Below are 121,896 nucleotides of genomic sequence, written 5' to 3'. Positions count from 1 at the left end.
GAGCAGATGGGATCCCCCTTGGCCAGGCGGAGTTGTAGGCCTCCCCAACTAATTGTACTCTTCTGGCTTCCTTGCTAGAGGCGGGTAAAGGTAGCCCACGTCCCTGAGTGTACCGTGTGGTGCTCACCCGTATGGCCGGTGACTCGGGGCCTTCTAGTGGCTTCCGCTCCACGACGGCGGTGCTGGTCCCACGCGTGTGACCGTGCCTTCGGGTTTCTTGGCCAGAGGACCTGAAATCCCCTGCCGGTCGGTTTCTGCTGCTGGGTCAGGGTTAATCCCCACAGCCTCGGACTCCGGGTCCGGTGGTAACTCTTCAATCAGGGCGAGCTCTTCAGCTGCCAGCCCCTGATTCCTTTTAGCACTGCTCCCACTGAGCTCCTGATCTTTCTTTCCTAAGCTGCTCCTCTTCTTCTCCCTAACCCTGCCTCAGCCCCAGTTTTATATAGGGGAAGTCCTTCGTCTCCCAGGACCGGGCAGGAGGTGTGGCATGAATAGGATTCCTGACCAAGAGACCTCCCACCTGCTCTCAGACATAACATTGCTATTACTGTGGAGACCAGACCCCTGGGGTGCCACACTTGAAATGTGCTGTGTTGATGGAACAACAACCGGAGGGTGCTGTGCTCGATACTGCGTGTTTAAGACAGATGTCCTTGAACTGTCCAGTAAAGTTGAACTTGTTATGAACCGAGTGTCCTCTGATGAGTGTGCAGCTGGTCCTGGACCTAAGAAAGTGGATGCAGTGGAGGCCTCCAGCCTAAAGTGAGTGCAATGCAATGTACACAGCATGACACTTAAGGACTGAGACACTGTTTGTAAAGTGCCAGGGTGTTGAGGAGCAGCAGCTCACCCACGGCTACCGTCCTGGGCACATTACATGGAACAGTCACTGGGGCAGTATGCCCCCCATAACCTGGGGCAACACATCACTTCAAATGTGCCCTCTTCACATTTACAACTTCCAGGCTCTAACAGGTAGCACACAGCGACTCCTGACTGCTCCACGTTCCTCCTGCCACCATCTCAGGATGGAGAGGTCCATAACCACTAGCTGGGTCTCCATCAGACGCACCTAGTTTAGACTTACAGGTCAAGTCTTAGTGCATTTATTGCGGCATAGAAAACTAACCAACAGGCGGGTTATTCATCAGTTCTGTGTTGCACACGTCCTGACTGCCATCTGCTGCAGCTTCTCGCATTCCTTTCTGCTGACTTATTATGTTCATCAGCCTCCAACTTCTTCTTTCTCACAGCATTTCTCATCTCTTCTTGGCTGTCTCTATGAAAGACAGCCGCTAATCTTTACCTTTACTGGTGGGCTTCTTCCACGATCACTGCGTGCCGTGCTTGCTGATGTTCTCCAGCTACCAACAATGAGCCGCCTACAGCTCCTCTCTTTATTTCTAGTGACATAAGGACCTGCACTTTAATTCATGTGACGACAGATCCCTCCACCATGATTCTCAGAATTAAAACAAGGATTGAAACGTTTGACCTCAGCCATCCTTCATGTCCATCATGAATTTAAGCCTCACATATGGAAGAAACAGCATGATATTAATACAGGGTGGGTCTGGCCATTGGCCATTTAAATTTTTTTTACTAAATTGAGGGTATCCACATTACTCTTTTCAACTAAAAAACAAACGAACAGATCTTTGTTTATGCAGCCACAAAGCTGTCTCCTCCTCCTCCTCCTCCCTGAGTCCCCAGCACCTTCCCTCCTCTCCTCAGTGCTTTCTCTCTTTTACATGTGAACACATTACTTTTTTTCTATATTTGTTTTAGATTTTTACTTTTCCACACATTTGACTCTTAGACTGATTATTTATTATCAGCCCCTTTTTACGTTATTATGTTCTTCCTGGCATCACCAGCACTGACTGATCATCGCCATACTGGGAGGGTTTGCTGGGACTAGTTCTGGTCCAGTTCTGGTCCCTGACCGGTTGGAGACCTTTGGACTATATACTCTGGTACTGAGCAGAGTCGCTATGCTGGGACGGATCATACAGACTCTGTGCATTCTGCTGACAGCCGTCCTCGCCTTTTTGCAAGGTGCGTATTATATTCCTTATTATTTTAGTCTTAGTTTTTTAGCAGCTGTCAATCAAAAGAGTCCTGAACCGAACGTCTGTCTTTGAGATGTAAAAATACTATAAAAGAATTAGATCTGAATAATCAGTGTGCAATTATTTCCTTTCTTATATTGTTCGGGGTTTGTTTGCTTTTTAACATTTCTGTTCCATTAACCATTTAAAAACCATATGTAAAAGAACCTTGATGACCAGCAAATATTTATTTATGTTTTTATTTTATTTTTTGTTTTTTTTTTTGTCTTCTCTTTTTCAGCAGTCACTTTTTTTTCCTATATGTTTGATGTGGTTGTTTGAGGCTTTTTTTTTAATGCGGGATAAATTGTATTACTTTTTAGCCCATATAAGTTATTGTGTAATTTACATTATATACATATATATATTTTACGATGCAAATATATTTTTTTTTGTTTATATTTTTACTACTCATGATAAGCGCTAAATGGTCTTATGGATACCTAATATGTGCACTTCTCTTTGATCTTTCATTTTATTTTATGTATGTAATAAAATGTACTTAACATTAAAAATATAAAAAAAATCATATTTTTTTCCGTTTGGCACTTTTTTTTTTTATTTTATTTATTTTTCAGATTTTTTAAATATGTATATAATTTTTACTTCAACGGGAAAAAAAAATCTGGAACATTTTTTTTTTTCATTATTGTTTATATTTTATTTTTTTTATTCTATATTTTATTTTATGTATGTAATGAAATTTACATTTAACGTGAAAAATAAAAAAAATAAAAAATAAAAATCTGATTTTTTTTCCGTTTGGCACTTTTTATTTAATTTTTATTTTTTCCAGATTTTTTAAATATGTATATAATTTTTACTTCAACAGAAAAAAAAATCTGGAACATTTTTTTTTGTTATTGTTGATATTTTATTTTTATTCTATATTTTATTTTAATGTTTTCCACTGTGACTGAGGTATCATATTAGCCCTAGTTGCAGGTGAAACTAGCCCCCTACTGTGCTACAAACCAATAACCTACACGGTCAGACATGTTAATAGGGGTCTACAAAACTAAAAAAAAAAGCCAATACAAAGAGACTCCTCTCCAAATGGTAAATAAAAAATCAATATTTATTAAGTATGTATATAGAATAAAAACAGTTAAAGATTACTACAGAGGAAAATCATTCCGGGGATATTAGTGTGAAATTAGTGTGTGTCTCCCGATAGTTAAATATTCTCCCGAAGGCTCAACTTGCCGTACAAAATAAAAACACTGAATGTTCTAAAAATTGTAAAAAGTACATCGTAAGAAGAATATAGCTCACACGGAGAAAAACATAGAGATCAAATTATAAGAACAAACCTGAGAAAGAGTTAATAGAACAACACGTGTTATATGAGCAATATCTCCCCCTAGTGGAGTAATCAGATTTAATACCTGTATTCAGTACATCTGTATATAGTATTAAGTTCTGTATATAGATAAAGATACACCAAACATCAGAATGTTATTTAAACTTAACAGGCACCAGACACTGAATGGACAAAAAAGCACTTAGGAGAAAATGTTAGGCATGAAAGGAAAGCAAGCACTTAATAGTTACCGCTAGACCCCCCAGACGCGCGTTTCGCACTACGGCTTCTTCGGAAAGGATATGGACAAAGTAATGTTATTTTATATGGCATTTGAGGCAGAATTTGCACCAGAGGTTCCAACACAGGTGTGAACATAATCTTAGCGAACATCATTGATTTTACACCCCCTGAGGATGTAACATGATGAAGGAATGTCTTGTGACTCATCACAGTCTTTTTTTTCTACACAGTTCTTTGACATAAGGCACAGAGAAAACATGAATTGTGCCCTTTGTTATTTGTGCAGCTGGACATAAAGGGTTCATGAGAAACAATTTGTCTTAGTCCTATAGTAATAGCCTATACCATTCAATTAAAATATATATTTTATGAAAGGTTTCCAAGCTATGGAAGATATTCATAAATTACAAGTTGACCTGGACAAAATGAATGGGCATCAAATTGGCAAAAGAGGTTCAATGTGGATAAATGTAAACGTCTACATGCACAATATGAATAAAACTAGGAGAGTCACTTGTAAAGAAGGGTCTGGGTATGCTTGTAGATCATGGACTAAATAACTATTTTGTATGTCGATCAGATTCTTTTAAAGCAAGCAGGATTTCATCAAACAGTTTGCAGCAGAATTCTGGCATAAAATTGTTTCAAATTTGCCAAAAGTTGCAGAATTGTCCGACATTTGGCATTTTTACACAAGTTAAGTTTGACAACTTTTCGAAAAATGGCCAGATCTTTGTTGGGAGGCAAATTTGGCTGAATAAATTCACAGGAGTGATGTAAATTATAAAAGAAATGTAGACTATTCTACGGCCGGAGTACATTTCCTTGCGGTGGAGCACGACAGATGAAAGATGTGCCACATTCGGTCAGAGGTGCACGCCTTTTAATGAACTTGGTGCACACTACTCCAGCACACCTAGAATCAAGTTTGGCACACAAAATGTCAGTCTTGATGAAGGGGGAATAGTCTCGTGGCAATAGGACATGATATTACCGCATTATAAAGCATGAATGCCGCCTTATGCAGAAGGTGCTGTTTAATTATGGTCCCAAGTTTATGGTAAAGGTGTCCTGCATTCGGAAAATGTATAACGAAAAGAAGCAAAATTGATAAGGAGCGTTGAGGATCTTAGTTATAATGAAAGATTAAAATAATTACTTTTAAAGGGGTTGCCAATTTATGGCACACTAACAGTGTCTGTGTCGAAAACAGGGCTTCTTCAATGGAGAGGTGCCTTCAAAAATTTCTGAGCAATCTTGTGCCACAAATGTCCCAGATGGGAACACCTCTTGTTTAATATGGTGTTTCATGTTATTGAAGTGGAGGAAAACTGGACTCTTCCATCGAGAAGAAACTATGTTTTGATCTTCAGAAGCCACCAGTTTTATTTACTGTAAGAGCAGGATCTGTAGTCACCTTGAGATCTGGTCACATCTGGATCAGTCTATAGCACACATGTCAAACTCTGGCCCGTGGGCCAAATCTGGCCCGCAGGGTGGTTTTATTTGGCCCGCGACACCATAACCACCACCTCTATGTGAGGCCATTATTCTGTATAAAGAACTATGTGGTGATCATTATACTTTGTGGAGGGCTATGTGGGGCCGATTATACTGTATGGAGGACTATGTAGGGCCCATTATACTGTATGAAGGACTATGTGGTGCCATTATACTGTACGGAGGACTATGTGCGGCTCATTATTCTGTATGGAGGACTTTGTGGGGCCCTTTATACTGTACGGCGGACTATGTGGGGCCCATTATACTGTACGGAGGACTATGTGCGGCTCATTATTCTGTATGGAGGACTATGTGGTGCCCATTATACTGTATGGAGGGCTATGTGGGGTCTATTATACTGCATGGAGGACTATATGGGGCCCATTATACTGTATGGAGGACTATGTGGGGCCCATTAATCTGTATGGAGGACTATGTGGGGCCTATTATACTGTATGGAGACTATGTGCGGCTCATTATTCTGTATGGAGGACTATGTGGAGCCATTATACTGTATGGAGGGCTATGTGGTGCCCATTATACTGTATGGAGGGCTATGTGTGGCCATTATACTGTACGGAGGACTATGTGGGGCCATTATACTGTATGGAGGTATATGTGGGGCCATTATACTGTATGGAGGACTATGTGGTGCCCATTATACTGTATGGAGGGCCATGTGGGGCCATTATACTGTATGGAGGACTATGTGGGGCCATTAAACAGTATGGAGACTATGTGGGCCCATTATTTTGTATGGAGGACTATGTGGTGCCCATTTTACTGTATAGAGGACTATGTGGGGCCATTATACTGTATGGAGGACTATGTGGGGCCATTATACTGTATGGAGAACTATGTGGGGCCATTATTCTGTATGGAGGACTATGTGGGGCCATTATTCTGTATAGAGGACTACGTGGGGCCCATTATACTGTATGGAGGGCTATGTGGAGCCATTATACTGTATGGAGGGCTATGTGGGGCCATTATATTGTATGGAGGACTATGTAGGGCACATTATTCTGTATGGAGGACTATGTGGGGCCATTACTGTATGGAGAACTATGTGGGGCCATTATTCTGTATGGAGGACTATGTGGGTCCATTATGCTGTATGGAGGACTATGTGGGTCCATTATGCTGTATGAAGAACTATGTGGGGCCTATTATACAGTATACTGGTTGGCCCGTGACTTTGTCCAGGTTTTTCATTTTGGCCCTCTGTGTGTTTGAGTTTGACATCTCTGGTCTATGGCTTAAAAAAAAGTTTAAGATCATTTCTTAGAAAGTTATATTAGCAAGACTTACATAAATGTATAGAGGTTGAGTCACTAATGATGGTTTTCCAGGATATCCTTCAAAGACAAACCAGAAAGCAAATCTTGGTTCTCAGGATTAAGCTGAGAGACGATCTTGAGATCTTCCCCTCTGAGCCTTTCTCCTTCCTTTCTTTCGGCATTTTCTGCATTCTTGGCTTTTGACGATAAGTCAAGTCAAGACAAGTTAAGAAATGTTTGTTATTCCCCTCTCTTCCCCTACGACTTGTCTACTCTGGACCATCCTCCCTGATCCTTGGGTTTATATCTTTTTAAATTGCATATGGTTCTAAATTTTGATTCCCCATAGGATCAGGAGGGATATATTGTCCTGAAACTATGGGAGATTTTTCCCACAGTAAAAAATTGGCGACCAAATTTGCTGCAAAAATGCTTCATGTTGGAAGCAAAGGGTGAAATTCTCTGTGAAAATCAGCCTCATAAATTGATAAGCTGCAGATTTCAGTTCCTCATCGTCGTTCATTTACTGGTGTAGATATTTTTTCCAAAGTGTGTGGATAACATTTCTTAAAAGTTGTACGTGAATTCAGGGGAGCTAAATCTGCCGCATACCAGTCCCATGTAAATGTAGCCTAAACTAACCTTCGCACACAACGTCAACATGTTTCCTGCATTTTTGTCATTTTTTTTTAAATTAATGTTTTGAATATAAATCGATGTGATTTACTCTATACACCAGGGAGTCCAAGATTCCTCCTAACACCAGGTGTCAAAAATGCAACCAAAAAGTCAATGTACAAGTACATATTTTTAATAAAGGAAAAAAATAGTGTTACTTTTTAGAAAATGTTTGCCTATTTAGCCACGTCCAGATTACACCGATATTTTTGAAAGTGATGAGAGGTGTAAAAATCACAAAAAATGCAAAAAAAACCCCAACATTTTTGTGCAACAATTTATATCAAAATATTTAACTTTTTGGCACTAGAAAACTGATAAAAAGCTGCTTGATGAATTTCCCCCATTATGTTTCATGTTTTCTTGGGATTTTGGAAAAGCGTGTAACAAAATGCAACGTGGGAATAAACTCATAGGAGTAGACTAGTTTTTGCTTCTTTTTTTTTGTACTCATCATTAGTAACCGAGCATCAAGTAGACATGAGTTAAAGATAGAGCGGGATTTTTCAATACACACCACTTATTTCAACATGGATGTGCCAAAAAATTACCAGCCATGAGCTCCGGGTCTTCAAAAAGAATTCATGCCTACCAACTGGTTAACCAACCCGTTCTGAAGATTTCACGAGCTTTTCAATCCAATGTACAATGGAGAAGTCTGTTGTAGCCCAAGTGGTAGATCCAATCCTTTCCCTGCCAAAGACGTATCTCATATGTCCATGCAAGGTGGCATCATTGGATACATCTTGACCACTAATGGTCATATCTCAGCTACAGCAGCTATCAAGGGATCATTTTAAAGTTGAGAGTCTATGTCTTTGCGTCCCACATTGAGATATCAAGGGTTAAAGTGAGAGCTGTAGAATGTGTAGCCGCTTGCACTACCGACTCCCATATAACTTTTGATATTGCGGACTGGTGACACGATTGGTCTTGTTTTAAAGCTAGTCTTTAACATGAGCCCCGAGTGGCTCCTGTAACTGTGATCCAAGCTAAGATACAGCTAGTTAAAATGCCGCCTCCCCTGACCTAACCCATTGGAAGGGGGATAGCGGGGGGACACTGGGGAAGGGGACAGGCTGCAGGGACAGGAGAGACATGAAGTGTACTCTTCCTGCAGTCCTTTGTAAAACTAGATAAAAACTAAGTAAACTTTTTTATGAAAATTAAAAAAAAAAAAAAAAAGATGAAAAACTATAAATAGTCTATATAGTAGTATTGCACACGTGCTCACTCAAAATAAAGGGATTGGGAGACCTTAACGCTGCAAGAGGAAAAATACTTCCCGGTTTTCGGTGTATTTAGTTAGTGGACCACAAGTATATGACTACTGCGCTAAAAGGATTAACATAAAAAGTAGAAAAGGTTAGGAAACCAGCTTACCTCCTCAGTCCTGGGCGTGCAGGAGCAGGGAAACCGTGTGACCACACATGTGTTAACAGGGAAAATTAAGATAGGTTCCAGGTTCTAAGATTCCAATATTTATTTCAAAATATTCAAAATATGAATCCACAGTCGAAGCAACGCGTTTCGAACCTACGCAGACACTAGGATTAGCACAAACAACCGCTCAAAGATGGCTCAGAGTGAGCAACTGGCACCCGAGAATATGTAAAGAAAAGTGAGCGTGCAGTAGTCAGCTGTGATCGCTCACTTACTTTCCCACAGACAGCAGCATAAACATGGAAAAAACAGTCTATACAAAAAGACTGGCAAAAAGACATAGTGGTAAACCGTATATAAAGGTTATATATGATAATCCAAAATAAGTGATAACTATTGTGTTATAAAAAAAGCGTTATAACAAAGTAACCTGTTTGGTATGTGTAATAGTGATATCGCAAATGTACACCAACATAACGGTCCTATTACAGACACACATAATTAGGCAGACATTATACCCTTATGATTTTGGACAATCGCAGAACACATGCTAAAACACACAAGCGCTTTCAAGACAATATTATGTGACTCACTGCTTAGATGAACGGTCCTATATAGACTGACACCTTTGGATTTGTCCGTGCTGGAGATGTCGGTAGTGAATGTGTGCTGCTGAAGTATTCAGGGCGTGCCGGCTAGTGACTCACCTGGAACTTAAAAAACCCGCGCACCAGAGCAAGTGGATGCCTGGAGGTGCCATATTTCTCCCTTACACATTTCGCAAACACTGCTATTTCCTTCATCAGATGTTTATGCTGCTGTCTGTGGGAAAGTAAGTGAGCGATCACAGCTGACTACTGCACGATCACTTTTCTTTATATATTGTCAGGGGTCAGTTGCTTGCTCTGTGAGGAGTGGTTTATGTTAATCCTTTTAGTGCAGTGGATTTTATTTTCATATACTTGTGCTCCAAAAACTATACATGACTTTTTTTTTTTCCTTTTAAGTTCTTTATTATTGAAGAAAAAAATACAGCAAGTTGGCATCATTAAAGGGAACCTGTCACCCCATTTTTAGCCATTATACTGGCCCCAGTGTGCTATTAGTGCAATGTGCATCACTAACAAGTTTTTGCCAAAGAAAAGCTCCCAGTATTAGGTTTAAAAAAACACTTTATATCATTAGGGGATCCCCTCACCTACCTTTATCTTTTAGTCATAGGGGTGGTGACTTTATCTGTTCAGCCATGGACTTTTGAAATTAGGCACGCCCACAGCATTGCATTTGATTGCTGTGACTGGCCCGACGTCACAGCAACCACATAGTATATCCGGCGCATGCGCACTGCCCATCCGCTCCCCGGGCATACGCACTGACTCTGCGCGTACAGCCCCAGCTTCATGTCAGCTGTGCGCCTGCTCCAGAGCCGCTCTGAGTCAGTGGCTACATGACGTGTGAGGACGCACGCTATGCGCGTCACTGTGTTCTCCCTCCACTCTGCGCTCCAGCGCATGCGCACAGCTGACATGTATCTGGGGCTGTCCATGCAGAGTCAGTGCGTATGCCCGGGGAGCAGATGGGCAGTGAGCATGCGCGGGATATACTACGTGGCTGTCATAACGTCGGGCCAGTCACAGCAATCAAATGCAATGCTGTGGGCGTGCCTAATTTCAAAAGTCAGCGACTGAAAAGATAAAGTCGCCACCCCTATAACTAAATGAAAAGGTAGGTGAGGGGATCCCCCTAATGATATTAAGTGTTTTTTTAAACCTAATACTGGGAGGTTTTCTTTGGGCACAATCTTGTTAGTGATGCACATTGCACTAATAGCACACTGGGGGCAGTGTAATAGCTAAAAACGGGGTGACAGGTTCCCTCTAACAAGCTTTTTACTTAACTTGCCCAGTGATTGCTGTAAAAAAAAGCCAGAATTGCCAATTTTCGCTCATTTCGTCTCAAAAAATTTAATGAAAAGCAGTAAAAAGCCACGAGCTCGGAAATGATATAAACTAAAATTACTGAATAATATCTTACCATTACGAAACAATATCACCAGTCACACTGGATATCACCATACTGGGACTAAATGGCACTATATACAGCTGCATAACAAAGCTGCACGGTCACACTGGATAATACCACCATACAGTAAATAATACTGCCATACAGTTACTGAATCATGGCGTCTTAACCTGATACAGTCAGAGAAGTCTTCTCTGATTGTTATCATTTACAGATACCGATTGTACCCAGAATTGTACCATTTAGTACCCACCCACTTAGGGCCACATTTACTTTGTGCCAGTAACCAATACCCCACATTCACAGTAAATGTGCCTCATATTTATACATAGTCCGACATTCTAAAATTGTGCCCAATATCCTGCCGACTTGGTGCACCCTGTAAATATGTGCCATAGAGAGGGTGACTCCCAATAAATTGTGGGCAATTGACAATCCTAACCGATCCTTGTTCTCTCCAGGAGTCCAGCTCTGTCTGTTCTTTCTCCCAGTCAGCTTCAAGTTTGCTGGTAATGACTTCCAAAGTCTTCCAGCCTCTGCCACCTGCTCACAGACCCTGGCTCAGACCTCACACAGCAGGTCCCCCTGATGCCACACTCCTTACTCCTGCTGGAGTGATAGCAACAGCTGCAGCTATGGTGGAGGGACTGTGTTGTACAGACAGTAGATGGAGCTTTGTGAACCATTAGTTTGTTAACATGAATTTCCTATGACCTCTCACATTTGTTTGTGCCTATTCATCTTGTATCATAGACGCTGGGATACACTTTATGCAAACTGGAAGCAAGAACACTTTGTTTCCGTGCAAACAGTAATGGGGTCATAGTGAGGTGGCACCACTGCATGCAGCGGCTCGCCAAACATGTCCTCTCTACCTTCTTTCTTTCTCACTCTGGATTCTCATTCTTGAACTGTTTGTGTTGCAGCTGGTAAAATCTGATGTTAGGGTCATCACCAGCAGCAGGACTTCTTTATTCCTTGCTTACTGTCTCCAGCTTGCTGCTCTCTTAGTTGTGTGGCTTTAAAGAAACTAGTAGAGTACCATTCTCTGCTGCTTGAGGGAGCTGGGCTAGAGGGAACATTGAGAAGCTCTCCTGTACTAAACTTCAAAGAGATTCACCATAATCTGACCAGAGCCAGGAACAAGACATTGCCTAATTTGGATCTTTTGGCAGCACATTTATTTTGTTCCTGGTGTCGTCAAGTCCTGCATTTAGCCTTGTAACATTCACATGTGCTGGTCATGTCTGTCGGGGAGCCGTAATGTCTAGTACTAGGTCTAGTAGAGATGGGTCTTGAAGTTCAAGGGTCTTACAGGAAGGATGCAAGTGTCCATGGGAGGACCTGCCAAACATTATCTACACCCTGTACAGAAGGTAGATCCAGGTAAGGTTGGGATAGTACTCCTCAATTTTTCTGGCCAAGGACCTCCATGAACCTTATTCTAACCCTGACCCTAATGCAAAATGTCTAATAGGTCTCCCTACTTCCATCATGCCATTTACAATATTGGACTCTTCTTATGTGGCATATGCATCTAACTTCTCTTACAGATTCATAATTTTGGTTGCAACTACTCTCTTTGCTCCATTATAACGTTATACATCAATACTATCCCTGTTTTCAGCATCTCTACAGATGAGCATGAGGTAGACCATCATCCATGAAAAGAAATAGACCTTCTATTTGACTCCTGGTCCTGGACAGAATGCAAAGAACCACGCCAATGGTTCCCATGGCTGATGTCCACTTGTAGGTTGGATTTCCAGTCATCTGCAGTTGCATCACATGCGTGCTTGGTGGTGACCATCATATGTCAGCACAAGGATTTTCTGAGTGATTTCACAAATTACTGAGGATTGTAGAGAAGAGGAAGGAGACAATTATGCTCTAAAACCTCAGAGTTGTACCGAAGAGATCACTATCATTTGCAGAAGCTCCTACTAAAACTAGAGATTACGTGTGGGGGATTTGGGCATTAATGTATGGTGGGAGCAAGTGTGACTGTATAATTATATGGATTTGCTTGGCATGGGGTAGTAATACAAAAAAACAGGTGCCAGGGTAACTGGGCAGCAGCATGGATTGGTAATCTAATATTCCATAGTTATCTATAGAGTGTAATCTGGGATTAAGGGGAGCTGGAAAGATAATGCTTTGTACATCAGACACTCACCACTCTGTGTTATGTTTCCAGGAAAACCTGATGTCCATCTCCAGGTCCATGGAATAACAAACCGATCTGTGGATCTGATACTGCAAATAAATAGGACAGGTCATATACAAGAAATCTACTGGACTTTACAATCCCGCATTCTGGCTGTTTTCCAGAATAATCTCCTGGATATAAAAAACAAGGACTATGATAATAGACTGGAAATACTGGACTATGGCTCCATACTGAGGATTAATAACCTGAGGAAGGAGGACGGAGGCATTTACCATGTAACTGTACAATATACAGACAGGAATCAAGATTCTGCCTCCTATATCCTGACTGTATACGGTAGGTTTATCATAGGGCAATCCTTATAGACGATCACAGTGCAAATATCAGCAAAGACAGCAATCACAAAATTATTTTTGGAGTCCATAACCTTGCAATGTAACATGAAGAAACAACAATGTAATCATCTACATAAGCTACATAGATGATATGCCTACTAATACCAAACAAGAGTTAATCTATAATTAAAAGTGATGGGCGAGCACTAAAATGCTCGGGTCGAGCACATTGGAATACTCGGGTGCTTGACCCGAGCAACAAGCCCAATGTAAGTCTATGGGAAACTCGAGCATTTTTCAGGCGGCTCCCCTCGGCGGTCTGCAGAAGGCCTAAAAATTACCCAAATCGATCAGTCATCAAATGACATGGGAACAGCATGAGATAGACTCCTGGAAGCATCTCTGACTCCCTGGTCACTGCCCTCAACAACGTTGTCAGAGGTATTACGCCACTTTTACGGACTCACAATAAAGCATACAAAACTGAAGCCAAAATGGATTTTCCTGGGAAATATGTTAAGGAACATCCTTTCCAGGGTAATGACTTGTATATAAGGCAAAATAATAACCAAAAAAAATGCTCCTCCACACCATAGGCTATGTTCACATGTAGTGTTTTTGATGCGTTTGTGCACTTTTGCATTGCATTCAACTGTAACAAATGCATTCACTGGGAAATGTCATTTTAACATTTTACAACCTTATCTGGCCATGTGGTGTGTGACCCATCATCAGACACATCGTGTTTCATTTATGAAGGAGGGACTCTGAAAGTCACAAAGCCTACTTTTATAGGGCCATCAGGCAGCGTTTACTATTCTTAAAGGGCCAGCAGTCAGCCCTCACTATTCTTAGAGAACCATCAGCCGACTATGCTTTGTTGTTCCCATTACTAAAGAGTGGGTCTGCTATACTGTTATTGCGTATGCAGTGAGTGGCAGGGCTGCCCAAAATTTGGACGCACCCCAATACCACTTTGAAAATTTGGACGAACCCGAATACCCCTTTGAAGAGACTTAGAGGAGGGCCTCCTGAAAACAATGTTCCCATTATTAGGAAGTGGGTCTCCCATACTGTTTGCCTATGCAGTGAATGCAAGGGCTGCCAAAAATTTGGACCTACTCCAATGCCCCTTGGTAGAGACGTCGAGGAGGGCCTCCTGAAAAGAAATGTTCCCATTATTATGAAGTTGGTCTCCCATTGTGTTTGCCTATTCAGTGAATGCAAGGGTTGCCAAAAATTTGGAGGGACTCCAATGCCCCTTGGAAGAGATGTGCAGGTCAGAGGGACTCCTGAAAACAATGTTTCCATTATTAGGGAGTGGGTCTCCCATTGTGTTTGCTTATGCAGTGAATGCAAGAGTTGCCAAAAATTTGGAGGCACTCTATTGCCCCTTGGAAGAGAGGTAGAGGTCAGAGGACCTCCTGAAAACAATGTTCCCATTGTTAGGAAGTGGGTCTCCCATTGTGTTTGCCTATGCAGGGAATGCAAGGGCTGCCAAAAATTGGGAGGCTCTCCAATGCCCCTTGGAAGAGATGTAGAGGGCCTCATGAAAAAATGTTCCCATTATTAGAAAGTGGGTCTCCCATAGTGTTGGCCTATGCAGTGAATGCAAGGGCTACCAAAAATTGGGAGGCTCTCCAATGGCCCTTGGAAGAGAAGTGGATGAGGGCCTCATAAAAAATTGTTTCCATAGAAAGGAGCGGGTCTCCTATACTTGTAATGCCCATGCATTAAGTGTATGGGCTGACAAACATTTACCCCTGGGGGGTATACATGAACATACTGTATAAAAAATTTTTTTTACGGGCATCATAAACACCCTTTAAAAAAAATCTGTGAGTGTTGCATCACGGACCACGGTCACCCTGGTGATATGGTGGTAGAGGATGAGGAGAAGGAGGACGACAAGAGAAAATAGACAAAATCAGGAAGCATATACCCATGTGTGGGTGTGAAAAGGTGCATGGGAATACACCTCCCAAAAAAAGACACTGCATTTGAGTGTATGTTACGCTGCTATCGTTCGGTGGTGTTGAGAAGTCTGTCCCAATTCAGCACTTGTTCATTTTTATAAGAGTCAGCCTGTCAGCATTTTCAGTTGACAGGCGGATGCGCTTATCAGTTATAATTCCACCAGCGGCACTAAAAACCCGCTCTGAAAAAATGTGTAAAGAACCAGTTCATTCCACGTATCCAGCTTGGATACCCAATAATTATAAGGCACAGAGGAATCACGGAGGACATTGGTATGGTCGGCAAGGTACTCCCTCAGCATCTTTTCAAACTTTGCACTCCTTGTGAGAGTACCCCACGTCTCAGGGCCTGTGCGATGGGAGGGTCTGAGAAAACTCTCCCAGAACTTAGACAGTGTTGCTCTGCCTCTGCTGGATTGGAGTTGTGTCTCTCTCGCCTGTAGTCCTTGGTTGTCCAACGAACTATGACCTCTGCCACCAGCGTTTTCAGATGGGATTTTTTTTAATAGTTCCGCAACAAGGGCCTTCTGGTACTGCCCCATTTTTGTAGACCTGTCCGCCTCAGGAATAAGAGATAGAAAGTTCTCCTTGTAGCGTCGGTCTAAAAGTTTCACCAACCAGAACGCGAGGGTCATGGGAAAGGCAGCGTAACATAAACTCAGCCATGCATGCCAGACTGCTAACAGGCAAGACTTCCATGTCCTCACCAAGAGGATGACTGACCATGCTCTCCTCCTCCTCCTCTCTGTCCTCAGGCTATCCACGCTGAACAGACGGCATGACAGTTGTGCAGGTAGTACCGTCTATAGCGCATGAAACTAGCTCCTGTTCTTCCTCCTCCTCTTCCTCATTGTCACCCAATCCACTTTGGGATGAGACGAGGCTGGGCTGTGTGTAATCACCATGTATGGTTCCTTGCTCCATCTCATCGTGCTCCACCTGCAATGCATCCTCTTTAATTGTGAGCAGAGAGCGTTTCAGAAGACAGAGAAGCGGGATGGTGATGCTAATTATGACATCATCGCCGCTTACCATCTTGGTGGAGTCCTAAAAGTTTTCTAGGATGGTACATATGTCTTACATCCATGTCCACTCCTGAGGTCTTATGTGTGGAGTCTGAACTGAATACCGACGGCCTTGTTGATGCTGGTACTCAACAATTGCCCTCTTCTGCTCACAAATCCTTCCCAACATCTGCAGTGTAGAGTTCCAACGCGTGGGGACATCACACACCAGTCTGTGAGCTGGAAGCTGCAAACGCTGCTCTGCTGAAACACGGCAAGGGCAGCGGAAGCTGTAGGTGACTTTCTAAAATGGGCACACAGGTGGTTTACTTTAACAAGCAGATCCGGCAACTCCGGGTAGGATTTGAGAAACTGCTGAACCACGAGGTTAAGCACATGGACCAGGCATGGTCTGTGTGTGTGAGCTCGCCTCGCCTCAGAGCCGCCACCATGTTCCGGCCATTGTCACACACGACCATGCCTGGCTGTAGGTTTAGCGATGTAAGCCACAGATCTGCCTGCTTTTTCAGAGCTGTCCACAACTCTTCAGCATTGTGCGGTTTGTCACCTAAGCATATTAGCTTCAGCACAGCCTGTTGCCGCTTGGCCGAGGCAGTGCTGCAGTGCTTCCAGTTTGTGACTGATGTGGTCATTTCGGAGATGGAGGCTGAAGAGGAGGAGGAGGCTGAGGAGGATGAGGTGCAGTAGCTGTAGACTGTGGGGGCAACCCTAATTGACCTAGGGCCCGCAATCCTTGGCGTCGGGAGGACGTGTTCCGTCTCAAGGTCCGACTGGGACCCGGCTTCCACTATGTTAACCCTGTGTGCCGTCAGTGAAATGTACCATCCCTGCTCACAAGCACTTGTCCACGTGTCCGTGGTTAGGTGGACTTTCCCAGTAACTGCATTGTTGAAAGCACAGCTAATGTTTTGGGACACGTGCTTGTGTAATGCGGGGACGGCACACCGGGAGAAATAGTGGCGGCTGGGGACCGAGTACCGAGGGATAGCCGCCGCCATCAGGTTGTGGAATGCTTCTGTCTCCACGAGCTTAGAAGGCAACGTTTCTAGCTCAAGCAGTCGCGAAATGTGTGAATTTAGTAGTGTGGCCTGTGGGGCGTTGGCTGCATATATGCGCTTGCGTTCAAAGGACTGAGGTATGGACAACTGAATGCTGCGCTGGGACAAGGATGTGAACGTGCTTCCTGATGCTGCTACTTGAGAGTGTACAATGACAGGTGCAGGAAAGGAGGCATCTTCGCATGCACCATGGACAGGGATTTGGCTTGCATGCACAACAGTGGAAGAAGCAGTGGTGCCACCCCCAGACACTGTTCCTTGACCCCGGGGTTTGACCCACAAAGTTGGGTGCTTTGTTGCCATGTGCCTGATCATGCTACTGGTGATCAGGTTGGTAGTTTTGCCACCCAAGCTGATGCTGGCCTGGCAAGTGGTGCAAATAGCCTTTTTGGGGTTATCGGCAGTCATTAAAAAATAACCAGACTAGGGAACACCTAACAATTGTACTGGCAACTTTCTGTTAGAACCTTGCTCTTAGGTTTTTTCCTTTGCTGGTCACATGACCTTGTTGGCCTATTTAATCCTGCTCCGCCCTTCTGGCTTTGCTGGACTTCATTGTATAATTACTTTCTAGCTAGCCTGTGCTCTGTATCTAACTCTGTTAGTTTGCTTGGTCTACGGACCTCTATGTTCTATATATTTTGTTTGTTCGTCTGTCTGCTACTATTTCTGTTAGGAGGTGTCCCATTTTCCTCCCAGTCCTTAGTACTTGTAGGGATTCCTTCCCCACATCTATAGGTCTCCGTACAGACTAGCTAGGACTTTAGCAGGTCTGATCGCAGGATCAGGTCCCCTGTTACATCGTAGGGATAAAGCTGAGTTCTATCGTAGGGACAGATCTCCTCTCTTTCCTTAGCTCTGGTAGCAGAACATAACAGTAAGTCCAGCCTGCAAATTCTCTAAGGAAAGATTTTTCTGTTCCATCATGGTGTCGGTTCAGGATTTGGCTCATCGCCTGCAGGGACTCTCTCTGGAGGTGGCCGAGCTCCGTCAGCACGTGAGTAACTGTCCTGGAGCACATTTCTTGGAGCCTAAGGTATGTTTGCCGGATTTATTTTTTGGTGAACACCGAGAATTTTTTTCATTTAAAAATGCTTGCTTATTGTATTTTCGTTTGAGACCCAAGTCCTCTGGGGATGAATCCCAGCGCATAGGGTTCATAATGTCACTTTTGCGCAAAGAGCCTCAGGAGTGGGCCTTTTCTTTGCAACCTAGTGATACATGCTTCAGATCAGTGGATAGTTTTTTTTCTGCTTTGGGACTATTATATGATGATCCTGACCGTGTCGCATCAGCTGAGACTGAGTTGAGACGTTTGAAACAGGGATCAGGTAATGTGGAAAAATATTGTACTCATTTCCGTCGTTGGTCTACTCAAACAGGGTGGAACGATTCTGCTCTGAAAAGTCTATTTCTTGCTGGGCTCAATGAAAGGGTTAAAGACCTGCTAATTGCTTATCCTACACCTGAAGATTTGCAACAGGCTATGCAATTAGCTATACGGGTGGATAGGAGACTGCGTGCAAGGGTTAATGAGAGCAAATCCTCTGCTATGTCAGTTTCTGGTTATGAGAATGTGTGTACTAACAGTGGTGAACCGATGGAGATTGGATCGGTGGCACCTCGCTCTCAAGAAAAAGACCGTAGATTTTCTGAAGGCTTGTGTTTCTATTGCGGAAAATCTGGTCATTTGATTAAAGGCTGTGAGCTTCGTATGAAGAAAGAAAAAAAAATGGTCAGTCATGCCCGTATTGCCTGTTTAAATTCCAAGGGTGTATTTTTAGCTGCTTCCACGATTGCTCAGGAAAAATTAATGGAATTTCGGGTGTTTGTTGATTGTGGGTCTACTCTGAATGTAATTGATGGGGGATTCTTGGAAAGACTCAATTTAAAACCCGAACCTTTATCATCCCCCATTGCTGTGGTTTCTGTGGATGGTTCCCCTTTGAAGAATATTACTCTCAAGGTCTGTGAATTTCCTCTCACTATTAATGGTGTTCACCTTGAGAAATTGGATTTGGTAGTTTTGAATAACTTGCCTTCTCCAGTAATATTGGGATTGCCCTGGTTAAAATTTCACAATCCTGTACTGGATTGGTCTACCAGTGAAATTAAATCCTGGAGCCATAAATGTTATGACAAGTGTTGTAACGGGCGTATTGCAGCTTTGGATAGGGGAGAATTGCCTGTTCCTATTCAGGATTTTTGGAGAGTTTTTTCTGAGAAAGAATCGCAGGTTTTGCCTCCCCATAGAGACTATGATTGTTCTATTGAATTTGTCCCTGGAGCGACTCTTCCTAAAAGTCGTTTATTTAACCTTACTATTCCTGAGAGGAAGGCTTTGGAGGAATACATACAGACAAGTTTGGCCGCCGGTCACATTAGGCCCTCTAAGTCTCCTGTGGCGGTTGGATTTTTTTTTGTAAAAAAAAAGGACGGCGGTTTACGTCCTTGTCTGGATTTTCGTGAGATTAACAAAATTACTGTATGCAATCCTTACCCACTGCCATTGATTCCTGATCTGTTTAACCAGTTAATGGGGGCCAAGTGGTTCTCTAAAATTGACCTTAAGGGGGCATACAATCTGTTGCACATGAAGGAGGGTGACGAATGGAAGACTGCTTTTAACACTCCTGTGGGTCATTTTGAGAATCTGGTTATGCCTTTTGGTCCTCACATACTCCTGCTGCGGGGTTGCTTTGTCCTTTGGAGGTTCCCAGTGCTCCTTGGACACATTTGGCTATGGACTTTATAACTGACCTTCTCCCCTCTGAGGGTTTTACTGTCATCTGGGTGGTCATGGACCGTTTTAGCAAGATGTGTCACTTGGTTCCCTTCGTCAAACTGCCCTGCGCTAAAACTCTCGCTAAGGCCTTTGTCAAGGAAATTGTCAGACTTCATGGCGTTCCTACTGACATTGTTTCTGATAGGGGTCCTCAGTTCGTGGCTCGTTTTTGGCGTGCCTTTTGTGACAGGTTGGGAGTTCATTTGTCGTTCTCGTCCGGATATCATCCTGAATCTAATGGCCAGACAGAAAGGAAAAACCAGGATGTTGAGCAGTTCTTGCGTTGTTTTGTGGCAGACAATCAAGAGGGGTGGTCTGAGTTTCTGCCACTTGCTGAATTTGCTCTGAACAATCATACATCTTCTTCTGCTGGTTGTTCGCCTTTTTTTTGTTGTTCTGGGAGACATCCGTCGTTTGGGTCGTTCTCCAAGTTGGGATCTGCCGTGCCTGAGGAGGAGAATTTTTCCGGTGATTTGCAGAGAGTTTGGACGGATGTGCGTGGTAATCTTCAGGAGGCCAACAGAAAATCTAAAGACTACTTTGATAGGAAACGACAGGAGGTTTTGTTCGCTGTTGGTGACATGGTTTGGTTGTCCTCTAGGAATCTGCGGTTGAGGATTCCTTCTAAGAAATTGGGTCCCAAGTTTGTAGGGCCCTTTAAGGTGCTTCAGGTTGTCAACCAATCTGCTGTTAGGTTGGAGGTTCCTACCTCCTGGAGAATTAATCCGGTATTTCATGTCTCTCTGTTAAAAAAAGCTGTTGTGTCAGATGGTGACGCCTCTGCCTCTGTTCCTCCGGTGGTGGAGGACGGGGAATATGAAATTTCTCGCATCCTTAACTCTAGACGGTATAGAGGTAGTTTGCAGTATCTTGTGGCCTGGAAAGGTTTCGGACCCGAGGATAACTCTTGGGTGAGGTCAGATGATGTTTCCGCGTCCAGACTTATCAGAGCGTTTCACAGGAGATTTCCTGATAAGCCTGGTCCTAGGGGATCCGGAGGATCCTCTTAGAAGGGGGGGTACTGTTAGAACCTTGCTCTTAGGTTTTTTCCTTTGCTGGTCACATGACCTTGTTGGCCTATTTAATCCTGCTCCGCCCTTCTGGCTTTGCTGGACTTCATTGTATAACTACTTTCTAGCTAGCCTGTGCTCTGTATCTAACCCTGTTAGTTTGCTTGGTCTACGGACCTCAGTGTTCTATATATTTTGTTTGTTTGTCTGTCTGCTACTATTTCTGTTAGGAGGTGTCCCATTTTCCTCCCAGTCCTTAGTACTTGTAGGGATTCCTAACCCACATCGATAGGTCTCCGTACAGACTAGCTTAGGACTTTAGCAGGTCTGATCGCAGGATCAGGTCCCCTGTTACATCGTAGGGATAAAGCTGAGTTCTATCGTAGGGACAGATCTCCTCTCTTTCCTTAGCTCTGGTAGCAGAACATAACACTTTCTTCATGTTGGTGTTACGGGGAACGGTTGCCTGCCTTTTGTCTGCGACCACCACACTGCTTCTTCCTGCCTGTTGGGGTGCTCTGCCTCCCTCCCCGTGTGCTGCTCTCCTTGCTCTGCATGTCCTCCTGCCAGGTTGGGTCAGTTACTATATCATCCACCACCTCGTCTTCCACTTCCGCACCCTGGTCCTCCTCCTGACTTTCTGGCAGTTGTGTCTCATCATTGTCCACTTCTTGTGACACTTTCCCACCATTGCCTTCGTGTGACTGTGGCTGCTCAAATATTTGGGCATTGCTACATGCGATCTCCTCTTGCCCCGCTTCAAGTGGACCAGGCGAGAGGCCCGAATCTATAAATGGAAAAGTGAACAGCTCTTCGGAATGTCCAAGTGTGGGCTCAGTTGTCTCCAGGCACTTGGCATGGTGGGAGGAAGGAGGATCAGGGTGAGGAATATGAGGTCCAGACTCATGGCTACTGAGACTTGACCGTGTGGAAGACACATTGGTGGCGGTGGTGGCAAAGTGGCTAGAAGCATTATCCGCTATCAAACCAATAACCTTTTGACACTGCTCTGGGTGCAATAGTGGTGTTCTGCGGTCCCCTAGGAATTGGGACAGGAAGGTCGGGCAAGAAGATGTGGGTGTTTGTTGTGGCACAATTTTGGCTTGCCCATGGCCTTGTCCTCGGCCTCTGCATGCACCATCACCATCAAGTCCAGTTCCCCGTCCCTTGCCACGCGCCTTTCCCATTTTAAATGGAGGATAGTATCTTCCACGCTCACTCCAAATGACTGAGTTTGGAGCAAACTTATATGTGATCCGTGTGACGGAGAAACCACAGTTTTAAATACCTGGCCTGTAGGTAACTATTTAGAACAGCAAACCGGTGTCAAAAACTTTGCTGACACACTGAAACAAATTTTTAATGGAGGTCAGAAATGGCAGTATTTTCTGAAAACATATATGTGATCCGTGTGACGGAGAAAACACAGTTTTACATAACTGTATTTTTAGCACTGTAATATGGATAGGACCTGGCTGTATTCTGCAGTGCCAACAAGCAAATGGCGCAGAAAAACGGTGTTCTCTGGATTGCTTTTTAAGCAAATAATGAGGATTAAGATCCCAAAAAAATTATTCCTGGCCCCTGAGACCTGAGCCTTTGTCTAGAAATGTCTAACAGCAGCAGAAGACAGAACTGGAACTCTTGTGCTATATGCACTACAGTCTGCTATATACCCTGCCTGCTTGCCTATACACCCTGCCTGCCTGATATCTCTGCAGATGGATTAGTCCTCAGAAGGACTGTTTGTTGAGATGGATATGTGTCTCTAATATAGTTAGGTACACCTACTCTAACTAGAAACAAGCAAATCTCTCCCTAGCTCAGCAGCACCTCTCCCTACATTGTCTGATCCGGAGTGACTGTGACGAGCATGGCGGTGCCAGGTCTGATATACACCTGATGACGCAGTGCGGCCAGCCAATCACTGTAATGCCACAACCAACATGGCTGCTGCATTACAGTGAGTGGCAGGCAATCCCTGCATGTTCGTTGGCTCTCTAAAGAGAGTCAAATATGCAGGGAGGAGACCCGAGCTCCCGCCGAGCAACCCCTTGAAATACTCGGCGAGCTCTGAGCATCTGGAGTACTAAGATGCTCGGGCGAGTACCGAGTACTTGCGAGTATGCTCGCTCATCACTAATAATTAACTTATCTTAATTAACTTATCTTAATTGGATAATCTATAGTTTATCCAACCAAAACGTGGCTCACAGAAACTACACTAGTTTAAAACATGACTTTTATTGATAATATTAAAGAACATCAAATACTTAGTACCAACAACTCCAACTGACCAGAAAAACATTTAGTGATATATGGGCAGCACGGTAGCTCAGTGGTTAGCACTTTACGGTGGCTCAGTGGTTAGCACTACAGGTTGCAGTGGTGGGGTCCTGGATTCATATCCCACCAAGGATAACATCTGCAAGGAGTTTGTATGTTATTCCTGTCTTTCGTGGATTTTCTCTTGGTGCTCAGGCTTCTTCCCGCACTCCAGAGACATACTGATAGGGAATGTAGATTGTGAGCCCCAATGGGGACAGTGCCGATAATGTCTGTAAAGAGCTGTGGAATTAATGGCGCTATATAAGTTAGTAAAATAAATAAATTAAAAAAATCGAGTACAGGCAGGTGGGCAGTTTACCCTACTTTCAGCTGATATACCCTACTATTACCGCGGAGGTTGGCACCCTAAATAAGTATGCGTAAATGGTGCCCCCACTCAATGGCTGTCCCTAGTATTCTATTACACCCTATATGTAGGGGTCAGTAGTAGTGTTGAGCCACCCCTGTAGTGTTCGAGTTCGGTTCGGTTCGTCAAACTCCCGTGTGTTCGCCGAACTGTTCGTCGAACTGTTCGTCGAACACCTTCGAACACCGTTAAAACCAATGGCAGGCAAACAAAAACACATAGAAACACATGGAAAACACCTTCAAAGGTGTCCAAAAGCTGACAAACTGCTCAGAAGACACAACTAACACATGGAAAAGTGACAAGTACATATAGTCATGCGAAAAGAAAAGAGGTGGAGGAGTAAAAGGAGGGGGAGACACAGATGTAGGCATGTCATGCCCTTCTAAAATCCAAAAAGTGAGAAGCCGACACGGCCAGTCCGTTCCTGCCCGTGCCACCTCTGTGTCGCCGGGTTTGTGCCAAAGCCGCGGTGGACCCTGACGGCCAGCCCCCCTATCCCAATACTGGTGCCTGTCCGCCGGTGGTCGAGGCCCCCCACGGTGGGGGGGGGGGGTAACATCTGCAGAAGAAAGACCATCTTCCAGCCAAACTAAGATGTCGACTTCTTTTCGTGGACAATGTGATACGATCCCATTCTTACGGACACGCCCATCGCTACAAATTCTAGATGAGGCACAAAATCAGCAGGTGCTTCAACGGATATCAAGTGCTCCTTCAAGTGGGCTCTCCATCACCTCAATTTCAACATCACAAATACTCCAGTCCTCAGAGGTGTCACCCCAATCGCACTTGCTTCCTCACAGCTCCCAAGTCTCCAGCTGCCCGTCTGAGTATGGGGTAACACAGATGGTTGAGTCTGCACAGCTGTTTACTCATACTATAGCCTGGGAAACGGAGGTCTGCTCCAGAGCTCCTGTTAATCCAGATGAGGAAATGATCTTATCTGATGCCCAGAATCTTTATAAGTCGGATCCAGGACCAGATGAAGAAGGTTCTGAGCATAATGTAGACCCTTGTTCCCAAACTGTAACTCCTGTTGGTGGAGACAATGATGAAGACGATGATGAGACTCAAATACCTGATTGGAGCGACAACTTGACTTTTCGGTCAGGGCAGGAAGAGGTTGGCTCTGAGGACGACGGGTGTGATAACACACAGGGTGATGATGACGAGGTTGGAGATCCCACTTACTGTCAACCCACAGTCAGCCAGTCGATGAGGTCAGCAGAGGAGGTGGAGGAGGATGTGACTAGCCCTGGGGATGGGGATGACTCGGTACCCGGGCATTTGCCTGGCCTTGGGGATGTCGCAGTGGTCGGCTCCCTGGCCCGTACCCTGGGGTCTCTCTTTAAAAGGGTGGATAATTGTTAATTTTATAAGAGTTCATGACGCCACCTGTGGTATCTGGTGACAAGCACCAGCGCTGCAGCAGTCCACTGAGGCCGGTGATAAGGCAGCTCGATGGTATAGCTCCCCACAGGTGGAGCTAGGTCTCAGGGCAGTGTATGCAGGGGGAATGCAGGACAGGCGAGACCCAGCTGAGTCAGAGCAAGAACGGGAACGGACACGGTAGTCACTTCAGTACCTTTTACTGGTGGAAATTCAGGCACATCCCGGAGCACTGTAGGGTGAAGGGTGCATATCAGGATCCTCCCCAATGAGCGGGTGTAGGGCCTCCTGTTTCTTGCCTCTGTGTAGTAAGTTTCTGACCTGCCTGGAGCTAGGCCTAACTTTGTCTCTGTCCTGCGCTGGCTGACCTTGTGGTAGGGCCTTCTCTTGGAGTTCACGCTCCCAGTATGCGGGGCCTAAGCGTCTCCTGGCTCTGTTACATATCAGCACCTTAGCGATCCTGGGACTTGTAGTTCTCCAGGGATTCCGGTTATGCCTTACTGGGTCATAGAGATACCGGTAAGCTCGGATCCTGTGTCCGGTAACTGCTTCGGGGTGAGCTGGTTAAGCTCCTCTGCCCCTTATGTACTAACTCGCCTTCGGCCTACTCGGGCCCTCACTAGGCTATACACACTAACGGCAGCTTGCCGCGCTTCACTGATCTTACGGCACCGGCACACCTTAAGCTCTATCTGGGCTCCCTGAATCTAGCAAGCAGGAGCCTCGTGCTCCACTGCTGAACTATTAACTGCGTTCTCTAGACTAGACTGAGCTCCACTGCAGACTGACCTCTCTTAGGCTTCTCTACTGCAGGAACTCTTCAGAGGAACTGAACTGCCTAGCTCCACCTTCCCTATTTATATCCCTAACGGGCTCCCTCTGTTGGTCTGAGGTGGAAGTGGAGATGTGTGAATGTTTATGGGGGCCTCTTGTGGAGGATTCCATCAATGCACTCTTCTAGGATCTGTGATACCAAGCGCAGCGGGGCATCACAGATGCTATTGACGACGAGGTTAGGTTGCGCCTTCCTGAACAGAGACGGAGTACTGGAAGCACGTCAACAACTGCATCCTCAACCACAACTCTGCCTCTGACCACAAGTCGTAGTGGCTCTTCAGGTCACATGGGCTCTAAACCTTGCATAGCCTGGGCATTTATTCAGATTGATAAGGATGACCCAACTCGTGTTATCTGTAATATTTGTCAGCAAAAGCTAAGTAGAGGCCAAAAAATCCATAGTTTGAGTACTTCATGCATGTACCGTCACATGGATATGAAGCATAAGTTGCAGTGGGAAGCTCACTGTGCTACAATGTGGCCTAGCCGGCTGGGCCAACCACCGTCTGCCCCATCTTGTGCATCCGCAGCCTCTTCATCCTTTGTGACTGGGGGGACAGCAGTCACACATGTTTTTGGACACAGACCTGCCACCTCTTTACCCGCAACAGCCAGTGTGATTGGCAGGTTGTCAGTTCATTGGGAAGTGGAAACACCTGCTAGTGTTGAGCGCTCTATGACATCGAGAGCACCACCTTTGGATCAAGGCAACCTAACATGTCCGCCTGCATCTTCCTCACAGACCGGCAGTTTGCCGGGGGCACCCTACTCAACACCGTCTAAACACAACAGCCAGCCCTCGGTCCCTCAGATGTGGAAAAGTATAAGACCATTTCCTCCTAGCCATGAGAAAGCTAAGAGGTTGAATTTCACCATCTGCAAGCTGTTGGCTACAGAAATGCTGCCTTTCCACCTGGAGGACACAGAGGATTTTCAAGACCTTATGTCCGTCACAGTGCCCCAGTACCAGATGCCCAGTCGGCACTACTTCTCAAAGAAAGGTGTGCCTGCGCTCCACTAGCATGTCGCACACAACATCACCGCTTCTTTGAGAAACTCTGTGTGTGACAGGGTGCAGTTCACCACAGACACTTGGACGAGAAGGCATGGACAGGGGCGTTACATGTCGCTGACTGGGCACTGGGTAACTATGGTGACAGCAGGACAAGGGGCTGCTGTCCAAGTCTTACCGTCCCCACGAGTTGTGCGTCAATCCTCTTTATCTCGAAGTTCCTCCACTGCTTCTGCCTCCTCAACCTCCTCTCGGTCCTCCACCTGCACCCAAAGCCTGTCTGGTAATGCCACCTGCTTTCTAACTGCGCAGAAGGAATCCTGCACACCTCCTTACTATGCTGGCAGCAGGGCTCAACGGCATCAGTGTTTACTTTGAAATGTCTGGGAAATGTGAGTCACACAGCTGAGGAGTTGTGGTCAGCTCTGGAGACCCAGTTTCATGAAAGGTTGTCTCCACTGGACCTGCAACCAGGGAAGGCCATGTGCGACAATGCTGCAAACCTGGGTGCGGCACTTCGCCGGGGCAATGTCACACACGTGCCTTGCATGGCTCACGTGTTGAACCTGGTTGTCCAGCAATTTTTAGCCCACTATCCCAGACTAGATGGCCTTCTGCAGAGGGCACGGTCGCTGTGTGCTCACTTCCGCCGTTCGCATCCCGCAGTTCAACGACTTACATCTCTACAGAAGTCGTTGGGCTTGCCAGTTCACCAGCTGAAATGCGATGTGCCGACACGGTGGAATTCAACTCTGCACATGTTGCAGCGACTGTGGCAGCACCGACAAGCCCTGGTGCAATACGTTCTGACGTATAGCCTGGGCCAACGAGATCCAGATGTGGGGCAAATCACGCTGCAGGAGTGGTCTCAGATCAGGGACCTATGAAGTTGACGCGCCCCCTGGGCAATGGGGTACCCTGAGCCGGGCCGGTAGACGCTGGGGGTTGTAGTCACTGTGGCGGTGACCCAGTCCGTGACCCAGGGCGGTCAATCCAAGGGTAATTTGTATATATGGATTTTATAATGTCTGACTACGCCACCTGTGGAGTGCGGCCAAAGGGGCCGCCGCTGCGGAACAGTCCTCTGAAGCTGGTGGTTTTGCAGCAACGGTATTATTACTCACCACAGGAAGAGTGTAGCTTCAGGGCAGTGTGGGTGGATGATGGTGGTTGTAGTGCAGGGAGTCAGTGATGAACACAGAGTCCGTGTGATGCCGTCTCAAGATATTACTCACAGTTGTTGTAGTCCAGATTACAGGTACCAGAGCAATCTCCCCCGTCGTGCTGTGCATACTCAGTGAGGGGCTCAGTCCACCCCCAGATAGCTCCGGAGTACTTAGCACGACCCCCTTCTGTGTGTCCTTTCTCTGGCCTTCTCCCTGCACCTCACACCCAGTGACACTTCTATCCGGTATCCTCGGGCCTTGGCGGGTGACGTGTGTTCCGTCCCCTGGGTCCTACGTGGCTACCTTCTTAGTGAGACTGGTGTGGACTTTGGCCTGCAGTACATGAAATGCAGCAGCCTCCGGTTTCTAGTTGAGCCTTGCTGTTTCTCCTCTAGTTGAGGGACAACTTCCCCTTATCTGGCCTGACCCCTCTACCTCCTGGTAGCAGCGGGAGTACGGGTGGCCTTCTGCACGGCCCGTAGCCGTAGGGTCCCTTTGGTTCCTGGAGCCTTCCAGCTCCCACTCCTCTCTTCTCTCCTTCAGTCCTGGGCCTCCCAGGCTAGGCCCGCCTCCGGAGCAGAGCTCATGCCTAGTCTCTGCTCCTGTCACTTTTCCTCCTCTGTCTGGCTTGCTCTTTCTAAGATGGCTTCCTATTTATACTCTCCTTGTCATGTGCTCCCCTAAGCTGCTCCCCTAAGCACCCACTACATAGGACCCTCAAACCAGCTAGGGACCTGGGACTGTGCTCTCCCTTAGGAGCAATCTCGCCCTACCCCCACTGCAGGTATGTGTTGGATGCAGGAGTTAGGGTCCCGAGCCATACGCCTTCCTTACCTGAGGGTGAGATACCACACCTCTGGGTGAGATGCAGTAACTCTGTGGTGACTGAACCCTCAGGGGCGCCACACACCCTTCTGCACAGTTTTGAAATGGCGACGAAGATGTTTAGTGCTGACGACGATGCCATTATCAGCATGACTATTCCGGTGATTTACATGCTGAAGCACACATTAAACAGAATTCAGAGTCAGGTGGTGGGACAAGAGGAGGTGGAGGAAGTAGAGGAGGAGTCATATGCGGAAGGGATAACATCTACAAGGTCCAGACGGTTGGCAGCACCAAGGCAGCAGGCATGGGAGGGTGGGGGAGAGGGATTAACCAGGGCGCATGGTAGCAGCCAAACTGTTGAGGAAGGTGCAGGAGCCGAGGAAGAAGTGGAGGACGAACTGGCGATGGGCATGGAAGACTCATCAGATGAGGGAGACCTTGATCACATTTCTGTTGTGCGAGGTTGGAGGGAGAGGGCAGAGGAAGGAAGCATGATTCTTACCTCGCTACCAACACAACAAGGACTTGGTCCTTCTGGATGCGCAAGACACATGAGTGCCTTCTTGCTGCACTACCTGCAACATGACCCTCAGATTGTCAGAATTCGAAGTAATCCCGACTACTGGGTTGCCACACTCTTAAATCCCCGGTACAAAACTATATTTGCCAAAATAATTCCTGCCATAAAAAGGTATTGACGAATGCAGGAGTATCTGCAGACGCTGTTGCAGAATCTTACATGTGCTTTTCCACAAAACACCAGTGGTGCACGTAGTGAATCTCACAGTTCTAACTTGCCAACGGTGGGACTGTCGAGTCTTCATCACTCAAACAGTAACAGTAACACAGTATCTGCTGGTAACAGCAATTTTGTGGAATCGTTTCACCACTTTTTTAGACCATCCTTTGCAAGGCCACAGGAGACAAGAAGTCTGACACATAGTCAATGCCTAGAGAGGATGGTACAGGAGAATCTCCAAGTGAACATCGAAGCCATGACTGTGTCACTGGACCCTTGCTCATTTTGGTATTCCAATCTGGAAAAATCGCCGGAGCTCGCCACTCACGCCTTGGAGATCTTGTCATGCCATGCAGCCAGCGTTCTGTCTGAACGTGTGTTCAGCGCTGCTGGTGGTGTGCTGACAGATAAGCGCACGCGGCTCTCCACTGAGAATGTAGACAGACTCACGTTCATAAAGATGAACAAATCATGGATTCGCAAGGACATTTCTACCCCTGTGTCATCCTTGGGAGACTAAAAGCTTGGGGATTTGGTAAAATCACCTCACCAACCGTTTTAAGCAACAGTGGGGTAATTGATGCCACTTAACCCTAGAACGCATGACCATAAAAATCTACACTTTCTCATACCTGGGGCCCTTTAGGCCCGTGTGCAAATAACATGGAATAACTCAAACTCAAATGACAAACAACTATATACATGAAGAATACCTAGAGTTTCAAAATTCTAACTAAAGTAATCTTGCAGAAAATAGAAAACAATTAACTGGGCGGGCCTGCAAGGCCACAGGTATGCGTTCTAGGGTTAAGTGGTGTCTGTGCCACAATTTTGGGAGTCCCCTTGCTGTGTCTTACGTGACGTTGGCATCGTCAATTCCAGGTGGGTTGGGTCGCACACCCCCCCCCTTTTAACTGTAAGAAACTACATACACTATGGCTTGGGGTAACACAGATGGTTGAGTCTGAAGAGCTGTTTACTCAGAGATCTGCTCCAAATCTTCAGTGTCTGCTAGTCAGCGTAGAATTTTTAACTGCTTCTAGCCTAGGCAATACTTTGGGCGTAGTAGCCCAGCTGCGAAGCAAGCTGCACCGCCTGTGTATCTAATAAGAATTTTTAAATGCATCTAGCCTAGGCAGACTGTGGGGACCCCCAACCAAACCCAGACGCTCAGCCCCCCTACCGCCCCCCTTTCATGGACAATACAATAATGTAACTCTTACAACTGGATGGGTGAGGATCGGTCACAGCTTTATTAACTCTTTATACTCATTCCATTAGAAACGCATTTTATTTCTAAAATAATTCAGCTTGTTGCAGCATGCCCTGGGTCCCCACTCCGGCAAGTTGGCCAACAAGTGTAACTCTCCAACATGTCCTTTCTATTTCCAGGCCACGGAGGATCCAGCGTACTCGTATGCAGGACTCTGACCCCCACCCATCACTCTTAACGCTTGTTCCACTCCGTCCTGGAGTCCTGACAGGAATATGTCCAGTCCAATATCTATTAAGTGAACACCGTCGGGCCGTATGAGGCCTGCTTTATCTCCTTCCAGTTGTCGGTGTCGTATCACTACACCGCCTCTGTCTCTTCTAAATTTTGCCATCCGAATATTTATTACCCGCCTTGTCCATTCGATGGCCGTGATGTCTCGCGCACCTTGCCATACCGCTATTGGCACAATCTCTGACCATACTATAGCTAATTTTGTGAAAAATTCTCTGAAGCGCTCAGTGTCTAGTTTCATTATTGCCATTAGTTATGCGCTCTTGTGATGACCTAGGTTGTTTCCCCCGACCTGTATAACTAAGATGACCGGACCTCTTGCCTCTCTCCCTACCTTCATTACCTCCATTAGTACCTGTGGCCATAGCAGGCCTCTAATACCTCTCCAGTTGAAATATGTGTTATGAAACTCTAATTTCCTCCCGCCTGGGCGGACTTTCGCCCTTTTTTGTGCCCAATATATATACGAGTGGCCTATCACTCACACTGTTGGCTTAGCGTCACCTGTAAAAGAAACAAACCACGTTAGGATAACAAGTCCGGTCTTATGTATGTCGCCAAACACGTGGATCGCCATCTCCCTATCCTCTGAACTTCCGTTTCTGACAGTCCTGCTCTTGCTGCTTCCGTGGCCGCACCTATGCGGAATGAGTGCGTCCCGTAATCTTTGGGGTGGTTCCCTGCCGATGTTATGCATTTATTAAATATAGCTTGGAACAGGTATCTTGATAATGGCGTTCCATCAATGTGTGATAGGAAGAAATTACTTTGTGATCTGATGGTTAGATATGTTTTTACTATTGTTACCCGACTCAGTGTACCGCTTGTGGGTTGTAGAAGTACCCAAGTACCCCTGCCCGCTGGAACCGTTTTCGATTGGTGTATGCGTAGACGTATTGCATTATTGGCTATGACTACGTCCTGGTGTAATAAGCCTCCACTGGTGGTAATTTTGGATTGAGGGACTAATTCGCTTATACATAGCGCCCCGAAGAAGGCGATCACAAATGCAGTAGACATTAGTGTTGCTTCAAATTGTGAGTGTCATGTTAATGGTGTTAGGGATAAGATGTGAGAAATCAGTTTTAGTGACACGGGACGGGACGTCTACATTCCTGACTTGGCTGACCCCTTTTCCACCCTTTTATGGATTGTCTGATGATGAATCTTTGTCACATCTCCCCAATTCAGTAGTTGGAAGTGAAATGCTACTCCGGTCAGACACCGCTGCGCTGACGCCCCTGATATGCCCCTCATCATTAGCTGGTGGAGAAATTCTATGGTGACTTGTGATCTGGCTTGTTCACATTGGTCAACCCGTCTGCCTGCTACTAGTCGTGTCCACTCTTCCCATGCCTTACCGTATGCTTGCCACGTTGACGGGGCAACTGACGCTCTGATTAATGGCATCAACTATTCGCCACTAGATCCCATAGGGAGGGTGGGCAACTGTTGCCTGATGGGTGGGCGTTGTGGAAGAGCTCTGTGAAAATCTGCCAATTGAATTGTTATAAAGCGTTAGCAGAAGCTTTATACCCCTCAGCATAGTGGCTAGCGTGGACCCATACATTGTGTTTTAGGCACAGGAATGCTAGCCTGCGTAGTAGGCTAGTAGGCCTAGCACTGGGAGAGACGATGATGCCATCTTATTAATGCAGTTCGCTAGGCTGGTGTTTTGTGTTATGAAGCGTATATTTTTGTTAGCCAGGCGCGCGCCCCATATTTCTATTGCTACCACTATTGGGAAAAATTATTTTCAGGGCTAGATGCAGCTAAAAATTATTATTAATTTCAAAGCTGGTGGAGCTTGGTATAGATGGCCTAATACAATGAGTCCCACACACTGCTAGAAGCCCAAATATTTTTTCAGAGCTAGATGCAGATAAAAATTATTTTTAATTTGCAACCTGATGGAGGTCAGTATAGATGAACTAATAGAGAAAGTCCCACACACAGCTAGAAGCCCAATATTTTTTCAGAGGTAGATGCAGAAAAAATATATATTCAGTTTGCAACCTGATGGAGGTCAGTATAGATGGACTAATAGAGAAAGTCCCACACACTGCTAGAAGGCCAAATATTTTTTCAGAGCTAGATGCAGAAAAAAATTATATTCAGTTTGCAACCTGATGGAGGTCTGTATAGATGGATTAATAGAACAAGTCCCACACACAGCTAGAAGCCCAATATTTTTTCAGAGGTAGATGCAGAAAAAAAATATATTCAGTTTGCAACCTGATGGAGGTCAGTATAGATGGACTAATAGAGAAAGTCCCACACACTGCTAGAAGGCCAAATATTTTTTCAGAGCTAGATGCAGACAAAAAATTATTTTTAATTTGCAATCTGATGGAGGTCAGTATAGATGGACTAATAGAGAAAGTCCCACACACAGCTAGAAGCCCAAATATTTTTTCAGAGGTAGATGCAGAAAAAAATTATATTCAGTTTGCAACCTGATGGAGGTCAGTATAGATGGACTAATAGAACAAGTCCCACACACAGCTAGAAGCCCAAATATTTTTTGAGAGGTAGATGCAGAAAAAAATTATATTCAGTTTGCAACCTGATGGAGGTCTGTATAGATGGATTAATAGAACAAGTCCCACACACAGCTAGAAGCCCAATATTTTTTCAGAGGTAGATGCAGAAAAAAAATATATTCAGTTTGCAACCTGATGGAGGTCAGTATAGATGGACTAATAGAGAAAGTCCCACACACTGCTAGAAGGCCAAATATTTTTTCAGAGCTAGATGCAGACAAAAAATTATTTTTAATTTGCAACCTGATGGAGGTCAGTATAGATGGACTAATAGAGAAAGTCCCACACACAGCTAGAAGCCCAAATATTTTTTCAGAGGTAGATGCAGAAAAAAATTATATTCAGTTTGCAACCTGATGGAGGTCAGTATAGATGGACTAATAGAACAAGTCCCACACACAGCTAGAAGCCCAAATATTTTTTCAGAGGTAGATGCAGAAAAAAATTATATTCAGTTTGCAACCTGATGGAGGTCTGTATAGATGGATTAATAGAACAAGTCCCACACACAGCTAGAAGCCCAATATTTTTTCAGAGGTAGATGCAGAAAAAAAATATATTCAGTTTGCAACCTGATGGAGGTCAGTATAGATGGACTAATAGAGAAAGTCCCACACACTGCTAGAAGGCCAAATATTTTTTCAGAGCTAGATGCAGACAAAAAATTATTTTTAATTTGCAACCTGATGGAGGTCAGTATAGATGGACTAATAGAGAAAGTCCCACACACTGCTAGAAGGCCAAATATTTTTTCAGAGCTGGATGCAGATAAAAATTATTTTTAATTTGCAACCTGATGGAGGTCAGTATAGATGGACTAATAGAGAAAGTCCCACACACAGCTAGAAGGCCAAATTTTTTTTCAGAGCTAGATGCAGAAAAAAATTATATTCAGTTTGCAACCTGATGGAGGTCAGTATAGATGGACTAATAGAACAAGTCCCACACACAGCTAGAAGCACAAATATTTTTTCAGAGGTAGATGCAGATAAAAATTATTTTTAATTTGCAACCTGATGGAGGTCAGTATAGATGGACTAATAGAGAAAGTCCCACACAATGCTAGAAGGCCAAATATTTTTTCAGAGCTAGATGCAGACAAAAAATTATTTTCAGTTAGCAACCTGATGGAGGTCAGTATAGATGGACTAATAGAACAAGTCCCACACACAGCTAGAAGCCCAAATATTTTTTCAGAGGTAGATGCAGAAAAAAATTATATTCAGTTTGCAACCTGATGGAGGTCTGTATAGATGGATTAATAGAACAAGTCCCACACACAGCTAGAAGCCCAATATTTTTTCAGAGGTAGATGCAGAAAAAAATATATTCAGTTTGCAACCTGATGGAGGTCAGTATAGATGTACTAATAGAGAAAGTCCCACACACTGCTAGAAGGCCAAATATTTTTTCAGAGCTAGATGCAGACAAAAAATTATTTTTAATTTGCAACCTGATGGAGGTCAGTATAGATGGACTAATAGAGAAAGTCCCACACACAGCTAGAAGCCCAAATATTTTTTCAGAGGTATATGCAGAAAAAAATTATATTCAGTTTGCAACCTGATGGAGGTCAGTATAGATGGACTAATAGAGAAAGTCCCACACACCGCTAGAAGCCCAAATATTTTTTCAGAGCTAGATGCAGACAAAAAATTATTTTTAATTTGCAACCTGATGGAGGTCAGTATAGATGGACTAATAGAGAAAGTCCCACACACTGCTAGAAGGCCAAATATTTTTTCAGAGCTGGATGCAGATAAAAATTATTTTTAATTTGCAACCTGATGGAGGTCAGTATAGATGGACTAATAGAGAAAGTCCCACACACAGCTCGAAGGCCAAATTTTTTTTCAGAGCTAGATGCAGAAAAAAATTATATTCAGTTTGCAACCTGATGGAGGTCAGTATAGATGGACTAATAGAACAAGTCCCACACACAGCTAGAAGCCCAAATATTTTTTCAGAGGTAGATGCAGATAAAATTATTTTTAATTTGCAACCTGATGGAGGTCAGTATCAATGGACTAATAGAGAAAGTCCCACACAATGCTAGAAGGCCAAATATTTTTTCAGAGCTAGATGCAGACAAAAAATTATTTTCAGTTTGCAACCTGATGGAGGTCAGTATAGATGGACTAATAGAACAAGTCCCACACACAGCTAGAAGCCCAAATATTTTTTCAGAGGTAGATGCAGAAAAAAATTATATTCAGTTTGCAACCTGATGGAGGTCTGTATAGATGGATTAATAGAACAAGTCCCACACACAGCTAGAAGCCCAATATTTTTTCAGAGGTAGATGCAGAAAAAAAATATATTCAGTTTGCAACCTGATGGAGGTCAGTATAGATGGACTAATAGAGAAAGTCCCACACACTGCTAGAAGGCCAAATATTTTTTCAGAGCTAGATGCAGACAAAAAATTATTTTTAATTTGCAACCTGATGGAGGTCAGTATAGATGGACTAATAGAGAAAGTCCCACACACAGCTAGAAGCCCAAATATTTTTTCAGAGGTATATGCAGAAAAAAATTATATTCAGTTTGCAACCTGATGGAGGTCAGTATAGATGGACTAATAGAGAAAGTCCCACACACTGCTAGAAGGCCAAATATTTTTTCAGAGCTAGATGCAAACAAAAAAATATTTTTAATTTGCAACCTGATGGAGGTCAGTATAGATGGACTAATAGAGAAAGTCCCACACACAGCTAGAAGCCCAAATTATTTTTCAGAGGTATATGCAGAAAAAAATTATATTCAGTTTGCAACCTGATGGAGGTCAGTATAGATGGACTAATAGAACAAGTCCCACACACTGCTAGAAGCCCAAATAGTTTTTCAGAGCTGGATGCAGATAAAAATTATTTTTAATTTGCAACCTGATGGAGGTCAGTATAGATGAACTAATAGAGAAAGTCCCACACACTGCTAGAAGGCCAAATATTTTTTCAGAGCTGGATGCAGATAAAAATTATATTCAGTTTGCAACCTGATGGAGGTCAGTATAGATGGACTAATAGAACAAGTCCCACACACTGCTAGAAGCCCAAATATTTTTTCAGAGGTAGATGCAGAAAAAAATTATATTCAATTTGCAACCTGATGGAGGTCAGTATAGATGGACTAATAGAATGATGCTATGCCCAAAAGATTTTACTTCACTAGGTGCAGTAAAAAAATTGGTATTCTATACACAGGTGTTATATCTTGCAACACAGATAGGCTACTCCACTGACTAACACACTCTGCAATAGGCCAAAAAGGATTAGCTTTGCTAGATTCAGCCAAATGCTGTGAAAAAAACTTGCATAGCACTGGCACAGACCTGCCTGGCAAAAACTGATAGGAACTCATGTAACCTAGTCCTGAAAAGGACTCCAATTACAATTAGTCTTTACTCCCACAATCTATCTATTTAAGAGCACAGACCTGCCTGATAAAAGTCGTAGGAAATGCTGTAACCTAGTCCTTAAAAGGACTGCAATCACAACTATTCCCTACTCCCAAGCTATCTGTAGATTTGTGCGAAAATTGGCTTGAAATTAACAAGGTATAGCGCACACAGCAACAGCGGTGCCGTCTAACACGCAGCTGCAGCAGTGAGAAAATGGTGGCGACGGGGAAAATGGCTTGGTCTTATAGGGCAAGGACATGTGACATACACTGCCAATCACACATGCCCTTGCTTGTGTGAAAAAAAGCACTTCGCTCCGTGTGTGCGCTGCTGATAGGCTGACAGATTGCACCTCCCCACTGTAAATGCGGGAAAGAGAAAAAAAAATGGAGATCTTCATTGTTCCTGCAGAGATCCATCCCCTGCCCCTCCCCCCGCCCCGCTGTACACTCAAACTGCGTATTAACATTAATTTTCATCATTACTGAGAAAAAATCCAGTTATGATTTTGGTGCACGAACAGTTATCGAACATAACCTCGAACAGCCGAATTTTTATCAAATTGTTCGTGTTCGCCGAACGGCTCGAACACCGCCCAAAACAGCTCGAATTTGAGATTGGTGAACAGTTCGAGTAGAACAACGCTCATCTCTAGTCAGTAGTGGTATATTATCTAGTATCAAGGATCTACCAATATATTCAGGAAAACGCACACAATAGTGCTAATTAGATACCGCCAAATGTTGTCCACATAAAGCAAAGCATAGGTGCATACGACTGATATTAACTTATATCTCCATGCAAATTTAGAGGGAGGGGGGAGAGAACTGTCGAGTCCATCCATCGTGCACATGTACAGATTTATAAAAAATGCAATTTATTACACACAACCCTCATTCTTCGGATCTATGCAATAGACAACATTACTCTCTGCATCCCCCACTGTGCCCATATCCAGCAGTAATTGAATTAGTATCATAATAAGGCACCGTATCACTCCCAGTTCCATGATTCTGGAGAGTAATTACAACAGAAATTGTTATATAGAAAATTACCACTAGAGATCCCAATAATAGGGACATACAGCACCCTCACGTCAACACCGCATATGGGACAATGGACAAAAGTGGCGAGATTCATAGGATACAAATAACATAAAACAGTGAGTGAGTTAGTGCACAGGATCGCAGAGACCAAGAAGATCATAGATATTTTTGATCTAACGTAATAGATCGCTAAATGTTTTTCTGATCAGTCGGAGCTGTTGTTTCTACGTATTTGATGTTCTTTTAAAATTATCAACAAAAGTAATGTTTTAAACTAGCGTACTTTCTGTGAGCCACAAACAAGTGTTCCATGCATCTGTTCTCAAACTCAATCTTTTTATGTGGAATATTATTCACTCAACATAAGATCAAGTACAGCACAGCATCATCCCCAGGAGCATTCACCCATGTATACTAAGGGAACTGGGTGCAATATAATTTATAAGAGGGTTAGCAGTTGTCTAAAGTCATTTCAGCTTAAAGGGAATGAGAACTGACAATATAAACTAAGCAAATAGCATTGTAGGAAATATAGCCACTATAAAAATTACACCTTTAGTTTTCTAATTGTTGCATCCGATCTGCAGAAACTAAAGTTTTATGAAATAAGCTAATTAAGGAGCTCAGTGCACCCTGGGTGTGGCCAAGAGATATGACACCACCTCACTGACTAGTGATTGACAGTACTGACTTGCCCGAGCTCTCTCTGCAGACAGTGCATGCCCTGAGCAAGCCTGAACTGGCATTCACAAGTGAGGGAGGTGGAGCATGAAAAAACAGCTGCCACAACACTACTATGGGCTATGCCAAGGGGGCACTGAGTGCCCTAATTAGCATATTTTAGTGAACTTTGGTTGCTGCAGAATGGAGGCAGCAATTGGAAAATGAAAGGAGAGATTTTTATAGTGGAAACATCCCCTACAAGGCTATGTACCTGGTGGATACTTTCATTGTGGACTGACAGATTATCTTAAAGAAAAGTCTCTTCTTTTACATATTTTCAGATCCCTTACTCAATACTTTGAAACAAATACACAGACTTACATGATGAGGTCTTACTTCTACAAGAGGGATCAGAACAAATTGAGTGTTTAATTACCCTAGTATGAAAAGTAAATCTCACTAATCAGCACACATGGACACCGTGCACACAACCACTGGCTGTGGTAACAGTACAAATGAGCACTGTGGAAGATCGACCCACTTGGCTGCACTTAGAGGTAGACACAGGAACACTGTTTCTTTAAATCGTCCACTGTTTTTTTAAAAGCACTGTATAAACCAGTGCAACATTAGCAAAACAAACACGGCCTTACCGGCCTAACAGGAAAACAAAACATTACATTTGGCACATTTCTTGTTGCTTCGGTATTCCGCCCGCTTCAGGAAACAAACAAGACAAGGTTCAGCTTTCCTTAACATGAAAACACGGCTCCAGAGCTTGCACCTCCAGGCCCACCCAACACTGAATGCTCTAGAAGGCAGGGTATTTATTCTCTGGACTCCTCCCGCTCTACAGCTGTTCAATTAAATTAGCACTAAACATTGGCTGTTTAACCCCTCTCAGCACTTAGTGTGCTGGAGCATTTTTTTAGGTTTATAATACTGAAGCTAACAACCTCAGTACTACATATCTCCCCTCCAGTACTTTACCAGTGACTTTGTAATATATCCCTCCCCTCTGCCCAAAGCCGGGAGTTTTGGTACCTTCAGTCACCAAACAGGTACGTCTAGACAGGGCATCTGCGTTACCGTGCAGCTTCCACATGAAAGTTGAAGTCCTGTAGCCCTGCATTTCAACTCTTGGAATGCCATCTAAGCTTCAAGAGACCATTTGGCCATGGATGTCTTCGTGCCCTTAAGAAGGTCGTTCAGGGGTGCGGCTGTCATGGCGAAATTCGGGATAAACCTCTGATAGTATCCCACCATTCCCAGAAATGCCTGAACCTGTTTATTTGAGACTGGTTTCAGCCAATTTTGGATTGCCTCCATCTTATTCACTTGCGGGTTTACTTTGCCTCTTCCGAAGATGTAGCCCAAGTATTTTCCCTTCTTTTATGGTAAACCCCTCTTCCTCAGTGCATCCAGCATGGCGTGGACCTTCTGAAGTTGACTTCCCCAATCCGGGCTAAACATCACTATCGTCGAGTTAATCTGCGGCATACTTTTCGTGAGGGGTTACGATCTGGTCCATGGCCCTCCTGAAGGTAGCTGGGGCTCCTTGCAGCACATTCGGCCTTCTGACATGCTGGAAGCAACTGTCAGGTGTAGAAGATTCCATCTTCTGCTTTGCACTTTGAGAGAGGAGGATTTGCCGTTAACCTTTCGTTAGGTCCACAGGGGCGATGTATCTGGCTGACCCTAACTTCTCTATGATTTCATCAACGAGGGGTATTGAATACTCGTCAAATTTAGCTACCTCATTTAGTTTCCTGTAGTCATTGCAGAAACGCCCCTCTCCACCAGGCTTCCACACAAGGACAGTGGGGCTGTACCTGTCGCTCTTTGACTCCTTGATGACGCTCAGGGTCAACATTTTTCCCAACTCCTTCAAAATCACCTCATGGAGGGCTTCAGGGATTCATTACAGCTTTTGTTTCACCAGCACAAGTGGTTCCTTCAGGATTTCATGTTGAACAACCTGCGTATGTCTCCGCAACTCCGAAAACAGATCCTGTTTCCACTGAAGCAGTTTTCGTCACTGTTGTTTCTGGGTCAGTGATAGTGTCTCTGCCACTGTGACATTCTCAGTGCCAATATAGAGTTTCAACAGGGTCCCTCTGTTGCCGTGCCTTGATGGGTAGTGGCCCTAGAGGATTTTGGAAGAGAGAGGTGTTAGCAGTTAACTGGCAAGGGGGACAGGACATGCAATACCTTAGGATTTTGCGGTGACATCTGGGCCAAAAAAACCTCCGCATGACCAATTCCTGTGTTTTGTCTACCCCCATATGGCCATCCAAGACATGTGAATGGGCCCTATCCAACATCCTTTGTTTATAGGGTCATGGTGCCAACAATCGCTCCACTATCTCCTTAATAACCCAGTATAATAAGTTCCCCAGTCAACATGAAATAGAGAAACCAGTTGTCAGCCCCTGACTCCTGTGCTACGCCGTTTATAATGGTTACCTCATTGAATGCTTCTTTTAGATTTAGGTCCCTATGTTGGGTGAAACCAAAATGTTCTCTTGCTCCTTATCTCAGGAATGTCTTCCTCTAGGGATAATACCTTCTCCTCTTCTCCCATTACACAGAAAGGAAACCCGTCAGACTCTGTGGTTGGTGAGACTTTTTAAGGGCCAACCCGTTTCTTACCCGATCAATCAAGATCTCCACCCCTCCCCCACAAGTCCCAAAGCAAGACAAAGTTCTTGCTTATGATAATTGGGTGCAATAAATCCTTGACCATGCCAACCTCATGGGACTCAGTACCTCTCAATGACAACTCTGGCCACCGGATAGTCTTTAGCATCCCCGTGAATGCAGCAGATGCCCACCTTCTTCCCAGGGATCTATTGGAGAGGGTCACCAAATTCCCTGAGCCTAGTAGTCCAGTCATTTGCAGACCATTCACTTTTACAGTACAAGCTTGGGGCCCCTTGTCAGGTGGACATTCCACAATGTAAGCTGGATATGCATAGAATGAACACGGCGTTACATACTACAGTCCATTTGCTTGGTGGTCAGGGAGCAATGGCCAGCTGTATGACCTGGGCCGTGACATCTCCAGCCAACTACATCCCCCGATGAAGTCCTAGGCATGACCTCTTCCTTTACCTTGGACTTTTGATGCTCTCGTTAAATCTTCCACTGGTTTATTAAAAGTACTGCATAAACCATTTCAATATTAGCAAAACACAGTCTTCCCGGCCTAAAAGAAAAACAAAAACATAACATGTGATACAGTCCTTGTTGCTACGGGAATCCGTCCGCTTTAGGAACAAACAGCACAAGGTTCAGCTTTCCTTTACATGAAAACACAGCTCCATAGCTTGCACCTCCAGACCCACCCAACACTGAATGCTCCAGAATTCTGGATATTTATCTTCTGATCTTCTCCCACTTTACAGCTGTTCAATCAACCTAGTCTTATACATGGCCAATTGACCCCTCTCAGCACTTAGTGTGCTGGAGCATTTTCCTATGTTTATATTACTGAGCTAACAACCTCAGTGTTACTTATCTTCCCTCTAATACTTTGTCAGTGACTTTTTCACAGCATACATAGGCACCGTGCACACAACCACCGGCTGTGACTACAGCACTAATGAGCACACATAGGCATCGTGCACACAACCACTGACTGTGGCTACAATAAATCCTGCAGGTGGTAGACATTGTATCATTAGCTAATAATGGATGTAATTCTACACATCCCTTTAGGATAAAAATAGTGCAAGGTTGATACTGCAGCTTGTTATATTATGGTCATCATAAGATAAGTGTTCAACCTCATGAACAGGTCAATCATACTTAAGCTTCATTCCCTGCAAAATACTTGCTTGTCTGTATTTGGAAATAACTAAAGCCAGGTAAATGATTATCATTAGTGATGAGTGAGCATGCTCATCACTGCACAGTACTCGCCCGAGCATCTCACTGCTCGGCTCTCAGGGAGTATTTCCAGGATGCTCGGGCAGGATCTCGGGTCCTCGCCCTGCATGTTTTGTGCTCTTTAGAGAGCCAACGAACATGCAGGGATTGTCTGCCACTCACTGTAATGCCATAGTCATCTTGGTTATGGCATTACAATGATTGGCTGGCCGCATAGCGTCATCAGGTCTGTATAAGACCTGGTGCCCCTATGCTTATCACAGTATACCCTTCAGACAGACAGAGTAGGGAGAGGTGCTGCTGTGTGAGGGACAGAATTGGCGGGGTAATAGTTAGTATAGGTATTCCACAGCAAGATACATATCCATCTGAAGTAACAGTCCTTCTGAGGACTAATCCAGCTACATATATTCAGTGGTGATAGCAGGAGTTAGGCAGGCAGAAATTGTTGACACTGTACAGCACAATAGGGTCCATTGTACATTCTGTCTGCTGCCTGTTACAGATAACCATTGGACTAGATATCAAGGCTTTTTTTTGCTCATAAGAGGAGATCGCATGTAACGATGCCCAAATATTTGAGCAGCCACGGTCACACGAAGGCGACCATGGGAAAGTGCAATTACTTTCACAAGAGGTGAATGATGATGGGACACAATTGCCAGAAAGTCAGGAGGAGGACCAGGGTGCAGAAGTGGAAGATGAGGTGGTGGACAATGAAGTCACTGACCTAACCTGGTAAGGTGACATGCAGAGCAAGGACAGCAGCACACAGGGGGAAGGAAGGCAGGAACAAGCAGCGTTGTGGCCATAGAAACAAGGCAGGCAATTGTTCACTGGGACACCAACACGACGGACGTTGCCAGTACAACTGTTTGGTCTTTCCCGAGTCTGGTTGTTTTTAAAATACTGTCCAGATAACCCCAAAAAGACCATTTGCAACATCAGCCACACCAGCATCAACAGGGGTAGCAAAACTAGCAGCTTGGCCACCACCAACATGCTCAGGCACATGACAGCAAAGCACCCAACTAGACGGGCCAAACGCCGTGGTCCAGAAACAGTGTCTGCGGGTGACACCACTGCTTGTTCCGCTGTTGTGCGTGCATGCCAATCCCCTGTCCATAGCGCATGCGAAGATGCGTCCTGCCCTGTACCTGTCATTGCACGCTCGCAACTACCACCATCAGCAACCACGTCTACGTCCTTGTCCAGCGCAGAATTCAGTTGTCCCTACCCCAGTCCTTGGAACGCAAGCGCAATTACGCAGCCAACATTACTAAAATCACACATTTCTTGAATGCTTGCGCCCGAAATGTGGAGACGGAAGATTTCTGCTACTTTATGGTGGTCGGCCGTCCCTGGGTACTCCGACCCAAGCCCCCACCATTTCTCCCAGTGTGCCGTTCCTGCATTACACAAGCACATGTCCCAGAAGATTAGCCGTGCCCTCAACAATGCAGTTACTGGGAAGGTCAACTTAACCACGGACATGTGGATAAGTGCTTGTGGGCAGGGACAGTACATCTCGCTGATGGAATACTGGGTTAATATAGTGGAAGCCCGGGACCCAGTTGGACTTTGGGATGGAACATGTCCTCCCGATGCAGAGGATTGTGAGCCCAGGGTCATTTAGAGTTTCGCCCACATTCTACAGCTCCTGCACCTCCTCCTCTTCAGCCTCCGTCTCCGAAATGACCACATCAGTCGGAAGCTGGAAGCACTATGTGGCACCCCAGGGGTCTGGTTGCCACAGTAATAGAAATATTATGTCTGAGAGCAAGTGAGAGGTTTCTCTGGTCAGGAGCCTAAGCATGCAACACGGCCCGCCCAGACCTGGGAGGGGAGGAATCTGCCCTTATAAACTGGGTCTGGGGTGGAATTAGTGAGTGAAGTTCCAGACAGAGTCAGAGCCTGCAGAACAAGCAGAGCAGTCAGAGCTGGAAAGGGAGAGTTACAACAGGAGCTCTGTAGGAGCAGGAGCAGAAGACCAGGGGCTGGAAGCAGAGATATAGCTCGCCCTGGCTGAAGATACTAAAACTGGACACCGGAGTCCGAGGCTGTGGGGACTGATATACACCCAGCAGCAGAAACCAGCCGGCAGGGGATTCCAGGTCCTCTGGCCATAGAAGCCCGGAGGCTCAGTCACAAGGAAGGGACCAGCGCCGCCATCCAGGAGCGGAGGCTAACAGAAGGCCCCAAGTCACCAGCCATACGGGTGAGCACCACATGGTATACTCAGGGACGTGGGCTACTTGTAACCACTTACAGCAAGGTAGCCAGGAAAGAGTGCAGATAGACGGGGAGGCCTACAACTTCGCCTGGCCAGGGGAGATCCTGCTTGCTCACAGACTGACCAGGCCCCTTATACTAGCCAGTACTCCCGGGAGGGTCTGCTTTATAACACCAGTAAAGACCCTGAACTGCAACCTCACGTCTCTGTGTTTCATCGCCGCACCAGCACCATTAGTACTGGGACGCTCACACTATCACTCCCATCATCCACACTAGCTGCCCTGAGGCAAAACTTCTCCCGTGGGGAGTTATCCCATTCTTGGCTGCGCATACAACATCAGCCTCAGCGGTCTGCAGCGCAGCGGCGGTCCCCACTGACCGCAATCCACGGGTGGCGTAGTCGGACAATTACAATACAAATAGACTGCCACTGGTTTTACCAACCTGAGCCACGGACCGGGTCACCGCCACATGGAGACTACAACCCCCAGCATCCTACAACAGGCCCGGTTCCGGGTTCCCCACGCAACCAAGGGGGGGAGTCAACTGCAACACTGCCTCGGACAAGAAGCAACAGGTTGTGTTGAAGCTAATATGCTTATGTGACAAACCGCACACCGCTGAAGAATTGTTGACAGCTCTAAAAGAGCAGGCAGATCTGTGGCTGTCACTGCTGAACCTACAGCCAGGCATGGTCGTGTGTGACAATTGCCAAAACCCGGTGGCGGCTCTCAAGTGAGGTGAGTTCACACGTACCATGCCTGGCCCATGTGCTCAACCTAGTGGTTCAGCAGTTTGTCAAAACCTACTCAGATCTGCCGGATCTGCTTGTGAAAGTACGCCGCGTGTACCCATTTTAGAAAGTCATCTACAGCTTCCAACGCCCTTGCCGTGCTTCAGTAGCGTTTGCAGCTTCCAGCTTACCGACTCTTGTGTGATGTCTCCACATGTTGGAACTCAACATTGCATATGTTGGGAATGATTTATGAGCAGCAAAGGGCAGTTGTTGAGTACCAGCTTCAAAACGCCCATCGGTATTCAGGTCAGCCTCCGTACATATGAGCTCAGGAGTGGGCATTGATGTCAGACATCTGTGCTATCCTCCAAAACTTTGAGTACTCCACCAAGATGGTGAGTGGAGATGATGCCATAATTAGCATCACCATCCTGCTTCTCTGTCTTCTGAAACGATTGCTGCTCACAATTAAAGAGGAGGCATTGCAGGCAGAGCACGATGAGATGGAGCAAGGAACCATACAGGGTGATTCCACACAGCCCAGCCTCAACTCATCCCAATGTGGATTGGGTGACAATGAGGAAGAGGAGGAGGAAGAACAGGAGCTAGTTTCCTGCGCTATAGACGGCACTACCCACACAACTTTCATGCCGTCTGTTTAGCGTGAATGGCCTGAGGAGAGGGAGGATGAGGAGGAGAACATGGTCAGTCGTCCTCTTGGTGAGGACACGGCAGTCTGGCACACATGACTGAGTTTATGCTACGCTGCCTTTCCAGTGACCCTCGCATTCTCCAAATTTTGGGTGACAGTCATTCCTTGTTGGTGACACTTCTAAACTCATGCTACAAGGAGTACTTATCTCTCATTCCCGCGGTGGACAGGTCTACTAAAATGATGCAGTACCAGAAGGCCCTTGTTGTGGAATTATTAAAAAAATTCCCATCTGAAAACGTTGGCGGCAGAGGTCACAGTTCGTTGGACAACGAAGGAGTACAGGCAAGAGAGACACAAATTCGATCCAGCAGAGGAAGGGGAACACTGTGAAAGGTCTGGGAGAGTTTTCTCAGACCCTCCCATCGCACAGGCCCTGAGGCGCGGGGTACTCTCACAAGGAGGGATCATTTTTTGAAGATGCTGAAGGAGTACCTTGCCGACCATACCAACGTCCTCCCTGATTCCTCTGTGCCTTATAATTATTGGGTATCCAAGCTGAATTCGTGGCATGAACTGGCTCTCTATACCTTGAAGGTCCTGGCCTGCCCTACCGCTAGCGTTTTGTCAGAGCGGGTTTTTAGTGCCGCCGGGGGCATTATAACTGATAGGCGCATCCACCTGTCAACTGAAAATGCTGACAGGCTGACTCTTATAAAAATGAACAGGGGCTGAATTGGGCCAGACTTCTTAACACCACCGAATGATAGCAGTGGAACATAAACTCAAATCCATTGTCTTTTTTTGCGAGGTCTATCTCCATGCACCTCTTCACACCCAGACATGGGTATACACGTCCTGATTTTGTCTATTTTCTGTTGTCCTCCTCCTCCTCCTCCACCACCATATCACCAGGGTGACCGTGATGCAACACCCACATAATTTTTTTAGGGGTGTTTATGATGCCCATAGGGAATTTTTTTAGAGGCCCACCTCTAACATTCTGTATTATATATAGTATGTTCATGTATACCCTCCAGGGGTAAATGTTTTTCAGCCTATGCACTTAGTGCATGGGCATTACCAGGATAGGAGAGCCACTCCTTGACAATGATAACAATTTTTTAAATGAGGACCTCCTATGCATTTCTTCAAAGGGGTATTGGAGTGCGTCCAATATTTTGGCAGCCCTTGCATTCACTGCATGGGAATTACCACTATAGAAGACCTACTTGCATTCTAAAATTTAGGCAGCCATTGCAGTCACAACATGCGCAATAACTGTATAGCAGAACCGCTCCTTTATAATGGGAACATTTTTTTACTAAGGCTCTCTTCTATGTTTCTTCAAAGGGGTATTGGGTTGCGTCCAAATTTTTGGCAGCCCTTGCAGTCACTGCATACGCAATACCAGTATACGAGACCTGCTCCTTTATAATGGGAACATTTTGTTACTGAGGCCCTCCTCTTTGTATATTCAAAGGGGTATTGGGTATAGGATTACTGCTTCCAATAGGTGGCGCTATGGAGTTCAAGTATTCTTTTTCTCTGAAGAGGCAATTTGCATATTAAATTTCCCAGAGGAGCATTGCACGGCGAATAACCTTGATGTGCCAGCTGGTATGTCACTCTCCACTAGGAGAAACCTCAGTCCATAGCCTCTCATCTAGCCAAATCAGTTCTCATACTTTGCACTGATGAGGGACAACAGCCCGAAACACCGTGTCTGCAAATTGAGATTCTGATTAGGCTTTTATCCTAAGTCATATTGCACGACTCGTTAAAGGGTTGATTGTAACTTGTAGGATTACTGCTTCCAATAGGTGGTGCTATGGAGTTCAAGTCCTCTTTTTCTCTGAAGAGGCAATTTGCATTCCAAAATTTAGGCAGCCGTTGCAGTCACTGCATATGCAATAACTGTATAGGAGACCCATTCCTTTATAATGGGAACATTTTGTTTTCAGAGGCCCTCCTCTATGTCTCTTCAAAGGGGTATTGGAGTGCGTCTTAATTTTTGGCAGCCCTTGAAGTCACTTCATACACTATAAGAGTATATTAGACCTGCTCCTTAATAATGGGAAAAACAAAGCATAGCCAACTGATGGCCCTCTAACAATAGTGAGGGCCGACTGCTGGCCCTTTAACAATAGTAATGGCTGTCTGATGACCCTAAAAATAGGCTTTGTGACTTTCAGAGTCTCTCATTCATAAATGAAACAGGATGTGTCTGATGATGTGTCACACACCACATGGCCAGATAAGGTAGTAAAATGTTAAAATGACATTTACTGGTAAATGTATTTTTCACCGTTGAAAGCAATGCAAAAGTGCAAAAACTCATCAAAAATGCTACGTGTGAACATAGCCCAAGGTGTGGAGGAGCTTTTTTGTTTTTGGTTATTTATTTTACCTTACATACAAGTCATTACCCTGGAAAGGATGTTCCTTAACATTTTTCCCAGGAAAATCCATTTTGATTTAGTTTTTTTATGTTTTATTGTGAGACCATACAAGTGGTGTAATACCTCTGACAATGTTGTTGACAGCAGTGATGTGGGAGTCAGAAATGCTTCCAGGGGTCTTCCCCATGCTGTCCCCATGTCATATGAGCATTATTCTCATCGACTAGGGCAATTTTTAGGCCCTCTACTGACCTCCGGGGGGAGCCACATGATAAATGCTCGAGTTTCCCATAGACTTACATTGGGCTTGTTGCTCGGGTCGAGCACCCGAGTATTCCAATGTGCTCGACACGAGCAACGAGTAACCCGAGCATTTTAGTGCTCGCTCATCACTAATTAAGTATTAATACCTTAAAAACTTTACCAATACATTATTAATTTTCCAATTACAGATCCCGTCCCCCCTCCATCTATACAGATTGGATGGGAAGAAGATACCGGAGAGCGATGTAACGTCACCCTCCATTGCTCTGTCCCATCACAGACATCACATCTCTCCTACACCTGGAAATCCAGACACCAGGACTCTACATATCAGCTGTACAGTAATGGAAGCTCCATCCAGATATCATTACCCCCGGACCACCAGGACATGGAGCTCCTGTGTATAGTCCAGAACCCGGCCGACCAGAAGAATGTCTCCATTAATACACAACGCGACTGCTCCCACCCTGATACTTTCAGAGGTAGCAAAGGTAAAAAGACATTATTTACATTTCTGCACTAACCAGGGATCTAAAATTAAACACGATTATATCTTCAACCTTTGCCAAACCCCACCATACATATACAGCACAGAGATAGTATGGAATCTGTGGCCGCACCGTCACAAATGAGACCTGGCTGTTAAAGCTGATGGTGCGGAGTATCAGTTCGGAATAGAGATAATTTTGATCATGCAGTGTTGCTTGAAAGTTTGTGAATTTTTCACTTTTCTGCATAAATTTTGCCTAAAACTACACAAATCCTAAAAGTATATAAAGATAAGCAAATCAAACAAATGAGTAAAAATATTAGACTTTGTCATTTTTTGATTTAGCAAAACAATCCTATATTACATGTCTGTCAGTGGCAATAATATGTGAATCTTTTGGATTAGCAGAAAATTTGAAAGTAAAATGAGAGTCTGATGTTTCAGTCAATGGGATGACAATCAGCTGTGAGTGGGGGTCATGTTTTATTTAAAGCACAGACATCTATCAAAGTCTGATTTTTATATTACATTTGTGGAAGTGTATCATGGCATGAGCAAAGGAAATTTCTGAGGACTTGAGAATAAGAGTTGTTGATGCTCATCAGGCTGGAAAAGGTTACAAAACCATCTCTAAAAAGTTTTGTCTCCTCCAATTCACATTGTGTAGAAATGGAGGAATTTCAAGACCATTATTACACTCCCCAGGAGTGGCCGACTTACAAAGATCACTTCAAAAACAAGGTCTGTAATAGTTCACAAGGTCACAAAGAAACTCAAGGTAACCTCTAAGCAACTAAAGGTCTCGCTCACATTAGCTAATGTTAACATTCATGAGTTGACCTTCAGAAGGACACATAACAAGAATGGTGTGCATGGTAGGATTTTACAGAGAAAGCTTCTGCTCTCAAAAAAATAATTGTGTCCCCTCTGTAGTTTGCTGAAGGTCACCAAACTAGAAGACTACTGGAACAATATTTTATAGACGGATTACACCAAAATAGAGTTTTTATCTGTAAATGAGGAGTATTATGTTTGGATAAAGAAACACTGCATTACAGCATGAAACCTAATACCATCTGTGAAACCCAATGGTGGTGGTATCATGGTTTGGGCCTGTTTTGCTGTCTCAAGGCCATGACGATTGCCAACACTGATGGGTCAAAAAATTCTGTCTTTTATCAGCTAATATTAAAGGAAACTATTAGGACATGTCTCTATAAGCTGCATCTCAAGAGAATATGGGTCATGCAGCAAGACAACGACCTAAAGTACACAAGTCATTCTACAAAAGAATGATTATCTAGCATATATAATTGTCTTATCCCGTCTGTCTGTCCGTCCAGGAAATCCCACGTCGCTGATTGATCCGGCCGCGCCCAATCAGCGACGTGGGATTTCAGAACAAGATGGCGGCCTTTAGCGGATCACCATCACACGCTCACCCTCACACGCACACCCGCACACTCACACCCTCACCCGCACACCCTCACACGCTCACCCTCACACCCACACACGGTCACCCTCACACGGTCACCCTCACATGCTCAGACGATCACACGCACACCTCCACACGCTCACCCTCACACGCTCACCCTCACACATTCACCATCACACGCTCACCCTCACACGCTCACCCTCACATGCTCACCCTCACATGCTCACCCTCACACGCTCACCCTCACATGCTCACCCTTACTCCCTCACCCTCACGCTCACCCTCACATGCTAACCCTCACACGCTCACCCTCACACGCTCACCCTCACACGCTCTCACCCTCACATGCTCATTCTCACACGCTCACCCTCACATGCTGACCCTCACACCCTCACATGCTCACCTTCACACGCTCACCCTCACACGCTCACCCTCACACGCACATCCTCACACGCACACCCTCACTCTCAGATGCTCACCCTCAAACTCTCAGACGCTCACCCTCAGACTCTCACACGCTCACCCTCACACGCTCACCCTCACACGCTCACCCTAAACCGCTCACCCGCTCATCCTCACAAGCTCATCCTCACACGCTCACCCTCACACACTCACCCTCACACGCTCACCCTCACACGCTCACACGCTCACCCTCACACGCTCATTCTCACACGCTCACCATCACACATTCACACTCTCACACGCTCACACCCTCACACACTCACCCTCACACGCACACCCTCAACCGCACACCCTCACTCTCAGACATTCACCCTCAAACTCTCAGACGCTCACCCTCAGACGCTCACACGCTCACCCTCACACGCTCACCCTCAGAAGCTCACCCTCAGACGATCACCTTCAGATGCTCGCCCTCACATGCTCCCACCCTCACACGCTCACCCTCCCACGCTCCCACGCTCACCCTCACACACTCCTACTCTCACCCTCACACACTCATCCTCATATGCACACCCTCACCCCCTCACTCTCAGACACTCACCCTCAGACGCTCACCCTCAGACGCTCACCCTCACATGCTCACCTTCACACGCACACGCTCACTCTCCCATGCTCACCCTCACACACTCACCCTCACACACTCACCCTCACACACACACGCTCACCCTCACATGCTCACCCTCACCCGCTCACCCTCACACGCACACCCTCACCCGCACACCCTCACCTGCACACCATCACACGCTCACCCTCACACGCTCACCCTCACACCCACACACGGTCACCCTCACATGCTCACACGCTCACACACTCACCCTCACAAGCACACCTCCACACGCACACGCTCACCCTCACACCCTCACCCGCTCACCCTCAAACGCTCACCCTTACACCCTCACACGCTCACTCACACGCTCACCCTCACATGCTCACCCTCACACGCTCACCCTCACACCCTCACCCTCACACCCTCACACGCTCTCACCCTCACAAGCTCTCACCCTCACACGCTCTCACCGTCACATGCTGACCCTCACACGCTCACACCCGCACAGGCTCACACCCTCACACGTTCACCCTCACACGCTCACCCTCACACGCTCACCCTCACACGCTCCCACGCTCACCCTCACACACTCCTACTCTCACCCTCACACACTCATCCTCACATGCACACCCTCACCCCCTCACTCTCAGACACTCACCCTCAGACGCTCACCCTCAGACGCTCACCCTCACATGCTCACCCTCACACGCACACGCTCACGCTCCCATGCTCACCCTCACACACTCACCCTCACACACACACGCTCACCCTCACATGCTCACCCTCACCCTCACACGCACACCCTCACCCGCACACCCTCACCTGCACACCATCACACGCTCACCCTCACACGCTCACCCTCACACCCACACACTGTCACCCTCACATGCTCACACGCTCACACACTCACCCTCACACGCACATGCTCACCCTCACACCCTCACCCGCTCACCCTCAAACGCTCACCCTCACACGCTCACCCTTACACCCTCACACGCTCACTCTCACGCTCACACGCTCACCCTCACACGCTCACCCTCACACCCTCACCCTCACACCCTCACACGCTCTCACCCTCACAAGCTCTCACCCTCACACGCTCTCACCGTCACATGCTGACCCTCACACGCTCACACCCGCACACGCTCACACCCTCACACGTTCACCCTCACACGCTCACCCTCACACGCTCACCCTCACACGCACACCCTCACATGCACACCCTCAACCGCACACCCTCACCCTCAGATGCTAACCCTCAGACGCTCACCCTCAGACGCTCACCCTCAGATGCTCACACGCTCACCCTCACACCCTCACACGCTCACCCTCACACGCTCACTCTCACATGCTCACCCTCACACACTCACCCTCACAAGCTCACCCTCACACGCTCTCACCCTCTCAAGCTCTCAACCTCACACGCTCTCACCCTCACATGCTGACCCTCACACGCTCACACCCGCACACGCTCACACCCTCACACGTTCACCCTCACACGCTCACCCTCACACGCTCACCCTCACACGCACACCCTCACACGCACACCCTCAACAGCACACCCTCACCCTCAGACGCTAACCCTCAGATGCTCACCCTCAGACGCTCACCCTCAGACGCTCACACGCTCACCCTCACACCCTCACACGCACACCCTCACTCTCACATGCTCAATCTCACCCGCTCACCCTCACACGCACACCCTCACCCGCACACCCTCACCTGCACACCATCACACGCTCACCCTCACACGCTCACCCTCACACCCACACACGGTCACCCTCACACGCTCACCCTCACACGCTCACCCTCACACGCACACCCTCACATGCACACCCTCAACCGCACACCCTCACCCTCAGATGCTAACCCTCAGACGCTCACCCTCAGACGCTCACCCTCAGATGCTCACACGCTCACCCTCACACCCTCACACGCTCACCCTCACACGCTCACTCTCACATGCTCACCCTCACACACTCACCCTCACACGCTCACCCTCACAAGCTCACCCTCACACGCTCTCACCCTCTCAAGCTCTCAACCTCACACGCTCTCACCCTCACATGCTGACCCTCACACGCTCACACCCGCACACGCTCACACCCTCACACGTTCACCCTCACACGCTCACCTTCACACGCTCACCCTCACACGCACACCCTCACACGCACACCCTCAACAGCACACCCTCACCCTCAGACGCTAACCCTCAGATGCTCACCCTCAGACGCTCACCCTCAGACGCTCACACGCTCACCCTCACACGCACACCCTCACCCTCACATGCACACCATCACACGCTCACCCTCACACGCTCACCCTCACACCCACACACGGTCACCCTCACATGCTCACACGCTCACACACTCACCCTCACACGCACACCTCCACACGCTCACCCTTACACCCTCACCCGCTCACCCTCTCACCCTCAAACGCTCACCCTCACACGCTCACCCTTACACCCTCACACGTTCACTCTCACGCTCACCCTCACACGCTCACCCTCACATGCTCACCCGCACACCCTCACACGCTCTCACCCTCACAAGCTCTCACCCTCACACGCTCTCACCCTCACATGCTGACCCTCACACGCTCACACCCGCACACGCTCACACCCTCACACGTTCACCCTCACAAGCTCACCCTCACACGCTCACCCTCACACGCACACCCTCACATGCACACCCTCAACCGCACACCCTCACCCTCAGACGCTCACCCTCAGATGCTCACACGCTCACCCTCACACCCTCACACGCTCACCCTCACACGCTCACCCTCACATGCTCACCCTCACACGCTCACCCTCACACGCTCACCCTCACAAGCTCACCCTTACACGCTCTCACCCTCACAAGCTCTCACCCTCACATGCTCTCACCCTCACATGCTGACCCTCACACCCGCACACGCTCACACCCTCACACGTTCACCCTCACACGCTCACCCTCACACGCTCACCCTCACACGCTCACCCTCACACGCACACCCTCACACGCACACCCTCAACCGCACACCCTCACCCTCAGATGCTAACCCTCAGATGCTCACCCTCAGATGCTCACCCTCAGACGCTCACCCTCAGATGCTCACACGCTCACCCTCACACCCTCACACGCACACCCTCACACGCACACCCTCACATGCACACCCTCACACGCTCACATCCTCACACGCTCACCCTCACACCCTCAGACGCTCACCCTCACACCCTCAGATGCTCACCCTCACACGCTCACCCTCAGACGCTCACCCTCAGATGCTCACTCTCACACGCTCACCCTCACACGCTCACCCTCACACGCTCTCACCCTCACATGCTCATTCTCACACACTCACCCTCACACCCTCACATGCTCACCCTCACACACTCACCCTCACACGCTCACCCTCACACGCACACCCTCAACCGCACACCCTCACTCTCAGATGCTCATCCTCAGACTCTCACACACTCACCCTCACACGCTCACCCTCAATCGCTTACCCTAAACCGCTCACACGCTCATCCTCACACGCTCACCCTCACACGCTCACCCTCACACGCTCACACGCTCACCCTCACACGCTCATTCTCACACGCTCACCCTCACATATTCACACCCTCACACGCTCACACCCTCACACACTCACCTTCACACGCTCACCCTCACACGCTCACCCTCACACGCACACCCTCACTCTCAGACACTTACCCTCAAACTCTCAGACGCTCACCCTCAGACGCTCACACGCTCACCCTCACACGCTCACCCTCAGAAGCTCACCCTCAGACGATCACCCTCACATGCTCGCCCTCAGATGCTCCCACCCTCACACGCTCCCATTCTCACCCTCACACACTCCTACTCTCACCCTCACACACTCATCCTCACACGCACACCCTCACCCCCTCACTCTCAGACATTCACCCTCAGACGCTCACCCTCAGACGCTCACCCTCACATGCTCACCCTCACACGCACACGCTCACATGCTCACGCTCCCATGCTCACCCTCACACGCTCCCACGCTCACCCTCACACGCACACGCTCACCCTCACATGCTCACCCTCACACGCTCACCTTCACCCGCTCACCCTCACCCGCTCACCCTCACACGCACACCCTCACCCGCTCACACGCACACCCTCACCCGCACACCCTCACCTGCACACCATCACACGCTCACCCTCACACGCTCATCCTCACACCCACACACGGTCACCCTCACATGCTCACACACTCACCCTCACACGCACACCTCCACACGCACAAGCTCACCCTCACACCCTCACCCGCTCACCCTCTCACCCTCAAACGCTCACCCTCACACGCTCACCCTTACACCCTCACACACTCACTCTCATTCTCACACTCACACGCTCACCCTCACACGCTCACCCTCACATGCTCACCCTCACACGCTCACCCTCACACGCTCACAATCACACCCTCACACGCTCTCACCCTCACAAGCTCTCACCCCCACACGCTCTCACCCTCACATGCTGACCCTCACACGCTCACACCCGCACACGCTCACACCGTCACACGTTCACCCTCACACGCTCACCTTCACACGCTCACCCTCACACGCACACCCTCACATGCACACCCTCAACCGCACACCCTCACCCTCAGATGCTAACCCTCAGATGCTCACCCTCAGACGCTCACCCTCAGATGCTCACACGCTCACCCTCACACCCTCACACGCTCACCCTCACACGCTCACCCTCACGCGCTCACTCTCACATGCTCACCCTCACACATTCACCCTCACCCGCTCACCCTCACAAGCTCACCCTCACACGCTCTCACCCTCACAAGCTCTCACCCTCACACGCTCTCACCCTCACATGCTGACCTTTACACGCTCACACCCGCACACGCTCACACCCTCACAGGTTCACCCTTACACACTCACCCTCACACGCTCACCCTCACACGCACACCCTCAACCGCACACCCTCACCCTCAGACGCTAACCCTCAGATGCTCACCCTCAGACGCTCACCCTCAGTCGCTCACCCTAAGATGCTCACACGCTCACCCTCACACCCTAAGACGCTCACCCTCAGACGCTCACCCTCACATGCTCCCACCCTTACACCCTCACCCTCACACGCTCCTACGCTCACTCTCACACGCTCATCCTCACACGCTCACCCTCACGCACACCCTCACACGTACACCCTCACATTCACATACTCACAAGCACACCTTCACATCCTCACACGCACACCCTCACACGCACACCCTCACATGCACACCCTCACACGCTCACATCCTCACACGCTCACCCTCACACCCTCAGACGCTCACCCTCACGCCCTCAGACGCTCACGCTCAGACGTTCACCCTCAGACGCTCACCCTCAGATGCTCACTCTCACACACTCACCCTCACACGCTCATCCTCACACGCACACCCTCACACGCTCACCCTCACACGCTCACCCTCACACGCTCACCCTCACACGCTCACCCTCACATGCTCACCCTCACACGCATACCCTCACACGCACACCCTCACACGCACACCCTCACACGCACACACGCACACGCTCACCCTCACACGCTCACCCTCACATGCTCACCTTCACACACCCACCTTCACACGCTCACCTTCACACGCTCACCCTCACCCGCTCACCCTCACACTCTCACCCTCACACGCTCCCACGCTCACCCTCACATGCTCCCACCCTCACCCTCACACCCTCACATGCTCACCTGCACACCCTCACACGCTCACCCTCACATGCTCACACTCACAAGCACACCCTCACACGCTCAGTCTCACCCTCACATGCTCACCCTCACACCCGCACACGCTCACCCTCACATGATCACCCTCACATGCTCACACGCACACCTCCATATGCACACGCTCAACCTCACACGCACACCTCCACACGCACACGCTCACCCTCACACACTCACCCTCACACGCTCACCCTCACACGCTCACCCGTTCACCCTGTGCTAGCCGGTCATCTCCCTCACGCTCACCCTGTGCTAGCCGGTCATCTCCCGGTTGCTCGCAGCAGAAGTACCCCGACCGGCGTCTTCGCTCCCCGGTCCTCCAAAATTCATTAGGGGCCCCGGGGGGATACATTGGGGGGTTAATTTAAAGTAGTGCTCAACCCATTTAAATACTGCTTCGCTGATTAGTCGCGCCCGGTCGGCCGCATACATATTCTAGAATACCCGATGCGTTAGAATCGGGCCACCATCTAGTAGAAGAATAAAGCTAAAGTTCTGGAGTGGCCAAGTTACAGTCCTGACCTTAATCCTATAGAAACATCTGATTTCGTTTTAGGACAAAGTTAAGCAGAAATATTAAAGATTCTCAAGGCTTTAAAACCTTTCAAGCATTTGTGTTGCTGTTAAACCCCTTAGGTGGTATGGTTGTTATTGACAATAGCATCTAAGTGGTTACACAAAGAACAGTATTTTCCTTGTCATCTATACAGCCTGATTGAGGGGTGTGCATACTTTACTATGGTAGCCATGGACTAACTGGTGCCCCCATTGCTGCTATTACTAGATGTACATGTACTATTATCATTTATACAGTGTTATTATTATTATTATTAGTGGTCTTTAGCTCAGTCCAGAGCAATGGCGACTTGATGGATGAATTCTCTGTAGGAAGCTCGACCTTGTGCAAGCCTAGATAGAACCATCAGGGTATACAGAGAATTATAATACATAGATAGTACATACCTTTTCTTACTCTTTACAGGTGACGGACGTCACTATTACATGTTGCTGTTAATTCCCTTGGCGGCCTTGGTGGTGATTTCTGGATTGTTTCTTTTAAAGCTCTATAAAAAAAAGGAAAAGGCAGCAAATCAAAGGAGGAGAGGTAATTTTATCTGAAGTAGAACAATGATGCCGATCAATATAGTTGGGTCTGATCTATTTATTTCAATACCTCATGGCTTGCATTTGAAAGCATTTGTACCCACCAGGGGTCCCTTATTGTCCAATATGGACATGACATACTTTATTTGGAATAGTCGGATGTGTTTGAGGTTATGTGGGACAGTTTGTCCCCAGGACCTACCCTAATGCCTCAATGGTCACATACAGATCAATAGTGGTTGACTGCCCCTCTTCACCATACCAGCCCTTGGCTTTCCAAAGAGCCAATCCCGCCAGGAGATGACGCGCCCCTAGGGCAGTGGGGTACTCGGTGTCTGGGCCTATGGATGCTGGGGGGAATATGTCACAGTGGCTGGCCCGGTCCGTGGCCCAGGGCGGTCAACAAAAAGGGGATAGTTTATATGGGATTTGTAGTTTGATCGTGACGCCACCTGTGGTTTCTGGTAATTTGTACCAGCGCTGCTGCAGACCTCTGAGGCAGTTAATAGGCAGCTAGGATGGAACAGCTCTCCACAGGTGGAGCGGGCCTCAGGGCAGTGTAGAGCTTGATGGTGGGTGGTGATGCTGGGGCTTGTAGTGCAGTCGGGATGGCGCAGCAGGAGTAACTGACAGAGACAGGGGATTCGCTTCAATACCTTTACTGGTTCGGATGTCAGGTACGGTCCAGGGTACTCGGTAGGAAGGGTGGACTTCAGGAATTGTCCTCAGTGAGCGGGTATAAGGCCTCCTGGTCCGTGTCTCCCTCTCTCTAAGCTCCTGGCCAGCCTGAAACTGGGCCTAGCTTCTGTGTCATGTTGCTCTCTTCACCTGTCGCTTGGTAGTAGGACCTTCCGCTGGCAACCACTATCCCTGGGAGCCGGGGCCTTCGAGGTTCCTGGTCCTGTAATGTGTTTAGCTTCAGGTCGGCCAGGGACTTGTAGTCCTCCTTGTTTGCCGGTGATCCCTACTGGGTATAAATGGACCCTGTAGGCGCGGACCCGGTGTCCGGTTTGTATATTCGGGGTGAGCCTATCATGTTATTCTGCCCCCTCAACTCCTCTCTCCTCTTTTCCTTCAGCCACACTCGGGGCCCTCAATACAGTAGCAGACATGCTGTGTCTTCGCTGCTCTCAATGTCAGAATGCTCTCCTCAAACTAACTTCTGACTGAACTGCCTGGCTCCACCCTCTATATATATATCCCTAACAGGGCTCCCTCTGGTGGTTTGAGGTGGAAGAGTGGAGGTGTTTGTTTGTAACGAGGGCCTCTTGTTGCGAAGTCCATCCATGCACCCTTTTGGGTCCTGTGGTACCTGTGAACTGCAGGGTGCCACATTCCCCCTTAGTACAATTCAGCACTCTTGGACTGAAGCATTTTGTACAAGTTACAACAATAACAACAATAGAGTTACAGTATGTCCTGTAACCAGGTGTCCATTTCACCTATGAAAGTGCAAAAATGAGTAACATGAGGGACCCGCCTGAAAACTCTCAACGTAGGCCCTGGGCGTGGCTACAGGGCATAAGTGATCCAGGTGCTGGACCATGTCTTCGGCCACGCCAAACTGGTTTTTGTTCAGTGGTCAAATAAGGGGTACTTTTGATGAGTGCAACTATTTACAAGAACAGTTTTTGGCTGCTCACAATCCTCAGCCTACAAGTCTTTATACCCTTACGGGTAACTAAATGCACATATTATTTCAATTCATACAATAAACAATAGTAGGAAATACCCAACTGGGTAACTATTTATATTGTAGGCAATTTGTGCTTATTCCCTAAACCTGGCAGGGATTTGTCCTTGTGTGCTGCGTGTGGACCTTCGTAGCACTGGGATGATACTGGTATCTGTGCATGCACTCTCTGTTAATCTAGCAGGTGTACATGCTGGTAGATTATAAAACTGCCTTAATCTCTCTATGGGACTGGCAAGTGCACTGATTACTGGGCCTTCAGGCTCTGCTTCAACAGGTGATCCTCCTCTTACTGGGGACTCTCCCTGTTCCTGAGTAGGCTCTTCCAGGGCGCTCACAGGTTCTTCTTGTGGCTGATAGAAGTGTATTACTGGTATAATAACTGCTCCATCAAGGTGAGGCCAGTTCGCAGGGAAATCTCCTAGAACTGTGTGAAGCACATCTTCCTTGGGTTCTTCCGGTGCTATAAGAGGTACTTCTTCCTCCGTTGTCTTCAGTAGACCTGGGCACACTTTCAAGTGGTCTCTTGAGACTGTTGCGGTTGTCTTACCTCCATCTTTACTAATCAGGCAGGTTTTACTGTTGTCAAATCTGGAGTTCAGCACTGTGTAGGCCTCTCTTTCCCACTGGTCATCAAGTTTGTGACCTCTCCTCTTCCGTTTTAGCACTATCTCTCCAGGTGCCAAGGGTTCTGCTGGTGCATGTTTATTGTACTGTTCTTCTTGTTTTTCTCTTACTCTGTTTAGACTGTCTTTGACACAGGCCTGTACTCTCCTGTACTGCTCTTGCCGATTTGTATCCCAGTCTTCAGTGGACATATCTGCTTCAGGTTTTACCACTCCGAGTTCCAGGTCCATTGGCAACTTCCCGGGTCTTGCTCTCATGAGGTACGCTGGGGTACAATTAGTAGAACTCACAGGTATGTGACTGTACAGATCTACCAGGTCAGGAAGTTTGTCTGGCCACTAGTTCCTTTCTTCCAAGGGTAAGGTTTTCAGCAGGTCTATGATGATGTTGTTCATTTTCTCACACAAACCATTGGTCTGAGGGTGATACGGCGTAGTCCGGATCTTCTTGCACCCATACAGATGACAGAATTCTTTAAACAGCTCGGCTTTAAAGGCAGGGCCTTGATCCGTCAGCACTTTGTCTGGGTATCCATGGGGCCTGCAGAAGTATGCTTGGAACGTTCTTGCTGCAGTTTCTGCTGTCAGATCCTTGACAGGGGCTACCACCAGGAACCGGGAATAATGATCCACCATGGTCAGTGCATAGGAATAGCCTGACCTGCTGGGTGACAGCTTGACGTGATCGAGAGCGACAATCTCCAGGGGCCGGGTTGTTTTGATGGACTGCAAGGGTGCTTTCTGGGTGCCGTAGTCTTTTCTTCTGAGGCTACAGAGCCCACAATTCCGGCACCACCTCTCTATGGAACTCCACATTCCAACCCAGTAGAACCGGTCCTTCAGCAGGGTTTCCAGCTTCTTCCAGCCAAAGTGACCTGCTTGATCGTGGTAGGTCTCTAACACCATCTGGATATCCATCCTGGGTACAACAATCTGCCACACCATTTCATGGGTCTTGGGGTTGAAATATTTTCTGCACAGCTTCTCTCTGTAGATGAACAGCCGACTTCTCTCATTCCACAGGTGTTTAGCTTGTGGGGGAGCATCCTTCTCCAGGTGATAACCTTCTTGGGTTATCAGTCTTTTGATGAGGCTGACAACCGGGTCACTGTCCTGGGTCTCCTTCCAACTGTGGTGGGGTAGAGGATTCAGCGTCCTTCCCTGATGTCTTCTGGTGACGTGTTGCTTGTGGACCACTCTGCTTTGGTGGAAAGCAGGTAATTCAACTTCCTCTAAATCATCCACTTCATCCTCGGTGTCTGACTGGTGAGGCATCCTTGACAGGGCATCAGCATTTGTGTTCTTGTGACCTGCCCGATACTTGATGGTGAACTGATAATTCGACAGTCTGGCCACCCAACACTGTTCCATGGCTCCCAACCTGGCTGTCTCCAGGTGTGTCAAGGGATTATTGTCAGTAAAGGCTGTGAATTTTGTTGAGGCTAGGTAATGCTTGAACCTTTCAGTGATAGCCCAGACCAAGGCCAGGAACTCCAGCTTGAAGGAACTGTAATTCTCCGGGTTCCTCTCAATAGGGCGAAGCTTTCTACTGGCATACGCAATTACCTTTTCTCTGCCATATTGCTTCTGGGACAACACAGCTCCCAGTCCCTCGTTGCTGGCGTCGGTGTACAGCACAAAAGGCTGGCTGAAGTCAGGGTAAGCCAGGATTTTTTCACCAGTTAGGACTTCCTTCATTGATGCAAAGGACTCAGTCTGCTCTTTGCCCCACTGGAATGGGGGACTTTTTCCTCTTTTGGACTGTCCTACCAGGAGATCTTGTAGAGGTGTTACCTTTTTGGTATAGTCCTTTATGAACCTCCTGTAGTACCTGACCAGTCCCAGGAATTGCCGTACTTCTTTGATGTTTCTCGGTTCAGGCCACTTCTGGATGGCAGTGACCTTCTCCGGGTCTGGTGCTACTCCCTCTGAGCTCACTACGTGTCCCAGGTACTGAACCTTCTGTTTGAGCAGGTGGTACTTGGAAGGTTTTACTTTCATCCCATACCGGGACAATGCTTCAAATACCTCCGCCAGGTGCTTCAGATGGTCTTCATACGTCCTTGAGTACACGATAACATCATCCAGGTACAGCAGCACTGTCTCAAAGTTCTGGTGTCCTAAGCAACACTCCATCAGCCTCTGGAACGTTCCGGGTGCATTGCAGAGTCCAAACAGCAATACTGTTGAATTCGCACAGTCCCATCAGGGTGGTGAAGGCTGTCTTCTCCCGGTCTTCCTCAGCAACAGAGACTTGCCAGTACCTGCTAGTGAGATCCAATGTAGAGAAGTAATTGGCAGATTTTAGTGCACCCAGGGATTCCTCTATACGGGGCAAAGGGTATGCAACTTTATGTGTTATTCAATTAACTTGTCTATAATCTACACACATTCTCATGCTACCGTCCTTTTTCCTGACCAGGACCAGGGGAGCTGCCCAGGGGCTACAGCTATCCCTTACGACCCCTGCTTTTTTCATATCATGCAACATTTCCTTGGCTTTTTGGTAATGTGCTGGTGGTACGGGACTGTAACGCTCCTTAATGGGTGGATGGTTCCCGTGGGTATGTGGTGTAGTACCCCTTTAACTCTTCCAAAATCAAGTGGGTGTTTACTAAACACTTGTTCATATTCCTGAACCACTCTGTAGACACCGTGTTTTTGATGGACAGGAGTGGCGTCAGTTCCAACATGGAGCTGTTGACACCAATCCTCCAGCTGAGCTTCGGAGTCATTGTCCTCCACTGTATCTGGTGGGGTCAAGGATTCCACTGTGGTTATGGCATCATTATTCACAGTATACAGTCTGGCAACAGTGGCGTATCGTGGCAATTTAACTTCCTCCTCCCCACAATTTAGGAGACGTACGGGTACCCTCCCATTGCGTACATCAACTACCCCTCTAGCAGTTAGGAGTGTAGGTCTGTGTTCTGAACTGATGGGCTCCACTACCGCCTGGTAGTTCTTTCCCTTGTGACCTATTGCTGCCCTACACCAAATCAGCATCTCACTCATTGGGGGAATCACAATGGGTATCGGGTCTGTCACCCGTACATTACCAATCTCACCACCTGTTAGCTTTATCTGTTGCTGGTACAGGAGGGCTCGAATCTCTCTCTGGGGCACCTTCCTCTGCCCTGGTTTGGCAGTGTCAGCAATCTGTTGGAGTAAAAACAACACTTCTCCCAAGCAGTTACCAACAATATTTGTACAAAGTATCATATACGGATTGGTATCACTAGGGTTAGATTCTATAACAATTAGTCCTTGGTCGTTTAGTTCCACTCTCCCCACCTTCACTGTCACGTCCTTAACTCCTACTAAGGTAAGAGGAAGGCCGTTAGAGGCATACACAGAGAGGTTCGGGGCTGGCGGGCGGAGTTCATCTATGGACCAGTACCTTTTGTAGAGGACATCAGGTATGATGGTTACCGGTGTCCAGTAACGCAGGTGTTGCTATGCTGTCCAGCACGATGGACAGGAAACGCCTTCCTCCTACGAACTGGTTGTATGAGCTTGATTGGCCTGGTTGAGTTACTCCTGGGTGTCGGCCCTCGGCCCCAGGGTTTGCCCTTTTAAAGGACAGTCCCGCGCGGTGTGGCCTGCCTTGTGGCAACGGTAGCAGATGAAGTCTCCTGGAGGGCGATGTTGGCCGTTGGTCCTCCCACGGGGTGGCGTTGTCCTCCTATGGGGTGGCGTTGTCCTCCTTCTTCTCCTCATCCAAGGGACATCCTCAGGACTGTCGGCGAGTAGGATCCTTCCTTCCGGCTCAGGCTCCGTCTGTAGCTGCAGGGTGCTCAGGACAGTGGCCAGGGTTTTACTTAGCTGACACACTTCAGAGCGCAGGCTGTCTAGCTCACTAGGGGGCACTGTTTGCATCTTTGTTTCAGCCGTTAATGAAGGAGCAGTGGGTGCTGCGGGCACTGGGGTGGTCCCACCCTGGTAACGCTGGATAGCAGTCCCTGATGTTTCCAGGGGCTGAAGGCCCTTAATAGCCATGTCCTTCAGGGTGTCAAAGGTGGCATTTGGATGATCTAAGGCCCACCACCATACGGTTCTGCTCTCCTCCTGGGACCTCAACCCCCGGATGAATTGTTCTGTCAGCATTTTGTCCTCACCATGTATGCTGGCTTTACTAACCTGTTTCAGGGCCCGCAGGGCTTCCTGTAAGCGCCAGGCATAGTCCCGGATACTGTCCTCAGGTTTCTGGGTACAGTGGTAGAATCTCCTCCGGAGATCTGTCTCAGTGCGGTTTTCAAACACAGTTTGCAGTCTCTAAAAGATAATGGATAATGATTATGATAATGATAATGATTATGATAATGATTCCTGGTCTGCGGCTGGCCAGGTTTCAATTTCCCGCTCGGCGGCACCAGTCGATTGTCCCAGCACAACATCAGCTCTCTGTTTACCAGTCATTGAGTACATATCCAGTACACTGTATATCTTCCTTTTGAATCCAGACAGGGTGTCTGGTTTGCCATCATACTGGGGAAGCCATTTTGCTCCAGGGATATACGGCAGGGCCATGGGTATTAACGGAGTCACGACCCCTGCTGGTGGGGCGGATTCTCCGGCCTGAGCAGCGCCGGGCGCAAGTTGAGCATCGAGAGCATTAACCGGTGCTCTGGCGTTTTGCTGGTCGTTGGCCATGGTTGCGCCCCCCTAGTAAACCGTAGCCTACCTTCTTTTCTTTTGATCGGGTAGGCCGCAGCTCCGCAGACGACGGTCTCCTTCCAGGACCTGATGCTTCCTGGTGCTGCGTCAGAGCGCGAGGTGGGGCTTGAGCTTCGCGCGCTTCAAGCAGTCACGCCTCTCCAATTCCCGCGGTTACACCCCTCTTCTTCCCGCGCGGCGACGCGGTAATGGCGGCGATGTTCACCACAGTTAAAGCACAGTTCAATACGGCACACAGTACCCGGTGGCAACGGGCACGAAGTCCTGTTTGTGACACCAGAGATGACGCCCCCCCAGGGCAGTGGGGTACTCGGTGTTCGGGCCTATGGATGCTGGGGGGAATATGTCACAGTGGCTGGCCCGGTCCGTGGTCCAGGGCGATCAACAAAAAGGGGATAGTTTATATGGGATTTGTAGTTTGATCGTGACGCCACCTGTGATTTCTGGTAATTTGTACCAGCGCTGCTGCAGACCTCTGAGGCAGTTAATAGGCAGCTAGGATGGAACAGCTCTCCTCAGGGCAGTGTAGAGTTTGATAGTGGGTGGTGATGCTGGGGCTTGTAGTGCAGTGGGGATGGCGCAGCAGGAGTAACTGACAGAGACAGGGGATTCGCTTCAACACCCTTTACTGGTGCGGATGTCAAGTATGGTCCAGGGTGCTCGGTAGGAAGGGTGCACTTCAGGAATACTCCCCAGAGAGCGGGTATAAGGCCTCCTGGTCCGTGTCTCCCTCTCTCTAAGCTCCTGGCCAGCCTGAAACTGGGCCTAGCTTCTGTGTCGTGTTGCTCTCTTCACCTGTCACTTGGTAGTAGGACCTTCCGCTGGCAACCACTATCCCTGGGAGCCGGGGCCTTCATGGTTCCTGGTCCTGTAATGAGTTTAGCTTCAGGTCGGCCAGGGACTTGTAGTCCTCCTGGTATGCCGGTGATCCCTACTGGGTATAAAGGGACCCTGTAGGCGCGGACCCGGTGTCCGGTTTGTATACTCGGGGTGAGCCTATCATGCTCCTCTGCCCCCTTAACTCCTCTCTCCTCTTTTCCTTCGGCCACACTCGGGGCCCTTCAAACAGCAGCAGACGTGCTGCGTCTTCGCTGCTCTCAGCGTCAGCACGCTCTCCTCAGACTAACTTCTGACTGAACTGCCTGGCTCCACCCTCCATCCCTAACAGGGCTCCCTCTGGTGGTTTGAGGTGGAAGGGTGGAGGTGTTTGTTTGTAACGAGGGCCTCTTGTAGAGAAGTCCATCCATGCTCCCTTTTGGGTCCTGTGGTACATGTGAACAGCAGGGTGCCACACTGCCATGACATATCGCCTAACACTGAGCAGCCACACTACACCGACATCAAGGCCGAAACCCACAAACCAATGGCAGAAACTCACATTGAAGGGAGGGAGGGCGGCACGCTGCTTCTCCAATGGACTACCCCTACATTGCCCTGGGAGCCCTATATGCCCCAGTCCCCTCCACCAATCAGATATGGCCATGTTTATACCACTCTCCATATCTGCCTCTTGCCCTATCAATAAACCCAGCCCTTAACCTGATGCCACAAAATGGCATTTATGAAATAGACCCTCACCCTCGGCCTGGGCATGCCTACTAGTCATGGGGCCCTATCTTTAGCCCCTTTGTGTTGCTGGTCAGACCTTACTTGTATGAGACTTAATATAAGGCTAAAAGGGCAAAAATACAGAGTGATGAACTTCTAAAATTGAATTTTAATGAAAATCCTTAAAAAAGACTTATGTCCAGAGACAAGGTTGTGGTAACACAAAGAGTATACTTTAGAAACAGATGCGTTTCGGAAAACCTTCCTTAGTCATTGCCAGTGAGTGTCCCAAGCCCTCCGATATTTACATCATATCCTGGGGAGGCACGAAGTCACTTCCAACTAAGGAAAGAGGACTCACAAATCATAATATGGGTAATGTAATGTAAATATCGGAGGCCTTGGGACACTCACTGGCAATGACTAAGGAAGGTTTTCCTGGAGCCGGCCCTGACTGGGGTAATAAGCCCCCATAACCTGAGGAAACATACCACTTCATATGTGACATCTTCACATTTACAAGTTGCGCACAATAGCTCCTATCTAATGTAAATATCGGAGGCCTTGGGACACTCACTGGCAATGACTAAGGAAGGTTTTCCGAAACGCATCTGTTTCTAAAGTATACTCTTTGTGTTACCACAACCTTGTCTCTGGACATAAGCCTTTTTTAAGAATTTTCATTAAAATGTAATTTTAGAAGTTCATCATGCTGGAATTTTGCTCTTTTGCTCTTTTTGTCAGTGCACTACTGGATCCTTGCATTTTTTTACTTCTCACGGTGAGTGAAGCTAACTTTCTTTGTGTTTTTGGCTAATATAAGGCTAGCCTTACAATAAATGGTGCATGATCTGCTAATGCCCCCCATATAGTACACTGTGATACAGGGTACAAATACCTCTACCATATAGTGCATAATTTACAGCCTCATACAGTATCATATGCAAATGGGATCTTCACAGAGGAAAAGAACAGGGTCTCTACTCCCACTTATTAGAGGTAGCAATCTTAGACGTTAAAGGAATTTTCCAGTGTTAAAAAAATATATATATATTTTCCCCAGCCACAGTCGTATTTCATCATCTTGGTGATGTCACACAGCTCTCCTTCCCCTTGGAGTAAACAATTCAGCTTTACTTTTAGTGTCAACCTCTTTAACAAGACCCTCAGTCTTTTGGTGATCTTTTCTTCCTCTTGTTATGGACAGCCAAGGCTTCCTACATCCGGAACAGTCACTGGGGCCAGGGCCGGCGTCAGCACCCGGCGTACCCGGGCAAGTGCCGGGGCCCTGGAAAATCAGAGGGGCCCAGCCGCCCACTCACTGTCGGGGCCCGGGCCCACACACCCACCCGCCCACTCACTGTCGGGGCCGGGCCCACACACCCACCCGCCCACTCACTGTCGGGGCCGGGCCCACACACCCACCCACCCACTCACTGTCGGGGCCGGGCCCACACACCCACCCGCCCACTCACTGTCGGGGCCGGGCCCACACACCCACCCGCCCACTCACTGTCGGGGCCCGGCTCACACACCCGCCCGCCCACTCACTGTCGGGGCCGGGCCCACACACCCACCCACCCGCTCACTGTCGGGGCCATGGCCGCTTCCTCGGCACCTGTTCAGGGACGCAGGCGCTGCTTGATTGCCGGCACTTCCCCCAGACATGGCCGCGCGCTGTCCGGCTGTGTCTGCTAGTAATGACACGGCAGGGTCGACGGCACTGCACCTTTAATTGTGCTTGTGTGTCGCTCCTGCCACGTCATTACTAGCAGACACAGCCACACAAGGTGCGAGGCCATGTCTGGGGGGAGTTCCGGCAATCAAACACCGTCGGAGCGGAGGTCCTGCACAGATGGGCGGGAGGGGCTCGGAACCGACCGCAAGTGGGCCCCTCTGATGTTCCAGGGCCATGAAGTCTGTGACACGCCGGGGGCCCTGCACTGCCCCATACCTGAGGAGCTGCTGGACAGGACACTGGACCGGGGACAGGTGAGTGAGGCTTCCCCAATCCCCATATTAAAAATATTAGTATTGGGTCTGTGTGAGTGCATGTATGTGAATGTCAGTGTATATGACTGTGTATATATATTTGTCTGTTTTATCTATGTGTATGTCTGTATGTGTACATATGTCTGCGTACCGTGTGTGCGCGCGCATATGTCTGCGTACCGTGTGTGCGCGCGCATATGTCTGCGTACCGTGTGTGCGCACGCATATGTCTGCGTACCGTGTGTGCACGCGCATATGTCTGCGTACCGTGTGTGCGCACGCATATGTCTGCGTACCGTGTGTGCGCGCGCATATGTCTGCGTACCGTGTGTGCGCGCGCATATGTCTGCGTACCGTGTGTGTGCGCGCATATGTCTGCGTACCGTGTGTGTGCGTGCATATGTCTGCGTACCGTGTGTGTGCGTGCATATGTCTGCGTACCGTGTGTGTGCGTGCATATGTCTGCGTACCGTGTGTGCTCACGCATGTCTGCGTACCGTGTGTGCGCACGCATATGTCTGCGTACCGTGTGTGCGCACGCATATGTCTGCGTACCGTATGTGCGCTCGCATATGTCTGCGTACCGTGTGTGCGCGCGCATATGTCTGCGTACCGTGTGTGCGCGCGCATATGTCTGCGTACCGTGTGTGCGCGCGCATATGTCTGCGTACCGTGTGTGCGCGCGCATATGTCTGCGTATGTGAAGGATGAGGGGGCAGGCTGGGCCATGTGTAATAAATAAATATATATATAATATATATATATATATATATATATATATATATATTTCTCCGCCGTATCTGTGCATCATGAATCGTGTATGTGTTAAAAGGGCCCACTGAGACTCTTTCGCCCGGGGCCCAGAAAAACCTGGAGCCGGCCCTGACTGGGGCAATAAGCCCCCATAACCTGAGGAAACATACCACTTCATATGTGACATCTTCACATTTACAAGTTGCGCACAATAGCTCCTATCTAATCCACATGCCCTCTGCAACCATCTCCGAATGGAGGGAAGGAACCACTTAAACAGATTTTCCACTTTCACAAAACCCCTTTCTACAAGAGCAGTTTTTAAAGTCAAAAAATAGTATATTCCTCACTCTCCCTGGGTCCAGTGCTGAGTTTCTGCCTCTGATCTCCGTGTCTGGAGTCCATGATCAATAGGGGAGGGTTATATAGAAGCCTTGTGTGATTGCTGGCCGAGGAGAATGAGCATTGGTGCTAGCTGTCCCTTTAGGAAGTCAAGAGTCAGCACACAAGCGCTAGGGGTAGCACCAAAGAGGCCACCATGCTTGGAAGTTGGAGAGAATATGGGAGCAGAGAGCTAAAGGAGAGCCTCAGTTAAGCTAATACCTATACCTTACAAAAACAATGTTTCCATGTGGCACGCGCTTCAGCAGGGAAGCCCCCATAAACATTCAGATTGGACACCATTTTTTTCAGTTGCTTCCACCATGCACCACTGATGGGAATATTTGGATGGGTTGAAGTCTATCTCATTCTACTCTCGTCTGACTAATACATACTTCCCATACAGTTTAGATTACAGAGTTACTCTCCAACAAAAAAAACAAGACCCATCCCATGGATAAGGGGATAACTTTCTGATCACCGGAGTCTGACTGTTGGAACCTCCATTAATCCCCAAAAAGGAACCCTGAGACTAGGGCTCTGCAGAACACCATCTTCGATGGATTAAAGATGTGCATGCTCAAACTCCATTCCATTGTTTGTCTATGGGTCTGCTGGAGAAAGCCGAGTACAGATATTCACAATTTCCTACAGTCCCATGAGCAATGAGTGGAGCAGAGGTTGAGCATGTGGATCTCTGATCAGGATTCTGAAGTCCATTCTCTGAGTTCTAGAGTTACATCTTCGGAATTACTGGGGATTCCAACATTCGGACCTCAGTGATGAGAAAATGATCCACTATCCTAAGGATAGAACACAATTAGTTTTTTGGGAATAAACCTAGAAGAAATCATTCAATAGTGGAATGTATTACTCCTTACTGATTATTGCATAAAATGATCACCTATCTAAAGGACAAGTGATAATTTATGGAACTCAGAATACCCCATTAGAGGAGTTTTCCCAACGCCTTATAGATTAGGGTTCAGACATGAGTGCTCGGTCCCTCGTTTCCTGGAGGAGAAGTAGACCTCCACTGATCACATATTTAAATCATATCCTGTTGAAAAATCATTATTTTTTGTGTTTGGAAATCTTTTTTTTTATGTCTTGTGTTTCATGGTCAAGGTCAATACCGCAACTTAACCTTGTAAAATAAAATCATCAAAATTCCGACCGTTGTTCCTTCCAACTTCACAATAGGGTAATATTAAATCACAGGTGACTCCCATTCTAGAAATACTTTTTTAATGGTGGCATAGTATATGGGAAAATGTACGGTGGATATTTTATGCTTTTTCTGACTTTGACACCAATTTTTTTATTGTAGAGTCTAAAGAAATGCAAGAAATCCATTACGCCGATCTTGCTCTGGAAACCAAAAGCTGTGAACGGGTAAGACTATGCATCCAAAAAACATGTCCGGCCCAAACTTTTCATGCCACGTGATCATGTCACATCCCCAAATGAATGTCCCTAAATCACAAACCTGATCAGCCCCCAATATCTTGGGGGATTATTTCAGACAGATATCAGATCCTTAAACTAAATCAAAAATGTTTAAATCTCCAAAAATGTTTTACGTAAATTACAAGTACACTTTCCCAGCAATGACTTATAGTTAAATAATAAAATTCTGGCTGCCTGCAGTCACCACTAGGGGGAGCTTTCTGTACTCTGAGCAGTAACTGTATGCAGTAAGCTCATAAGCTCCCTCTAGTGGTAGTTGTATGCAACTGTAATAATTTTTGTAAAAACATTATTCTTTTTGTTTTTCCTTATATCAGAGAGCCGGACCTAAAAATGAAGAACACAACAAAGAAACTGTATATAGCGCAGTTGTCAGCTAACCCATGTGAAAGAATAGAATGAGACAGATGTTATGTCCTCTAGGAACTGAATCCATCTGTGTAGTAGGTGGTTATATAAAAATCCCACCTCTACCATTGGGTGCAGTAAAACCCGGAGAGGCTCCAGCCTGTACTCATCCTGAAAACGAAATTCTGTAAGGAAATCTACAGTACGTTGTGTCGTGTCTGGTATAGGTCCTGGGGGCGGAGCATGACTCCTGGTTTTAAGGAGCCCGCCAAAAAGGCTAATTTCCCATTACATTTATTTTTATTTTCTTGCTTTTTTCTTTCCGACAACCATAATATTAATATATTTTATTAGCTATAATTGCATAAGGCTTTATTTTTTGTGCTTTATTGGGCTGCCATGCACATTAGTGTTTAATTTATTGTACTTTTGTGTTTTTTGGAAGAAAATGCAGGAAAAGTAAGCTATTCAGGTGCTATTTTATTTTGCTTTTCATATTATTTATATGTCACGCCTTAACATTTTATTGGACAAGTTGTTACGGACATGACAAAACAAAGTGCATAATTCTTGGGACTTATATTTAATAAAGTATTCTTTTGCAAAAAAATGCATTGGTGCATTTTTTGTTACTTTTCATTTAAACAATGGTTATTTTGCATTTTTCCTTGATTTTATCCCAAAGGGGACTTTAGACTTTATTATTTTACCTACATTGTAATGGCATTTATTTATATCACAGTACATTAGAATTTGTTGTATTGGTAAGTCTTCCCTAACATCAGGGAATATGTTTGGACAGCCCTGGGGTCCTTTAACAGATCTTAGATTGTTGACCCAAAGAAGGTATGGCCCCCAATCACGTCTCTTACAAGCAATCGAAACTCAGATCTCACTCTATGTGTGGCATCAAATATGGTTCCTGGTGGGTTTAACATCTCAGACGTGGTCACCGGTGTGGAGGGGTGGTGAACATCTCAGGCATGGTCCTGGTTTTAAGGTGTCAACATCTCAAGCTTGGTCTTGATTGTGGAGGAGTGAACATCTCAGGTGTGTTCCCTGGTGTGGATGGGTGAACATCTCATGCATGGTCCATGATGTTGATGGGTGAACATCTCAGTCATGGTGCATGGTATGGAGGAGTGAAAATCTCAGTCATGTTCCCTAGTGTTTAGGGGTGAACATCTCTGGCACGGTCCCTGTTATAGAGGGGTAAACATCTCAGGCATGGTCCCAGGTGTGGTGGAGTGAACATCTCAGGCACGGTTCCAGGTGTGGAGGGTCAACATCTCAGAAATGGTCCATGGTTTTCGGTAAGGCCAGCCAATGTAGAGGTGTAATCATCTCAGGTATGGCTACCTCACTACAGTCTGAGATAACCCCAATTCCAACTCACCACCACCGGAGCTGCTGCAACTCCCCCCCCAATCTACCGTCTCTTTTCCCATTATCCGGTAGACTGTAAGCCTGCAAGTGCAGGGCCCTCTCCCCTCTGTAGCTGTCTGTTATTGTTAGTTTATTCACTGTAATTTATATTAGTATTTTGTATGTGACCCTCTCTTATACAGCGCCATGGAATCAGTGGTGGCCTAAAAATAAATAATAATCTGTCGATGAAGGTCATCCTAACTATAACCCCCTGATATACTGCATATGGCCCCTGATATGAAGGGGGAACTAACTTGTGTGTTACATTTGGCGTGGAATATTACCTCCCCCAATTTTATGTGGTTCATGGTGAAAGTTACAGGTCTCATTTCTTTATCACTTTGACCATGAAGATCCTCCACTTAAAGCTTCTCCAGACTTCTACATGTTTAGCTGCTCCACCAGGGGTAGAGTCAGGCAGCTCCTACAGCTTATAAAGAGGAGAACAACCCAGCATATATTGCAAAAGTAAGGTTTATTAGTGAAATATACATAACAATAGTCAATGGAAAAAGAAGAGACCAGGAGGTAATTGGAAAGTAGCTTTACAAGCCAGGTATATTGTAAATAGTAAGATCATAATAGATCTATGGATCTATAGAATTGCACATTTGCCCACAATAATAAAGAAATAATAAATAGCAAAATAGTGAACATTTAATGTCAAAATTGACAATGGGTAGAGACACAGAGATCAGCCCAAAAACATGCAAGTCTGCTAATAATAGTAAAGGTCGCTCTTGCTATGTTATGGGAGACTCTGTGTCAGAATTAAAGTGCTCACACATTATAGTTCCATAAACTCATTACCTGGCAGGAAAGCACAGCCCAAAAGGAGGGGGGGAGGAGGGTGGTCAGAAGAGCCCAACGCGCGTTTCACGGTGTATCTCACCGCTTTCTCAAGGGCAGTAATGTCAAGATGTCAGTAATATTGCCCTGTACTGCGTGTATATATATATGCAATACATATCCTATTAAATGGCCCCAAGTGTGAACAGCTGTGGAGCGGGACGCGCACCCGGAAGTGGCCAGCTATACCGGGGGCGTGTCCCGCCGATCACATGACGTGGAGCATAAGCCAGTACGGCGCATGCGCGCGGGTCAGGGAACGCGCCGCGCGCACCCCGGCCATCAAGCATTCACCGCGCATGCGCGGGTCCGAAAGAACCCGCGCAGGCGCAGCACAGCATATAGACGGCCAGGCGCGCACGCGACGCGAACCCCCCCGCACCAGCACGCGCGCACCACGTGAGCCGTCGACACAGCTAAAATTAAAGGGGCCAGATGGAGTGCAGATAGAATGGTATAATAGAAGTAAGATAAGAGTCACAATAATAAATACAACAAGGAACATATGATCAGTTGCAGGCACAATTAGGTACATATAAAATAGCCTGGGTAATATGGTCAATCTTGATCAGAGGTCCAAATACATCGTTGCTCTCATCGGGAAAAGTCCCAAAATGGTTTCACTCTCACTGCTCTCCATATGAGAATAGATTTCAAAAAGGAATTCCGCAATAATGGACTAATAGAGAGAATAATAAGAAAAGAAGGAGAAAATGAGTTAATAAAAGCATCAGTTTAAAAAAATTGTTAAAATATATGTTACCCCATATTTAGACCACTCAAAACTCACACAGAGATATTGTATGTGTGAGAATAAGGTGTGCAGGAAATAACATATGGCTACAGGAATGACGAAAAACTTAAAGATTCGTTTAGGCCATATGGTGTCACCGTGCCCAAACGCATAATCCACTGTGACTCTTTCTGGGCAAGTATTCTCTTAACATTACCTCCCCGAATGCCCATATGTACCACATCGATACCACAAACCATAAAAGAACGGGGATTACAGTTATGTTTAGTCTTAAAATGGCGTGGTATCGTTTTAAGTTGGTCCAAGTCCTTGGCTGGGCCAGCTGCAACAATGTCTCTGATATGTTCGCGTGTGCGTACCCGCAGCTCCCTTGATGTCAGCCCAACATAAATCAGTGGGCAGCTGCAGGTAGCATAATAAATGACATTAGACGTACCACAAGTAATGTGGTGTCTAATGTCAAATGATTTACGGCCAACAGCCGAACAGAAACTAGTACACCGCAGAACATTCGGACAAGCCACACAATGCCCACATTTATAATTGCCAGTTAACGGACCTCCAGAGCCAAATAGGCATGGTGTAGGTACAGCATAGTGGCTATTCGTCAGGATGTCACCGAGATTACGGCATCTCCTAGGTGTCATAGAGGGGCCCGTCCCGAGGGGTCCCCTCAGGGCAGGCTCCACCATCAAAATGTCCCAGTGTTTTTGCAAAATAACTCTCATATTATCCCATTCGTGGTTGTAGGTGGAGATAAATCGTATGGTCTCATCCACCCCTTTTGATAATGTTTTGGGATGGAGAAGGGAGATACGTGGGGTCTGAACTGCCCTTTCGTATCCTCTCCTAATACATCTCCTACTATAACCACGTTGTGTAAAACGTTGTTTTAGGTCTTGTGCCTGACGCCGAAAGCCCTGTTCCGTTGAACAGATACGTCTCACCCTGAGGAACTGTCCGACCGGGACGGCCCCAATAGTGGCAGGACTATGGGCAGACTCAGCGTCGATCAAGGAATTAACTGAGGTGGGCTTCCTGAATACGTCCGTCTGGACGCCACCATGGACATCAACACACAAGGAAATATCCAGGAAGTCCACCCTTCCACTATCAAAAGTGTAGGTCAGTCTAATATTGTATTGATTCACATTGAGACAGTCCATGAACTCTCCGAGCTGCTGGACGGAGCACCGCCATAGAAATAAAATATCATCAATATATCTCAACCAACACAGCACATGGTGGGCGGCCGGCACACAATCCCCATTGAAGATCTCTCTTTCCCACTGCTCTAGGAAGAGATTTGCATAGGAGGGGGCACAGGCCGCCCCCATGGCTGTGCCACGCCTTTGGAGATAAAATTGATCTTTAAAAACAAAAAAATTATGGGTCAGGGCAAATTCCAGCAGCTCAAGGATGAGCTCACACATGGGGCCGTCCAGGTCGGAGGCCCCCAGAAAGAGACGCACCGCATTAAGACCATCAATGTGGTAAATACTGGTATAAAGGCTCTCGACGTCGGCAGTAACCAAGAGAGTCCCTTCATCCACAGTGACGCCGTCGATCCTCGTAAGGACGTCCGTCGTGTCTTTCACATATGATGGTAGATTCATTACCAACGGTTTTAAATAATAATCGATGAATCTGCATATGGGCTCACATAGGCCCCCAATTCCGGACACAATCGGACGTCCAGGAGGATCAACGGGGTCCTTGTGGATTTTGGGTAGCAAGTAGAACGTCGGAGTCCTGGGGAAGGACACCGTCAATCCCTCATATACCTTTTGGGATATTATTGCACAATCAAGGGCCTGAGTCAAAATGTCCTGCAGTTTGGCCGAGAAGTGGGTCAAGGGACAGGAGGTTAATTTAGTGTACGTGCTGGGATCCCTCAATTGACGGAATGCCTCTCGCTCATATTTATGGATCAGCCAGATTACAATGTTACCCCCCTTGTCTGCGCCCTTAATAACTACGTCACTGAGTTCCCGGAGCTGTTGTAATGCCTGACGATGTTTTAGCGTAAGGTTATCAAATCTCCGTTTTGCAGGCAGCTTTAGGAAATCCTCAGTGACGAGTTTAGTAAAAATATCCACTGCAGGGCACAGTGAAAAGGGAGGAAACCTAGTAGATTTAGGCATAATAAATTGAGGGAACCCACCTCGTGGAAGACTTGAATGTTCTTCAGCCAACTCCTCCAGATACCTCAACGCCTCCTCCTCGACCACCGCAGCATCCGTGATCCCTGGGCCCTTGTAGTGCAATTTTTTCAGTATAAGTTTGCGGGAAAAGAGGTGTAAATCCTTTATCGCTGAAAAAGAATTAAAGGCATTAGTAGGAGAGAAAGACAGCCCCCTCCCCAGGACCTCGACCTGTGCTTTAGATAGTATATGTGGGGACAAGTTGATTACCTGGAGCCCACCCTGAGGGGAGGCCACGGGTCCAGTAAAGTTCGGTCCCTTTTTGGTGGACTCTCTGGTCTGCATTTTACTTGAGGCATTAGACGATGAGGTCGATGGGCCCACTGAAGACATAGGGTGCGTCTCATCTAGGGATCAGTTTGATTGCATAGATCTCGATCTAGACCTTGAATAAGAGGCATTACGATATCTCTGCTGGGAGCAATCAGATTGACCTCTCCATCTATACACACACCGATTTTGCTTGTCCCAAATGTCCCTTTGAAATTTATTAGCTTTATTAACTTGAATTTCGTGGGCCCATTTTTGTACCTCAGTATCAATTTCCTCATTCATTTTTCTCAGTGATTCCCCAGACAGCCCCTTTCTAAGGATGATTTGGAGGCCCTCAATCTCGGATTCAATTTCCTGTAACGTGGTGGAATTCATATCTCTTAATAGTGTAAGGAATCCTTTGGAACAGGCATCTGTTAGTTCCTCCCACCGATTTTTAAAGGATTCATCAGAGATAGGAAAAGAAGGGAACACCTGAACCCGAAGTCCCCTCGGGATTAGGTCCCTTTGTAGATATTTCTCAAGGAATGCGTGATTCCACCAGACCTTTGTATGTTTCCTCAGAAGTTCTTTAAACCCCCTGATATACTGCATATGGCCCCTGATGTGAAGGGGGAACTAACTTGTGTGTTACATTTGGCGTGGAATATTACCTCCCCCAATTTTATGTGGTTCATGGTGAAAGTTACAGGTCTCATTTCTTTATCACTTTGACCATGAAGATCCTCCACTTAAAGCTTCTCCAGACTTCTACATGTTTAGCTGCTCCACCAGGGGTAGAGTCAGGCAGCTCCTACAGCTTAGATAAGGCCATGGGAAAATGATGAAAATTAGAGTTTGTGTGTTCTCGAACCCCATGTTCAGATATGTACAGTTAGGTCCATATATATTTGGACAGAGACAACATTTTTCTAATTTTGGTTCTAGACATTACCACAATGAATTTTAAACAAGATAATTCAGATGCAGTTGAAGTTCAGACTTTCAGCTTTCATTTGAGGGTATCCACATTAAAATAGGAGTTTCAGCAACTTAACATGTGCCACCCTGTTTTTAAAGGGACCAAAAGTAATTGGACAGATTAAATAATTGTAAATAAAATGTTCATTTCTAGTACTTGGTTGAAAACCCTTTATTGGCAATGGCTGCCTGAAGTCTTGAACTCATGGACATCACCAGACGCTGTGTTTCCTCCTTTTTGATGCTCTGCCAGGCCTTCACTGCGGTGGTTTTCAGTTGCTGTTTGTTTGTGGGCCTTTCTGTCTGAAGTTTAGTCTTTAACAAGTGAAATGCATGCTCAATTGGGTTGAGATGAGGTGACTGACTTGGCCATTCATGAATATTCCACTTCTTTGCTTTAATAAACTCCTGGGTTGCTTTGGCTTTATGTTTTGGGTCATTGTCCATCTGTAGTATGAAACGACAACCAATCAGTTTGGCTGCATTTGGCTGGATCTGTGCACACAGTATGGCTCTGAAGACATCAGAATTCATTCGGCTGCTTCTGTCCTGTGTCACATCATCAATAAACACTAGTGACCGAGTGGCACTGGCAGCCATGCATGCCCAAGCCATCACACTGCCTCCGCCGTGTTTTACAGATGATGTGGTATGCTTTGGATCATGAGCTGTAGCACACCATCGCCATACTTTTCTCTTTACATCATTCTGGTAGAGGTTGATCTTGGTTTCATCTGTCCAAAGAATGTTCTTCCAGAACTGTGCTGGCTTTTTTAGATGTTTTTAAGCAAAGTCCAGTTTAGCCTTTTTATTCTTGATGCTTATGAGTAGAGATGAGCGTTGTTCTACTCGAACTGTTCGCCAATCTCAAATTCGAGCTGTTTTGGGCGGTGTTCGAGCCGTTCGGCGAACACGAACAATTTGAGAAAAATTCGGCTGTTCGAGGTTATGTTCGATAACTGTTCGTGCACCAAAATCATAACTGGATTTTTTCTCAGTAATGATGAAAATTAATGTTAATACGCAGTTTGAGTGTACAGCGGGGTGGGGGGAGGGGCAGGGGATGGATCTCTGCAGGAACAATGAAGATCTCCATTTTTTTTTTCTCTTTCCCGCATTTACAGTGGGGAGGTGCAATCTGTCAGCCTATCAGCAGCGCACACACGGAGCGAAGTGCTTTTTTTCACACAAGCAAGGGCATGTGTCATTGGCAGTGTATGTCACATGTCCTTGCCCTATAAGACCAAGCCATTTTCCCCGTCGCCACCATTTTCTCACTGCTGCAGCTGCGTGTTCAACGGCAACGCTGTTGCTGTGTGCGCTATACCTTGTTAATTTCAAGCCAATTTTCGCACAAATCTACAGATAGCTTGGGAGTAGGGAATAGTTGTGATTGCAGTCCTTTTAAGGACTAGGTTACAGCATTTCCTACGACTTTTATCAGGCAGGTCTGTGCTCTTAAATAGATAGATTGTGGGAGTAAAGACTAATTGTAATTGCAGTCCTTTTCAGGACTAGGTTACATCAGTTCCTATCAGTTTTTGCCAGGCAGGTCTGTGCCAGTGCTGTGCAAGTTTTTTTCACAGCATTTGGCTGAATCTAGCAAAGCTAATCCTTTTTGGCCTATTGCAGAGTGTGTTAGTCAGTGGAGTAGCCTATCTGTGTTGCAAGATATACCACCTGTGTATAGAATACCAATTTTTTTACTGCACCTAGTGAAGTAAAATCTTTTGGGCATAGCATCATTCTATTAGTCCATCTATACTGACCTCCATCAGGTTGCAAATTGAATATAATTTTTTTCTGCATCTAGCTCTGAAAAAATATTGGGCTTCTAGCAGTGTGTGGGACTTGTTGTATTAGTCCATCTATACTGACCTCCATCAGGTTGCAAATTAAAAATAATTTTTATCTGCATCTACCTCTGAAAAAATATTGGGCTTCTAGCTGTGTGTGGGACTTGTTCTATTACTCCATCTATACTGACCTCCATCAGGTTGCAAACTGAATATATTTTTTTCTGCATCTACCTCTGAAAAAATATTGGGCTTCTAGCTGTGTGTGGGGCTTGTTGTATTAGTCCATCTATACTGACCTCCATCAGGTTGCAAATCAAAAATATTTTTATCTGCATCTACAGTACCTCTGAAAAAATATTTGGGCTTCTAGCTGTGTGTGGGACTTGTTCTATTAATCCATCTATACAGACCTCCATCAGGTTGCAAACTGAATATATTTTTTTTCTGCATCTACCTCTGAAAAAATATTGGGCTTGTAGCTGTGTGTGGGACTTGTTCTATTAATCCATCTATACAGACCTCCATCAGGTTGCAAACTGAATAAAAAAATTTTCTGCATCTACCTCTGAAAAAATATTTGGGCTTCTAGCTGTGTGTGGGACTTGTTCTATTAGTCCATCTACACTGACCTTCATCAGGTTGCAAATTGAATATAATTTTTTTCTGCATCTAACCCAGCCAATAGTTTTGGCCTAATACCACAGTTTGGCCACTCAGCTCTGCTCGGTTCCCATCCATTGTTTTTTTGTGCAAACAACTCCAGAGTTGTGAATTAGTTAACCACCAAAATGAGTGGAAAAAGGCCTGCTGCTGGTGGAAAGGGGAATAGGCGTGTTGGGAAGGGGAAAAAAGTTGTGTCCGTGGGGTATGTGTTAAAGCAACAGTAACATCTGCAGAAGAAAGACCATCTTCCAGCCAAACTAAAATGTCTACTTCTTTTAGCGGACAATGTGATAAGATCCCTTTCTTACGGCCACGCCAATCGCTACAAATTCCAGATGAGGCACAAAAACAGCAGGTGCTTCAACGGATATCAAGTGCTCCTTTAAGTGGGCTCTCCTCCACATCAACTTCAACATCACAAATACTCCAGTCCTCAAAGGTGTCACCCCAATCGCACTTGCTTCCTCACAGCTCCCAAATCTCCAGCTGCCCGTCTGAGTATGAGGTAGAACAGATGGTTGAGTCTGCAGAGCTGTTTACTCATACTATAGCCTGGGAATCAGAGGTCGACTCCAGCGCTTCTGTGAATCCAGACGAGGAAATGATCTGCACTGATGCCCAGAATCTTTATGAGTCGGATCCAGGACCAGACGCAGAAGGTTCTGACCATAATGTAGACCCTCATTCCCAAACTGTAACTCCTGTTGGTGGAGACAATGAGGAAGACGATGATAAGACTCAAATACCTGATTGGAGCGACAACTTTAGTTTTTTGTCAGGGCAGGAACAGGTTGGCTCTGAGGACAACGGGTGTGATAACGCACAGGGTGATGATGATGAGGTTGGAGATCCCACTTACTGTCAACCCACAGTCAGCCAAGAGATGAGGTCAGCAGAGGAGGTGGAGGAAGATGCTAGTGACGACGAGGTCAGGTTGCGCCTTCCTGGACAGAGACGTAGTACTGGAAGCACGTCAACAACTGCATCCTCAAACACAACTCTGCCTCTCACCACAAGTCGTGGTGGCTCTTCAGGTCGCATGGGTGCTAAGCCTTGCATAGCCTGGGCATTTTTTCAGATCGATAAAGATGACCCAACTCGTGTTATCTGTAGCATTTGTCAGCAAAAGCTAAGTAGAGGCCAAAAAATACATAGTTTGAGTACTTCATGCATGAACCGGCACATGGACATGAAGCATAAGTTGCAGTGGGAAGCTCAGTGTGCTACAATGCGGCCTAGCCGGCCGGGCCAACCACCGTCTGCCATATCTTGTGCATCCGCGGCCTCTTCATCCTCTGTGACTGGGGGGACAGCAGTCACACCTGTTTTGGGGCGCAGACCTGCCACCTCTTTACCCGCAACAGCCAGCGTGATTGGCAGGTCATCATTTTCTTTGGAGGTGGTAACACCAGCTGGTGTTGAGCGCTGTCCGACATCGATAGCACCACCTTTGGATCAAGGCAACCTAACATGTCCGCCTGCATCTTCCTCACAGACCGGCAGTTTGCCGGGGACACCCTTATCAACCCCGTCTAAGCACAATAGCCAGCCCTCGGTCCCTCAGATGTGGACAAGTAAAAGACCATTTCCTCCTAGCCATGAGAAAGCTAAGAGGTTGAATTTCACCATCTGCAAGCTCTTGGCTACAGAAATGCTGCCTTTCCGCCTGGTGGACACAGAGGATTTTCGAGACCTTATGTCCGTCACAGTGCCCCAGTACCAGATGCCCAGTCGGCACTACTTCTCAAAGAAAGGTGTGCCTGCGCTCCACCAGCATATCGCACACAACATCACCGCTTCTTTGAGAAACTCTGTGTGTGACAGGGTGCATTTCACCACAGACACTTGGACGAGTAGTCATGGACAGGGGCTTTACATGTCGCTGACTGGGCACTGGGTAACTATGGTGACAGCAGGACAAGGGGCTGCTGTCCAAGTCTTGCCGTCCCCACGAGTTGTGCGTCAATCCTCTTTATGTCAAAGTTCCTCCACTGCTTCTGCCTCCTCAACCTCCTCTCGGTCTTCCACCTGCACCCAAAGCCTGTCTGGTCATGCCACAAGCTTTCTAACTGCGCAGAAGGAATCATGCACACCTCCTTACTATGCTGGCAGTAGGGCTCAACGTCATCAGGCGGTTTTTACATTGAAATGTCTGGGAAATGTGAGTCACACAGCTGAGAAGTTGTGGTCAGCTCTGGAGAACCAATTTCATGAATGGTTGTCTCCACTGGACCTGAAACCAGGGAAGGCCGTGTGCGACAATGCTGCAAACCTGGGTGCGGCCCTTCGCCGGGGCAATGTCACACACGTGCCTTGTATGGCTCACGTGTTGAACCTGGTTGTCCAGCAATTTTTAGCCCACTATCCCAGACTAGATGGCCTTCTGCAGAGGGCACGGTCGCTGTGTGCTCACTTCCGCCGTTCGCATCCCGCAGCTCAGCGACTTACATCTCTACAGAAGTCGTTGGGCCTGCCACTTCACCGGCTAAAATGCGATGTGCCTACCCGGTGGAATTCAACTCTGCACATGTTGCAGCGACTGTGGCAGCACCGACAAGCCCTGGTGCAATACGTTCTGACGTATAGCCTGGGCCAACGAGATCCAGAGGTGGGGTAAATCACGCTGGAGGAGTGGTCTCAGATCAGGGACCTATGCACCCTTCTGCACAGTTTTGAAATGGCGACGAAGATGTTTAGTGCTGACGATGCCATTATCAGCATGACTATTCCGGTGATTTACATGCTGGAGCACATGTTAAACAGAATTCGGAGTCAGGTGGTGGCACAAGAGGAGGTGGAGGAAGTAGAGGAGGAGGAGTTGTATGCGGAAGGGCTAACATCTGCAAGGTCCAGACGGTCGGCAGCACCAAGGCGGCAGGCATGTGAGGGTGGGGGAGATGGTTTTACCAGGGCGCATGGTAGCAGCCAAACTAGTGAGGAAGGTGCAGGAGCCCAGGAAGAAGTGGAGGACGAACTGATGGAAGACTCATCAGATGAGGGAGACCTTGATCACATTTCTGTTGTGCGAGGTTGGGGGGAGAGGACAGAGGAAGGAAGCATGATTGTTACCTCGCCACCAACACAACAGGGACTTGGTGCTCCTGGATGCGCAACACACATGAGTGCCTTCTTGCTGCACTACCTGCAACATGACCCTCGAATTGTGAGAATTAGAAATAATCCTGACTACTGGGTTGCCACACTGTTAGATCCCCGGTACAAAAGTAAATTTGCAGAAATTATTTCTGCCATAGAAAGGGATGCACGCATGCAGGAGTATCAGCAGAGACTGTTGCAGAATCTTACATGTGCTTTTCCACAAAATACCAGTGGTGCACGTAGTGAATCTCACAGTTCCAACTTGCCAACCGTGGGACCGTCAAGTGTTCAGTACTCAAACCGTAACAGAACCACAGTATCTGCTGGTAACATCAATTTTGCGGAATCATTTCACCACTTTTTTAGCCCATCCTTTGCAAGGCCACAGGAGACAAGAAGTCTGACACATAGTCAATGCCTAGAGACGATGGTACAGGAGTATCTCCAAGTAAACATTGAAGCCATGACTGTGTCACTGGACCCTTGCTCTTTTTGGGCTTCCAATCTGGATAAATGGCCGGAGCTAGCCACTTACGCCTTGGAGATCTTGTCATGCCCCGCAGCCAGTGTTCTGTCTGAACGTGTGTTCAGCGCTGCTGGTGGTGTGCTGACAGATAAGCGCACGCGGCTCTCCACTGATAATGTAGACAGACTCACGTTCATAAAGATGAACAAATCATGGATCCGAAACGACTTTTCTACCCCTGTGTCATCCTGGGGAGAGTAAAAGCTTGATGATTGGTTAAAATCACCCTACCAACCGTTTTAAGCTTTCAAATTACTAATCATGTTTATCTGTATCTTGGCTGGAAAATAATTTGGGCTTTGTAGCAGTGTGCAGCACTGATTCTATTAGGCCATCTATAATAAGCTCCACCAGATTTAAAATTACTAATCATGTTTATCTATATCTTGACTGGAAAATAATTTGGGCTTTGTAGCAGTGTGCAGCACTGATCCTATTAGGCCATCTATACTAAAGCTTCACCAGATTTAAAATTAATAATAATTTTTAGCTGCATCTAGCCCGGAAAATAATTTTGGGGCTCCGAGATGCGCAAGACACATAAGTGCCTTCTTGCTGCACTACCTGCAGCATGACCCTCATATTGTCAGAATTCAAAGTAATCATGACTACTGGGTTGCCACACTCTTAGATCCCCCAAACTTTTCGATCAACCTTTTCATTTTAATAAAGACCAAAAAAATGGTCATTTTTGAAATTATAAGCATTAGCAGGTTGTTAGAAACTGAAATCAAACAGTTTTCAACTCAAAACTTTATTCTAGGTGATGTTACATTTTCACATAGGACCCCTTGTTCGAAAGGAGCTTCTGAACTCTCTCGTCCATTGAATTTGTCAGGTTTTGGATGGTTTCTGCTTCAATTGTTTTGCATGAGGACAGAATACCCTCCCAGAGCTGTTGCTTAGATGTGAACTGCCTCCCGCCATCATAGACACTCCTTTTAATGATGCTCCAAAGGTTCTGAATGGGGTAGAGGTCAGGGGAGCATGGGGGTCACACCATAAGTTTGTCCCCTTTTATGCCCATATCAGCCAGAGATGCAGATGTTTTATGTGCAGCATGAGATGGTGCATTATCATGCAAAAAAATGATCTTGCTGTGAAATACACGGTTCTTCTTCTTGAACCATGGCAGGAAGTGCTGTTTGAGAAAATCCACATACATTATGGAGTTCATCTTTAGCGCCTTCAGGGATCCTAAAGGGGCCGACAATCTCTCTCCCCATGATTCCAGCCCAAAACATTACTCCACCTCCTCCTTGTTGGCTCTGTAGCCGTGTTTGCGTGGGGTGTCCATCAACCAGCCATCCTCCACTCCATCCATCTGGACCATCGAGCGCTGCACGGCACTCATCCGTGAACAAAACAGTTTTGAAATCAGTCTTCATGTAATGTTTGGCCCACTGGAGCCGTTTCTGCTTGTGTGAAGTGGATAGAGGAGGTCGACAGGATGGCGTATGAACAGCTGCAAACCTCTGAAGGACCCTGCATCTTGTTGTTCGGGGGACGTTGGAGGCACCAGCAGCTTCAAAAACTTGTCTGCTGCTATGACAAGGCTTTTTTGCCGCTGCTCTTTCAACCTGACGTAATTGCCTGTAGGAAAGAGTCCTCAATTTGCCCTTATCAGCACGCACACGTGTGTACTGTGAATCAGCTACATACTTCTTGATTGCCAAGACACTTCATCCTGATCATCGCACAATGTTGATTGTAGTCATGCCTTGACCTAAACACTCCACAATTTGTTGCTTCTCAGCAGCCGACACATGCTTTTTCTTTCCCATTTTGGCAGAAAATGTAGGCTGCTTAATAATGTGAGACAGCCTTCTTAAGTATTCTTGCCTTTCATTGGACACACCTGCCAAACTAATTAGCACAGGTGTCTGCAATTGCTTACAGTGATATAAAGAGCCCTGACACACATCACCATCAATGAGTTTAACTGACAAACAAACAAATTCTTCCCTTATCACTCCTAAACACTTTTTGCATAATAATTTGGAACGCAGTGTACATGTGCTTTTCCACAAAACACCAGTGGTTCACGTAGTGAATCTTACAGTTCTAACTTGCCAACCGTGGTCTGTATGGAGTTGTTCAATAAAGGGCCCAAAATTAAGATAACATAGATGGGAGAGGTCTCTATGAATAGGAATTCCTAAGTATTTGATACCCTGTGAGGGCCAGGCAAAGGGAAAGTTGGACTGGATGGAATCCTATATGGATTTGGGGAGGGAGACATCGAGGGCCTCAGACTTCGCTGCATTGATTTTAAAATTTGACCATGTAACAAAGTGATCTATTTCAGCCATAACAGCATGGATGGATATATGTGATTGAGTGATATATACTAGGACATCATCAGCAAATAGAGAGCACTTGTACTCGGTGCCTCCCACCTCAATCCACCTAATATTGGGGTTATGGCGAATTGATGAGAGCAGGTGCTCCGTCACTAGGATGTATAAGAGAGGGGACAGAGAACATCCCTGCCTTGTCCCATTGGTGATTGTGAAAGGTGATGAAAATGTTCTGACGCGCCCCCTGGGCCTTGGGACACCCGGAGCCGGACCCTTTTTGGTGGATGCTGGTGGTTGTAGTCTCCGTGGCGGCGACCCGGTTCCGTGGCTCAGGGTGGTCAAACCAGTGGCGGAACTATTTATGTGGTTTTGATGTTTAAATGTCCGACTACGCCACCCGTGGATTGCGGTCAGAGTGAACCGCCGCTCCAGGGCAGACCGCTGAGGCTGGTGTTGTGGGTGCAGCAGAGCGTAGCATAACTCCCCACGGGAGGAGTATAGCCTCAGGGCAGTGTATGCGGAGGATGGGGGTGATGGTGCAGGGCAGCAGCAGTAACGACACGGAGTCAGTGATGCAGTCCAGGGCCTTTACTCACAGTTCTTATTATCCAGACCACGTCTGCAGGTAACGGCTGCCCACGTCGTACTGTGCTCACCAGGTGAGGGGCTCAGACAACTCCCAGATAACTTTGGAGCACTTCACAGGACCCCCTTTGTGTGTCCTTTGTCTGGCCTTTCTTACCAACCCTTCTGTCCGGCTGCCTCGGGCCTCCTCTTGGTAAACTTGGCGCCAGTTTCCCTGACCCTATGTGGTGCCTTCCTAGCGGGTGTAGCGAGGGGCTGCGCCACATAAAATGTCACAGCCTCCTGTTTCTAGCTGAGGGTCGTTTCCTGCCGCCACTAGTTTCGGGGACCGGTCTCCCCCTTTGGCCTGACCCCTCCACGCAGGTGGATTCGGGCGTGCGGTGGCGACTCGCCCGTCCGCACCCCTGGGATCCCTTCGTTCCTCGTTCCTGGAGCCTTCTCCGCTCCTCTTCCTTCCTTCTCCCTCTTCCAGGCCTGGGCCTCTGTTACTAGGCCCGCCTCCGGAGCAGAGCTCATGCAGAGCCCCTGCTCCCTGCCACTTCTGCTCAGACTTCTCTGCACTGAACTAAGATGGTGCCCACCTTTTATACTCCCTTCTCAATGCACCCAGGAACTGCTTCCTCCCTGCTCCTGCACTACAGGGTTCCCCTTCCTCAGTGTTCCCTCCCCCCACTCCAGCCAGGGACAGGGACTGTCGTGCCCATCTCAGGGGCATATTGGTCGCCCTGCCCCACGGCAATGTGGTGTAATGCATGCAGGTGTCGGGTCCTGATCCACACTACATCCTTACCTGAGAGTGAGATATCACACCTCTGGGTGAGGTGCAATACCTCTGTAGCAACCGAGCCCTCAGGGTGCTACAGTTCCATTTATCTTCAGCCTAGGTGACGTATTGCGATACAGGGCCGTGATTTTGGCTATAAAAGGGTCCCCTAGACCCCTACCCCAAGGTTTTTAAGAGAATCATATATGGCGTGCCAGGAGACTCTATGGAATGCTTTCTCAGCATCCAACGAGAGTATCTAATTACAAATTTTTAACTGCATCTAGCCCAGGAAATACTTTGTGCCTAGTAGCAGTGTCTGCTAGTCAGCGGATTATCCCGGCTGTTAAGCCAGCTACACCACCTGTAGTTTGGACACTTAATTTTTTCAAAGGAAATGCTTCGGGACCACGGGATACTCAGTGAAGAGCATCAGGAGGCACCCCAAGGCATAGGGGCTGGGACTGGCAGTAGGATGCCTTGCGGTGGATAGCCGAGCTCGATCCTTATAAAAGCTTTTTAACTGCAGCAGCTTTAGTGGACGCTACTGGAGCTGGAATTACGCGGCTGCTGGCATGAGACTTGCCCTCCAATAGATCCTTGTAAATGGATTTAAAGTGTATTCATTCAAATTAGAGAGACAATTTAAATTAAAAAGCTTAGAGCTGCCTCCACCACAGGGGGGCTCGCTCGACCCACCAGCGGACAGGCACCAGTATTGGGAGAGGGGGGCTGGCCGTCAGGGTTCACCGCGGCTTTGGCACAAACCCGGCGACGCGGAGGTGGCACAGGCAGGAGCGGACTGAACGTGTCGGCTTCTCACTTTTTGGATTTTAGAAGGGCATGACATGCCTATATCTGTGTCTCCCCCTCCTTTTACTCCTCCACCTCTTTTCTTTTCGCATGACTATATGTACTTGTCACTTTTCCATGTGTTAGTTGTGTCTTCTGAGCAGTTTGTCAGCTTTTGGACACCTTTGAAGGTGTTTTCTATGTGTTTCTATGTGTTTTTGTTTGCCTGCCATTGGTTTTAACGGTGTTCGAAGGTGTTCGACGAACAGTTCGACGAACAGTTCGGCGAACACACAGGTGTTCGACGAACCGAACCGAACTCGAACACTACGGGGGTGGCTCAACACTACTTATGAGTGGCTTGCACCGTGCAGTGAACCCTCTGTATTTACTTTATGCAGTCTTCTCTTTATGGTAGATTTGGATATTGATACGACTACCTCCTGGAGAGTGTTGTTCACTTGGTTGGCTGTTGTGAAGGGGTTTCTCTTCACCATGGAGATTATTCTGCAATCATCCACCACTGTGGTCTTCCGTGGGCGCCCAGGTCTTTTTGCATTGATGAGTTCACCAGTGCTTTCTTTCTTTCTCAGGACGTACCAAACTGTAGATTTTGCCACTTCTAATATTGTAGCAATTTCTCGGATGTTTTTTTCTGTTTTTTCAGCTTAACCCTAGAACGCATGACCATAAAAATCTACACTTTCACATACCTGGGACCTTTTAGGCCCGTGTGCAAATAACATGGAATAACTCAAACTCAAATGACAAACAACTATATACATTAAGAATACCTAGAGTTTCAAAATTCTAACTAAAGTAATCTTGCAGAAAATAGAAAACAATTAACAGGGCGGGCCTGCGAGGCCCCAGGTATGCGTTCTAGGGTTAAAGATGGCTTGTTTCACCTGCATGGAGAGCTCCTTTGACCGCATGTTTTCTTCACAGCAAAACCTTCCAAATGCAAGCACCACACCTCAAATCAACTCCAGGCCTTTGATCTGCTTAATTGAGAATGACATAACGAAGGGATTGCCCACACCTGTCCATGAAATAGCCTTGGAGTCAATTGTCCAATTACTTTTGGTCCCTTTAAAAACAGGGTGGCACATGTTAAGGAGCTGAAACTCCTAAACCCTTCATCCAATTTTAGTGTGGATACCCTCAAATGAAAGCTGAAAGTCTGAACTTCAACTGCATCTGAATTGTTTTGTTTAAAATTCATTGTGGTAATGTCTAGAACCAAAATTAGAATAATGTTGTCTCTGTCCAAATATATATGGACCTAACTGTATTTACTGATGAAACCAGATGATATGATATTCCTGAGAACTTGCTGTAAGGCATAAACCATTTCCATGTAGACAAGGTAGATTACAAGCTCATATATCACATGCAGATAACTCCAGATCTACGAGCTTGTTTTCCAGCTTTCTTAAGTACTTAAAAAGGAGCATCAGATGATCCTTGGCACCGTCGCACCATGGAGGAGTTCAGCCCCCTCTTTTACTGCTTACCTCCAACCTACCGGTATAACAACAGTTTAGTATCTGCCGAATATTCTGTTTCACCCGCCTTGATTGGACAGTAGGCATTTTAAGGAGGCTCAGAGAAGTCCTGATGAATAAAATTCTTTTAGTCACTGATATCCAGTGTTTGTTTCCATAACTTTCGATAACTCAGTATTATAGTAGTCTCTTGTGCAATGGGACTCTAACTGATTTCAATTTGTTAAAAATTCCCTCAAAAATTTGGTTTCACCAGAATCCGAATTACTTGGGATTTGGTTTGCACAAATAAAGGAAACTGAGTGCCACTTAGATGGTCAGAAGATGTCCATTGACCTTAATATTGGTGGCTTTAGATGCCTCTGCTACTTTTTTTGTTTGAAATGTTGCAGGTCTAAGATTTTTGCGTCCATGTGTGGAACCAAGGTACTTCCACTAGGTAACTGTCTGGACTATTGAGCCTGGATGTGGAGGTCAGTTAAGACCCCCTGGTGTTTTCTCTACAGATGTCCAATAGATGAAAGACACATGAAGAATAATTGGCTCTTGCATTGACCTTCACCTTGCCTTGCAGTCCCTTCTTATGGCCTAGCTATACTTAAGGAATTTAGTAACATTATCATCAGTGAAGGGACTGTGGTCCTACCAGAATGTCTCCTGCATCACTATCACTGTGTGTAAGGGACCTGGCAGTGATATTAATAAACTATCCTAACCTGTAATTATGCTCGGGAGATGATAGCGGCATCTTCTCAAGATGTTTAGGTACAAAGCAGAAGGGAATTTCTCCTGTTTTAATAGAATACAGAAAACTTTGTGTACATAATAAAGCATAAAGCATGTCATAGCAGAAGAGCCAAGACACATATTACATGAAAACTGGTATATCAAGAATGATGATGTATTGACAAAGCGTAAAAGGATGGGAAGCGTCAGAACTAGACATTTTTGGGACAAAAGCACCGTCATAGTGCCTGACATTTATATTGTGCCACCACATCTTTTTGATTGATGTAGTATGATATCTATGTAAGGACTTTATTTTTTTGTAAGACCAACCCAAGATTGGATCCAAACACAATCTTTTCTTTATACTTTTCTGAAGGATAAGGTGACCTTTTACAAATTAGTCGTAACACGTCATACGTCAAATCTCATTCCATTTTTGGACATTAACATAAATAAATAATACTGTCATACAATTAATGATAAGATTTGTAGTGATCACAAGAGAGATGTGGAGAAGTCATTACATTCAGACCCAAAAGTGATTTAAGGAAGTGGTGAACAAGACATAAGGTTTTGGATGCCCCTGACACCTCGATGAGTATGTGGAGTGAAGGCTAATCCGATAGGTCTGATTGCTTAGAAGACTAGTCAGAGTGTCCATGCCCATAGTTGAAAATCCTAGAACTTGACCACAGAGCAATGGAGGAAGCCACCTTTCTTTGACATCATGTAGGTGGCGATGTGTACATCACTTACCTGGGTAAGATGGCACTAAGATACACCATGGGAAGAAGACAAGACAGCGAGATGGGGCATTCCATAATAGCAGTGCCCTCTTTCAACTCGATATTGTGCCGCTTTGCCTCACTGCAATAATAGTTCAAGGACCTGATAAAGTTGACTTGTTGTCTCCAAAGTACCAAGATCTTAATCCAATTGATCATCTGTGGGTTTTGCTGGAAATATATCTAATACATGGTGGCCACACCTCACAATATACAGAACTGAAAGGATCTGCTTCTAGTGTCATCTTCACAGGTCTTCTTGAGTCCAAGTCTCAACAGGTCAGAGTTATTATTATGGCACAAGGAGGAACTACACAATATTGGGACTTATTCATATGTCTCTTTTTCACCGGTACAACTCTTACCTAGTATAGTCTGTGAGGTCCTTTACATGTCCAATTTTTTTTTTATGGAACGTGTGGTCCTCTCAAAATCTTGGAGACGTGTCCGATATTGATCCAAGTGTCAGATGAAAATCGGCGATGCATATCTATGGGTCCGTGCAAAAATCGGATATCACTCAGATACCATGTGTTTTTCACGGACTAATAGATAGAAGAAGGTAGAGAAACTTTTTTTTATTTATTTTTCTCATTCAAGAAAAACTGTTGAAATTTGGATCAAAATCAAGGATAAACCAGGACAGGTTTTCTTGTGTGTGAATAAAATCTGAAGTCTGAACAAGTCCTTATGCAGTGTGCACTCTTTTTTTCTGAAATAGAAAAGCGTGTCTAGGCATAGATGTAGAGTCCTGCCAAGTTTCAGTACAGAACTTATTTGGAGAAGTAAAGGTGAGCGGAAACTACAGCAGAAGCTGAGGTATGTTGAGAATGGTACCCCGGAGCGATTAGTTAGCCAAGACATTTCTTACTTTACACTAAGTCACTTACCTAACGTTGTGTAATAGTTAAAACTACTTTTAGAGATTTTTTGTTATTTTTAAATTTTGTTTTCTTTATTTTAATGCAGTAATTTGACCTTGTTTTGCATTTTTTTGTTTCACATTTAGTATGCCTTATTTTTAATTCTTTTTACATTTTATATTAGTGGTCTCCATCGATCCTGTGGATCTCCAGCTGTTGCTTGAAGCCGACCAAAATTGATTTTTTTACAATAGACAAACCAGTAACCACTGATTTACATCTCACTTGTATTGTATAATTGTAAATTCAAAAGCCGACTCATTGAGAAAGTTGGTGCCGAGAAGATACCAGTAGACGTGACTTGGTCTGAGCTGTTAAGAAGGAAAAAGAAAAACTGTACAATTCAGAATCTGTTTTCAGTCAAGTTACATGCCCCATTATTTTTTTCATACCGCCCTATGCCTTCCACTTTCCCAAAAAAGAAAATGCAGAGGGAAAATCACCAGTGTGGCAGCCATAATAACTTTATCTTGAAATTCGATTTGGGCAGATTCACCTAAACTTGGCGGGCAGATTCACCTAAACTTGGCGGGCAGATTCATTTCCATCCAAATAAATTAAATGTGACTCGAAACTGTCCCAACTGGCATGTAGAAAAGGTGAAAATAAATAAAACACTTTGCACTCAACTTTCCTCTTCTGTTCTCATGTTGCCTCCACGCTTCACCAGTCTTCTCTTATTCTGGTGTTCTTCCTCCATTCCATTCAGATTGAACTTATTTGTGGAATTGAAGGAAGACCAGAAGAACAGAAGACCAGCGTTGATGATCGGGAAGCTGCTCCAGATGCAGAAGTGGTGTAAAAACAGTTGCGGATATGTAGATGAAAAGTTTACATTTTTTCCCACCCCAACAGAGTAGGATGGCCAGCATTTTGTATGATTCAAGCAAAAGGAATCACAAACAATTTGAATTTGGCAGAATCTGAGTTTTGGGGGAAATTTGTACCGAAATTAATTAATCTCTAATAAAGCCTTATCATAGTGATGACACATCGGCCATACTTTGTGACTTACCCACCAAAGTGAAATGTGAGCACAACCTTAATGATATCCCATTATGTAATAGGTAATTTTCCCCTCTTACCTGATGGATACAATCTGGTTAACACGTCATCACTTTGTGTGATACAACTGTCAGATTCTTCGAGGAGACTTTGGAGCCTGATAAAAGAAATTGGTAAAGGAATGAATCCTCTCTTCTTTATTCTTCACCCACAATGTGCCTTCTTAAGTGATAGAGAGCCTTTAGGACCCCCTTTTGCACTTTGCCCAGAGACAGATGCTACCTGTCTACCCTCAACAGCTACGTACCTGATAATATGTTCGGGTACCAGAACTTTACCCGAACTTGACCTCGAGCCCCATATAAGTCAATGGGGTCCCAAAGAGACATAACCATGAGTAACCTTCTCAGAACAACGCTCCATAGGTTGCAGGAGAGAATCACTGGACGTCATGGGATCTCGATGGATTGCGTTAGAGCTGCTGGGATTATTTTTTAATAATAAATGGGTAAACCAGGGATCGGTGCATGTGGAAAGGAGACTGGCGCATGTGGAGAGGAGATAGACATGAGTGGAGAAGAGCATATGGAGAGGAGACCAGTGCTCGTGGAATGTAGACCAGAGGAGACCGGTGCATGTGGAGGAGAGACCAGCGTATGTGGAGAGGAGACTGGCAAGTGTGGAGAGGAGACTGGCACGTGTGGAGAGAAGACCAGACCAGGACATGTGATGGGGAGACCGGTGCATGTGGAGGGGAGAGTGGTACATATGGAAAGTAGACCGGCGTATGTTGAGAGGAGACTGGCTCATGTAGAGAGGACACCGATGTGAAGAGGAGACAGGAGCATATGGAGAGGAGATAGATATGAGTGGAGAAGAGACCACCATATATGGAGAGGAGTCTGGCACATGTGGAGAGGAGTTTGACGCATATGGAGAGGAGATAGACATGAGTGGAGAAGAGAACATCACATGTGGAGAGGAGACTGGCACATGTAGAGAGGACACCGATGTGGAGAGGAGACAGGAGCATATGGGAGGAGACTGGCAGAGTAAACTGGCGTATGTAGAGAGAAAATCAGAGGAGAAACTAGTGCATCTGTCCCTTCAGTGGTCACAGATGGACATCTTTGGTTGTGTTTTCCTGCATTTGTGCCCATATTATGAACATAAGTAACCCCACCTGATGAAGACGGCTTAGACCATTGAAACGCGTTGTGGCAGTGGTATTGGAGGAAGAATAAAAGTCGGTTGACATCTACTAAATTGTCCAGTATTCCTTTGGCGCTCCCTGAGACCGCTGCACCATTGTTTACTTGTGAGATATCTCCATGCGGAGCTAAAGCGGCAGGAGCGGCCTGGTCTATTTGGATGTTTGAGGACCTGCGGTATCCAACCACCGGGTTAAACTACTGAGGACCTGCGGTGACGTGGTATCTGGTCCAGCAGGATCGTGTGACCACTTGAGGAGCACGGAGTTGCGAGGCAAACACCGACAGGACGGTACTACAAATAGAGGTGACCCGGAGTCTCATTAATTACACGCTTAATCTTGGTTGTGTAGACGTACACAACCTTCACAGGTGAGTGTACTGGCACTTTTTAAATTCAGCAAATAGCCCTGTGAGTCTACACATGCGCCCTTTCTTTTCTTTTCACATATTATGAACATAGTTATGCGTAGTCATGGGGAGAAGAATATGTAAACTAGATGGCCAAAATGGTGTAGATCATTCAGAAAAAATTTATTAATAAGTTGTTTTTTAAAATATAGCAGACATTGGGTGATAGTTACCTTAAGTGGTGAGCCCTACGCCTCCTGCATAATGGCACACCCACACAACACCGGAACTGACCCTTCATGGGAACTGGTATGAGCCGTGCATTATGCCATCGGAATTACAGGACCGTCCTGCACACCACTTGTGCTTACTGTTTATACACCGAGGTGATGATGTCGCAAACAAAGCAATAACCAGACATGTGATTCCGATGGCCAATAGGCGCCCACCTCAGAGGTATATACTGCGAGGGGCGGGAAACAAACAGATCAGCGGGTGCGGGGTGTAATCAGGGGTGGATTAAGAGTAGCCAGGGCCCCGGGCAATTTAGAAGGTGTGGGCCCCCCCTCAGGTACCCGATGTATCACGTGACATGTCACATGATCCCCTTTTGATAGATCATGTGATAGGTCATGTGACTAACACAGGTGCTTTGGTGACATCTGTAGATGGAAAGTTATGGAAATTTTTTTCCATTATGTACACAGCCCTATACATAACATAGCGCTATATATATTAGAGCAGCGGTGGGAGATTAATTTCCTTGAGGGGTCACATGAGAAACCATGACTGTTGTGGAAGGTGAATGAATAGGCTGAAATTAATTCTGCTCAATATTAATAATATTAACAAAATAATAAAAAAATATATTAATTGTATGACTCAGGCTATGTGCCCACGATGCAGAAATGCTCCGGATTTTTTCCTGAGCGTTTCTGCATCTCCCTGGCAGAAAAAACGCATGCGGATTGTACATGCGGATTGTACATGCGTTTTTCCTGCCAGGGACTTGCGGATGTGAAGCGTTCTTCACTTGCATTTCCGAATGCGGGTAGACAAGCGCTTTTCCTAGCGATTTTACCATCACTTGGAAAGTGCTTGTCAACTTGGTCACACTATATAAATCCATGCAACCAGCATGGATTTATATAGTGTGACCGTAAAAGAATGGTAAAAAATAAAAAAATAAATCTATACTTACCTTCTGATGGCCCCTGGAGTCTTGCTTCTCTCCATTCTCCCTTGTCGGGAGATCGCGGTACACTGAAGGACCTGCCGATGTCAGCGTTACGTGACCCGTCACATGACTATGACATCAGCGCAGGTCCTTCAGTCCATCACGATCTGCCGGCATGAGAGGATGAGCGCAGCGGGGTCCGTCAGAAGGTAAATATAACATTTATTTTTTATTTTATTCTTTTTTTCACAGTTTCTATGGTACCCGGGTCCGGAGGAGAGTCTCCTGTCCTCCACACCCGGGTACCATCCGCACATTGAAACGCATGGATTCTGCATGTACAGATGCAGTGATGTGTAATCCATGCGTTTCAATGCAAGTCAATGGCGGCGAAAATGCAGCGCTTCCGCAAAATAATTGGTAGTGCTGCGTTTTTTTCCACAATGATAATCCGCAGTGGAAATTTCCTCAGCATGTGCACAGCACATGCAGATTATCATTGGAGAACACGGCAGACCTTCTACCAAGCGTTTTTTAAGCGTTTCTGCAGCGTTTTTGCCGCTGCGGAAATGCTTAAAAAATGCATCGTGGGCACACAGCCTTAATATTGAGCAGAATTAAGTATGCTGACATCCCCCTATAGTTTGAACCCCCACATAACTCCCTAGATACAGTATGAGTCTGCACATAGCTCCCTAGATACAGTATGAGCCCCCACATAGCTCCCTAGATACAGTATGAGATCCCGCATAGCCCCTATATACAGTATGAGCCCGCACATAGCCTCCTATATATAGTATGAGCCCCCACATAGCTCCCTATATACAGTATGAGCCCGTACATAGCTCCCTAGATACAGTATGAGCCCGTACATAGCTCCCTAGATATAGTATGAGCCCGCACATAGCGCCCTAGATACAGTATGAGCCCCCACATAGCTCCCTAGATACAGTATGAGATCCCGCATAGCCCCTATATACAGTATGAGCCCGCACATAGCCTCCTATATATAGTATGAGCCCCCACATAGCTCCCTATATACAGTATGAGCCCGTACATAGCTCCCTAGATACAGTATGAGCCCGTACATAGCTCCCTAGATATAGTATGAGCCCGCACATAGCTCCCTAGATACAGTATGAGCCCCCACATAGCTCCCTAGATACAGTATGAGATCCCGCATAGCCCCTATATACAGTATGAGCCCGCACATAGTCTCCTATATATAGTATGAGCCCCCACATAGCTCCCTATATACAGTATGAGCCCGTACATAGCTCCCTAGATACAGTATGAGCAAGCACATAGCTCCTTACATACAGTATGAGCTCGTACATAGCTCCCTAGATACAGTATGAGCCCATACATAGCTCCCTAGATACAGTATGAGACTCACATAGCTCCTAAGATACAGTATGAGCCCCCACATAGCTCCCTAGATACAGTATGAGATCCCGCATAGCCCCTATATACAATATGAGCCCGCACAGAGCCTCCTATATATAGTATGAGCCCCCACATAGCTCCCTATATACAGTATGAGCCCGTACATAGCTCCCTATATACAGTATGAGCCCCACATAGCTCCCTATATACAGTATGAGCACCCACATAGCTCCCTACATACAATATGAGCCCGTACATAGCTCCCTTCTCTGATCGATTGTCGGTTCCACAGCCAGCTCAGAGAATGGTCGAATGCAAAATGCAGCTGCCTGGGAGACACCTCTGACCACCACATGAGGGGGCCCGAAGGCACCCCACTGTCGGCTGTACCCTGGTCACATGCCCCCACTGATTCCCCTAGGTATGGCCCTGTATAGTTTATATGACAATACATGACCAGTATCTATAGTATAATCAGGGATGTGTCCTTCGGCCAGAAGCCTCTATAGATTGTGCAAGCGCAATACCTGCTCTGTCTGGCCGCAGACAGAAAGACACATCCACATCCCAGACAGGGATGAGGAGTGTGGCGCCGGAGATCACGGTATGCATAAGCACTGCGCATACCGCGATCTCCGGCACCATAAACACATATGTGTTCGGTCCTGTCATCTCTGGAGAGGCCGGGGGAGGAGTGTGGCGCAGGCGCCGATAACCGGGGCTATTTTAGTGAAGACAAATATGAACAGTGTGTTCGACAAAATGGACAGCGTGGTATGCGCATGCGTGTACTTTGGCGCCATTTTGTTGAATACACTCTGCACATTTGTATTCAAATGAAACCGGATATCGCGCTATGCAGACATGTGGAGCATGGACCAGAGTGACGGGGGAGCATATACCAGGATGGGGGGGAAGCATAGACCAGGATGGGGGAGCATATACCAGGATGGGGGAGCATATACCAAGATGGGGAGAAGCATGGACCAGGATGGGGGAGCATATACCATAATGGGTGGGAATCATGGACCAGGATGAAGGAGCATATACCAGGATGGGGAAGCATACACCAGGATGGGGGAGCATACACCAGGATGGGGGAGCATATACCAGGATGGGAGACCAGGATGGGGAAGCATACACCAGGATGGGGGACCAGGATGGGGGAGCATATACCAGGATGGGAGACCAGGATGGGGGAGCATATACCAGGATGGGAGACCAGGGTGGGGAAGCATTCACCAGGATGGCAGACCAGGATGGGGGAGCATATACCAGGATGGGGGAGAATATACCAAGATGGGGGACCAGGATGGGGAAGCATATACCAGGATGGGGGACCAGGATGGGGGAGCATATACCAGGATGGGGGACCATATACCAGCATGGGGGACAAGGATGGGGAAGCATATACCAGGATGGGGGAGCAGGATGGGGAAGCATATACCAGGATGGGGGAGCATATACCAGGATGAGGGAGCATATACCAGGATGGGAGAGCATATACCAATAAAAAAGCTCGCCACCCGGGCGTAGAACAGGTTCAATAGCTAGTATGATATACTGTGATACAGACATTAGATGTTATATGCTATACACATTGTTATATCCCATCTGATGTCTGTACCACAGTATACCATACAGTAATCGATATACTGGATGACATTTTTGTACATGGGTACACACTGTACTGATCACAACTGGACCGGCCTACAGGACCTCACATATTATATATGGAGTAGTATAGTATGTGACGTCCTGTAGGTTCAGGGTTGATCAGTCAGTGCAGGATCTGCTCTGCTGATGTCTGTGGTCGCTCTGTAGGGGCTCAGTGTGATTTATTGCAGGAGGGTTTGATGAGGGAGATGATCTCTGTGACACAATTCCTTCCAGTCCTTATCTTCTTGCCCAAAGATAGACTTCCTGAACTAACAGTGCAGGGTATCTGACCTGTGTTGAGCTTAACCCTGGACTTGAATCCTGTTCTCTTTCCTGCACTTCTGTGAGATACAGATCACACAAACCACTTCTCTCTTTGGCTGCAGCCAGAATAGTAAACAAGTTCCCCACAATCCCCCTGGGGCTCTGCTAACCACTCCCTGTCTCTTGTGACTGTGTTAACTCTGATAGTGGCTGGATGCTTTTGAAGCAACAACACTACTTCTGCATGTCACACTCTTCCCTCCTTTTTGAATGTCATCCTCGATATTCGCCTTAATTGGTCAATCTGACCAATTCTGAGACAGTGGTGAAAGTTGAATAACTTTATATGCAAATGAGCATTGTCAAATTGGCATAACATTCATAAACATTGATAACAACCTAATCTTACAGCCTTTTTCTTGTAGGATGCATGTAAGAAATAAACAATTAACACAATTAAAACAATCAGCATCTGTTCAGCTAGAGCTTTCATACGTCTTCAACCAGCTCTCTCTCTCTCTCTGTGCTTTAATAGTTCTTTGTTTCTACAAAGTCTTTTAAGGAAAATCAAAGCATGAAAACAAGTCTTTCCACCAGGCAACATCTTCCATACTGCCTCTTGATGGTGAATACCACTCAAGTGGGGTTACCTGGTCCGCAGGCAGGGATACCTGCTTCCAGTCGACAGTCCTTGGCACTTGACTCGGTTCACCAAGTGTCTCGTACGTCAGCATCACGGGCCTCCTCACTTCTCGAGTCGACATCCTCCTGGTGGGTTGTTCCTCAAATACCACGGATTCTTCGGTCACAGGAGTTTCTTCTGCCGTACTCATTTCCCGTGCTAATGTAGCGCCCCGAGGGTTCCGTCGCTACAGAGGTATTGCATCTCACCCAGAGGTGTGATATCTCACTTCCAGGTAAGGATGGAGTGTGGCTCAGGACTCTAACACCCACATGTACTACACCACATTTCCGGGGGGGCAGGGCAGGGCGACAATGCTCCCGGGTGTGAGCACAACTGTCCCTGTCCCTGGCTGGAGTGGGGGGAGGGAACACCTAGAAAGGGGGAACCCAGTAGTGTGTGGGTGGGGAGAGTAAATTCAGGGTGCACTGTAAAAGGGAGTATATAAGGAGGGCACCATCTTAAAGTCAGGGTAGAGAAGAAGAAGAGAGAGAGCAGAGAGAGAAGGAGGCAGGGAGCAGAGGCTATGTACGGGCTCTGCTCCGCAGGCAGGCCAAGTCTCAAGGCCTGGTCCTGGAGGAGAAGGGAGGAGAGGAGAGGAACGGAGGAGGCTCCAAGAGTGGAGTGAAGGGACCCCAGGGGTGCGGACCGGCCAGCCGCCACCACAGGCCAAGAAAGGGAACCGGATCCCTCATCTAGTGGAGGAGAGCAACTACCCTCAGCTAGTAACTGGAGGCCGGGGCATTGCACGTGCACAGCCCCTCACTACACCCGTTAGTAAGGCACCATATAAGACCCAGGGAAACGGAACACACTTTTGCCCGCCAAGGCCCGAGGCAGCTGGACAGAAACGTGGTCAATTGTGGGGTATGACGGGCCAGAGAAAGGATACACGAAGGGGGTCCTGAAAAGCATTCCAAAGGTACCTGGGAGTTGGCGGAGCCCCTCACCTGGTGAGCACAGCACGACGTGGGCAGCCATTACCTGCAGAATGGCTTGGAGTGTAAAACTGTGAGTAAAGACCCCGGACTGCATCACTGGACTCTGAGTCATTACTGTTGCTCCAGTGCACCATCACCCCCACCATCTGCACTCACTGCCCTGAGGCTATACTCCTCCCATGGGGAGTTATACTACCCTCTGCTGCGCACACAACATCAGCCTCCGAGGTCTGCCCTGCAGAGGCGGTTCTCAGTGACCGCAATCCACGGGTGGCGTAGTCGGACATTTAAACATTAAAAACCAAGTAAACAGATCCACCACTGGTTTGACCAGCCTGAGCCACGGGACCGGGTCTCCGCCATGGAGACTACAACCCATAGCATACACAGAGACCCGGCTCCGGGTATTCCCCCACTCGCACGGCCCAGGGGGCGCGTCAACTTTGGCGTAGTCAGCAGGATCGAAACAAACCCGTTATCATCGGGTATTGTGTGCCTAGAGACTGTTTCACTGTATTTAATGTGGCGCCCGCCCCAGAAGAACGGGCACCATTATGTGTGCGCCAAAAGACAACAAGAAGCCACCTCCCATCATGGGCCAGGTCCCAGAATGGCGCCAAAGATGGAGCCCACCCCCAACAGCCATGAGTGCGGCTGTAGAGATGTCCATCAACGTGGGGGGGCTGCCCCTGAGAGTGATTGTCAGCAGATTGCCCCGGGACCACCCCCAACAGGGGTGGAAGGAAAAGAAAACCGAGGGGCAGAGTGTGGTTTGGATCAGTCTTGGCATACCACACCCGGAGATGGCGAGGAGCGCCAGCCCCGGTACCCTCACCAGTGGCCTGCTGCAGGCCGAAGTGGCTCCATACAGCATCGCGGAGCTGATGGCCCAGCTCCCCGGAGAGGACCCTGAATTCCTCCAGGCTGGACTCGAGGGCTTGGACCGGAGGATGGTCCAGGCGCAGCGGGAGGCCATCGCGGGGTGGAAAGAGGAGATGTACCGGCGGGTCGCGACCCGGCAGCAAGTGGCGCTGCCAGCACCTGACAGCGTGCCTGCCCCTGAGGACAGAGAGAGACCACCGGAGGCTGAGAGCGCAGGGGATGGATCTTTCAGCAAGACAATGATCCAAAACACCGCTCCAAATCTACTCAGGCATTCATGCAGAGGAACAATTACAATGTTCTGGAATGGCCATCCCAGTCCCCAGAACTGAATATCATTGAACATCTGTGGGATCATTTGAAGAGGGCTGTCCATGCTCGGCGACCATCAAACTTAACTGAACTGGAATTGTTTTGTAAAGAGGATTGGTCAAAAATACCTTCATCCAGGTTCCAGGAAATCATTAAAAGCTACAGGAAGCGACTAGAGGCTGTTATTTTTGCAAAAGGAGGATCTACTAAATATTAATGTCACTTTTCTGGTGAGGTGCCCATACTTATGCACCTGTCAAATTTTGTTTGAATGCAGATTGCACATTTTCTGTTAGTACAATAAACCTCATTTCAAGGCAGAAACATTACTGTGTCCAACAGTTATTACATATATCAAACTGAAATAGCTGTTGCAAAAACACCAATTTTTATAAAACATTAAGCTTAAGATTAATAGGGGTGCCCAAACTTTTTCATATAACTGTATCACAATGTAACCTCCAGAGGTTCCCCCATGTACAACGCAGAGCAAGCGTCCACTCCCTATCTGTTTTCTGAGTAATGACTACGTACCATAGACGGTAACATTTAATGAATGATATTCTGCTCTTCCATTTGTATCCACACCAATAGTGTAAATCCCTCCGTCATCTAAGGTCAGATCCATTATAGTCAATGTAAATAAGTCATCGGATATCACCAGGCGGTTCCTGAACTGAGAGGGATATATATGTTGGTATATGCAACAGTTGTGGACTTTTGTTTGTGTGAAGGAAGACTTTATTCTGATCTGACAGTAGATGGCAATGTTGTGTAAAGTTTCCTTGTTTAATGTATTGTAAAAGAAAAAAACTCTCTCTTGTTTTTTTCTGTTTTGTTCTTACTTCCTGGTGCAGTACTGTGTGACTGTGCGTTTTTTCCTTTACCTCATGTTCTAAGAAATAAAAGCTTGTTATCCCATGTAATCTGCTCTGTGAAGTTTCTACCGCAACTGTGGCTATCCAGAAGCTGTGCAACAATATATAATATGGCTTCTCTGTCGTGCCCAGGATTGAAACTTGTTTTCCATTGCTTTCAAACTTCTAGTTAATTAGCTTAGTTGTTGCCATCTTCTGCGATGGAGAACATGACATCCGCACAAACCCGTGTAGTATAGCTGATTGGTGGACCAGGTTATTGGCTTCTCCTCCTGCAGCTACAAAGAACATAAAAATTATTAAAATTATCACTTTCACATGTTGAAAATGATTTTATGATTATAAGTTATTAAATGTAAACTACTATAGAGATAAAAAGTTTCACAACTTTCCAATGTTCTTTGTGTTTTAATTTATGACCATTTTCAAGATTTCAGTCTTCTGTCAGTAAACTAAAATATTCTCATTTACATCCAAAAAGAAAAAACACCCGTTAAGATGAAGTATGTCTGATAACTATAAAAATCTAAATGAAATGTATTGCTCCTGCTGTGCTCCTCCATATGCTGCTCCTGCTGTTTCCCTTTTTAATGCTCCTGCTGTGCTCCTCTATGTACTGCTCCTGCCATGCTCCTCCTTGTACTGCACCTGCCCTGCTCTTCCATGCATGTACTGTGCTTACTGTGCCCCTCCATGCATGTACTGCCCCTACTGTGCCCCTCCATGCATGTACTGCCCCTACTGTACACCTCCATGTACTGCTCCTGCTGTGCTCCTCCATGTACTGCTCCTGCTGTGCTTCTCCATGTACTGCTCCTGCTATGCTCCATGTACTGCTGCTACTGTGCTTCTCCATGTACGGCTCCTGCTATGCTCCTCCATGTACAAGTCCTGCTGTGCTCTTCTATATGCTGCTCCTGCTGTTCTCCTCCATGTACTGCTCTTGCTGTGCTCTGCCATGTACTGCTCCTGCTGTGCCTCTCCATGCACTGCTTCTGCTGTGCTCCTCTATATACTGCTCCTGCTGTGCCCCTCCATGTACTGCTCCTGCTGTGCTACTCCATTTACTGCTCCTGCTGTGCTCCTCTATTTACTGCTCCTGCTGTGCCCTTCCATGTACTGTTCTTACTCTGCCCCTCCATGTACCAGTCCTGCTGTGCTCCTCCATGTACAGCTCCTGCTGTCCCCTTCCATGTACCGCTCCTACCCTGCTCCTCCATGTACTGCTCCTGCTGTGCTCCTCCATGTACTGCTCCTGCTGTGCTCCTCCATGTACCCCTCCTGCTGTGTCCCTCCATTTACTGCTCCTGCTGTGCCCCTCCATGCATCACTGCTGCTGTGCTACTCTATTTACTGCTCCTGCTGTGCTCCTCCATTTACTGCTCCTGCTGTGCCTTTCCATATACTGCTCCTACTCTGCCCCTCCATATACTGGTCCAGCTGTGCTCCTCCATGTACAGCTCCTGCTTTGCCCTTCCATGTACCGCTCCTACTCTGCCCCTCCATGTACTGCTCCTGCTGTGCTCCTCCATGTACTGCTCCTGCTGTGCTCCTACATGTACCGCTCCTGCTGTGCTCCTACATGTACCGCTCCTGCTGTGCTCCTCCATTTACTGGTCCTGCTGTGCCCCTCCATTTACTGGTCCTGCTGTGCCCTTCCATGTACTGCTCCTACTCTGCCCCTCCATGTACCAGTCCTGCTGTGCTCTGCCATGTACAGCTCCTGCTGTGCCCTTCCATGTACCGCTCCTACTCTGCCCCTCCATGGACCAGTCCTGCTGTGCTCCTCCATGTACCACTCCTGCTGTGTGCTACCTGAACCCTGACACCCCTCCGGCAGTACCTGAGCCCGACTCCAAATCTGCGGTACCTGATGCCTGACACCGCTTTGGCAGTACCTGAGCCTGATACAGCTCTGGTGGTACCTGAACCTGTTACCGCTCCTGCGGTCCCTGAGCCTTACACCACACCTGGAGTACTTGAACCCTGATACCACTCTAGCGGTATCTGAGCCTGACACCACTCCTGCGGTACTGAACCTTGAAGCCGCTTCGTCGGTATCTGAGCCTGACAGCACTCCTGCGGTACCTAAGCCTGATACTGCTCCTGTTGTACCTGAACACTAACACCGCTCCTGTGATACCTGAACCCTGACACCGCTCCCGCAGTACCTAAACTCTGAAACCGCACCTGCGGTACCCGAACCTGAAACCGCTCCAAAGCTTCCTGAATCTGAAACTGCTCCGGCAGTTCCCAAACCTGTAACAGGTCTGGTGACACTTGAAATAGCACCAGTGTCTGTCCTGGTGAGCGTTCCAGAGTCCATACTATATGATCCTGGTCCAGCATCTGAATCCTGTCCTGCCAGTGACTGTGAGTCTGTGTCCATTCTGCCCAGTGACCCAGAACACATGTTGACTGAACAGAGTCCGAAGCCTGTCCTGCCAGTGACTTTGAGTCTGTGACCATTCTGCCTTTTGACCTAGAACCCGTGTTGTCTGAACATTGTACGAATCCTGTCCTGCCAGTGATTCCGAGCCCGTGTCCGTGTCTGCAATCCTACCCTCGAGTACTGGGGACTACCTAGGAGTGGTAACTGGTGGCTACCTGCAGCTCAAGTCTAACTCCACCATCAGGTACTCTAGTGATCACCACGTAGCCACTTAGCTACGCCCCTCCTAGACTAGCCCGGATCATTGAACAGTGGGTCCACGATCCACATGTGTGACAAATACAGTATATACAACTACATAAAATAAAAAGGAATAACGAAAGAAAATTACTAAACCTGATGTTGCAGTAATGGCTGTTATCTTTATGGAGGAAGCACTCCGATTAGGAAAATGGAACACTCTCACAGCGAACTATGTCTTCCAGAATGAACAATGACAGAAACCCAAACTCCGATTTTTATTAGTTCATGGTTACACCCTCATATTTCCCCTTGATGAGCTCATATGGGGGTTGGTTGTGGGAGGTGCTAGGTTTATCAGAATTTTATGAGATCCCTAACTTTAACCCCTTAACAACATCTGACGTACTAATACGCGTCTGTGCCCTGGGACTTAAGAGCCAGACACGTATTAGTACGTCATCGCGATCGCGCGCGCACACAGGCTGTGCGGGCGCGATCGCCGCCGGGTGTCAGCTGATTGTCACAGCTGACACCCGGTACTATGTGCAGGGAGCGGTCCTGCACCGCTCCCAGCACATTATCCCCTGCGATGCTGCGATCGAAGTCGATCGCGGCATTGCGGGGGCAAGGGGAGGTGATCGCCGATGCTCACCTCCTCTTCCGGCTTCCAGCGCAGTCTGCAAAGGCTTCCCGGGTGTTGCCATGACGACCCGATGTCGTCATGACAACATCCGGGTCACCAGACAGCAGGAAGATTGTTTGGACATGCGCAGTGCATCTCCAAACAATCTTCACACTGTGCACCGCTGACAGCCTGCATGGCATAGGGATGGTGCTCCATTCCTATGCCATGCAGGCGATCAGAGAAAAAAAAGTAAAAGTCCCAGAGTGGGACAAAGTAATAAAGTGTATAAACTGTCTGAAAGTGGAAAAAAAAAAAAAAAAATTGCAAAAATATATATATAAAAAAAAAAATAATAATCCACCAAAAATAAAAATATAATATACCCATCAATAAATATTATTATAAAAAAAAAAAAACAATAAAAGTACACATATTTGGTATTGCCGCGTCCGGAACAACCTGACCTATAAAAATGTCCCACTAGTTAACCCCTTCAGTGAACACGGTAAAAAAAAAAAAAAAAACGAAGCAAAAAACAATGCTTTATCACCATACTGCCAAACAAAAAGTGGAATAACACGCGATCAAAAAGACGCATATAAATAAAAATGGTACCGCTGAAAACATCATCTCGTCCCGCAAAAAACAAGCTGCCATACAGCTCCATCAGCCAAAAAATAAAAAAGTTATAGCTCTCAGAATAAAGCAATGCTAAAAAATATTTTTTTCTATAAAATAGCTTTTATTGTGTATAAGCGCCAAAACATAGAAAAATGATACAAATGTGGTACCGCTGTAAACGTACTGACCCGAAGAATAAAGCTACCTCATCAATTTTACCACACGCGGAACAGAATAAAAAAAATAAATAAAAAAACAATTCCTGAATTGTTGGTTTTTGTTTATTCTGCCTCCCAAAAATCGGAATAGAAAGCGATCAAAAAATGTCACGTGCCTGAAAATGGCACCAATAACAACGTCAAGTCATCCCGCAAAAAACGAGCCGTCACATGACTGTCTGCCAAAATCTGGAAAAATTATAGCTCTCAAAATATGGCGATGCAAAAACTAGATTTTACAAAAAATGCGTCTTTTAGTGTGTGACAGCTGTCAGTCATAAAAACCCCATATGATTCTGGCATTGCTGTAATCACACCGACCCGAAGAATAAAGTCGTCTAATCACTTATACCGCACAAGGAACGGCGTCAAAAATAAACTCTTGGGTTAGGATTGGGCTAGGGTTAGGGCTGGGTTTGGGGCTAGGGTTGTGCTGGGGCTAGGGTTGTGCTGGGGCTAGGGTTGTGCTGGGGCTAGGGTTGTGCTAGGGTTAGGGCTGGGGTTGGGATTTTTTTCAAAAGTAAGAAAAAAAGATGACCATATGGCGACTAGTGTTGAGCCCAAGTGCTCGCTACTTGAGTTTGCATCAGGTGCTCTGGTATGCATTGAGTATCGTGGGTATTTGAGTGACATGCTCAAGTCTCTGCCCCATATGCTTCGCGGCCAAAAAAACTTTACGGGGATTGCCTGCCATGCACGAGCGATCCCTGCATGTTTTTTTTTGGGTGTCTAATAACCGTGAAACATGCGGAGCAGGGACTCGAGCATGTCACTCGAGCACACGCTGTACATGGTGCATACCTGAGTACCCGATGCAAACTCAAGTAGCGAGCACTTGCGCTCAAGAATAATGACAACTTATTCAATATGATGACCTAATGTAAACAAATTCTGTGCCGTACCTCTGGGTTCAAAATGTTCACTATACACCTTAATAAAATCCTTGAGGGGTATAGTTTCCAAAATGGGGACACTTTTGGGGGAGCTCCACTGTTTAGGCACATCACGGGCTCTCCAAACGCGACATGGTGTCCGCTAACGAATTGAATGGAAAATCGGCTCAAATTGTTAGCGGACGCCATGTTGCGTTTGGAGAGCCCCTGTGTGCCCAAACTTTGGAGCTCCCCCACAAGTGACCCCATTTTGAAAACTAGACCCCCCAAGGCACCTATCTAGATGCATAGTGAGCACTTGGAACCCCCAGGTGCTTCACAAATTGATTCGTAAAAATGAAAAACTGAAAAAAAAACACTTTTTCATTTTTATGAATCAATTTGTGAAGCACCTGGGGTTCCAAGTGCTCACTATGAATCTAGATAGGTGCCTTGGGGGGTCTAGTTTCCAAAATGGGGTCACTTGTGGGGGAGCTCCAATGTTTGGGCACACAGGGACTCTCCAAATGCAACATGATATCCGCTAACAAATTATTGGCTCAAATTGTTAGCGGACACCATGTTGCGTTTGGAGAGCCCCTGTGTGCCAAAACTTTGGAGCTCCCCCACAAGTGACCCCATTTTAGAAACTAGACCCCCCAAGGCACCTATCTAGATGCATAGTGAGCACTTGGAATCCCCAGGTGCTTCACAAATTGATTCGTAAAAATGAAAAAGTGAAAAAAAAAACACTTTTTCATTTTTATGAATCAATTTATGAAGCACCTGGGGTTCCAAGTGCTCACTATGAATCTAGATAGGTGCCTTGGGGGGTCTAGTTTCCAAAATGGGGTCACTTGTGGGGGAGCTCCAATGTTTGGGCACACAGGGACTCTCCAAATGCAACATGATATCCGCTAACAAATTGTTGGCTCAAATTGTTAGCGGACACCATGTTGCGTTTGGAGAGCCCCTGTGTGCCCAAACTTTGGAGCTCCCCCACAAGTGACCCCATTTTGGAAACTAGACCCCCCAAGGCACCTATCTAGATTCATAGTGAGCACTTGGAACCCCAGGTGCTTCACAAATTGAATCATAAAAATGAAAAAGTGTTTTTTTTTTCACTTTTTCATTTTTACGAATCAATTTGTGAAGCACCTGGGGGTTCCAAGTGCTCACTATGCATCTAGAAAGGTGCCCTGGGGGGTCTAGTTTCCAAAATGGGGTCACTTGTGGGGGAGCTCCAAAGTTTGGGCACAGAGGGGCTCTCCAAACGCAACGTGGTGTCCGCTAACAATTTGAGCCGATTTTCCATTCAATTTGTTAGCGGATACCATGTTGCATTTGGAGAGTCCCTGTGTGCCCAAACATTGGAGCTCCCCCACAAGTGACCCCATTTTGGAAACTAGAACCCCCAAGGCACCTATCTAGATGCATAGTGACCACTTGGAACCCCCAGGTGCTTCACAAATTGATTCGTAAAAATGAAAAAGTGTTTTTTTTTCACTTTTTCATTTTTACGAATCAATTTGTGAAGCACCTGGGGGTTCCAAGTGCTCACTATGCATCTAGAAAGGTGCCTTGGGGGGTCTAGTTTCCAAAATGGGGTCACTTGTGGGGGAGCTCCAAAGTTTGGGCACACAGGGGCTCTTCAAACGCAACGTGGTGTCCGCTAACAATTTGAGCCGATTTTCCATTCAATTTGTTAGCGGATACCATGTTGCATTTGGAGAGTCCCTGAGTGCCCAAACTTTGGAGCTCCCCCACAAGTGACCCCATTTTGGAAACTAGACCCCCCAAGGCACCTATCTAGATGCATAGTGAGCACTTGGAACCCCCAGGTGCTTCACAAATTGATTCGTAAAAATGAAAAAGTGTTTTTTTTTTCACTTTTTCATTTTTACGAATCAAATTGTGCCCAGGGGAAATTGCACAACAAATTTTGGGGTCCATTTTTTCTTGTTACCCCTGTGAAAATAAAAAAAATTTGGTCTAAAGTAACATTTTTGTGAAAAAAGTTAAATGTTCATTTTTTTCTTCCACATTCAAAAAATTCCTGTGAAGCACCTGAAGGGTTAATAAAGTTCTTGAATGTGGTTTTGAGCACCTTGAGGAGTGCAGTTTTTAGAATGGTGTCACTTTTGGGTATTTTCTGTCATAAAGACCTCTCAAAGTGACTTCAAATGTGATGTGGTCCCTAAAAAAATGGTTTTGTAAATTTTGTTGGAAAAATGAGAAATCGCTGGTCAACTTTTAACCCTTATAGCTCCCTAACAAAAAAAAATTTTGGTTCCAAAATTGTGCTGATGTAAAGTAGACATGTGGGAAATGTTATTTATTAGCTCTTTTGTGTGACATATCTCTCTGATTTCAGGGCTTAAAAATTCAAATTTTGAAAATTGCAAAATTTTCAAAATTTTAGCCAAATTTCCTTTTTTTTCACAAATAAACGCAAGTGATATCAAAGAAATTTTTCCACAATCATGAAGTACAATATGTCACGAAAAAACAATCTCAGAATCAGGGGGATCCGTTGAAGCGTTCCAGAGTAATTACCTCATAAAGTGACAGTGGTCAGAATTGTAAAAATTGGCCTGGTCATTAACGTGCAAACCACCCTCGGAGCTTAAGGGGTTAAGGATATCTTTGCCCCTGGAGGTTCCAGGCGGTAGATATTGTCATTATATTTCCTATTGCGATTTTACATTTATATGGATAGCATCATCCATTGGATCAGATATTAAAGGGGTTTTCCCATCTCCAAGATCCTATCCCAATATGTAGTAGGTGTAATAATAATAATACTAGCAAATACCTCAAATTAGAAATGTAGTGTAGTATTTTTGATTCGCTATGCCACTTACCTCATTTGCAGGCAACACAGGACCTTAGGTAGCCACGGTTACGACCACTAGCAGCAAGCTAACTAACTGTCACTTTGAGTGAACGTATCCATGGATACCTAAGGTCCTGCAATACCTGCACATGAGGATAGAGACATAGCGAATCAAAAATTCTATACTACATTTCTAATTGGAGGTATTTGCTAATATTATTATTATTACACCTACTAAATATTGGGATAGGATCTTGGAGATGGGAATACCCCTTTAAGTTTGAGGGGTTAGAATGTCCTTATGGTGATGGGAGTAAATACATTATGTTTGTACCTGTGATGCCAAAAATATATCTCCCATATGTATCGGATCAATGCAAATGCCAATAATCATCACTGACCACTGGCTCCAAAAAGTCTGGGGACCAGATTAAAGGGAGCCAATGCCTTGGAAGTATACTTCCCCGCTCCTAGATAAATGAATCCCAGCCTTAGTGTCTCTCATAGTGGAACTCTACTATCATTACCAGGTCTCTGCAGGAGGTTCCTACTTCAAATGAGGTTGAAGTTTCAGCTCTTTCTTACTTTCTAGTTATAATTAGTTTACCACTTCCCCAGTTATAATTAATCCCATATGTTCAATGTGAGGGTGATATGTCTCCTCTCCAAAGATGTGTTTATGGGTTTTAATTTTTCTCCACAACATACTGCTCCTGCTGTGCTCCTCTTTGTACTGGTCCTGCTGTGTTCTTCCATGTATTGCTACTGCAGCGTTCCTCCACGTACTGCTTCTGCTGTGTTCCTCCATGTACTGCTCCTGCTGTGTTCCTCCATGTACTGCTCCTGCTATGCTCCTCTGGGTACTGCTCCTGCTGTGCCCTCCATGTACTGCTCCTGCTGTGCTCTTCCATATACTGCTCCTACTGTGCCCTTCTATGTACTCCTGGTATGCTCCTAAATGTACTGCTCCCACAGTGCTCCTTCATGTACTGTTCCAGCTGTGCTTCTCCATGTACTGCTCCTGCTGTGCTTCTCCATGTACTGCTCCTGCTATGTTCCATGTACTGCTGCTGCTGCTGCTGTGCTTCTCCATGTACTGCTCCTGCTATGCTCCTCCTTGTACTGCTCCTGCTGTGCTCTTCTATATGCTGCTCCTGCTGTTCTCCATGTACTGGTCTTACTGTGCTCAGCCATGTACTGCTCCTGTTGTGCCCTTCCATGCACTGCTTCTGTTGTGTTCCATGTACTGCTCCTGCTGTTCTCTTCCATGTACTGCTCTTGCTGTGCTCCTCCATGTACTGCTCCTGCTGTGCTCCTCCATGTACTGCTCCTGCTGTGCTCTTCTAAATGTTGCTTCTGCTGTTCTCCTCCATGTACTGCTCCTGTTGTTCTTCTCCATGTACTGCTCCTGTTGTGCTCCTCTATGTACTGCTCCAGTGATGATCCTCCATGTATTGCTCCTGCTGTGCTCCTCCATGTACTGCTCCTGCTGTGCTCCTCCATGTACTACTCCTGTTGTGCTCCTCTATGTACTGCTACAGTGATGATCCTCCACAACATACTGCTCCTGCTGTGCTCCTCTATGTACTGCTCCTGTTGTGCTCCTCCATGTACTGCTTCGGCAATGATTCCTCATGTACTGCCCTTGCTGTGCTCCCCCAGGTACTGGTCTTGCTGTGCTTCTCCATGTATGGCTCCTGCTGTGCTCCTCCATGTACTGCTCCTGCTGTGCTCCTCCATGTACTGTATTGTTGTGCTCCTCCATGTATTGCTCCTGCTTTGCTCCTCCATGTTAAGTGAAAGGAACCACAGAAACTCAACAATAGAGTGGAGAGCGCATAAATTTACAGAATGGGGTTACTGAGTGCTGACTCACATAGTGTACATGTTAGGCTCACCTGGTGAGGTGGATTCACAAAGACACAGGTTCAAGTGAACCCACGGAAGGGGGATGTTGGCACAGCAGGCTGGAAAGCACCAAGAACTGCAAGGACCAAGGCAAAGGCAAACAAAGTAAGAAGGCAGGACACCCTGGAAGCTACAGAACCAGGAGGGTAGATGAACAGAGGAGAACAGAGAAAGAGGAAAATATCAGGTCTGAACAAAAACTTAGATGCAGATTTTATAAACCACGGGAGTCTACAGAGATAGTTGCAGCATAATGTGAACAGTCTTTAAATAGACGTAATGTCAAGGGTAAATGAAAAGGTCTGAGAAGCAGCAGATGCAAGATGTAGAATCTACAGCTGTTGCAGAAAAGATGCAGCTGAAGGATCAAGATGGTGGCTAGTATTTTTACTAAACCTGTGTATATGTGTATGTAGCGTACTGTCAATGTTTTGATCTACTTACATACTGCTGCATTCTCTGGTATCTAGCACTGTTCTGCTCTTCTTCTCAGTGACGTCACAGATATTCAAACTCTTTGGGTGACCCGAAAGTGACTTTTACAATGTAAGCCTATGGAGCGTCAAAATGCGGAGGGGGCACATATTTTTTTCCTAACATATAAACAGTACACAGTGGGGGGAAATAAATATTTGATACACTTCCGATTTTGCATGTTTTCCCAACTACAAAGAATGGAGAGGTCTGTAATTTTTATTGTAGGTACACTTTACCTGTGAGAGACAGAATCTTAATATAAAAAAACAGAAAATCACATTGAATGATTTTTACATAATTAATTTGCATTTTATTGCATGAAATAAGTATTTGATACAATAGAAAAACAGAACTTAATATTTGGTCCAGAAACCTTTGTTTGCAATTTCAGAGGTCGGACGTTTCCTGTAGTTCTTGACCAAGTTTGCACACACTGTAGCAGGGATTTCAGATCTTTGAGGTTTCGGGCTGTCGCTGGGCAACATTGAATTTAATTTCCTTCCAAAGAATTTCTATTGGGTTTAGGTCTGGAGATTGGCTAGGCCACTCCTGGACCTTGAAATGCTTCTTAAGGAGCCTCTGCTAAGTTTCCCTGGCTGTGTGTTTCGGGTCATTGTCATGCTGGAAGACCCAGCCACGACCCATCTTTAATGCTCTTACTGAGGGAAGGAGCTTGTTGGCTAAAATCTTGCGATACATGACCCTATCCATTCTCCCCTCAATACGGTCCAGTCCTCCTGTCCCCTTTGCAGAAAAGCACCCTCAAAGTATGATGTTTCCTCCACCATGCTTCATGGTTGGGACAGTGTTCTTGGGGTTGTACTCATCCTTCTTCTTCCAAACATGGCAAGTGGAGTTGATACCAAAAGTTCTATTTTGGTCACATCTGACCATATGATCTTCTCCCATGCCTCCTCCGGATCATCCACATGGTCAATGGCGAACTTCAAATGGGCCTGGACATGTGTTGGCGTGAGCAGGGGGACCTTGTGTGCTCTGCAGGATTTTAATCCATGACAGCATAATGTGTTACTAACGGTAATGTTTGAGACTGTGGTCCCAGCTCTCTTCAGGTCATTGACCAGGTCCTCCCATGTAGTTCTGGGCTGAAACCTGACCTTTCTCAGAATCATCCTTACCCCACGAGGCGAGATCTTGCAAGGAGCCCCAGTCCGAGGAAGATTGACAGTCAGTTGTTGCCTTCTCACCAAGCTGCTTGCCGATTGTCCTGTAGCCCATCCCAGCCTTGTGCAGGTCTACAATTTTGTCCCTGGTGTTTTCAGCCAGCCCTTTGGTCTTGGCCATGGTGGAGAGGTTGGAGGTTTTGCCTAACACAAGCAAAATCACAGTCATAAGTGGAGAGTGGAACCTTCTCATGAGTTCCTGCAGCTTCATGTTGAAGAGATGATCACTATGGTGGGAAATGATGAAATACACGGAAGACGTGCGTGATGGTCGAGAGATGACTAATGCAACTACACAATCCCACAAGACTCAGAAATTGATAGAAGGCTGTGCACAAGGTTTTACTTACGAGTAAGTATGATGGTTGGCAAAAACATAATTTCTTCTGGAAATTATGAATATATTTTTGTTCAAAAAATTTGACTCATTTCTCTAGTTGATTTTAGAGACCTCATAAGCTGCTTACCTCTCCCCGCACCTTCACAGTTGTGTGGTTGTGTGGTCAGAAGGGCATTGAAAGAAATTCTTCTATACAAATATTTTATAGCATCAATATTGAAGAGGTTGTACAGGATTAGGAAAATGGGTCTTATGTCTTTTTTTTCCAGAAACAGAGCCACTCTTGACCATGAGACACAACTAGCATTTCAACTTGGCCCCATTGATTTGAGCTGAGACGCTTATTTCCTTTTCCTAAACAATTCCTTTAAATTACTTGTTCATAATGAATTGAATCAGAGGGAAAAATGAAATATAGTAGAACATGATAATTCTTAGAAAAAATACACACTTCCCAAACTACCGGTCCGAAAACTTAACAAAACTCCCTGGGCCAAAACCACACAAAGCCTTTTTGGAAAACAGCAATTTCTTCTTCATTGATGGAAAATTGGATGACAATGGGCATGAAAGAGAGGTATGGCATGGGCTGAAATTTCCAAGACATTCCTTCTCCTGGATACCAACAGCTAAATATGGCAAGAACGTGCTAACCTGTGTTATCTTGTATCCTGCATGTGTTGGCAGCAGATATGAATGAATATTTTCGAGTGGAATTGAATTCTACTCAAAGATTACAAAAATCTACATTCACCAAACCTTGGATTTATTTGTATTTTGATTCCCTGTGGATTCAGCAAAGATGGCGGTCACTGGCCACCATTTTGTTGAGCCATAATGGACCATCAATAGGTTAAAAAATATACATATACTCACCTTACCGCTCACCTCTCTGTCCTCTATGCTCCTCACCATCACCCGTTCGTTCGTCTTCGCATCTTTTTATCAGAGATGTTCACACTTGGGCTTCTTTATGCTGGGCCAGGACTTCTGGTTCTAAAAAGGCCCAGGATGGTTGTGAACATGTACCAAATCATCTCAGGTCTCATCAGAGATGGAAGCTGTGGCCCAGCATGAAGAAGCCCAGTGATGCAGCGAGAGTTTTGGTGATGTGAGGATGCATCGAGATGGGTGATGGCAAAGTGCGGAGGGGTGAGAGAGGTGAGTAGTGAGGTGAATATAACTTTTACATCTCACATTTATCATGCTCTGGTGTCTCCAGTGACCCCAGTGCATAATATGGGACATTGAGTTCAAAGATGAAATCAAATCGAATTTCCCATAAAAATCCATGAGAACAGGCAAATTCAAATTTTTCCAGACGGAAAAGAAGCTCAAGACATATCTCAAGAAGAAAATAATCTGCCCTGTGGGTCCCAGCATAGGCTTCAGACATGATCAGTGGTTTCCTATGTCTACTTTTTTGTTACCAGCTCTGCTAATAGCTGTCTTGTCAATGTGGACGAGGTGTGTTATGGGTAAAAAGATATTTCTACATGTGATTCTCAGAAAATGACTGTGGTCAACTGTAGAGCGTGGAGAAAGTCTGCTAATCTCACTGCCTCCTGTCCAAAAACCACACGCTCAAGACTTTTCTTAATTGAGGAGCCTGATTCAAATTAAGGCTGTTCACCACCAGCCCAGCTGGACTATGAAGCTTACCTCACTGACTTGTCTAAGAAGAGGTTTAAAATGGCTCAGGACAAACAGAGGTGTAACTTGAGGCTTCTGTGTTCTAATTTAAAATGATTCAAAATACAGACATGAACCCTGAAAACAGCCCCACAACCCCATATACACACGTGGTCAAAATTGTTGGTACCCCTCGTTTAATGAAAGAAAAACCCACAATGGTCACAGAAATAATCTGACAAAAGTAATAATAATATAACAACCACTTGTATATTGGAAATAAATTAATCCAAAAAACAAGAAACTGAGTTGACGAGATCATAAAATATAACTTTTATTGAAATAAAAATCCAACATTACAAGAATGTGGCTAAAAAGAACACCAGTATACTTCATGGAATGGATGTCGTCCACAAATATCATGCAAAATTTTGTTCCATAAATACACCACCAGGCAAAAAATAGTACTAATCGAAATTGTATAGAAAGTTGGCTATCATGTTGCTAAATCACTGGCGCACCCTGAGGAAGGCGACGAAACGCGCGTTGGAGCGGGCGGTCGTCCTATACATCCACTAGCTGTCCACTAGCCCACCAGGTAATTAATATCATGGCTGTTCTTTTGTCATATTTGTTATATGTGCTATAGATCTTATTTTTTGGTCATTCGGGTCCATACATACCTATTCTCACAATATGGGATTGCCTTGAAACCATATAAATATAAATAGCGATTTGGCGTTATAGATTTTATTCTTTGGTCATTTGGGTCCAGGTATACCCATTCTCACAATATAGGATTGCTTTGCAACCATATAAATAGTGATTTGGCAACATGATAGCCAACTTTCTATACAATTTCTGTTAGTACTATTTTTTGCCTGGTGGTGTATTTATTTAACAAAATTTTGCATGATATTTGTGGACGACATCCATTCCATGAAGTATACTGGTGTTCTTTTTAGCCACATTCTTGTAATGTTGGATTTTTATTTCAATAAAAGTTATATTTTATGATCTCGTCAACTCAATTTCTTGTTTTTTGGATTAATTTATTTCCAATATACAAGTGGTTGTTATATCATATCTCTAGAGTTATATGTGATCACCATTATTTGTTATATGGGATACCATCGTGGGACTTGTGAAAGTTAACAAAAGTAATAATAAATGAAAAATCTATGAAAATGAACAAATGAAAGTCAGACATTGCTTTTCAGCCCTGCTTCCACAGAATTTTGGGAAAAAAATTAAACTCATGAAATTGAAAAGCAATGTCTGACTTTCATTTGTTCATTTTCATAGAGTTTTAAAATAATAGCAGTGTGTTCAAAAATATGAGTTAAGCACAAAATCTTGCTCCTAGTTTTTATTTCCAGCATTGGGAACATTGCAGACGGTTTTCTAATTCACAACATGAAGAGAAATGTAGATAATTTTTAACTACTTTACAGAAAATAACAAAAAATTAACATTGTTCTGTTCTAAAAAATAGCAGTGTCTGCATTTGTCTTTACAGACTCACAATATGTGTTTTCTTTGAGGATTTAGCCTTCCTGTGAATCACTAACCTAATATTTAGTTGTTACCCACAGTTTTTTAGAACTGCTTCACATCTATGTTGCATAGAATCAATCAACTTTTGGCCCCTGTCAGCTGTTTTTCCAGCCCAGGATACTTTGACTACATCCCACAATTTTTTGCCTCAGAAATGGCATTTTTGATGTCACCCCACAAGTGTTGTATCGGATTAACGTCCGGGGATTGGGCTGGCCACTCCATAACCTCAATTTTGTTGTCCTGTTGAAACACCCATTTCAAGGGCATATCCTCTTCAGCGTAAGGCAACATGACCTCTTCAAGAATTTTAATATAAGCAAACTGGTCAATGATCCCTGGTATGCGGTAAATAGGTCGGGCACCATAGTAAGAGAAACATGCCCATATCATGATGCTTCCACCATGCTTCACTGTCTTCAGAGTGTACTGTGGCTTGAATGCAGAGTTTGGGGGTCATCTGAAGAACTGTCTGCGGCCCTTGGACACAAAAAGAAGTTTGCTTTCATCAGTCCACAAAATGTTTCTCCATTTTTCTTTAGGCCGGTCGAATTGAAAAATGTATCTGCTTCAGTACATGTTTTTTTTTGTTTTTTTTTTAACAGTGGGTCTTTGCGGGGACTTCTTGTTAAGAGATTAGCTTCACACAGGCGTCTTCTGTCACAGTCCTCACAGGTAACTTGAGACTGTCTGTGATCATCCTGGAGCTGATCATTGGCTGAGCCTTTGCCATTTTGGCTATTCTTCTTTCCACTCAAATGGCAGTCTTCTGTCTTCTTCCATGTCTCTCTGGTTTTGCTTTCCATTTTAATGCATTGCTGATCATTTTAGTTGAACAGCCGATCATTGTCTGCACTTCTTTATAAGTTTTACCCTCTCCAATCAACTTTTTAATCAAAGTATGCTGTTCTTCTGAACAATGTCTTGAACAACCCATATTTCTCAGGCTTTCAAGGAGAAATGCATGTACAACATGTGCTGGCTTCATCCTTACTTAAGGGCCACCTGATTCACACCGGTTTCTTCACAGAATGATTGACCTCACTAATTGAACTCCACATTGCTATTATTTTGTACACACCCCGTAAAATTAATTATTCAGATGCACAGACTCAAAAACCTGCAGATCATGAATGTGGAGTCTGGTGGTTTTCTTAGAATCTACTGCACCAACTGGTAAATTGTTTGACATGTGGTGATATAATTTATACCAAAAACAGTGATTAATCTGGTCAGTCATATTTGACTTCTATTATTTTGAACACTACTGTAGTGAGTGATTTTAATGAGGATAAGTGCTGCTCTGCTCTGTGTATCAGTGTGGACCGCTTTGTAGACCCACTACCATATTTCCATAGATTCTTCCAATTTACAATGATGTAGCAGATCAGAAATCTCCAGAACTTGTTTGAGACATCCTATGATACCAGCAAATTTAAAGTAACTAAGATCTCCAGTATGACTCACACTACCAATGCTTGTCTCTAGAGATTACATGGATATTATACTCAGCTCAGCACACAAGTTATCAACTCCTTGCAACTGTTCCTGGTGTTATTCATTTCTGGCTTCTGCAATTATGGTAACACCTCTATTTAAGCAAGTCCCTAGTTTGCATTTATTTTTTGTTCCATCTGCATCAATTTTTTGTTCCAATTTTTGTTACATTTTTTGTTCCAGAACGTCCATACTTTGTTGGCCCAAGCTAAACAACATGTTGGCCCAACATGTGCAGAGTGGAATTCCACCGTGTCGGCACATCACATATCAACCGGTTAACTGGTATGGCCAAAGACCTCTGTATCGATGCAAGTCGATGACATGAGGGATGCGAATGGCGGAAGTGAGCACAGCAACTGTGCTTTCTGCAGCAGCACATCCAGGCCAGGATAGTGGCGGAGAAATCGCTGTACCACCAGGTTGAGGACATGAGCCATGTAAGCCATGTGTGTGAGGTTGCCCCGGTGTAGGGCCACCACCAGGTTCGCACCGTTATCGCACACGGCCTTCCCTTGCGCTAGGTTCAGTGGAGAAAGCCATTGCTCTAACTCAGCCTGGAGAGCTGTCCACAACTCTTCAGCTTGTATGACTGCGATCTCTAAGGCATATTAATTTAAACACTGCCTGATTGCGGTGAGATCTGGCTGCGCATTACGGACGTGGTGGGGATTCTCTCTGCACTGTTGGAACATGTGTCTCATTAGGCCAGAATTTGAGGGCACAGGTGGAGGCCCTAGAGGAGGTGGAGGAGGCAGAAGCAGTGGAGGAAGTGTTAGCTACAAGGTTTGTGCCGCAAGTCTTGGGGATTCTAAGACTTGTGGAGCAGCTCCTTCCCCACCTGCCTCCATAGCCATCAGAGTCACCCAGTGCCCAGTCAGTGAGATGTAATGCCCTTGGCCATGCTTACTCGTCCTAGGTGTCTGTGGTGAAATGCCCCCTGGCAGACATACAGCACAGACCAAAAGTTTGGACACACCTTCTCATTTAAAGATTTTTCTGTATTTTCATGACTATGAAAATTGTACATTCACACTGAAGGCATCAAAACTATGAATTAACACATGTGGAATTATATACTAAACAAAAAAGTGTGAAACAACTGAAAATATGTCTTATATTCTAGGTTCTTCAAAGTAGCCACCTTTTGCTTTGATAACTGTGTAGCGCCCGAGGGCTCGTCCGCTACAGGGGTATTGCACCTCTGCCAGAGGTGTGATATTCCACTCCCGGGTAAGGATGGAGTATGGACCAGGGCTCAGTTAGCTGCATACAGCACACTCACCCCATTTCCGAGGGACAGTTCAACGGTGCTCCCATTAGACAGTAATGCAGGCACGACAGACCATGTCCCTGGCTGGAGTGGGGAGGGGGGAGGAAAACCCGGTGATGTAGGAGCAGGAGGGGACGGTTCCTGAGCGTAGATAGGAGCCCATTGGTTGCTGGTCACCTGGGCTCAAGTTCTAGAGGGAAGTATAAGAGGTGGGGACCATCTTAGTTCGGTGTAAAGTCTGTTCAGTCAGAGAAGACAGGGAACAGAGGCTCTGTAGGAGCTCTGCTCAGAGGCAGGCCTAGAGAAAAGGCCGGGGCCTGAGAAGAGAAGGAACAGGAAAGAAGAGAGAGAGAAACAG

The 121,896-nt window shown here is 46.3% G+C and overlaps 1 protein-coding gene across 3 annotated transcripts; it reads left to right on the top strand.

Moving 5' to 3' along the window:
* Nucleotides 1-1,178: 1,178 nt before the first annotated feature.
* On the top strand, nucleotides 1,179-72,770 carry LOC141153006 (CD48 antigen-like). 3 transcript variants are annotated; one of them, XM_073637677.1, is made up of 6 exons: nucleotides 1,214-2,058; nucleotides 12,721-13,029; nucleotides 49,079-49,381; nucleotides 58,566-58,688; nucleotides 71,688-71,752; nucleotides 72,145-72,769. In XM_073637677.1, the coding sequence occupies exons 1-6, from the start codon at nucleotides 1,995-1,997 to the stop codon at nucleotides 72,205-72,207; spliced, it is 927 nt and encodes a 308-aa protein (XP_073493778.1). In that variant the 5' UTR covers nucleotides 1,214-1,994; the 3' UTR covers nucleotides 72,208-72,769. The 3 variants fall into 3 exon arrangements, with proteins under 3 accessions (XP_073493779.1, XP_073493778.1, XP_073493780.1); XM_073637678.1 differs by lacking the exon at nucleotides 58,566-58,688 and having other exon boundaries at nucleotides 1,179-2,058; nucleotides 72,145-72,770; XM_073637679.1 differs by lacking the exon at nucleotides 12,721-13,029 and having other exon boundaries at nucleotides 1,222-2,058.
* The last annotated feature ends 49,126 nt before the right edge of the window (nucleotides 72,771-121,896 follow it).

The sequence above is a fragment of the Phyllobates terribilis genome, unplaced genomic scaffold (assembly GCF_046119375.1).
Source record: "Phyllobates terribilis strain yellow unplaced genomic scaffold, ASM4611937v1 Scaffold_7__3_contigs__length_470593459, whole genome shotgun sequence".
Lineage (NCBI taxonomy): Eukaryota > Metazoa > Chordata > Amphibia > Anura > Dendrobatidae > Phyllobates > Phyllobates terribilis.
Note: the sequence above shows the minus strand (reverse complement) of the source record. Positions and strands in the feature narration are given on the sequence as shown.

Bases quoted from the DNA above. Each gene is read 5' to 3' on its own strand.
- LOC141153006 (XM_073637677.1), top strand. From the start codon at position 1,995: ATGCTGGGACGGATCATACAGACTCTGTGCATTCTGCTGACAGCCGTC. The intron at 2,059-12,720 runs GTGCGTATTATA...TTATGTTTCCAG, and splicing joins CGTCCTCGCCTTTTTGCAAG to GAAAACCTGATGTCCATCTC. The intron at 49,382-58,565 runs GTAAAAAGACAT...TACTCTTTACAG, and splicing joins TACTTTCAGAGGTAGCAAAG to GTGACGGACGTCACTATTAC.